This window comes from Haemaphysalis longicornis, unplaced genomic scaffold, assembly GCF_048455015.1.
Source record: "Haemaphysalis longicornis isolate Haplotype H1 unplaced genomic scaffold, Haemaphysalis longicornis Haplotype H1 scaffold_7, whole genome shotgun sequence".
Taxonomy (NCBI): domain Eukaryota; kingdom Metazoa; phylum Arthropoda; class Arachnida; order Ixodida; family Ixodidae; genus Haemaphysalis; species Haemaphysalis longicornis.
In genome coordinates this window covers 121,581,359-121,723,720 of record NW_027526422.1, presented here as the reverse complement: position 1 = coordinate 121,723,720, position 142,362 = coordinate 121,581,359, and the positions used below count along the sequence as shown (strand labels likewise).

At 48.5% G+C, this 142,362-nt stretch overlaps 6 protein-coding genes across 6 annotated transcripts; 3 read left to right on the top strand and 3 right to left on the bottom strand.

Moving 5' to 3' along the window:
* Window positions 1–21,778: 21,778 nt before the first annotated feature.
* LOC144146911 (X-box-binding protein 1-like) lies at window positions 21,779–27,133 on the bottom strand. Its single transcript, XM_077678876.1, has 5 exons — window positions 26,763–27,133; window positions 25,558–25,654; window positions 24,519–24,659; window positions 23,116–23,420; window positions 21,779–22,159 (listed from the first exon to the last, which is right to left on the bottom strand). The coding sequence occupies exons 1-5, from the start codon at window positions 26,960–26,962 to the stop codon at window positions 22,084–22,086; spliced, it is 819 nt and encodes a 272-aa protein (XP_077535002.1). The 5' UTR covers window positions 26,963–27,133; the 3' UTR covers window positions 21,779–22,083.
* A 354-nt stretch (window positions 27,134–27,487) lies between these two features.
* Window positions 27,488–40,576, bottom strand: LOC144146913 (meiotic nuclear division protein 1 homolog). The gene is made up of 6 exons (XM_077678877.1): window positions 40,334–40,576; window positions 40,056–40,121; window positions 36,626–36,799; window positions 35,943–36,050; window positions 32,092–32,251; window positions 27,488–27,744 (listed from the first exon to the last, which is right to left on the bottom strand). Exons 1-6 carry the CDS (start codon window positions 40,334–40,336, stop codon window positions 27,641–27,643), a joined length of 615 nt encoding a protein of 204 aa, XP_077535003.1. The 5' UTR covers window positions 40,337–40,576; the 3' UTR covers window positions 27,488–27,640.
* Window positions 40,577–40,653: 77 nt separating this feature from the next.
* On the top strand, window positions 40,654–70,826 carry LOC144146910 (transmembrane and coiled-coil domain-containing protein 6-like). The gene is made up of 11 exons (XM_077678875.1): window positions 40,654–40,841; window positions 40,914–41,005; window positions 41,073–41,182; window positions 41,330–41,516; window positions 46,195–46,299; window positions 47,896–47,972; window positions 53,024–53,140; window positions 53,481–53,586; window positions 56,733–56,901; window positions 60,876–60,967; window positions 70,522–70,826. Exons 1-11 carry the CDS (start codon window positions 40,742–40,744, stop codon window positions 70,672–70,674), a joined length of 1,308 nt encoding a protein of 435 aa, XP_077535001.1. The 5' UTR covers window positions 40,654–40,741; the 3' UTR covers window positions 70,675–70,826.
* A 968-nt stretch (window positions 70,827–71,794) lies between these two features.
* LOC144146908 (uncharacterized) lies at window positions 71,795–74,425 on the top strand. The gene is made up of 2 exons (XM_077678873.1): window positions 71,795–72,272; window positions 72,699–74,425. Exons 1-2 carry the CDS (start codon window positions 71,934–71,936, stop codon window positions 74,139–74,141), a joined length of 1,782 nt encoding a protein of 593 aa, XP_077534999.1. The 5' UTR covers window positions 71,795–71,933; the 3' UTR covers window positions 74,142–74,425.
* Window positions 74,250–76,342, bottom strand: LOC144146909 (uncharacterized). The gene is made up of 3 exons (XM_077678874.1): window positions 76,016–76,342; window positions 75,648–75,947; window positions 74,250–75,499 (listed from the first exon to the last, which is right to left on the bottom strand). The coding sequence occupies exons 1-3, from the start codon at window positions 76,242–76,244 to the stop codon at window positions 74,436–74,438; spliced, it is 1,593 nt and encodes a 530-aa protein (XP_077535000.1). The 5' UTR covers window positions 76,245–76,342; the 3' UTR covers window positions 74,250–74,435.
* Window positions 76,343–113,937: 37,595 nt separating this feature from the next.
* LOC144145004 (endothelin-converting enzyme 2-like) lies at window positions 113,938–120,643 on the top strand. The gene is made up of 3 exons (XM_077676504.1): window positions 113,938–114,103; window positions 114,815–114,975; window positions 118,374–120,643. The coding sequence occupies exons 1-3, from the start codon at window positions 114,007–114,009 to the stop codon at window positions 120,447–120,449; spliced, it is 2,334 nt and encodes a 777-aa protein (XP_077532630.1). The 5' UTR covers window positions 113,938–114,006; the 3' UTR covers window positions 120,450–120,643.
* Window positions 120,644–142,362: the final 21,719 nt, after the last annotated feature.

Genomic DNA, 142,362 nt, shown 5'->3' with positions numbered 1-142,362 from the left:
TTTTTCTTTGTTGAGCTGGCCACATGAGAGCGCAGGATTTGAATACACTTTTATGATTTCGTCAGTTCATTCTCAGTTCTTTTTTAATGCTTTAGGCAATCACGTGATGCGCTTGATTACGTTGAACTTTGCGATTTCGTTACTTCCCCATTCGTTTTGTTTATTGTGCGTGCGTGCGTGCGTGTGTGTGCATGTGTGCGTGTGCCTGCATGCGTGTGTGTGTGTGTGCGTGTGCGTGTGTGTGTGCGTGTGTGCATGTGTGTGTGCGTCTGCGTGCGTGTGTGTGTATGTTTGTGTGTGTGCGCGCGCGCGTGTGTGTGTGTGTGTTTGTGTGCATTTGTGTGTGCGCGCGTGTGTGTGTGCATGTGCGTGTGCCTGCATGCGTGTGTGTGTGCGTGCGTGTGTGTGTGCGTGTGCGTGTGTGCGTGCCTGTGTGTGTGCGTGTGCGTGTGTGTGTGCGTGTGTGTGCATGTGCGTGTGTGTGCGTGCGCGTGTGTGTGCTTGTGTGCGTGCGTGTGCGTGTGTGTGTGCGTGTGTGTGTGCGTGTGTTTGTGTGCGCGTGTGTGTGCGTGTGCTTGTGTGTGTGTGTGCGTGTGTGTGTGCGTGTGTGTGTGCGTGTGTGTGCGTGTGCTTGTGCGTGTGTGTGTGTGTGTGCGTGTGTGTGCGTGTGTGTGTGTGTGTGTGTGTGTGTGTGTGTGTGTGTGTGTGTGTGTGTGTGTGTGTGTGTGTGTGTGTGTGTGTGTGTGTGTGTGTGTGTGTGTGTGTGTGTGTGTGTGTGTGTGTGTGTGTGTGTGTGTGTGTGTGTGTGTGTGTGTGTGTGTGTGTTCTGGGAAGGATTATTGTGTGTTTCTTTTTCTGCGAAGCCAAATTTAGTAACGAGGAGAACGTCGAGGGGTGGCGCCACCTGCCCAGCAGCACTGTCCCTATACCTAAACGCATTGCTGGAAAGACATTCTTGGGGATATATAAGCACTCTGACATAAAAGTATGAAGACTCTGGGACCTTAAAACAGATACCTTCATAGGACCCCAAGTGTCCCTATGAAACACTACACAGCGAACGCTTTTAAGTCGGTTTCACTACTACACACGGGTGAACTGCTGGTAAGACATTTTTCCAGCAAATTATATATATATATATATATATATATATATATATATATATATATATATATATATATATATATATATAAAGCATTCTGATCTCACAGTGTGAAGGCTGCAGGGTTTTTTATTGAATGTTTCTATAGGATACCCTGTAAGCCAGTGCAGCGCTACACTGCGACCTCCACTCGGCTCCACAACGACCTCCCTTGACTCTCTTGGCTGCACCATTATATATAAATGCATTGCTGGGAAGACAGTTTTAGAGGCGACTTCAGCGGCCTGATAGGAAATCATCAAGGCTCTGGTGCCCATTTTTAAACCTTCATAACATCTCAAGTATTCATCTAGAACGCTGTACATCGAGCCCCTTTTAAGTTGATTTGACTACTATTCATACCGTTGCATTGTAAGCAGTCAGATCTGAAACTACCAAGTCGCTAAAGCCTTTTATTATTAGCATAATCTTATACAGCGAAGGAGTGACGCACGAAGCGTTACAGACCTGTAAGAGACGGGTTTCCCCAACGTGTCCCCATACAGATACTTAAGCATTTAAAAAGAAGTGTACGATGTGCGAAGAGATCGGTAGGGCCGCAATAACTGATACGGAATCTGACAATACGAAAATTTGAGTGACATGATCTGTTACCTTACACCCGGGCAACTTCCAAAAATTATGCCATAAAAATGGGTGCGTACTATCGAATTCCTAATAAAAAAACTGCAATCTGAGAGCTCCGAAAGAAAAAAAGCCCTGTATTTCTCATGACCTTGCAATTCCTACACGTAGATTGCAGAAGACGCAAGGTACTACGGTACGTGCTCATTTAGAAGATCTGTTAACGGAGAGCTGTTAACAAACGGGTTTTTGTTAACAGTACAGAAATAGTTCTTAAATAAAAAATCGTTTTTTGCTCAGTTATTGACACCGAATAACATTATGTAAGCTAAGTAGTATACGAGAGAAGCATTTTTTTCACGAACAGTACCTCAGGGAAATTCACTTTGGCCAAGGAGAAACAATAAATACGCCATAAGTGCTCAAAAATATAGGCCTGCCTAACAGCATCAGACTGGGCATCAGACATGTGAAGGAAAGACTAAAGCCTGACATTGAGCGTCATAATACCTGGCTCTTAAGTACGAAACCCGGATAGAGATGAACTGAGGTAGACCAAGGCACAAAAACGAATGTCATCGTCCTTAAAACCGATATTAGTAGCAGTTCGCATTTCGCACAGGGCAATTAGAGAACAGGAGGCAGCAAAACTCTTCGATCAACTCTACGTAGGACAGGTAAAACAAACGTATCCCACCACATTCCCGTATCTTTCTCACGAAACCTCATCTCCGCCTTGGTGGCTGCAGAATACGTGCATGTGTATGCACAGAGAACAAAGTTATATGCAACGTCAAGATACTACAGGTCATGTTCCTGGGGACTTGTTTCATTACAACAGGCAAAACAAATGGAAACTGGTACTGCAACCAAGAATACGATCCCGGAACTGTTCGACACACTTAGTGATAAATGAATCCTATCCAGCGATGCCTCCAACACAGGTAAACAGGTTAAGCATTCATATAGATTACATTCATATAGATAACATTCAGTGTTATCTGCTGACGTAACGAACGCAATATTATCAGCACAAACACGCGTTCTTATCCTGGCCGCAAGCGCTTTGTTCTATCCGTGATATTTCTTGATTTGCGTCTTTCGTTGTGTTCGGTAGCGCTTCATTTTCTGCGCACGATGTAATGTGAAACTAGCCTCCTTTTCTTTGTTGTCATATGTTGTTACGTCCGAGAAAAATAATTCCCCTCACTCATAAGGATGTTCAATAGTAAGGGCGATAAAAGGGAACCTTGTGGCGCACCCTTAGTTGACAGATATCTCCCTGAGGAGCACCTGCCTTTCGAACAGAATTCAATTCGCGAGGAGCAAAAAAGTACAATTGCCCGCCGTTCCTACGTGTCTTTCCTCGGCTCCGTGTTTCGACGCGATTTATCGCAGTTTCTACGTTCCCAGCTATTTACCGTAGTGCCAGCGATAACCTACAATTCCTGGCGCCGTCAAGGGCTACTACCTGCCCCGGGAATGTCCCCGAAAGCAAGCATCACAACCGCATCGCCTCTAAGCATCGGCTAGGCCTAACCTCCTGTTCGGGCGGTGGGTGCCGTTCCGCGCAAGGCCTTCTTGGGTCCCGCAAGCAGGCGCTACTTCAAGACCAGCTGCTTAAGCAAATGGAGCCTGCGTCTCAAGTGGTGTCCAACGTCGCCCTTCAAACATCGACGCCTCTGACACCCCAGGGCGACGACAGCTGCCCCATTGATGCTAGCAGCGACCCTCCTGTGCCGCAAGAGCCCACTAATGTCACTGGCAAGTCTGCTGAACCCCCCGACAAACGCCTTTGCACCCAGTCTTCAACCTTAGTTCCGCGTCAGTCTGAGGACGCTAACGCCCCGATGGACCTTCCAGCAGGCAACCGTATTCACTCTGACGGTAAGGTGCCCTGCCGTCTGAATCCCACTGGCCTCCCGTCAAGCACTAAAGATACTCAACCAGCTTCCTTCAAGGTAGCCATCAAACCGAAGCAGAATTTCAACATCCGCCAAATGACGACGAAAGCTCTCTTACAGACGCTATCAGCATGTCTGCATCCTCAAAGTCATAATGGCTACACTTTCCACCGATATAGCAACTCAATTTCTGTGTGGGTAGCGTCATTAGAGGCAGTTCACAAGTTTTAAAGCCTCACTTATATACCCGTCTCCCCCGGAGTTCACCTGCCGGTATAAGCTTACCTCCTAGGGGGTACTCATGTCCGCCGTTATGTTGTCTCGGGCGTCGATGCCGGTGAGCCTTCCGACGTGCTCCGGGACACCATCCGATGCGAGACGCACCAAGTGCTCCTAGCCCGGTATCTTGGCAGTCATCGTACATGCCTTGTGACTGTTTTTGGTCCTCCGGAACCACCGGTGCGATTCATATACAATGGATGCATCCTTCGCCCTCGGCCTTACAAGACGAGGCCAGTATTTTGTTACCAATGCTCGCAACAGGGTCACATGCGCACCTCTTGCCCAAATCCACCTCCTGCTCAAACCTCGGCGACTCCGAACGCGACTGCTGGAAATGAAAATGCCCCTAAATTTCGTTGTGGGCTGTGCAAGTCTGATGATCACGATATCACAGACAGGAAGTGCCCGATGAAGCTTAACGCCAAGCCACGTGCGCGTGTGAAGAGCTCCCCGAGGTCCCAGGTTGATCAACGGCTCCCGCTTTCAAACCGGTACAAACTCCTAGCTTCGAATGACGACGACGATATTGCAGATCACGTACCAGAACCGGTCTCGGTTTCGGTTCGGTTTCATACAGCCAGGTGGTGCGACTGTGTCGACCTCGTCAGCGATCCCGTCTTCAAGAGGCCGACCAGAATTCCCCGGCCCTAGAAGAGGTAGATCTTCGCCTCGAGGCACTACAAACGGAGCTTGCGAATTTGACCGCTCGTCGTGCCCAGTTGCTGGCACAGAGACGCTTAAACCGTGCTGCTGCAAAAGAGAGCTCATGTGAAGCTATACCTCCTCTGTCAACTTCTCCCTTGCCTCCACCTCCTCCGGCATCATTACCAGCAGCAGCCTCGATCTCGTCAGCATCCGACGCAAAAGTTACAGCTATGATCCGACGCTCGCTCCATTCCTAACTACGTGGTGCAGCAGCTGCACATATTAACCACGACTCTTGCAGCATGCCTCCGCCGTACCTGCAACTACACGCAATGACACTATCCTACAGTGTAACTGTCGGGGCCTGCACCAAAGGTGAACTTAAGGAACGCCTTCGCCTAGGCTCACTTCGTGCATGGGCGCTACTGCTTCAGGAAGCGAATGGCCTACCCCGTATCCCCTTTTTTACCGGCTATGCGTCTCCAACAATCATTGACCACCGTAACGCCCCACCAACGACACGGGGTAAAGCGGTGGTATATGTCCTCACGCGCCTTCCCCAGCAAGCCATTGACCTTCAAAGCTGGTGCTCCCCGTGGCAAGAAACTGTTGTGGTGAAAGTTCAACTAAACCACTGTGCAGTGATCCTCGTATCCTGCTATGTGCGTCCTCGCAGTGGTCATGCCCCGCGGGCTCGCTTTGGGTAGATTTCGCATATACGAGCACAACATCCCGGTTGTCCCATCCTCATCGCCGGTGACTAATGCTCCGCACCCAGCCTGGGGCTATAACATGGCGAGTGCGCGAGGTTCAGATCTCCTCAAGATCATGGAGAATGCTCGCTTCACTCTACTTAATGACACGACCCAGTCAACTCGCCGCTCTACGTCTACTCGTATGCCTCCACGTTCCCCAGACCTAGCTTGGTGGCTTGGTCCAACGGCCGTTACTTGGCGGCGGGAGCCAGACTGCTGGGGTAGCGACCATCATCCCATTTACCTCGATATTTCACCTTCGCCCTCTCGTCGCCTACGTCGTAAATGCCATTTTATCAAGTGGGACGAGTTTCTGAAGTTTATTAGGCAGATATCAGCATTCAAAAAGGACCCTTTATCATCCGTATACAAAGGGCTCTTGAAGATTCTACAACTGTAAACTGGGTTGACGAGAGCCGCCCTAACCCTTATTTGCGCCTCCTTCAGCTGTGGGCGCAGCGCCGCCAGGCAGAGGTGTTTACTTGTCGCAATCTCAACTCTCCGACTTGCCAAATCCGCCTTAAACAGCTCACAGCCGCGGCTCGTCGCCATGAACGCCGGCTGTCCCGCCAGCGCTGGCTTGATATGTGCGCTTCGTTAGGGCCTCAGTCTGGACTACGCTCCATATAGCGCATTTTTCATTCTTTGGAGCGATCACCACGATCCTGATGCGTCAGCGTTCCTCACGCCAGACTTTGCAATTTGCAGATACGCTGGCCCATATACCCCGATTTTGACTTGGACCCAGCCATCATGCCCCCTCCGTTCACTCTTCCGTCCGGTGCTGGTACGCCGCCATCGGAAGCAGCAACCGAGGGCATACTCTCACCATTTACAATTGCGGAACTAGCCGCGGCCATTGACACAGCGGCGCTCCGCAAAGATCCTGCAGACGGAGTAACATTTGAATCTTTCAAGAACCTCGACCATTCTTCTCTGGAGGGACTCCTAGAGGCGTACAACCGGGTTTGGATCACGTGTACAATCCCCCCGGCCTGGCTTCAAGCGGATGTTATCACTATCCCGAAACCCGGTAAACCGAGTACAGACATCCGCAACCTCCGACCAATAGCGCTTACGGTGACCATTTGGAAGCTGTTGGAACGGATGATTGCCACACGCCTTCAGTGGTGGCTCGACGAGCACCATCTATACCACCCATGCCAAATTGGATTTCGTCCCCACCTTGGTGCAGAGGATGGTCTGGGCCGCCTCTACGAGATCACCGTGTTCGCTCTGTGCTGGGCATGTACGTTCACAAAGCGTACGACCACCTTTGCCACGCCGCCGTCATTGCGGTACTTCATCTCCTTCACCTGCCATCCAGCCTATGTGATTTCATTTCCTTCTACCTACGAAACCGCACCTTCTCCATACGTCTCAACGGATCTCCCATAGGTTCCTTCCAGCCCCGTCGTGGTGTGCCTCAGGGATCTGTCTTGGCCCCCTTGCTTTTTAACATGGCCATGATACCTCTTGCCTGGCGACTTGGTGCTGTTCCACACATCTATAGTATCATCTATGCAGACGACATCACGGTATGGTCTGTTCACCAGGACCTTCACGTCCAAATTGTCCGCCTGCAACAAGCTCTGGATGAAACCAATTCTTGGTGCAGGTATCTTGGCCTCACGCTTTCACCTAACAAAACAACCCTTCTCACCGTGGCCAACGCATGGGGCAGTCGGCGGTTGGCAACCTCCCCGATCCATCTTTCTGTTCAAGGCACGCCTATACCAACAGCATCTACCCTGCGGTTGTTGGGCTTGGATATTACGGCCACTGGTTCTGTAAAACCTTGAATTCGCTCTGCAAAGCATCAATCTTCGCAGTCGCTGCATCTGTTCCGTCGCATGTCTCAAAAAGCCGGCGGTGCGCCCTCCAAGATGGTTCGCATGCTTGTCCGAGCCATTCTTCAGCCTCGCATAGTTTAACTAAGGAAATCATCGTACTAGCGAACACTAAACAGCGACAAAGGAAAAGAGGCGACGAAACACACGCTAGAACTTCCACTCAGTTTATGCAACAGAAACACGAAAAAAGGCTATATGTACATGAAACGTGGAAAGGGTAAAAAGAGCAGCGCCTTAGTTGTCGCATAGTTTATCAAGCGCAATTTCACTTTCTTACAAAGTCAGACTGGGCACTACTCGAATCAATAAACAATTCAGCTATGCGAGCTATAACTGGTCTTCCAGCCCTCACCCCCGTCCCTATTCTGCAACAAGAGTGCATCAGCGTCGACAAGACCGCCTCCAAAAACAAGCCCTTGACCCTGATTCCGCCGCTCTTGCAGCGTACATGACCGGTTCGCCAGCCCTACCACTATCAAACACCAATATATGGCCCCATGGAAGTTCCACCAATTAACGGATACACGACCTGTTGCCCGTATTCATCCCCGGACAGTTGGTGCTCTGATTCCGCCTTCTATGGACATTGTTAGCCCTTCGTCTACGCTGATGTTTGTCGACGCCAGTGCTATACGGCTCTACTCTGCCCGACTGTGGCTCCCGATCCAGTGACCTGCACTTACATAACAACAGAGAAGTGAACGCAGGCAGAACTCCTTGCAGTGCGGGATGCTCTGCTACACACATCGTTGGTAATCAACCACGCTTCACCACAGTGTACAATTTACACTGATTCGTCGGCAGCTGTTCGAGAGCTTCGTAAAACTCTCACGTCCAACGAACTTTTGCTAGAAATCCAGGACATAATGGACACTTATCCATGTCGTGTGCGCGTGTCATGGCGCCAACGGAATAGCCACCCCGCAATGCAGGCTGCAGATGCCGGAACACACCCCGTGCGTGTGCAATATCCAGATCCTCTTGCTCCTTCGTCAAACGGTGTTCGCCTTGCCAGTGCAAAAGAACGTCTACGGCGCACCGCACGCGCTCTCATACTCCCGCGCGGTACAGATCTCCCTGGCGGGTTGTCTCGCCAAGATGAGGTCCTGCTCAGACGTCTTCGCCTGGGAGTCGCCCTCACGCCAGCTGTGACGAGGTCCTGGCCTCCTCAATACCATGCCCCGTTCAACTCCACCTGCCCCATTTGCCCCGCTCCAGTTAACCAGGCTACAGCAGAGCACCTGGTGTGGAGTTGCCCTGCTCTGCGAAGCTTACGCGCTGTGCACATCGTCACCTGCGGCCCGCGCCCCGGACGTCCGCCAGACTTCATGGCGTGGATACAAGGACCACATCATGGCCCCCTGCTCCGATTCCTTCGGGAATCCGGGGTGTATCTGTACATTTAATTTCCCCTTATGCTGAATAGCAAACTTCCGCAAAAAAAAACGTACAATTAAATTCAAGCAGAGAGGTAAGCTGCCTTTGGGGGATTGTTGACTTAACAAAGTAGTGTGGTCGACAATGTTCTTTTGAAGAAAGGCTCCGGAAGGCGATATTTCGTTCCGCGATAAGTACAAGCCGGGAACTTTTAGGGCGATGCAGAACATTAATTAAACGCTCGATATGCCGCACAACACCCCCTAATTGACCTAAAGATACCACACACCCTTATTTACAAAAAGAATGCGCATAATTGAGCTAAGAGAACATTTTAACAGCAGAGCTGTTTAAGCTTTTAGTTTCGCCGTCAAGCGTTGCCAGAAAACTCCGGCCTGCCGAGCGCATGGCAGTGTGCGCCTCGTGATGAGTGCCAGGCTTCGTCCAGGTTTGCGCGTGCTTGCGCAGCGTGAAGAGCTCGCAAAAAATACGAAAAAAAACACCGAGCGCACGTGAGCGCGCGCCTCACGAGGAGCGCCTGGCGTTGGTCAGCTCGATCTTCGAGAACACTCTGCCCAGCGTTCGTGACGTGATCTCTCGCGTGCTGTTCTCCTCTCCAGTTCACGTGCGTTTGTGCCTGAAGTGGGTATCACAGACGCCGAGTTCGCGCTACAGATGCCGAGTTCGCGAAACCGGTTGCCACGGGTTCTAGCGCGTGCTGACGCGGTCCACTTTGGGAGAGATATGAAAGCCTGCGGTCAAAACGATCTGGGCATGCCACTGATGGAGAACTTTCAGCGCAATCTGGTCACTGAGATGAAGGTACCGAGCCACAAAGTCTCCACGGTAGCGACGTAGGCCAGGTCAGCGTGCGCGCGCGCGTTTTACAGACTTTCATAAAGTTTTAAATGCGAATGCATTTATTAGCCGGGGGTTGTCTTGCTCCGCTGGCCGGCGTGCGCCTGCATTCCTCCAGCGCGAGCGCACGTGAGCGCGCGCCCCTAGCAACAGCTGTGGCGCGCCTAGCAACCGGAGCAGGTGGTAGCTCGGGCGGGAGTAGAGGAGGGCAAGGGGAGAGGAGGAGCGCGCTCGGGCGTGTGAGGGCGCTCGCATCGCGGAGCTCGGGCGGAGTAGCGGAGAGTGAGTGGAGAGAAGGAGCGCGCTCGGGCGTGTGAGGGCGCTCGCATCGCAGAACTCGGCGGGAGAGAGAGCTCGCGCGCGGGGCGGGCGTGTTGCGCGGGTCTCTCTCTCCTCTCCGCGTACCCTCTCTCCGCTCGCTGCGCTCGGAAAATGTATATAAATGCAGTGGAGCGCACGCCTCTCTCCGTTACTGCTTGCCGCAGCGCACTCATCGGTGCACCCAATGCATTCGCATTTCCGCACGATCCCCTTCGGGGAGGTGGGTGGAGTTTTTTTTTTTTCCAATCCATGCAATCAGCGGCAAGTTCTGAACTCCGTGTGAGGTGCAACAGCCGGGCCCCTGACAAAAGGAGAGGGGCCACCAGCTCTGCTGTTTCTCCAGCCTCGCAGTTGTTAACAGCCCGAATGACCCCCTGTTAACTCCCTAACTGTCCGCACCACCATCCCGGCAGCGGCAGAGGAAGCGGCACTCGCACTAACGACTCGGCCGTCACCCACAATTATAATCACGGATTCGAAAGCGGCCGTTCAGAACTTCACCCGTGGGTACATATCGCCCATGGCGCCCAAAATTCTCATTCAAAATCCCCCGACCTCCCTGGTGGACATCGTCTGGGCCCCGGCGCACACCGGCTTGGGGGAAATGAGGCAGCACACAACGAAGCACGCGGACTTACTATCCGTGCCGGTGCCAGCCTCGTTGCTATACCACGGCGCCAGGTCAGCCAGAGATCACTTAATCCCCTACCATAATATCACTGCGCGTTACCGCCTCGCTCGCCGTCAATACCCTCCTGCCCACCCTGAGCTAACCAACGATCAGGAGCGCTTATGGCGACTCCTGCAGACGCACTCCTTGGCCTGCCGAGCACTTCTGCACCGAATTCACCCCTCGCAATTCCCCAAGCCAAATTGTCCGCTATGCGGGGACCTAGCCACGCTGGTCCACTCCATGTGGGCCTGTCCTCAAGACCCCTTCCACCTGTAGTTAATGAAGAGCAGTGGGAGGGAGCGCTAGGTCCAGATACTTCTGGTCACCCGTGCTGCCAAAGTCGCTGCCGGCCTCAAACCGGCGGCCACACCGCTTCCGTAAACCGGCCTAAGGCTCCACAAAGTGATTCATTCTCCTCCTCCAGCCTTGCACCTCTAGTGCAAGGTGCGGGAATTTTTACAGCAGAGCTGCGTGTTTGGGCCGACGCGAATCTGCCTGTCGCACCTAAAAACCCCCAAGCCTCAAGAAATAGAACCCGGGACCTTTACGCCGTGAAACCGGCCACCGAACCACTGGGCCACCCCAAAGGCCTGAGGTGTATACGGGTTAGCAGCTGCGGGGAACAACAACATGCAAGTGTCCCGTTGTCTGAATCGAACCTGGGTACCTCGCGTTATGAAACCAAAACCGGCGTCCATCCGACTGAGCTATCATATTTCTTTTCTTCCATGGTAATTAATTCATATATATATATATATATATATATATATATATATATATATATATATATATATATATATATATATATATATATATATATATATATATACAGAAACATGTTATTTGCAAATTTTGGCAGGTTGAAACGAGCAATCCGGAATTCGTCGACCAAAACATTGACAACAATTCCCGCTAGTAAGGGGGCGGTGATACACACCCGTGTAAAACAGGGTACCAATCAGGTCAAAAATCATTTTGGTTTTAGTAGCCTTATCATTTGACTAAAGTGTCAGTTGGACTATAGCTTAGCGTTTCTGTCCAACATGCGCGTTTTTCATAAACTGTGTAGGGCCATAAAAAAAAAAAAAAAAAAAAAGAACAGGTCATAAGGCACATTGTCGCAGGGAGCTAGCTACAAGGTACCGCCCACTGTGGTGTGTTAATTCAAAGTATTTTTGGGGTGTCTGGTGAGGCACACCCCAGAACAATATATCGTCTTTACAGACAATGAAACAAGGCTGAAATGTTTCTGGAGGATCACAAAGTCTACAGTTTGTCCCTACTGCGCAGCCATGTTTTTAACGGGCAAGGTCTCCCTGGGTAGCTTGAAAAAGAAAGATCTTGTACGTGGTGAAAGAGGCATTTCACAAACTCGCTGATGGGCATCATGGCCGGGTAAACCATCGTGAAGAGATCTGTAGAGGGGGTGCAGGAAACAGCATTGATATTAAATCTCTGTAGCGTGTTTTGCACGACACCGTAAATAAAAAGTGCGTGGAAAAACAGGCCAATAAAAATCTGACAGAACACACCTCATGCATGAACCCCCACAAACGCAGCCGTGCGTAGCATTTAGGAGAAATACCACGAAAAACAACTACGAGATTCACTTGACAAAATAAGGCTCTAATAATGGGATGGAATGAGTCACGAAGAAACCAAAAGCGCGCGACTGGTTGCCTCAAATAGAGATGCGTCAGCCCGAGTCCTCCCGCACGTATGGGAATAAACAGTTTATCCCGTCTCATACGCTCCATAGAAAACGACCATACAAATGTCGCCAAGGTTCTGTGAAAACTGAATAGGGAGGCGCGTGCCGTGCATTATATATATATACAGTAATACCTCGTTAACTCGAAGTGGTAAAAACCGGGAAATATTTCAAGATAAGCGGATTTTCGAGATAAGCAAAGTTGCATGAATTGCCATGAAATATCGAGTTCTTTGGAAAAAAGGCGCTACTACATACCAGCTCTTCAACAGCAGCTTCCAATCTTGCTTTTCATAAAGGTTTGAAATAGAAAACATAGACACAAGAGACGCTCACCAGCTGGGACCCGCGCTCTCCATTGGGTCTTTCCCTGCACGACACACCTCTATCTTGTAGTACACTCTACCTCTGCGCATGTCTCTACCATCACATGACATGCCACAGGGTTGCTTGACGAAGTTGATATGACTTTAGGCTCAGACTTCACGTTCTGGGAAAACATCGGTTCGGTGGTAGGTGCGGCTAAACGAGCAAAATATTGAGGGACGTAGGCGCGGCAGCATCGCGCAAATCTTGTGAAACGGCCCGCGGCAGCGAAATTTTTGTTCCACTCTCAGTCAAGATATCGAGATATACTCAGTTTGGCCCACAAATACTTCGAAATAAAGGGCTAACAAATACATGGGACGTTTTAGAAATGGTTCGGTGTTCCGGAAAATTTAGACTTAGCCGATTTTTCGAGATATGCAAGTTCGAGTTAACGAGGTATCATGGACCGCGTTAGCACGTGATTCCAAGGGGGGGAAACTTGCTCCGTGCGGTGGACTATCACTATCAGAGCTGAAAGAGTAGACACCGAGAGACGGGTCTAGAAAAAGAGGACGGCCAGTTACTCGATAAAGGGACGAAATAAGGAAATTCTGAGGCAAATCATGGACTCGAGAGGAGCGGGACAAAAACAGTTGGAGGTCGGTGGAAGAGATGCTGCAGTGCATCTAGTGGGCTGCTGCTGATGATGATGATGCAACAGCCGGGTCTCTGACGAAGGAAGAGGGGCGGCCAGCTCTGGTCTTTCTCCAGCCTTGCGCCGCTGAGCCAATTGCTGGGCTCGAACCCAAGCCATATTCGCGCCATGGACCAACTATTTTACCCCCCACGTTCCCGAGGCCAAACAGTGGCGTTTTTTAGCAGCTGTTGCAGAATGAGGCACTGGTATCGCTCAAAAGAACAGAAGCAGAGTAAGTAAGTAAGTTCGTGGTCCTGATCCCTTTTGATTCAGGGCAGACGCGCACCAAACGCCACAGGAAGTTCGAACATATATTTGCACATACGGAGAAATTGCACTTAACAAATTGTTGCCACCCGTGGTGCGGTGTTTTGGATCGAGCACTTCAACACCAGTACCACCAGAGCTTTTCCTGGCACAGCAGTTTTGTTTCGCACTGTCACAGGGCACCACGGGTGTCAAAGAGTACACAGTACACACCGAGCACGCGCGCGCTCGCACACGTACACGCATGGAAAGCCGATCCGGTTGTGGCAGAAAAGTGAGGCTGTCGGCATGCAGGTCCGGTGGGTGGGTCCACTTAGCTCCCCACTTGATCTATGCAGGAAATACGCCGAGTGGGGACCTTTTCTAGACTTCGGCAGTACTGCTCCTCGAAGCTAACCAGTAGATGGCACTGGTTTCATACAGGAAGTGCTGGGGACATTGAGGTGGAGCTCTTGGGCGTTGTGTTCGACAGTCAGCTGACCTTTGTTGCCCACACGAACCATTTGCTAAGGTGGCTAGCCACCTTACATTTGCGGAGCTGCGTTGAGATGTCCGCCGCGCTCATTGGTCCTGCGCGGCGTCATTCCTTCCTGGACCGCAGTCACCTTCGCCTTCTTTACCACAGAGCCATTCTGCCAACCGTAACGTATGCCGCAGTGGCTTGGTGGGGTGACCATCAGCACCATTTGTTAAAAGCTAAAATTCACTCCTTCAGTTGTTCGCCACTGTTTGTAGTCACCGGAGCATACCCCACCACCAGAACCGCGGCGCTGAAAGTTCTGGCATATTCCCTTCCCATGTCGACCATTTTGCACATCCAAACAGGTCTTTTCGACTTCTTTAACCTGCGACTATCTACTAACCTGCATGGTACATGCATTTCCCCAAGCGAGCTGAAACGTCTTCTTTAGACCTGCTGCCATCCCGCTCTGCTTTTGGCGATTCCACACTGCAAGATAGACTCCTGGACAGCAGCACAGATAATGTTGGGCCCTGGCTTGCATGCTTACACCGATGGTTCTTTCATAACGACATCTACTCGCGCCACTTTCATTGTGTTCAGTTCGCCGGATGTGGTTTTGGTGACGCACAGATTTGAATTTTGCCACCGACCCGCTCTTACAGAAGCTATTGCCTTACACCGTTTGTTCCTCTACCTCAACCCAAACAAGCCCTCGTGTACCATTTTCACTTATTCTGACTGTATGTCCCTACTGTTTGCTTTAGGAGATTGGACTGACTTTTACTCAGGTTGCATGGGAGAAAGCTTCGTGTTTTAAGCACCTTTCTCTTAAGCAAAGGCTTTTGATTTTATGTGAAGTACCCGCTTTCCATTTGCAGGAGAGAGAGAGAGAGAGAGAGAGAGAGAGAAAGAACTTTATTCGCCCAGAAGTAGAGAGCTTGGACTCTCTTTGCCGCGTTAGTCAGCCAGAAGATCTTGGTCCCTGGCGGCTTCTTCGGCCATCTGGACAAGGCGTAGCTGCGTTAGAGGATCAGAGCTGCGCAGCAGGGTTTCCCAGTGCTCTAGGTGGTTGATATCTATGCGGGGTAGAGGGGTCTTGCTCCGTGGTTTTTTTTGGCACTTCCACATAATGTGCGTGAGGTCTGCGCGGTGGCCGCAGTGCTTGCACTTATCCGAGAAGATCTCTGGATGAAAGTGACTATAGGCCAGCGGGTTCGGGTAGGTATTGGTTTGAAGTTGCCTCCATGCTTTGGCCTGCGCAGCGTTGAGTGTGTGGTGGGCGGCTGGAAATTCGCACCTGCTGTGTTTGTAGTAATTTGTGAACTCTTTGTACGAGTTGACGCTGTCGAATTTCTCTGAGTGATCTGTTGCCACTGCAGGGGGGTTAACTGCTGCTCGGGTGACGATCTCGCAAGCAGCTGTGTGGGCCCATTCGTTGCCCTGTAACCCTTCGTGTGCAGGAGTCCATATAAGTTTCGTTGACCGGTAATTTGGTGCTCGCAGCTGTTGAAGCATTCTTGCGGCGACTTGGGATATCCGCCCTTTGCTGTAGCTACGTATGGCTGCCTTCGAGTCGCTGATTATGTATCTGGCTCGAGTTGCGGTGATCGCAAGAGCGATAGCTGCTTGTTCTGAAGATGTAGTATTTTTTGTGCGAACTGTCGCCGAAGTGAGCGTTTGTCCTTTGTGGTCCACTACCACCACAGCCATGGCATTGTTGTCGGGATAGTCCGCGGCGTCTACAAATACTGTTTCGGGGTTGTTGCCGTATTGTTTTGTGAGAGCTTGTGCTCTTGCCGTTCTCCTGGCCTTATTTTATGTCGGATCCATGTTTAAGGGTAGTGGAGTTGTGCGTATAAGCTCTCGTAGCGTGGCGGGTATTGCAACTTCTTCGGCTTGTGTCGATCCATAGGGAATGCAAAGTTCTCTTAGAATTTGTCGCCCCGTAGGAGTTTTGGAGAGCCTTTCAAATTGTGAGATTTGCTGCGCCTCTATGAGCTCGTCGATGCGGTTGTGAAGGCCCAAAGCATCGAACCTGTCGTTTGGGGTTGACATTGGCAGTCCAATAGCTCGTTTGTATGCCCTTTTAATCATATTGTTGATTTTTTCTTTTTCCGCCTTCTTGAGATTAAGGTAAGGGGTGACGTAGATTATCCGGCTGATGATGAAAGCCTGGACGAGTTTTATGGTGCTTTCTTCTTTCATCCCCCCTTTTCGGTTGGTTATGCGAGAGATAAGGCGGCGGGTCTGTGTAGTTTGCTTGTCCAATGCCTTTATGATTTCCGTGTTACTTCCTGTGGCGTGGATATTTAAACCCAGGATTCGAATTGAGTTTACAGTAGGTATGGTTCTTCCTGCGTGATGCAGCTCAATCTGGGGATCATCAGTGGGCATTGACCGTCGCGTACGTTGTGCAGGGCGGAGGATAAGTAGTGCTGATTTCTCCGTGGAGCAGGTCAGACCCTTAGGAGAGATGAATTCGTTTATCGTATCTACGGCGAGTTGTAGTCCGTCTTGTATTTCTCCGTCACTGCCTTTATTTGTCCAGAGCGTGATATCATCAGCATAAAAACTGAATTTCAGGTCCTTTATCCCCTCTAGTTTCTTGGGCAGATCCAGTAGAGCCATATTGAAAAGGTAGGGAGATAACACTGAGCCTTGCGGCGTTCCTCTGCTGCCGAGGTTGATATTTTCGCTTTGGATGCAACCAAGGCTGAGTGTGGCTGTCCTGTCACTTAGAAAGTTGCGGATATAGTGATAGGTTCGCGTTCCTACCCCTATCTTTTGGAGACTCTGGAGAATAGCTTCGTGCCTCACGGAATCAAATGCTTTGGCTAGATCTAACCCAAGTATGACTCTGGTGTCTAGAGGGGAACCACCATGCCCCTCGAGAATCTGCTTCTTCAATCTAAGCATGGTGTCTTGAGTGGAGAGCTTTTCTCTGAAACCCACCATGGTGAAGGGGTACAGATCTTTTTCTTCCATGTATCGATTGAGTCTGTTGAGTACGACGTGTTCCAGAAGCTTTCCTAGGCATGAAGTGAGGGATATCGGTCTCAGATTTTCCAGATTTAGTTTCTTTCCTGGTTTTGGGATGAGTTTTATTGCGGCTGCCTTCCACTGCCTTGGTATGTTGCCACTTTCCCAGCATTTGTTGAAGTATTTTGTCAGCACCTCCACTGAGGTGTCGTCTAAATTTCGGATCATTTTATTTGTGATTCCATCCGGTCCAGGTGCAGAGTTAACTCGTAGGGTTTGTATTGCGTAATTAACCTCTGCTAGCGTTATAGGGGCGTCCAACGCCTGGTTATCCATCCAGGAATACGGTGGCTGGGGGGTGGGTAGTTCTGCCTTTAGGTATTTATGACATAATTCCTGGATAAGTTGTTGCTCTGTTCCGGGGTATGTATGTATGAGTTTTGCAAGATTGTGCTTTTGGGTTGTACTATTATTCTCTGGATCGTCAAGATAACGAAGGAGGTGCCACGTTTTCTTATTATCTATGTGTCGATCCATTGCTTCGCACAGTGAGTTCCAAGACTGATTGGCCAATTGTCGGGTGTAACCTTGTATCTGCTTATTAAGCTTGGCTATTCTCCTCCGCAGATTGCGGAGGTGTTTGTGCGCTTGGAGCCTCTGTTGCAACCGTTTCTTTGCCAGCCACATGTGAGCGAGTTTCGCATCCACATCTTTTGGTTCTTCCTGTCCTCTGGGAATCTCCTCTGTGGCGGTGTTGACGTCGTCAATTATTTGGCGCACCCAGCTATCGATGTCTGTGATTTCATTGATGGTCTCCCTTCCATTGTTGCGGATATGTCGAAACTTGTCCCACTCGGTGATCCTAGTCATTCTTGAGTTTACGTTACTTGAGGTAGTTGTTATTGTAGTTGCGACTATGTAATGATCACTGCCTAAGTCTTCTTGGAGGTTGAGCCATTGAGTGTTTTTGACGTTTTTGGTGAGCGATAGGTCCGGCGTAGTATCTCTGGACACGCTATTTCCAATTCTGGTAGGGTAGGTAAAGTCGGTGACGAGTGTGAGGTCTAATTGATGAATGTCTTCCCAAAGATTTCTACCTTTATGAGTTTCCTTATCGTAACCCCAAGCGGCGTGCGGGGCATTGAAGTCGCCAATAATTAGTAGGGGGTTATTCTTCGAGATGCTGAGGGTGGCTGTGTTGTGCTGGATTACTGGGATATTTCGTCTAACTAACGTTGCTATCGGAGGTTTGCCGGTAATTTCTGGCTGTACGTATGTAACGTACCCCGACAGCTTTGCAATTACACCCGTTTCTTGTAGTGCAGTGACGTCAGGTTTTTTTGCTGTTTCCAAATGGTCAATGTATATCTGTAGGTTATGTCTTTTCCGTTGGTACCCTCGGCAATTCCACTGCCAGATTACATACTGGTTTCGAGATTTGGACATGGGACCTGTACTGCCTGTCTTCGCTTCTAGTTGTGCTCCCCGACGATGTGAGTGTTGACTGGAAGCCTGGGGTCGTTGCACTGTACTGCCAAGGTGTTTTCTAGCTTGGTGATTCTCGTGTTCATAATTCCCATTTGCTTCTGGATGCTAGCAGCAAAATCGGCAATTTTGGATTCGATCTTCTCGGTGATGGAGTCAAAGCGCTTATCGAGGTTAAGGCTTAGTTGCCTTCTGATTTCTTCTTGAATTCTTGGCCTGTTGAGGATTTCTGAAGCTTTCCTCTCGGGTGGAGGAGAATCTGCCTCAGAATTGATTTCTGCCCCGTCCGCTTCTAGTGGCTCATTTTCAATTGTGGGTACTTGATTTACCGCTACCTGTCCTGTGTTAATCTGTGCCTTCAGTGCGGCTATTTCTTGCTTAAGTGCAACGTTTTCGCGAACCGTTGTCTCTAAGAGTTCACGGATCCTTTGCAGTTCCTGTTCAAGCTGCGCATTTGGATGTGGTGCGCTGTGTGTTTGGTGTTGGTCTTGGGAAACCGCTGCTGCCCAGCTCACCTTATTGTCGTTGCGCTGGTCTTCTTCTTTCGGGTGATGATCTCTGCTAACAGCCCTGGCCTGGGATTTTGAGCGCCCCCGCGTTGAGCCGGAGACATTCTTGGATGCTGAGCGGGAGCTCCTTCCGCTGTTCTGTGCACCCTGTGTCTGTCGCGGTAGCCTTGGAAAGGACTTTGATCGGCCTCTCTCCTGGTTGTGCGCTTTGTCAAGTAGATCTTTCCGTGAAAGGTGGGCAGTAGTTCTCGATCGCTGCGTTTCCTCTCGACTGTCACTGCCCGAGGCGTCTGATACTGCATGTTGGTAGTGTAGGCGTTGTTGCTTGATCTTTTCCCATTTTCTCTGTATGAGCAGGTAGGGGGTCTTGTACCTTTGGCGGCAACGTTTGTCACCGGTAACGTGGTCCTTGCCACATATTGCACATTGAGGTATGCATCCATGTGCACTGTCCGGGTTGGATGCGCCGCAGGTCTTGCAGGTTTTGTTCTCCGGCTGTGGACATACATCTTTCCGGTGTCCTACACCCCCACAGGCGTCGCAGATTTCTTGTTTCTTTTTGTGCAAAAAGCACCGATATTCTGCTCCTCTGTAGTACACGAAGTACGGAACTTGGCTTCCCTCGAAGATGATGATAGCAGAGTTGGTCTTGCCCATTCTGCGTGCTGTTAGTATGGTAGGGTTCTTGCTATATTTCAGACTTTTGTTGATGTCTTCATCGGAGTCGTAATCAGGGATATTATGAATGACGCCTTTGGTAGTGTCTTCAGGAGCAGTGGCGTAGGCCCTGATTTCATATGTCTTGTCGGATATGCGTATCTCTCTCAGCGCGTTGTATTTTTCGGCATTCCCAATCTTGGGCTGATAATTACGATGTTCTGAGTCGGGTTTGTCCTTACAATGTCCATTTCTACATCGGTGGGCTGTAGTGCCGTAGCGCTGTTTATGGCGTCGCGTATCTGCGCGTCGCTGTGCTTGCGAACGTCAAGCCCGTCACGCGGTCGGAGAACTATTTTGATGTCCTCTTTCGGTAACCGCGGTTGCCTGTAGCGCGCCGGAAGACGCGAGCGTGGTGAGTTGCCGCTTACTGGCGTGCTTGTTGCTGCTCCGGAACACCCTGTGCCCGGCCTCCTGGCCGTTGAGCTTAGCGTAGAGTACGTGCTCTGCCTGCGTTGTTTGTGGCATGAGAGCCAGCCTGCGTCGTTATGAAAATCTTCCGGAGAAATATCCTCACCTTCAACTTCTACTACTTCCATTCCTGTAGTGGTCGGAGGTCTGGGTTTGCTAGCGCCGGGCATATCACCGAAGTGGCGTCACAGAGTTCGTCTGCAGCTGGCGCTGGCCCTCCAGCTGTGCGGCGACCAGGCGAGGCTCCGAACTGCTGGTTAGGGTTAGCTGCCGAGCCACTGCCGTCGGTTTTCAATTCTCGGTGCTGGAGTGGTTCTCGGGTGGATCTCCGTGATCTTGGTCTCTGTCGCTGCAGGATGGTCTTGCGAACGCCACACTGTAGTTGAAAGCAGCCAAATTCGTGATACTGCGCCACGAGTAAATAAAACATGCAGAGAGCAAGTGAGGCGCCTCCGCTCTTCTGCCTCGTCTTCTTCATTTGCAGGAACTTCTGCATCCAACCCTCGCATGGCCTAATCATAGCACAATGCGTCGAAAGTTACCAAATCTCAGTAGTATGCCAGAAATTATGCCTTGTGAACTCACTTAGATACCTCGAAATATTGGTTTAGTCAAACACTTTTTCTCGCCGTGCATTTACCTCTCCATGTATTCCCCTCCCCCTTTATCTCGAAATGCTTTTTGGGAGACTACAGATATCCCGGAATGTTGACAGAGTGGACACAAGGAAAAGTCCGCTACAGGCTGTTGATAAGGTCTCCGTTCGAACGCTTAGCTCCAACAATGTGCCGAACTCGGTTGTGAATGGCAAATTTACTCGGAGTATGCACAGTACGAGGCCGATGTCCCCATTACCGGACGCTGTCCGACGCCTACATCGTTGATATAGCTGTGCACGATGCATTTGATAATGTGAACGAGGGTCCTCGAGTAGAGCTTACGACGGCAGAAACAAGTAACATGCCTCGTGTGCTCCGCAACAAGGTACAATGTAGCGGTAGCGACAAACAATTGATGCAATGCATTGGGCAGCTAGAGAACACTTTTCTGGGACCAGATGCGAACGCGAAGCAGGCAAGCACCACCAGTTCCTTCTACAAGAATTATGTATTCCCTGCGAATTATTTTGCTATTATCATGAAAGCTCCGCCTAACTCGAAAGCGATTACAGTAGAAGGTGGGTTGTCCCGGTTTAACAGTTTATAATATTTGGGTTTTGAATTTGTATAAATCAGACCCAAAAAGTGACTTTAGTAATGGTATATTAATTTATCTTACTCTTTTGGCTGACAGAGCAACTTGTTTAGTACCGTTCACAATTCGTGCACTTGTAAAGAAGTGGTCAGGTCTGGGTAACAAGGATATGCAAGGCAACTTTATTCATCACACAAGAACCACCAAAACACAAAATACAGCAGCAGCAGCAGCCAAAGCACTGCCAACAAAAACAATTCAAACCCGCGTATGTTACACTATGTACAGTTTTTTTGTCGCCCCACGACGAAAGTTCATAAATTAAGGTGGGTGATTTGGGAGTGAGAGAAAAGGGGAGTTCAGGCCCACATCTCTTGTCAAGACGCAGTGCGCACAGTCTTTTTGGAATTCACAATGAGTTTTTTTTTGTTTTTCACGTCACACAAGTGCTGGGAACAGTTCGGGGAGGGGGTCCTCCCAGGCCGACTCTTCGAAGAAGTTGTCTTCCCTCAGGCTGCAGTCGCTCAGAGGGGACACCGCCGACTCATAACCGGTCTCGGTGCTCAGCGCCGACGGACTCGGAATCATCTTGAACATGGACGGACACAGAGTATGGCCTTGGAGGACACCGCCGTTGGTGGCAGGGGCAGACATCAGACAGAGCGGAGCCGAATCATTGCTGTCTTCGATGACGACCACTGTGTCTTCAACTTCCACGACCGATGTGGCGGGAGAGGCGGGAGTGAAGACCACCGGACGGGAAGCAGGATGGGAGGAAGGGCCAATCAGCGGGGGCGGTGAAGATGCAATAGATGGCGGGGAGAGGATGTAAGTGTCTTGGGGGCTAGCTGCCGCTGCTGCTGCCACTGTGGCTGGAGCATCTTCCATGATGACGTCAGCTGCGCCTGCACTTTCTTCCTGCTTGTAGTAGACGTGGTCGAAGTGGATCAGTTCTTTGATGGAGTCCAGCTCTTCTGGTGAGGCCCCCACCAGACGTGTGGAGGTGCTCCGTTTGCGACCAAGCTGACGGAATGAAGAGAACAAAACAGAGCAGTGAAATGTAAGCCTGGTTTTCTACTTCCACCTCGACTTCATCATGTCTTTTTTGCGAAACCTGACACAGATTCCCTGTTCTGTGGTGCCACCGTACAGGGAGCAAAGTAGGACAGAGTGGTGCAGCCGTTAGACAACAGAGAGGCCAAGTTCACCTCCAAATTGCTGATTCGTGAAATTTATATGAAGGCCATGCCAAATGCCTTGTCAATAACCTTAAGAAACAAGCAAGTGCACTGTTCCTAGCATGCTGGGCCCCTTCAAGTCTCAGTAAAATATAGTTAGTCAAATAACCAGATGATTTTTTTAACAGCAGAGCTGTTTAGGCGAAACCTTCTCAGTCTTTTGCAAAAAAAAAAAAAAAAAAAAATCTCGAAGCTTCAAGAAAAAGTATGGGTAGGGAGTGAAACCAGCAACCTAATTACTGGGCCACCCCAAACGCCAGAGGGGTACACGGTTAGCAGCCTGTATTTTGAACGCCTGCTACGATGTGAACGCCTGCGGGCAAAACAATCCCGGGCCACCAGTCATGGAGAATGCGAGGTGCAAAAACAGCGTCTCCGACGAAGGGAGAGGGGCCACCAGCTCTGCTGTTTCTCCAGCCCACTAGTGCCTTGCACCACTAGTGCAAGCTGTGCCAACTTTTTTTTCCCCAACACCTCACTAACTGCACCCCCCAAGTCCGAATTTTTGCTTATCATGTACGCAGATACCTGCCCTTCATCACGAACATAAACAAGTCCAGCCCTTCTAATTTACAAACTACTACTTTAGCTACGATGGCCCAAAGTGTGGCAACAGTACGGTCAACCTGGCTGAAAGAAGGAAGCCCTACTTGAAGAATGCTTTCTTGTTTTAGCGATGACACAACGACTCCTGACAACAGCAATAAAAAGCATGCAGCCAGGCACTCTGCCAGCTCTCACCGGCTGCCTGGCCCCTCCCGCCGCTGGGCCCGGTGCTGGAGCAGCAGCAGCAGCAGCAGCATTGCCAGCAGCAGGCAGGTCCTCCGCGAAGGGGGGCCCGTCGAGCAGGCTCTGGCTGCACTCTTGGAGCAGGGCAAAGAGGTCGTCGCAGTCGTCGTCAGCGGCCAGCAGGCGAATCGCATCATCCAGAGGGCAGCTAGAGCTAGCAGCGGAACCTGGTCCTTCTGCAGAGGTCCACTGATGAGCGAGGCATACTCAACGGAACCACTGCTTGCTCCGGCCCCCTCGGGCGATGGCGATGGCGGCTGCAAGAGCAAAGAGACTCCAGTCAGGTCGGGCACGCCGGGGAAACTGGCAGCAAATCTAATGAAAATGGGTTAGCGGGCTCTCTTTTGGAGTGCAAAAGGTGTCTGCCCCAAGCTGTATGCAAGAAATAAAGAAGTCGTGCCAAATTTCATGGTGGGGTAAAAGCAGGAGTGCTTAAACCTCACTGGCAGACAGTATTACAAGAAAAAATAACACACAAAGCATCAAGACCAAAACCTTTTAAGCTATGTGTGTTTCGTGAACTTTCCAGCCGTCTTGCACAGACTATCCGACTGTTTATTTTGGACAAGGATAAGTGCTTTGTTTCATCCCTACCCTGCATAATTATTTACCTAGCTACAAAGCTGAATTACTGCCATCTCCCTCCTGCACACCTCACTAAGCAAACGTAAATTCAAGCCAAGACCTGGAAAGATAAATATTTGGCTTATTCACGTGCGCACGAAAAGCATGTTGCTGATACCGCATGTTTCAGAACCATTGTTTTCGTCCCTGGAGTTTCCAAGCACCTTTCTTTTGACAATACCCATTTAAACGCAAGAGCTGTAGATGGAAGCAACCCAATGCTCTATGTACAGGTACCGTCCACAAAAGCTAGACTGTTTCCGCGAAAGACCTCTCGCCTTTTATGTATCCTTCAAAACAAATAAAACTGCTCAAATAAAAACGTTTATTTCGAGCCATTTATGCACCTCCACTGCCATAGATTACACGTCCCTTTAAACAAAAAATGTTTTTTTTAAACCAATACCATTTGCCAGAGATGCAAATTATTGGAGAAAAGTATTCCTTGTTGGCAGCCCGTTGGTACCTTACTTTTGAAAACTTATCCTCCACAAACAGCCCGCACAACTTCGTTTCCTGTTCAAGTAGGGTAGTCAGTTGTGCACTCGTCTTAAGCAGATGCGCGCCTCAGCCACTTGAACTCTGTATTGCAGCTCTTGCAAAGAGCAAATTTTCCCGAAGCACTTGGTCGATGTGCCTTACCCATTCACAATCATTTACCCAAGGCATATCTATCTCTTGACTGCAACTTAAAAAAAAAATCAATGCAAGGGGGGAAAGTAGACACACACCTCAACTTTGACGACGGGTGCAATGGGCGATGTGGCGACGGAGGTCTTCTCGTCGAGCCTCTTGACGAGTGTCTGGTTCTCCCGTTCGAACTCCTCCAGGCGCTTGCGGAGGAGCCGGTTTTCCTCCAGGAGGGCGGCCCGCTGAAAAGAGACAGTGGAGCTTTGAGGAAAAGGTGCCTGCCATGCACGACGAAGCTGTGAAAGTGTGTTTATTACAAACACCGATTGAAAGGGGGCGAACACTGCACAACAGTCTACTTGAGTACACAGTAAAAGGGCAAGTGCAACAAAACTTAATTTCTCTTCATGTGTAGGAGGGGGCCCAACAGTCAAACTACCATGGGGCCTCTTGTCAGATACAAAAGTGGGTGCCTTACAAAAAGTGTGTCACTGAAGCTAACACCCACTGAGAAAAACCACAGGAAGAACAGCTGTTTCGTTATGTTGTATACACAGGCCAGCACTTGGAGAGCAACGTGCGAATTGTTTTCAGGTAGTTTTTGTTTGGCCCTAAAAACTCCACTTTTCCTTGAATGTGCACAAACATGGAGTAATGCCACTGAGTAAGTTATGGGCCACTGCCTTTTCCAGAAAGTCAAGTCTAACAATTTATTTTATGTTTGCATCAGTGCAATTTTCCACACTAGTTGCACTACACTGACGTAGAAACTCATTCGCATGCACCCACTCGGGATTCCTTCAGTTCAGCTTGTGAAGCAGAGACATTTCCCCATTCACAGCCGCTTTGAAAGCTTTTCACAATTTCGCAGGTGCTTGTTTTTCAACTCCAACAGTGCAATGACGTCACAGCACAGCTTTCACCACCACTGCTATGCTAATACCGGCAACAACAAAAAAGAAACACGAAATGTAGGTTCGACAGCCAAAACTGCCTAGGCTACGTCAAGGGCTGCAAATTTAGAACACTTCAGGATCTCTCAATCTGCACCAGAAATCACAACACACAGGCGTTCTGGCTTTTCAAAAACCTTCCCAAGAAATATTAAGGCACGCTCAAAAAATATCGGTGCCCACTCACATCTGCCTGCAGTCGGGTGACCTGTTCCTCGAGTTCGTCCATCCGGGCCTTCTTCCTGTCTCGGGCACTCTGGGCTGCTACACGGTTCTTCAGTTTTCTGCAGGAGGCAGGCAAAGTGTGTTACTCAACACTCAAACAGCAATTAAAAAATGCCCGATGAATCGGAAGCAATAACAGCTACCAATCTTATATGGAAGATAAATACTTCGACCAGGCTTCCTGAAAAACCGTGAACCATGATTTCTTTTTATTTCTGAAGTATTACAGCAACCATTTTGCAAGCGGCCATGTATTTCGGTTTCTCTGTTCCGCATCTATGCGTTCGTCTATCAATAGCAAGTATTGACAGTCAGCAATGTGCCCATCGGAAGCTCCGTTGGCGTGAAAAAAAAAAGCCAAGAATCGACAGCTTTGTGAATAGAGCATTCAACATCATTCCCTAAGGTTCAACACATCTACCAGCGATCGAAGTGTCAAAACATGTACACTTTCTGTTTGTTTATAAGAGAGTGCCCGCGTTTGTAGATTAAAGCGGCAAGAAATCGGCGTGCATCAAACTTAATCGTCAGTTAACAGTTAAGTAAACAAGACAGCTTGCTCAATACGTCCGCTGGGTAATACCAAGACGGCACGGGGCGATGGGTTGTTTGGCCAGCGATGACACCGGCGCTCATCGATTACCAGTCCAGCGGAATCACCGCTAATTTTTTTATTATTATTATATTTCCCCGGAGAGGACAGTCCTTGAACAACCCACAAGCAATCTGCGGCGACTCGAGACGGGTAATTCAACAGCGCCAATGACGCCGCCGGCGCAGCGCTTCGCTACGGGGAAAAGCAGCTGATGCAACCGCGTCCCGTCGTTGCCCTAGTTACCGTGCCGACAGGCTGCAACGTCAACAAGTCGTTTAACGTCATATCATGGCGTCCTTGCCAGCGCGGCCGAACGAAAGGCCGAAGCGTGCCAACGTGGCAGCACGGTTGGTCTCCATTCGAACAGAAGTTTTGCCGGTTGAGAAAAACTGGCCAGATCCGGTACAACTCAACGCTAGAAAGCGAACACTGGATTCCACAGCTGGAAAGCGAAAGCTTTCGGGCCGACCAAAACAAAACAGAACCAGTTTTCCGACCGGTTTTTCCCCCCCGACGGCAATAGGCACTTCCGCTAGCGGGCCCGACCGGGGCCAGAACGGCGTTAGGCTTACCTCCGCATAATCTTTTCTTCCCTCGTCAGGTGGTCGAGACGCTGTCTCTTCCTGACGGGCCCGGCCGTGGCGACGGCCTCTCCAACGGTAACTTCCATCTCGGACTTGATGTGCCAATCTCGAGGAGCGATGATCGCCGCCGCAGACTTCTCCGAACGATCGCGAACAGCCGTGATCACAATCCTTTTGGGTACGCCCATGATGTGGTCAAAACAAATGATGATGGTTGCTGGACGCTCGCGCGTTGATCCTTCACAGGGACATCGGTGCGGGCACCAAATGCATAGCCGAAACTACGCCAAAACTCACTGACTCTTTTCGCGTGATCATTCCTCGGCCCCGGACGAGAACGAACTGAGAGGGCTCTGCGAATCGTGGCGCTGCCGGGTTGGACGCCTGCGGCTCCACAACGCGCGCTTTGATTGGCTACCAGGATAGTGGCGTCACTGTTCTCCGCCGCCAGCTGCTCTGTAGCGTCTGTAGCATCTGTAGGCTGGAAGCGCGCGCCAGGCGCGCCGGGAAAGCGATAAACAGAAAAGGAAGTTCAAGCAGCGCGCAGATAAATGCCGCAACTCCATGCGCAACTCCCCCAACTTGCCACGGTGCTCTATTTCTCCGGCTGACGCAACTGCGCCCGGTTACTTACCCGTTTCCGTCACTTCAGTTCCTCGTCTTGAAATGATAACAAGAGAGCGAGTGTGGCAACGATCGACAAATGCAACAAGAAAGGAACAATGGCGTTCGCACTTTTATTGCCAAAATATAGGTCACGGCTGATGCAACAGCTGTCAGCCGAAATGCAGTCAGAAACTGGGACGTAAATAAATATCGCGAAATCGCGAGTCAATAAGCATGTACACTGGTTCAAATTTTCAGCATTAAACGTAGTCCAGTTCCTCGGGAATGCCGAACTGCTTGTTGAGCACGGACTCTTCGATGAAAAACTTGTTTTTGACCCACGACTTCACGGAAAATATATTATCTGCAACGAAACAATATACACAGTGTTGTAATTACACATACCAAAAACTCAACGGCGAAAAGCCAAGTGGGCTTGTCAACAACTGTTTCTTGTCCCCAATGGTCATAAAGTTGACATTCGCAAAGATATGCCCGTGGAGCTTCTCAATATAGAGAAACTCTATGGGCTTTCAACTATAACTGCCTCCCCAAATCCAATGAGTATTTGTGAATGCTTCACAAACGCCCAGTAACCAGATAAAATGAGCAAGACAATACAGACATATATCTGTATTGTCTTTATTGACATATGACATATGTCAATATGATACATCAATATGATATGTCAATATGTCAATACAGACGTCTGTATTGACATATTGACATATCTGTTGACATATATGTCCGTATTGTCTTTACATCGTGTATATGCGCCTAGTAAAGCACTGCAAAGTGCCTTGCAGGGAACGAGGAGCTGTTGGTCAACATTCCTAGCTACTCAAACGGCAGATTTTTTGGGACTCAACACCCGTATGTCAGTCTGCATTTAACACTTCATGTATTGAACTTTCGCCCCATACAAAAACACTATTACAAAAAAGTGGTAGAACCTTTCTACATATGTAATACTACTTATAGTACTCCTAGAAAAATGTCTTCTCTGCAATGAATTTGTACATAGCTGAAGCTGAGTTCGTGGGCTCGGTATCTGGCACTTCTTAGGGATACATATGCGGTGCTAAAGTCGGTCCTAAGGCCTCCCTCTTTGGTAACAAACTTCTCATATGGCGACTGGAAATATGTCTTCCCAGCAATGCATTAGTGTCTAGTAGTGAAACTGACTTTCAAGGGCTTCGGGTATAGCAGAGCAGCCCAAGCATTTATTTGACAATTCCATTTAACGCACACATTACATTTTTTTTAGCATGGGCCATGTGACCGTCCATACCACTCGCCAAACACATTAATGTAAACCTGGAGTGCGCTCAGAAAAACCCCTCAGGCTGCAATGGAGTGTTGCTCCAGCACTGAAATCATGCATGCCAGCTAGGCTAGTGTCACTAAATAAGGTTTAGTGACACTAAGCTAGGCGGCAGCCTCAGCCAAACTTAAGAGAAGGCACATTAGTCTTACAACTAGTACTTTAAACCTTTAGTACGCTCAAAATTTCTGCCGCAAGAGAAGTGCGTGGGTGGGTGGGGGTGAGGTCGGGGGGGGGGGGGGGGGGGGGGTGCAGTATTTTAATGCATTTAGCAGCCTTTGGCTACTTCACCAGTACTCAGTCTGTCGATTTCTGTCTAGCCGTATTTTCGACGCTCTCAAAGTGTGCAAATGCTGCAATTTGAGCATTGAACCAAGGAGGGTGGAGGGTAGGTGGGAGGGACTGAAGGGAGGGGAAAAAAAGGGTGAGCTGGGTTTATCAGCACATATTTGTTACACAACAGGCAGAGTGCTAATTGCACTACACCAACAACGAAGCAGATGGGTTCAGCCTCATTTTTTGTGTTTTTATCAAGAAACTGCGGCCAAACAAACGTGATACTTGCGCGATCTGAAACACCACACACACACAAAAAGGGATTCCCAGTTATATGGCCTTCTTGTTTACGTCAGGCCTTCCCAGCACGTCCAACCCAAAATAACAAGGAGACAATGCATCAACTGATGAACAGCTATAAAGTCAACACAAGTCTGCAAATAAAGTCAGTGCAAGCCTGCTAGACACAATACTATTATGCGTTGAGACCTGCTCATTATTCGCGAGCCCAAAATGTCCACCCCAGGGCAATCCTGGCTTAACGTTACCAGCTTCACCGAACCCATTGACTCGCATAGTGCGACAGGCCTCGTGGCAATCACCAACAATGACTCCAGGAAGAAAACATTTCAAAGGAGAAATGATGCTAAAAAGCTGGGGCGAGAAGCTAGTAACCCGCATAACAGACTTGGTCTGTGAAGAGGCATCATGCTACCTTACGTACAATTCCGACAAAGCTCTCACTCTTCCAATTTCCCACTGGGGTAGGCAAAAAAGTGCACCACCACTAGTCATGTCAAGCGGAACCTGATGCTTTCTATGTAGCACCCTTTGTGCTCGGATCAATCCATTTTCATTTTTCTTTGTCAATGGTACTCCGTGCTAGCCTTTTAGCTATTTTCCAAATCCCCTTTCTTTGCTGTCTGCAAACTTGGCATTCCAGTGCGTCATCCCACTTTCACATGAGCTAGCTGGCCACTGCTGTAAAGCAGCAGTCATGAGTGGCATGTGCTGCGAGCTAGCTTCGACAGCACCACCCTGGGGAAGGGGGGGGGGGGATAAAAAAAAGTAGCAGACAAAAAATTTCTTCACAGTAACCTCGACAAGATAAGGACAGTTGAAATAAGCATAAATGAGAAACTAGACGCACGTGAACCTGCACGCTGAACAAGTTATACCCCTGAAGTTGTGAACATTCGATGGGCCATCAGTTCCAGCTCCTCTGGGGAAATATGCAGAGCTTGCCAGGTACCTTCCTCTTCCCTTACGGAGCTGAGCATTTAATTCAGAACACTTTTTCTGGCCTTTTGCAAGTGCCAAAAAAAAATTTGCCCATATGTGCTTGCTTTAGAAAACAAACATTACTGCAGTAACTGCTTTATTGCAGCATCTCGCATGCCAATTCTGCCGCTGCATATAATTAACCTATTGACATTCGAAAAATTATCATTACAGTATTGTGCACATAAAGGCTTCAATGCAGCGTGGCTCCCAAAGATAGGGCACAGATTTTAACTTCCAGTGTTCAATGCAAAATAATCTTCGATACAATTATGAGCCAAATATGATTATCACCCGCTGAACAATTAATAACAGCTTCATAAACCCTTCAGATTATACTAGAGTGCAACAGTAAAGTGCACGGAATATCATGCTGCTGTAGTACTTCAACAAGCTTTTCCAGATATAGCTATGGGCTAAAATAAGGGCAGTGCTGATGAAGTTGCTTTTTCCCAGCTGTGCGATATTTCTGAAGTTAATGTGAACACAGTTACGCACGTAAAATTTGGCAGTGAATCAAATTCGCACAAATTTCTCGAGTGGGAAGTGTAACATAGTGTGTAATCATAGTTTCCAAGGGCTCATGCTCACTCACGTACGTATGTTTGCATTGGAGAAGGCCTTCTATTTAAGACCCTTCAATTAGATAGATCATAAAGGGCATTTAATAACAAAAGGCCAGGGCCTTTAATTAAATACCGCAATGGCCCATGTGCACATAAGGAATGCACCGTGTCATGCACCGTGTCATGCACCAGGTGGCAGTTGGACAGATTGCTCGGGGAGTTTACTAGGAGTGATTTTGCTTTAACAGCAGATTTGCACGATGCCTAAGGCCTTATTCGAACAAAGCAGAAAAGAAGATACAGTTACACAAGAAAGTGTCGCGACGCAGATTTCACATACCGCCTAAATCTGGAAAGGTTGTAATTTTTATCATGCAATAAGGCTACCAAAATACAGCTGCTGATGGCGTAGAGATTGTAAAAATAAAAGCATTGACGGTTGATTGTTGTTTCGAAAGGACGTGTAAGAGCACAGAATACGATTACAGGTGATGAATGTGTGAGAGCGTAGAATATGATTAGAGATGACTGATACCTATACAACATATCATGATGACAAGTTTGTGTCTCTGGCCCACAACAAATTTTTCCTGTTTTGAAAAGACGCATTCTTTAACATTTGTGCTTGTGTGTACACACTTGCCAGTTTGTATGCAGTGCATTAAAACCGTCATGCATAATTACAGTCTTGGAACACCTATTCTTATTCCTGGCATGGCAGCCACTTTTCTGATGGAGGCGAAAAGCACAAATGCCCGTGTGTCTGAGATTTCGGTGTACGTTAAAGATCCCCGGGTGGTCAAAATTAATCCGGAGCCCTCCACTCCGGCACGCCTCATCACCTGCGTGGCGTCGGCGTGTTAAACCCTACAATCAATCAATCAATCAACAGCTATTCTGCTATTCAGAAACACACCCGCTTCCTCTTGAGAGATGAGGAGGAGGAAATAACTTCACTGAAAATTATTCTTTATAAAACTAATAAAAGCATAAAAAAAGTAATAATAAAAGTAAAAGTAATAAAAAAACTTATAAAAGTAATTATTCTTTATATATAGACCATCAAAATCTAAGTTTAAGGAGACAGATTCCCTCAGTCTCCTTAAACTTAGATTTTGAAGGTGGCATCCCTCCACTATGATGAGATGACGACAGATTGCTGTGGTGCACATAGATGTGGTGCACAATCTGTGCTTGTGGGTGGGCATAATTTCAGATGCCAAGCTCAAGCAAAGGCGGGTGCGAAGTGGATTTTCCGACCAACCTGTCCAGCGGTTGGCGGCATCCCTGGCCACAAGTGTCTGCTTCTTGACCTCTTCCAAGACCTCGGGGTCACAGTCCCTGTGCTTCTCAAGCTCAGCAGCAAGCTCGTTCCGACTGCGTTCCACCTCGACAAGGTCAGCCATAAGCTTCTCTCGCTCACCCTTAAGAAGAAAAGGGACGGACACAGCACTGGTCATTGGGGGAAACCCCCTAGGGCTTCAGCCAGATTTTTTGCCCAAATAATTGCGTCCCCCCCCCTCCCCCCCTCCCAAAAAAACCAATTTGCCCAAAAATACACTAATAGCCAACACTTTCATTCAGCACAGCTGGAACTTGGAAGGGTTAAGCTGTTAAATGACGCAAATTTTCTGTGCAGTTGCTGGCTTCATGAACGAGTGCTGGTGCTCTAGACTGCTTCACTAAGAAGTGGGGCAAATGAGCGAAAAAGGAAACGGAAGTTGTGGGGACCCTTGTTTCCCTACGCCTCGCCTGCACATTTTCTCGCGAGCTGGGAGCCGCCATTTTGGGCAGCCGGCGCGTCACGTCAGTCGTGACCTCTTTGTGACCCCGTGCGCGCGCCGAACCGGCTCGCCGCAAACGTGTGCGCGAGGGCGTGGGGGAAGGAGGACCAGTTTGCCACCTTTCTTCGCGCCACCCTCTCCCCGACCTGGGGAAGATCTCCTCTCCCCTCCGAGCTGACCTGCGGGACGAACGAGCGCTCCGCTGGGGAGTCGACTGGGTGATTTGGTCGGAGTCGGTTGGCTCGGCTGTGCCTACGCCGAATGCCCCGATGACGGTGAACCCAGTTGGCTCCACGGACTCTGCCGAGAGATTCTGCCCTGATCGGTCGCCTCGGGATGCCTCCCCTGCTCCCGCGGCCGTGATGACGGATATCGAGGTCTGAGCCCAGCGGCTTGAGCGAGCGACAGGAGCCACTGTCTCCCCGCGAGCGATAGTCGTGTTGTCTGGTATATGCCCTGTATCTGCCAGGCAATAAAGCCTCATTTTGGATTGCCGGAGCCTGTCTACCGCATATGAGTACCCGAACCCGTGCGTGAGTCTTCGGATTCCGCAGGGCTAGTGTACGGCGCGTAGCGTTCTCTAGCAAAGCTAGCCAGGGTCCTCTGCTATCCCGTACGTTAGCCCACAAAGTCAGCACTTGTGTTTTGTACCCCTTCTTGTTTCTGCACCATATTTTAGCACTGTTGATGTCCTGCGGCAACACAGGTGGGCTGTTCCAAGGAAGAAATTATACCATACAAGCTTCACACCTAAAAAGAATCAAAAAAGAAAGAAATGCGGCAGCAAGAAGCCCCCGTGAGTCAAAATTATAACGGTATTTCCACAAAATGAACGCCAAAATAAGTATACATTCTCTCATCGCTGCATCATTGTTTATATAATTCTTTCATTGTTTACCTGCCTATTCATACACCCCCAAAGCAAATATTCAAGGTTAGGGTGCATATGATCACGTCTAACATTAAACGTTGTTTCACTTAACTGAATGTGAGCAGTAGTAGAGGTAGCACTGCTTGTAATATATGCAAAATTGCAGTCTAGGCACCCGCTGTAGTGGCTCAGTGGCTATAGCCTTATTATGCTCAGTCCAAAGACGCAGGCTCAAGTTTTGCCACGGTGGGCGCGTCCCTGATGGAAGAGGTGAAAAGTGGAAGCGTCCGTGTGTTCGAGATTTCGGCACACATTAAAGGTCCCCAGGTGGTCAAAATTAATCTGGAGCCCTCCACTATGGTGCGCCTCATAGCCCAGGTGTCACTTTGGCACATTAAACCCTATAATACATCATCAATCTTTGCACTTCAAACACTTCCAAACCAGATTGTCACATGCCGATTATCCTGGCTGTTGCCTACTGATGTTTGTTTTTCTTCAACAAGCGTTCTTTCCCTCTATGACCTTGATTGAGAGGCTTCACACACCAACGGAATGACATTGCCTAGCATTGTTCTTTCTTTTTGCTTTTTTTTAACTTCACACAGCGACAGCACGAATATTCATTTTTAAGCTGTCGTGCAACAGTAAACTATTACATTCTGAAAACATGTGTAGTAGCATTGGCACTCTTAGCACTCCTAACAACTGCAATGCTGTCCTCTGTTTAGTTCTAAAAAAGCCGTCAAATATGCACGCTATGCAATTAGGCCTGTTAGTTAATCTACCAATTACATCATGCAAAGGACTATATGTCAGTTTCATTCTGACTTCTACTCACATTGCCTGTGGCTAGGCAGGTTTAAGCCCCATGATTCATTCATTGAGGAATCCAATTAACTACCTAATTGTTCAATCTGTCAATTCACTAAGGTAACTAGACAATAAAATTGAAGGAAGAGTAGCCGAAATTCTCTCTTTACGTAATCAATGGTTCACGTAACCATTGTTCACAACTTCAGTATTGCAAATGGAAAGAATAGCTACTATTTTTCTACATCTATTAGTTTATTGTATGGCCTCCTTTGTTATTTATTATAGTCCTCTAATTTTAACAGGATCGTAAGCAACCATGAATACTGACTGAAAAGGTTTTCTTTGAACAATAATGTGAATAAGAGAATTTCTTCATTAACGAGAACCTGTCAATAACTTTTCCAATCACTTTTTGGCAACACAATCGCTTTATTGGCAACAGAACAGAACAAAATAGCCTAATTTACTGAGAGCTTCACCCACTGAGTGGCTCTTGTTTCACTTGCTATCTGTGTGTACTTGAATGAGATTGCTTAGAAATTTTGCACTGAGGGTCACAGGTGCTGGCCAAGCCAAGCCACAAAATAGGCAGCCTTTCTGTTCATGCCTTAGGCATCTGTGGTGTTAAATGAACATTCTGTCGCACCTTGAAACCCAAACAGCTTTCTAGTATTCCTACACATATTCGGAAATTTTGTTTTAGTTACTTTTATTAGTGACAACTGCTCCAAGTTAAGGCCAAACTGTGCAAACAAGTTTCAAGTGCTGGCAACTGCTCCTGTTTTAAAGCGCAAGTGTAAAATGTAAAGAAAAATTTTAGGGGCAGAGGTAGTGTCAACAGCAAAGCAGAACTATTTGCAACACGTCTAATATTTCATACATACTTGTCACCAATTGTGGCATGCTATGTGTTAAAAAAAGGTGCTTGGGTGTTAGGATGCTTTAATTTCAAGAAGCAGGAAAAGCTTCGCTTTTCTAAATTTCGAAATCGATTTGGCAGACCTGACTGTACTTGGGGACATGATGTAAACGACCATTCCGCAAAGCAGCCAGCATCAGCACATGCCACAGCACCCAATATTATCACAAATTCACTGGATTTTTTAACCACTGACATGTGGCACTACAGTGACAAACCAAGGTCTCGTCTGGCAGAGAGTGAAACTCACTAGTTTCGTGAATCTCTAACCAGTGTGCGAACAGGCCAAACTGTGATGAAATAAAAAAAGCGAACAAATGTTTACACGCACATAAATTAATGCATTCAGCTTGTGAACGCTGTCAATGCTGCCTGTATGGTATTATTACTGTACCACTCTTTTGTAGACACTTATCAACTGAAACTGAAAGCAACACCTGTTCACTGAATGTTTACGCAGTGTTAGATGCTCCTCCGGTCCTTACTGCTGCTTGACTGGGTAATGTCATCAGTGATGACATCACTGGAAGTAACGCCACAACTTCCTGCTACGTTACCTCTAATGACGTTGCCTCTGGTCACCTGGTCGTGTTTTCACACTCACCCAAACTTTTTCAAGCCAGTGACCCTGCAATCCTCAATTTAGTGTCCCGCACTACTTTAAGGAGTCACATGTCCCACTCTACGGGATTAGACGTAAATGTGTCAAGGCAAAGCACACTCACCGACTCCTCCCTCCCGACTTGAGCCTTCGCCAACTGTCCGTCAACAAACCTCAGCTTCTTCTCCACATCTTCAACTTTGGCCCTCAGTTCGTCTAGCTTCCGTTTCCTCTGAAAGTGAGCACTCCGTGAGCTTCGCTCGTGAAGCTCATGAGCTTCGCTTTATCTCTGACCACAGCCAGAGATAAAGCTGCTACCAAGCACTGCCTCGTTAAGCTCATTCGCCAGTGTAAACTTAATGCATTATGTACAACCAAACATAATAGTGCCGGCATTCCAGACAACTCAGCACTAACAACCAATTTGCATGCAATTCTACGTGTTCTTTGCACCACCCCTGCTTGGTTCCCTTCTTTTAATCACCGTTTGTGCACTGCTCTAGATCTGAGATTAGTCATTGCAACGCTTTTACATCTGAGGAACAACAGGTAGCGTGTTATTTCTATAATGTTGATATCATGCGTGGCAAGACTTCCTACCAAATGCATGCCATATTTTATCCTTTCACAACAGCAAATTCTAGCCCCTTCTTTAGCACTCACACATTTTTTTTAACATCAATTAGTCAGTCAGCGATACAGCGCAAAATAACTTGACATGTGCGCTGATAAATAATTATTCAACAAACATAATAGCTCATGCTTATTTTATCAGGCCAGTAAGCGCCAAATTGTCATTCCACTCACCGTGCTAACTGCTTTGCTCGGAAACGACCAGAAGTAGACTGACGTGCCAATCTTTTCCGAGTCGACCAGTCCGTCGTCAACCAACGACTGAACCACATCCTTGACCGCTTGGGCTATGACGCCCTTTTCCTTGGGGCCAATCTTTTCAAGATCTTTCAGCTGGAATACATCTTTCTGAAAAAAAGAAAAGAAAAGAAATAAGCGGCACTTTTGTGCTTCACTTGCCACTGCCGCTAGCACAGACATCAGTACAGCCATTTCTGCTTCTACAGGATTCAGCCATCCTCTCATCCCACCTAAGTGACAAGCGTAAATGTTTATTTACATGCCCATTGTGATCTGAACTTGCAATGGAGAACCCTCAGTGAGAAATTACCTGCCAGGCAGGCACAGTGATAAACAAAGAACAAATCAGTTTGCATAGGATCCACTTCATTTTTTCTACAAACTACTTTCCCACAAACAAACGGAAAGCACGTTGGAAAAACGTCAGCCCACTGCAGTCGTATGACAAGACAGCCTGTCATTACCCCGTTGCAAACACTGAAAAATCTCAGAGAGAGAGAGAGAGAGAGAGAGAGAGAGAGAGAGAGAGAGAGAGAGAGAGAGGGGGGGGGACTTTATTTGAGTCCAAACTGGTAGAAGGAAGGGGGTGACAGGGAGGAAGTCACCCAGCCTTCACCGTTAGATGGCGGCCATGGGCCCATGGGCCCTAGCGGCATCTTCCGCCAGCTGGACGAGTAGTTGTTGTAAGTTGGGGTGAGAGCTGAGCAAGGCAGCCTCCCATTGCTCTTGAGTCCTGATGTTTAATGCTCTACTAGGTGAACAAGGTTTCTGCGGGCATGCCCATATGATGTGTTGCAGGGTGGCTTTGTCTGCACACCACTTGCATCTGTCGGAATACGTGTCTGGGTAATATCGGTTGTACAGAACAGGGTTGGGGAAGGTGTTCGACTGTATTTGCCTCCACGCAACCGACTGCCATCTGTTGAGGGAAGAGTGTGGTGCAGGGTACTTAAGGCGGCTCAACCTGTAGTGGTGCGTAATCTCCCTGTACGTGGCCAGCCTGTCTCTGCTCCCCGTGAACGTAGGCCCGATGTCTCCGTGGAGATGCTGTGTATATGTGTTAAGTTTCAGAGTGTGTTAAAGGGGTGATGCATAAAGTTCCTTGACATGCTATGTGGAGGAACCTCCCCTAGTGGAGCGATGCACAGGAACTATGGTTACCCACGTATTAGTATGTCTGTTTCACTGCTCATGGAAGAAATGGCCTACCGGGAAATGTAACAGCAGGTCACACAATGAGATTTATGCTTGCTCCAGCAAAGAGTCCACTAGCATGTACATCCGTAAAGACAAAACACCTCCACCACGGCTTCATCACTCTCATTCTATGGTGGTGAACCAGGTAAAGACAAACAGCTTCACTTATCCCACTACTATAGTCAAGATCTTGGGGTGGATTATATCCTAAAATATGATGTGTACACACGGATCCAACAAAGTGCGGTATGTACACATCACAAAGCATCTACATGATTATGACTTTTTCATGCAGTCATATCTTTAACGTGGTTGGTACTATGCCCACCCGCGCTATTTTTATTTTCCGTATATTATGAGTCAAAATTTTAATTCTGTGTGTAAAGCTACGTTGGATGTACTTGCAAAATTTCTCAAATGTATCTTATAGGTTGTACATACCCGCCAAATTTCTTAAAGGGGGCCATGAAGGCAAAATACAAGAAGGCAAAATACAAGTTTTGTTTGTTAGAAAGACTGCTTTGCCCTGATAACAATTTTATCACAAACCTCGAAAAAATAATGGAGATAATATTAAAGAAAATGTGAAACCGTGACGACATCTTAGCCACTTCCCGGCAACCTTTCTATGACGTCACAGAATCTTTAAGACACATCACTGGACAATTGCAGTGGGGCCTCCAGTTCCATATGATCACATCAGTTGAATGCCGACATCCAGATAATACACTGAAAATTGTGTTTAGTGCTGGCACATATGAAATCACTCATGCTCATAACACGTCACTGTAGCACGTTGTTCAATACTTCCTGCATTTTTGGGGTTAAAAAAACCTCTTTCATGGCTGTAATATTTATCTGAGTGAAGTACTGAAGCCTAACTTTTTCAAACTAAACATAGTTGCATTTTGTCTTTATGGTCCTTTTAATGGTATGTTGAACGTATGCAGTGTCTAAAGATATGTCAGACTTACCCCGATCCTAGAGGCTAAAGGTACGTCGGATGTGCTCCACACTTGTCATCTGACTGTGAGCTCACGTTACGATCAGTCTGTCTTGATTTTTACCCAACGTCCGCTCACTGATTAGGCATAGGTACTGTTAATAACGAATCACTATTAATAATTAGAGATTACCAGACATAACTCTAGTGGCAGCTAGACCGGCCATGGTTTAAGTGAGTGGAAGCAGTTTCGCTGGCTGGATAAAAATGAAGACACGCTGCTTTCACCAAAAAAGTGAAGTGGGCATGAGGTATAGCTATCACAGAACTGTGCCCATGTCGCAGAAAAGAAACACTTAAACAAGTGGAAATCCTGAGAGAATATGGAGCAAAGAAAGACAGACTGTGAAGCAGACGGGGAACATAGCCTTCGAGATATTTGGCGGATACATCTAACGCATCTGTAACAAATCTTGCATGTGCATCCGACATACCTATAAGAAATTTTGTGAGTCCATCGACGCAGCCTTAAGACTTTTTGGGGGGTACTTCCTTAGACACGGCGAAATTTTCAAACTGTTCAGTCTGCTGGCACATTGTGCGAGAGTTGGCGTTCAAACTGTTCAGTCTGCTGGCACATTGTGCGAGAGTTGGCGTTAACCCATTTCGGCTATTCTAGTTCTCTCCTCCCGACCCCCTTAACATTTACGTTGATGTGCACGTGACCACATGCAAGCCCTGGGCAAAAGTCTGTTCACGCTCCCCGGAGATGCGAGGCCAAAGCATGGAGACACCCTGGTTCCTAGCTGTCAAACTGTAAGGGCGAAATTCTGAGTTGTGTCCATTACAAAAAATGTCCACTGCGCGTAAAAATGTGCACTTTGCTTCCGTTAACATGTAATGCAGTGGCACTTGCGAGGCCTTCCTTTAACCAGCACTACTGCACACAAACTAACACCTGTGTTTTGCGTCACATTGCGTGTCGTCTGCTTTCAGTCAATCGGAGCTTGTTTGAAGTTGACGCTTCAAAACTCAGAATTCCGCACCAGGAGGCTAGCCCAGTTCGAAAAATCTACCTATAAAATTAGAAGCAGCTGAAACGGCTTCCCTGTAGCCCTTGCCTGCAGTCAAGCGGACATTAAGGATAGGTTTCTATTTTCTGTACGATCACCCATTTTGCTTAGAAATGATATGAGTTTGCAGACGAAACTGCCAAGCACCTACCTTTTCGTAGAAGACCTGCAGCATCCGCTGTCGCTTCTCCTCAGCACTTACACCCTTCCTCTTGGACTAGAACGGAATAACAAAGCAGAATATTATGACTCTGCAGCGAAGAACGCGAAAATGAATGTTAACAACAAGTTCCGACTCGTCTGTACGTCAGTGACAAATATCAGGTCACGATAAACGCACCAAACAGCGCGCTCCGTGAGTACTTAGGCAAGTACAAATGTTCTTCTCAAATTGATACCTTCGAACTGCAATCAAATACCGTGTCTTACCATCTCGGCGGGAGGAAAATACCGAAATGCGTGAACCAGACCACAGGGCAAGTTGGGCAAGTCAGGCGAAACTGGCAAAACGCGCGGTCGAATTTGCCGGACGTACGATCAAGGCTCGCGCCACTTCTGCCGTTAAAAATTGTCTTGTCTGCGTAAACTTAAGCAACGGAAACAATTTTTTTATTCTTCACACAGGCATGTTATGTTGGTACAAGCATTTTTCAACACCTTTTAACTGTTAATAACAGTTTAATGAGTGGTTCGTGCAAGCACAGGCCACCTTGAGCCAACCAAAGCCAACAGACAGCCGTTCTTGAAAAAATGGCGGCCTTCATGTCGTAAATTGTTTCAGTCGTTTCAGCGTAGTTGGCGTTGCTGAGTTGCAAAACGCAGGATCCGATATACGGCATGATTTCAAACGCTAGCGAAGACGGCATTCTAACGCCAGCGCCGTGTGGGGACAGCATGGTGGATGAAATGCGACAGACTCTGAGAAGTCAGCAGTACGGTGCGTACTAACTAAATAACCGATGAGAGTATGTGCGTTTCAGTGATCCTCTGCATACTTTTGCACTCGCAGATGAGCAGAGGGAACGGCGGAAAAAGCTGGTCGACGCCCGACGGTCTTCTGTGCCTCCCTTAAAGGAGTTTGAGCCAGTGCCTGTCGAAGAGGTATTCGTCGTTCGCATCGAGCTCGGAAATTTTGACGTATCAGTCATGCCGGTTCATGTCATTCCAGTTTGAAGCGCTCCTGAAAGATATGAAGAAACAGCGGATCAACAAGAACTACTTGAGAAAGCTAAAGAACTCCCTTGGTCTGGGGGACGAATATATCAATCGCTTCATCAAGTAAGGCTTTTTCATCGAAAGTTTCACATCTATTGATACGAAATCACGTGAAGCGAAACAATGTGACAGAAACTGATTCAAAAATACGGTGTGAAAACGTCGGGAAGGTCGCGTTTTTTGACACGTAGCCCTTGTGTTCCCATCCAGGAGCAACAGTGCGCTGGAACTACTGCTGTCTGTTGCCCTTCGCAACTACGACTCGTTGTGTCAGCTGGAGGCCCTGGCGTGCCTCACGAACTTGGTGTGTGGGGACCACAAGGCCACGTATCGCGTGCTGCGTTCGGCTGGGCCCTACGTCGTTACCTTTCTCAACGGCACCAGCCCCTTCCTACAGGTGAGGGCATTACTTCTTTACTATGACAACGGCATCAGGCAGTGTCCTCGCTGGCGTCGCGAAATAACCCCCTACCGATACTCGGTGTTGCCAACCCGAGACATTTCGAGACAAAAGGATGCATTTCTGCGTCGACTGTGCCCGTCCCCTACACCCACCATTGTTTGGCCAGATTCTCCAAATGAGCTTTGGAGAATCTGTAGACAGCTCGAGTTCAACCACCAACCATCCGGACTGCGTCGGTGAAGTCGTGACTTGCAAGAGTAAGTCGGCGAAAGGTCCCCGTCTGGTATTCCACTGCGACCGTTGCACAGCTCAAGGGAAGTGATGAGCTGCAAGGCCTCCCAGGTCGGGACAGCTGCTTTGCGTTTAGGCACCGCCTTGGTCACCCCAACGTGAAGCTTTCCCACGAAGAAGTGATGTGGTTGGCGTTTAGTGGGATGAAAGACTTGTGCATCATTACGACCAAAGAACTCGCGAACAGCGAGACCAAGCTGAGTGGACAGGTGCGCACTGATTGGCGCAGCCCTGTACGAAAGGTGGTGCAAAAGGAGTTACACGTGTGGCTCAGAATGGGAGGGCCGAATCAAATTGTGCAAGCTGACGAGTGCCTCGTGCTTTCAAGTGGAACTCTAACAGGACGATTTTTGCCCTGAGACGGCGTGACAAGGGACACGGTGGACATAGGGCCCTGGGTCGAGCTGTGGCTCTTGAAATTTGACAAGCGGGACGCTGGCACATATGGCGAGAAAATCGCTGATAGCATCTAGTCGGGAACCACCATCCACAGTGACAAGTTAGCGCTGGCGGCGTCCACTGAACCTGGTGAGTGCCGCCAGCGTCAACATGCACTAAGTGTGAGAGATGGTTAACCGCACACGTGACTTTGTTGGCCCCAACACCGGTGCCCACGCCCAGAACATTGAGAGTATGTGGCAAAAGGCAAAGCAGCATCTGGTGAGGAATAACCAGGAGGTCAATGCCGCTCTATTCGAATGACACCTCTGTGGCTCTGGTCATAGAGTTTCATACAGAACTAGAGGGTAAACTGGCGCTAGTGTCAACGCAAACATGGCAGCAGCGCTTACGCTTCAATGGGAATGATGGGTAGTTCTGGAACCGGATTGTGTAGGATCGAAACGGGCTTATGACTGCGCAAATTGTGTTTTCTGACAAAAAAGCTCTTATTGCCCGGTTCTCCGTTTACAAATTACATGGCGAACAAGAAAGTTAATGACGAAAAACCGGTTTTGTACGAAATAAAACGGCGCGTTTAAATAAAAAGCAGACGCGGAGTCGAGGAGGTTTGTGGAGCAGGTTTGCCATTTTCCGCCAACTACAGCAGGATGCGGACTTCTTTAAAAACTACTTGTAAAAGGTTCGGCGCTCGTGGTTTGTAATAGTAAGGGAAGTTTTGTGCGCATAAGAAAAAAGAAACCGATTACCTTTGGAGAAGTTATTCTTGCCTGAATTAGTGACATCCATCAAGCTGCGTTCCTATCAGCCGCCGGTGCTGCTGTTCTACGCCGTAGGAGCCGGCGTTCGCATGAAAGGTGTGGCTGTTCCAAGCGATTCGCAACCGTCGTCAGCTTTGACAATACATTGCTCTGCCGAATGAGCAGCGCCGCAACTGCTAATTAGCAGACAACTTCGCCGCACAGAGCGCCGTCATTTGTGTTTTCGTGCTCGCTGTGCCGGCAACGAATTGATAACCCACCCAATTCGCAACTCTAGTTATCAAACTTTCTACTCAGGGTGGCGTCAGTGCGCGCGCGGCATGCAGTTCAAGCAGAAACGTATTTTTGATAGCTTCTTCCAACACCCCACGTAGGCAAATGCGTTCATGTAAATCCAAAACGAAAACGAAACTGCCTGCAATCCCTACCAAGTTCCACGAGCCATCGACCGCCAATCCGAATCCAGAACTACCCATCACGCCCATTGAGGCGTATGATCGCAGCGCCAGTTTCCCCTCTAGTTATATTGTAAGAAACTCTATGGCTCTGGTAGCTGTCCATCCATGGAAGGCAGCGGTGTAAGGACCCCTTCCTTCGTCCGATGGAGGCTATCACCCGCCACTACCCAGCTCGAATACCTGCAATCAGCCACAGGGCGGAGCATCGTCCGATGCTATTTTTCCAGACCATCAGCCAAGAAAGCTTACCTCCGGCTGTCTTTCTTTTCCTATTTTTTTATTTTCACCTCCCAAAAAGGCTCGTTTCAAAGCCAATGACGTAATGCACTTGCGGGGAACTCTTTGTGCACAGTCTCCCACTTGTGTATCCTCTCAAACTTCCTCTCAAGGGCAAGAACTGCGACTAACATTGCCTCATGAAAATAAAGGCATATAAGCAAGCTTCACCCTCCCTCTTCCACTACACTGTATACTCATTGTACTCAAGTTCACTGTAAGGAACGATGCCAGTTTAGGAAGGACTTTTGCAGTATCAACACTCACAAAAAGATATGGACAAACAAAATAAGCATGAGTCATAACTTCTAGCAGAATTTTATTGAAGGTGGGTGAAATGTGTACGACTGAAAATGCAGAAGCCAGGTTAGGAAACTGATCCTTTCCTGTATGTAAATCACGCTCGCAAGGTGGAGGTAAGTTGACAATGCGTAATCTCCTGTATGCATAACAGATGTGCACAAGTATGAAAATTTTATGACGCCTGATTTTGTTGTCGAGCTTTAGGAGTACAGCACGCGCATAATGCCCTCCGTCTTCAAGCCAGGGCTGATCAACGCAACAAGGGTTATAAGTACGGCAGCTGTGCAGCACACTGCACGGGACTGTTTCAGTTCCAAATTACTTCAGCAGAAAAAAAATTTAAGAGATAAAAGGAGTTGTTGGCGACGTCAAACCCACATATAAGAAGAAAGAAACAGAAGAAGGAGGCCACTAGATTTGGCGGAATAGGCAAAAAGCAGGTTGACAACATTTCAGTGGGGGGGGGGGGGGGGGGTTTCATAATGCGTACAAGGACATTTTATTTCATCATCATCATGTTCATCATCATCAGCAGCAAAACTAAGGCCTCTTCCGCAGACCTCCGATTGGTTCTTTGATGGATCATTTATTCTTGGCCCTTCAGTTTTTCCTACATCATCATCCTGTGAAGTTTCCATCATCACCTGGTTCTCGTCCTCTCCCTTAGTAGTCATTCTGTTATTTGGCAGAACACTCGTTGTCTGTCCTACGCATCTCGTGGCCAGCCCCACATTTTTCTCTAGCTTCAGCTAGGATGCCCTCTACACTAATTTGTTCTCCTAACCTATGACTTGTTTTTAACACTGCAGTTCCCATATCCTGCCATGATCCCTTAGCTAAAGTATGTATAATAAAATTACCTTTGCCTGCATTGCCTGAAACAAATGAAATCGTACACTAATGCCACCTTCAGGCAGAACCAGCACTACACTTTTTGTTCACTTCTGAGTGAAGTTTGCATTCAACTGCAACTTATGATGAAGCGTTAGTACATAACATAATGTCCACTGTCAGCAGAGGGGATGGCAGAGTGCAGCGTTTTGAAATCTTGAAGTCTATGGAAGTCTCTGAAGTAGGTCCGTGTGTAAGGTTGCCATAGTGGGAGTGATTACTTGCAAGCGGTAGAGGGAAGTTCACACACACAAGCACGGAAATCGGGCATCGCAACCACACGGCGCATAAAGCCTGGCTGCACATGCACGCCTTCCCCCCCACTTGTGCATGTATAAATGAGCAGCTAGTGATGTGCGCATGCTTATGTTAGAAAAACACTAGCCAAAATGTCGCTGTGGAAGCCCTTCAAGTTGGATGGGAAAAATACCAGCCAACACGTCACGCCAGTAGCCTTTCAAGGAGGAAACACAGAACACTAGCTCTTGGGTGTGATTAGCTTTACGGATATCGGTTTGTGGATTCTTAAAATCCACGGACAAATTTTTTTCCAGAACCTAATCATACACAGCTTCGCCATAAAATGAGCATGTGGGTTTTTCAGTAGCGGACAACGGCCTCCGGTGCGGACATTCCAGAGGTGAACGAATAGTTTTCGTTTTTCGTTTGACAACACGAAGTAGACATCTGCGTGACATCACAAAAATATGGCACTGGGATTGGTAGTGGCTACAGCTAAAACAAAGAAAACGCTCATGGGATGTGAAATGCAAGTGGCATAGCAAAAAGAAAATGCAACAGAGGAACCATTATACCACAAAAACAATGTGGTGCACCATGAAATAGCATATGACACTTTTAGTTGTATTGCATCCACGGCTGCAGCTAGAGCCACTAAATGAGCTACGCTTTATTTAGCGACACTAGCTGCAGGTATTCCCATGACCAATGCCTGCATTCCCCCCTCCCCCCTTCTGCCCTTGTTTGTGACGGATGTTTACACCTGGTGTATATCTCGTTGTGCACCTTGTTATTTTTATTATGATTGTTTTGTTCTGTCCTATTTTTGTTACGGTATTGCAAAGGTAAGCGTTTTTCTGACCTGCAGCAGATAAAGGGACACTACACTGCCGCATTTCACACATAAACTGCACTGTGAGTTACAATAGAAATGCGACCCATACCCTTGCTGAATATTCGGTCTGGTTGTGCCCATGGAAGCGTGATACGTTGTTTTCCGTACCCTTGCTCCCTTCTTGGGCAGAAGTCTGAACGACGCTCTGTGGTTTGCAGGAGCAAGCGGCCTGGTTCCTGGCCAACGCCGCGATGGACTGCCAGGCATGTCGAGACCTGCTGAGGCTCCAAGGGGCAGGCTATACCCTTGTCAAAGCGCTGCAGGTTGGTTCGGTATTGTGTTGCGGTAGTCTCGCTGAGTGGGCTGGTTCAATGTTGTTGTCTGCGTTCACATTGTAGAAGAGGTATGTGAGGGTGGATTCATTAGGGCAACCACGTGTCGCCTTTAAGGCACACACTGAAGAGATTTATAAATGTTTCTGTTAATTCTACAGTCTAGAATGTGTAGACAGAGTTCTGATGTATCTTGGCCAATCTACGAGCATTTTTGTCACAAAAACACGCGTTGAAAAGTGCTGCTTTCATTTGCATGATCTTTCTTGTGGATTTATGGATGTCAGCTGGACTGGAGAGTGCGCAGAGCGGGATTTAATAAATTGGGAGCAGGTTTAATCAATATAAAGTGTACGTGACCAAAGAAAAAGTCACAAATAACCTTGAAACACGCAATCCTCACATGTTTTTTTAACTTACGGTGAATTAACTGCATTGCAAAGCATTGCGACACCATTGCGGCAGCTTTCGCAGTGACTGCAACTGGGTCCCAGTGTTTTCTCTTCCTGGACGTGCAAATAAACGGTGGCTCTAAAAACTTTGTGGCAGGGAAAATGAATAATGGCGCGAGAACTGCACAATAGAGCCACAAACGACAGTTTGGCAAGTTTAATGGCATGTTGCTTTAACTCTTTCGTTATGGCGGAAAAACGTCCGATTTTGAGTGCTCCCACAAAACTATTTCTTTCTCTTGAACTAGTGGACACATTTGGCATTGCTATGCATGGAATTGTAGCTTATAGATTGCTCTTACAAACACATACCAGGTGTTTTGTGAAAGGTACCATTACTTACAGTTTATTAACCAAATAATAAAAAAAATGCACAAAAAAGTATACACGCAATGCATATAGGCAATTGTAATGAGCCTAAAAATTATTTTAGGAATTCTAAGATATGCGAATTGTTCCTACATTTCTTGGCTATGATTCAATATATATATCAACACTGTACACCAAGTTTTGTATTTTTGTGGGCCCGTCAACCTAGCGGAACTGACGGCTGTGCCACTCCTCGAAGCCACTCGAGTGTAAGTTGGTCATGCATCCAAGCACACTTTTCTGTGTTCTGACACAAAATCCTTTTCACTTTAGTGGTAAAAAAAACAGCAAAAAAAAAATCCACCGCTCTTGAGAAGTGTCGCGCATCGCTCCGTAGCGGTAATCTGACACGAGTGCCAGGCTATCATGAAGGGGATAACGCCACATGACGCGGTGCATTTGGCAAAATACCCCACCGTACGTTGTCCAGACCCTACACATCAATCCTATTTTGTTTATAAATACAGCCCAAATACAGCGGACACCGTTTTCACACAACTCGCCACTAACGCGGGTTCCAATTTCACTCTTGGCGCGGTCTCTGTACGCGAAATATCAACAAAACATAATAAAATCGAAAATGAGTTGTCAATAAATACGCCAGATGGCGTTAGTTGTCCGCCAGGCGCCGTTTTTAGCTTTTGCGGGGCGTTTGAAATCATCGGAACTCCGTGTCCGATGGCCTATGGCGCCCTAAGGAAAGAGTTAAAGACTGTTGACAGGATTCGTGGCTCATTCGTATTTTGTGCTTCTTTTTTCTTTCTAGAGTGCGCACCCTGCAGTGGTTGAAATGGCTGTGCTTGCGCTTCAAGCTTACGCACAGTCCCCCGCAGCAAATGCAGAGTGAGTGCTGTCAAATCTCACATCTCCTTCTTGTGCCAGTTTCTGCTGGTGTCTGTATTCACATGCTCAGAGTGGACTTGGTTGGCCCAACGCATGTTGAACCTACAGCCTGTCTTTTGCACACCTGATTTCATTGTCACATGCTTTGGGAGAATGAAAGTTTGTAGAACAATCACTTCGCTGGAAATCTTGAAGGTGGAATGAATTGGAGCAAAGCACTGTATGAAATTATTCATTCCAGAGCCCTTGAGCAGCTGATCTCGTGGACCGTGGCTAGTGTTTCGAAAGCATCAATATTTTTTTGTTTAAAACAAACGTAGATACATGTGTTTTTTCTCCTTATCAGGAACCACCGAAACAATCTAGGGGCCCTGCTTTTGTCCCCCTTTAAAACTTTGGGGACATCTGAGTGATACAAAATGACTAAAAAAACAATTTAACGTCTGTAACGGAAACGCCCGTGTGCAGTTTCGCTGCGGAATAACTTGGGCTCTTCAAGGTTCGATAACGTTGGCCAGAAATTTTGTAAATGAGCGCATTTTTGTATTTTGCCGTGAAATTAAGAAAGATGCACGCACTTCATACCTTCTAGCATGAGTTGAAATAGACAGCTATGAGTTTTGAAAAATACGGAGTCTCTGCAGTGTTCTATTCTTGCCGAAATGCTTGATACCAAAAGGAGGTAGTTGGAACGAATAGGAAATTAACACTTCAAAGGCTGGTCTGAGCAAGGCAATCGTGTTATTACCACTTTGCACTGAGCTACAAAATGTATATGTAACTACTCAATGTAACTATGACTGCAGAAGTAACTGCAACACAACTTCTGTCTGATCCTCGCAACCTAAAAGCAGGCAACTTCCCTCCCTCGAATCGGCACTGTAGTTCAATGATAACATTTTAATACTGCTACCAGTGTGTACGAAGACTTTCCAACCAGTCAAATCTTGCTACATTAAAGCCTGATCTAAACATTACTTTTTGGGATTTCTACAAAAAAATAGCTGTTGGGCGCATGGTTTGTTGTATTCAAAAGCCACATAATTGAAGCACAGGCCTCCTTTGTCTATAGGTGGTATTCACTGAAACGTTTTGCTTTCGATTTCCTTGCTTCGCAATACCTGAAACGGCCACGAACATGGCCGAAGTGCCACGGTCATGTCGCGGCTTGTGGCCCTGCCCCTGCACGCCGCAAAAAAAAAAAAAGAAAGAAAGAACAGCGTGCATCGTCTGCTCCATTTCAACCCAATTATCAATGGTGGTGTCAACAGAGATAATGTTAATCACACTCACAACAGAGTCAAGGCATTACTTTGCGTTCAGGGGGGTAGAGTTTGGAACATCCAACACACATCATGTGCTTAGCACGGACAAGTGCCGCCATCCCGCGGGCCCAATGTAACCAGTGATGGCGCACTCACATGGTTGCCTGCATGCGTGCATCACCATTGAATACAACCTATACATAAAGGAAAAGAAGTTTGCTGCAAAAGTTAATGTGAACACAAAACAGAAAATTGAGACGAACATGGGAATTCATGTTGTGTTCCTTCCCCCCCCCCCCCTTTTTTTAATGCATAAGCATTTTTTGGCAAATGCCCTACTGAAACATTGTGACACCTTATACCGGCAAAATGAATGGGCAATCAATCAACTAAACTCATGTAATCGGGACAATAGTGTAAGTGCAGATGATTGGTACCTTCAGAATCGGCAATGCATATGGGTACAGCGGTGAAGCCGACTGTAACAGGACCATGCATGTGGCATTTCGTAGGAAAACACGGGGCCTTCATTCATTTATATAAGGCTGCTTTTATTACTCCTGGTAAAACGTCTTCGCAGCAATGCATTTTCATGTAGTACTGAAGCACACTTTAGTATTGAAGTCATCTCCCATTCTTTTCTGGTGGCAATGCTCCTACACAACACTTTCCATTCCACCCTTGTAAGAGGTGAACTTGGAGCTGCCCCTGTTGTGATCTTCAGTGTGCTTTTTTTTTAAGATAAACTTATTATATTTTTATTCTTTGCTGAGTTAATGAGGAGGGACACTGCTCCTAAAAAAACTTTTAATTTTTAAATAAACTCTGTGAAACTTGCCAGTCTTGCTGCTTTTCCCCCACTGATTTCAAATATGGCATTATTTTTTTTAGTTCGTCAATTAGTTCCCGAGATAATTAGAGGTAATTAACCATTTTTGGAGGAACAATAGACAAAATAGCATTGGTGATAAAACTGTAATCTTTACATTTTCCAATACTATGAACTTTGGTGAGTGCAATAAGACACGCAGTTTTTTGATGCATCGCTTGGAACTAATTTTACAGCTCATTAAACCCTGGTGGCACCAGTAGCAGGGAACCATTCTGAGGGCTCATTTCAAACACTGAAGTTTAATGAGCTGTAAAATTAGTTCCAAGCGATGCATCAAAAAACTGCTTCTCTTATTGAACTCACCAGGGTTCATTGTGTTGGAAAATGTAAAGATTACAGTTTTATGACCAACACTATTTTGTCTATTGTTTGACCAAAAATGGCTAATTATCTCTAATTACCTTGGGAACTAATTGATGAACTAAACAAAATAATGCCATATTTGAAATCAGTGGGAGAAAAGCAGCAAGACTGGCAAGTTTCACAGAGTTTACTTAAAAATTAAAAAAAATTTTTTAAGAGCAGTGTTCCCCCTTTTAAGTAAGTACGCACGAAAAAGTTTAGCAGCCGTTGTGGTGTGCTTATGTGCATGTGTGTTAATGTAATGCTAGCATATGTGTGGAACACCTGACTGCACGTCGTTGAATAAGGTTGAACTGCAGAAATATATCACTGCAATGTTTTAATGCAGTGGTTCTCAGCCATGACTGCCCCGGGGACCCCTTTTGGGCTTGCGATAGTGATGGGGGACCCCACGATGGAGCGTATGTTGATCGGTGCCATAATGTCAAACAATTTGTACTTGAATCTATAAGTCTTCTAAACACCTATATGCTGCCTTTTGTGGGTCTGTTTTCTTTTTCTTTCATAGCTGGCGTGTTGTGAAAAATGCAGATGTTAAAATGTGTGCCACGCGGAGAAGCTAAACATACATGTAATGCGGCGGAGCCACCTTTTTGCATTGCAAGAAAGCAGCGCTAGTATTAAACCTAAGCAGCGCTAGTATTAAACCAAGAGTGTAAAACATGGTTGTATTAGTCCTTTTTTGGTAAGATGACATGTCATCGCCCCGCTTCAAAGGGAAACCAATAGCAATCATCATCATCATGAGAAAATGATGGCGAAATCGAGAGAAAAAGGGCGGGTGAAAAGTTTTGCGGGGAGCTTCGCAGACCCCTGGAATGCTATCGCGGACCCCCTGGGGTCCGCGGAACCACATTTGAGAACCACTGTTTTAATGCATTAAAGGAGTACGGGCGTGAAATTTCAAAGCTGGGGTTCAAGGTTCAAGGTGTATTCAATAAATGTTTGGTTTACAAAATGCGTTATTGATGTTCGTACAGAAGAAGGTCCCGAAGTAAAAACTGTCAGGGGGACCTCCTGGCTCAAAATTCACACTAGACAAAGTTAATATAATGGCAGAACGGAATGCACACGGAGTAATAAAAACCATTAGCATGTCAGGGTCAGGCGAAGAACATCAATTCTTTTAAATAACATTTGATATTTTTGCGATAGTTTGAGGCACAAAGATTAGGAAGTATACAATACTACATGAATAAACAAGGAATGCAAATCAAAATGTTATTCAGGTTGCGAACATCAAGAAATCAGGTAACTACGAAATCAGGGGTAACTACGTAAAATGCTTCCTTTTTATCGCGAGATATCTCCCAGCAAGTTTCAACCGTAACCGTTCAGTAAAACATGTTTTAAATTCATTTTAATCTTTGCGCACGCGAGAAAGCTCAGAAAGGATACCGTTCCGCAATAGGCATCAGCACGACGCCATCTGCACCTCCTGGCCCCAAACTGCAGACGTGATGGTTCCTGTGACATGGCCAACGCACTGGCTGCGGTTGGCACACACTGTTCTGCTATGGATATCACGTCGAGGTTTTGGGACTGACGTCGTGCTGCCCGGTGCATGGAGATGGTGGAAACCCGGGCTGGCCTGGGTGCGTGCGCGAGCGCTCGTGCGCACGTTTAGACTGTCAGCAGTGCGTCAAGAATGGTGATGTCACGAGCGCCCTCTTGTCATGGCAGCCACTTCAGAGTTCGTTTAATCGAAACTGAAACTGACACGAATAAACGAAGTGGAAAATAATTATTTACGCAGTTGCGACTGTCAAATGTGCCATTCTGTGATCAGTAAGCTCGTAAACACCAATAGCAGCAAAAAAAAAAAAAAACACGAAATTTTCTTGTCAGTACTCCTTTGAAGATCAGCCCTCTTTCACGTGCAGTCGTGTGAGGGGTTTGGGGGCCAGGCAGATTTTTAATAGCTTTGCACGAAAAGTTTCGGTCATGTTGAGTTACAAAAGCCGTCACATTTTTTTTTTCCTTTCCAGTAAATACTGGGGTTGCTACGCGAAACTGGAAGGATGATGTTTGGCTTGTTTGGCGCAGGTCATTGTTGTTCATTTTTGTAGATTTGGAAGCGAGTCCAATTATATGGGCCTGTATAAATACTGTAAAGTTTGCAATGTCTATAAAGACAATTTGCATGCTTCCAAAGGGCATCTGAATTGCTTGTGATCTGCTTGTGATGGCTATGCCTTCCTTGCAATGGCTTGTGATTTGCCACCTGGACATTTCGTTGATATCTAACAGCATAGCAGTAGGCATTCATTCATGTACACATTTTTTCGATATTCCACATTAGACAAAAAGAAAGCTTTGAGCGATTGCAGTCAAACCTATGTATGAGTGCGCTTCTTTACCCACTCGGCTACCACAGCCAGTCAAGTTTTAGGTTAGCAGGAGTCTGCTGGGCAGTTACTGTTGTTGTTACTGTTAGTATTAAATAAAGTCATTCATTCATCATCATCATTATCATTTTGATTATTATTGTTATCACTCTAAAGTAATGCCTTTTGTTCCCTGCTTTCCAGAGACCTCATTGCACAGGGGCTTCTCAAACACTTGTGCCCGTTGTTTGTCCAGAAATCAGCCAAGCCCGACTTTCTAGCGCACCTGGGCTGGGCAGCATTCTACGTTTACAGCAGCTGGTGAGCCTGCGTGTTGCTTTACTGGCATTTCCTTGGCCGTTGTTTGCAACCTACATGCGTTCTAATTTTCTAGGTGCGTTCTAATTTTCCCTTTAGATCTCTTTGTTGCCATCTTGAGGGCCCATTCGCCATGTTAAGCCCTATTCCAATCCTCATGAAGACAGCAACATAAATTGATTCGCGGAGACAGCGTTGAAGTCAACATCGATGCAGGCTGTACTTACTTCCTACGTGTGCTTGCTGGCATCTGAAGCACTGCACTACATACGGATGGCAAATGTTGGTCGTTTTTATGCGGGCCAGTTATCACAGAGTGTACATGGCATCTGTCTCTTTCCAGTGACAAAGAGCGCTTTGATGACCTTCAGGGCTACACTACAACCTTGTGTAACGTGACTGCCAGGAAGGTTGTGCAGTATGCCGCAACACCAACAGAGCACGCTGGGGTAAGTTTTGCTTGCTGTTTTTGTCGCATTGAAACACAGGAAGGCTGTGAATGAAATGTCTGCAACCGAGGTGTTCTGAATTCCCTAAAGGGACACTAAAGAGTAGAAACAAGTTGGACTGTATCGATGGGTTATGGTGCCAAGAACCTAAATACACCAGTCTCGCGACTAGCAGTTGTTTAATAAGGCAGAAAACGCCAGAAACGGGAAGACAGGGGCTGACGCACCATACGCTTTTGGGTACTATGGTTTGGGACGTCACAAAAGGGGTGAACGGCGAGAGCTCATTGCAGAAGCATCTACAGTATAATCCCGCTACAACGAAGTTCGCTTCAATGAAATATTTCCAATTCAGCTAGCTATAGAAGTCAATGCAACAAAGTCATCGCCACAACGAACCATTTGTCTGGCTTGCTTTTGCTTCAACGAAATTTTCGCTCATTGGGGCTGGGTTTGAACAATTATTTTACACTAAAATAAGCATAACGCCAGCTGTCTGTAACTTTTTATACATTCAAGGCACTTAGTTTCTCCAAAAACATGCGCCGCGTACCCCCGCTACCAGCCATAAACAAAAGCAACTCATAGATGGACACCATTGTTTGCTGGTGGTAATGATGTGGCTGGCCGTCTTTACATGAGGCACAGGCCCGGTCCGCCAAGCTGGAGCTGCAGCCAATCCGTATCCAGTTGAAATTGCGCGAATGTGCTCTGCTGCTGGTGCGGCGCCGTCATGTATGCGTTGTAAGCAGCTGTCATTGCAGTTTTTCTTCTACAGTTTTTGAAAGTCAAGAGCAAAAATAATGTTTTCGTGTTTAGTCTTGAACCTGTGTCATCCTGTCTTAGTCACGAGCGCGCGCCGGCGACAAATGCAAGCGTGCGGCTTGCCTGCCAAGGTCAGTTGCCGCCGTGCCTAGTGAGAGGATAGCTCCATGGAGTATAAGATAACGGCACTTCTCCTGCCTGCCACAAGTGAGAGGGGAACTTCTGACTGTGTAGCAGCTATCTGCAAGTAATCAGCTCGGTAGATATGCCTTGTTGTGCAGTAATATTTTGCGACTGCATTTCTTCAACCCCCCTTCTCCCCCGATAACACGCTCTTTACGAGCAGGTAAAAAAAAACAGATAACCATTAGTACGTTGGTTATCCGAATAAACACGGCGCAATTGCGCATCAATCCTTTTTCTAAACATGCATTATGCTGTCAATGATGCGGATAATATACGGCGCTTTTTTCTTGCCCTTCCATGGTGTGCTGGGGCAAATTTCGCCTGAACGAATTTCTGCTTCAACGAAATTTTTTGCACGTCCCATCAATTTTGCTGTAGCAGGATTTGACTGTACAGATCTTTTCCTGAAATAAACAGTTCCAAAGTGGTTGAGCACATGAAATGAAAACAAATCAAAGCTTTCCATGCACTCATCACAACTAAAAAACACACGCTTCAGCTTTTTTACACTGCGCTTCCCTCACTATTCAGTCAGCCATCATGCATTCAGTTTCGTTTTCAAAAAGCAGGGGTGTGCAGTTAGTGAAGTCAATAACCTACGATGGTAACCCAAGCTTCTGCAAGCAATGTACTTGGCAGAAAGCAGCTAAAGCCTCTTCATTAGAATCGGCAAAGGGAACAAGATGCACTGCAGGTGGTTAAAGGAGCCATGAAGACAAAATACAAGTTGGGTTTATTAGAAAGACTGCTTAGTCCCGATAACAATGATACCAATATCATCGCAGTCTTCGAACAAATAACGGATATATTAAAGAAAACGTGTGAAGCAGTCGCGACCCCCTAGCCAATTTCTCGCAACTTTTCTATGACGTCACGGAACCTTGTTTGTGCGATTGGCAGCCGCCTAACTGAGCTGTCGCGAAGACACATGACTGGACGTCTGTAATGGGGCCTCTAGTTACATTTGACCTTATCACTTGAATGCTAACGTGCAGTTAACGCCCTGAAAATTGTTTTATTGTTGGCCCGTATGATGTCATTATTGCTCATAACACGTCACTGTGGCGCAAAATTTGAAAGTTTTGAAATACTTCTTGCTTTTTTTTTCGTTTAAAAAAAACATCTTTTGTGGCTGTAATGGAGCTGAGTGAGATACTGAATCCCAGTTCTTTCAAATTAAACGAATTTGTATTTTCTCGTCATGGCTCCTTTAAGCAAGCCGCCCAAGCTTCCAATCTAAGTAGGAGGAGGAATCCAATCCAAGTTGAAGGAGGAGTAACACTTTATTTAAAGTGTTGCTATTGGTAAGGTGCGCCCGGTTTGAACATAATCGCCCATAAAATGAACGTACTTCGAGTGGTTGGCTGACCAATCCACCCACTCGTCTCGAGCCGCCGTTGATCATCTGTAAAGCGTGCGTCGCTCTGCCCTTGTTATGTTCAAGCCAAGGGGAACGCGGGCAGCGAATGCCGACACGGCTGCCGTGAAGAGGGTTTATTTCACGCTGGATTGGTGTCACGCGAGAGGAGATAATATGAGATGGCTGTAATCGTGAGACGACCGGTGGAATGAAGGCGCGCTCCTGAACGTTGCTAGCAGGGAGCCCGGGACGCCAGGGTTGATATTCGAAACAGTGCCTGTTGCTTCTAATGAGGCTTCGCTGGCAGCCAGCTGGATGGGGTCTGGGAATCCGCAGTAGACAAGCCTACCGGCTGCTCGAGAATTTCACAACGTTTCTCATTCCATCAGTGAAAGATCATAAACACCCAAGCCAGCCTTCGTGGCGAGAGAAACGTGCCGCAGTCCCCCATGGCTCAGGGATTTAAAAGCTGCCGCTGTGAGCATTTAGGCTGTTAAACACACCGGTGCTGCCGGCGCATCACTTCTAGTTTGTGACAGAATGGCTACGTCACGAAAAAAATGAAAAAAAAGTGGGTGAGAGAAATGCCAGCTTTGTTTTCTTATTTCTCAGCAAATAGCACAGCGCTGCTCGTCGAACAAAAGCGAAGAGAACTAACAAGTGTATGATCTTTTAGTTAAAACAAAATTTCATTTAGCCTTTAGTTTTAGCGTACCTTTAACATTGCAAAAAATGGCGCAACACTTCTTGTCATGCACCCCTTACAGTGAAAACAAATTAGTGTGCACACATAACATTCCCCTGCATGTGATTGGGCCCCAACCAACCTCTGCAGGTGCTGACATCCCTGGTGGCCTGCCTGTCCACGTGGAGCAGTGGGTGGCCGGAGTTGGCCCTGGCCGTCGGCGACACGCCCGGGATGGTGGCCGCTCTGGGTCATCTCCTGCAAGTGCCTTTTCTCCATTTGCGCAGAGAGGCCCTGTGGCTCGTGGGCTGCCTCGCAGGTGCGTGTCCCGTTGTGCTTGGTGCTTCGAAGCAGGGCACACACACGGTGGGGCCTAGCACAGCCGCCATGCTTCGTGGCTGCGGTGGCCATTAATTTCAATGCATTGGGTGGAGGGGAGAGGGAAGGACGCTAGAAGAGAGAGAGAGAGAGAGAGAGAGAGAGAGAGAGAGAGAGAGAGAGAGAGAGAGAGAGAGAGAGAGAGAGAGAGAGAATTTATAGCTCTTTCGCTACTGTGACGATGAAAGCCCAGCTAATATCTTTTTTAGGTGCAGACGGTAATTACACAGACGACTTCACTCTGCACTACGCATTTAGAAAAAAAAGATGAAACTCGGCGTTGGGTCAGAGACATGTTAGAAGCCATTCGTCATGTAATTTGTTTTGGGATAGTTTCTGTAAAACAAATGTTGCAGCCATTTTTCTGTAATACTCCCTGCTTAGACGGCCACGTATTTACGTAAAATGGGAGTTGTGCAACGTTTTCAATTTCGCTGTGAACTAGTTATGACAGATGTCTGAAACTGGGTGTAATGATAGAGTCGTCTCAGCGGCCAATTTCAGTATCAGTTTTTTTAAGTTACCTACATTAGATTGTGAGAGCTGCAGAGCACTGTACACTAGCTTTGGAGACGAAAATTCAATGGTACGCGGCTCTCTTGACAGGCAAAGGTTTGGTCAGAACCTAGCCATATACAACTTTACTGTAAAAGGTATTTTCAGTTAGTTTACATGGCCTTGTTTTTAAGCATTGTATCATTGCCATATACAGTTCCACTGTGAAAGGGGAAATTTTAGTTAGACTACATGACCCTGTTTTTAAGTATCAGATCGTTGAGCAGTGAATTGTTAGGTGCAAAAGAATTTTCGTGATTGAATTGTGCAGTGGTGCTGAATGCAGTAACATGAAGGTTGGTCTCATCAGAAATGGCTTTTAGTTCAATTAGGAGAAACGAATGTACTTGATACATTTTGCGAAATTGCATTTGCAGTGAGTCAAAATACATCTTATGGCCCTCATTAGCGGAAAACAGGACATCATGCATACCACAAGTCAGGATACCACACATGGATCAGGATTGTCGTAGTGGTATGACATGTGTGTGTTCCTCCAGTTCACTTGTCAGAAATGTCTACTGACTGGGCATTGTGTCATGAATAGAGACTGGAACTTTGGGCAAAATCTTTTTTTTTTTTTTCTTGAGTCCATATCAAGTCTATTTGACATATATGCAGGAACTAAGCATTTTAATAAGCAAACATTTATTGTGCTTATAAGGGCCGGGCCTGTGGGCTTATTATCGCCTAAATATGCCTTTTTGTGCTAGATACTATGCCTTTTTGGTGTTTTCTTGGTTTATGTTCTGCTTAGATAGTTCTCTCTTCAGAACCACGCAGCTCAGCCTTTGTCGCATACCGTTTGCTGTCAGAATTCACACACCATGCCGAACACGCCAAGACACGAACCCCACGATCGAGCTACTGCTATCTTGACCAGACATCACCCAGAGCAACTGTGCCGTTACAGGCCTGTACGCAGCGACACTAAAGCCAACCTTGCCGCTGGGTGGGCTTGACATCACCCATCTCTGCATGAACTCTGTCGTTCTATGTTCTTCTGTTGCGTGGATCAATGGAGAAAACTTTTGCCTATTCATTGCTAAGGGAGTAAACATCAGCAGACAAGACAATGAACGCAACACAGCCAGCAACGTGCACTCAAGGTTAAAGGCACCTCACAGAGGAACACCATGTGAACATCGACACGCGATGGTTTCAATTTGATGCCACGGACATGGGCACAGTCATCTATCGGTCATGGATTCACCGCTGGCTGCCAATATGTATGTAGCATGAAGGAAGGAGAGAAGAAGGTTATGGAAGGAGCATCTTGGAACTTTTAAGTAGTCTAGTCGCGACAGCCATCGTTACCCAGTACGGCAGCAATGGTCTGCCGTACCGGGTAACCTTCAAGGGCATTTGAACCTTAGCTCTAAGGGTTAGTTGCAAAGAATCTTGCAAGCTGTCTAACGTTGTAATCGGTATATGGTGCGTAGTTACTGAATGTTGTTATTCGCAACAGCTTCGCTAGTCATCCGCTTCTGCAGGACAGGATGACTCAGTAATTTATCCAGAATTATTTCACTTCGCTTTACTGTCTGTGGGATTCACTGGCGCTGTGAGGAGCTGAGAAGGTCCTTCTGTTTTGTCAACGTGTCTTCGAGAAGCAGTTACCGATTGTGCCTTTTCCACCAGAGCCCGTTGTCACCCCTTGGGGAAGACAGCTAAGGGCAGACAACTACCACAACAAACACTTTGGTAGTATTAACAGCTTAGCTGTCGACAAAAGCTTTGCAGCCACACGAGCATGACTTGGCACATTCATATGATGATTTCAGGTTCTTAGTAGAAAGGATTCAGCAGCTAAGAACTTGGGTGCCATTCTGCCTCAGAACGCTGAGCTCTTTTCGAAGGTCTGAGACAGGTACACCGTCATTTCCGAAGAACTGGTTACTGACAGAGTTATTCCGAAGCTTAAATCTGTCTCAGACATAAAATTCCTGGATTCCCTGTGCTAAAAGAACTGCCAAAGGTTTTGAGCAGCACACATTTTAACGTTCGAGATGGAATTAGACCGTGGAGCATTCCTAAGTGCAAGCATGCTCCGTCAGCATCAGTGGGGATTGAATGTTCTTTTTCACACACAAATATCAAATGTTAGGAGGCGCAACTTCAAACCATGAAACGTTGAGACGAGTAATTGCTTTCCCACAGCAAAATAGTTGGCTGCTGTTTTCATTGCAAGTCTGAAATTTGTCCACATGAATGAAGCCTAGGTATATGTTACCTACTGTATAATGCGGAATATAGGTCGAGGCGGAATATAGGTCGACCCCCTTACCTTGTAGCCGAAAAATGCAAAAAAAAAATAATTGGGTACCAACCATTGTTTTATTGAGACTATAACTTGTTTCGTCTCAGATTACTCATTTAAAACTGTCTGAAGTATCGTCGGACGACTGCTTCTGGCTTGCCGTCGCCCACACAGCAGGTCGTCCTCGGTGCAGTCCAGGGAATTGCTTATGCAGCACTTCTTAAACACTCGCAAGACCATGTCATCGTGAAGCGAGCGCAAAGCATGGGACACTCGTGTGCAGACCGTAGCGACCGCCAGTCTGTGCAGGCGGTCAGCAAACATCTTGGGGTATCCATTCGTAGAGACATCGCATGACGCTAGCGGACAAAATTTGCCCCTTTGTACAGCAGCACAGGTGCACAGAGCAGCGCCCATGAAGCGAGGTCTTCCGAGTGTTGCATACCGAGAGCTGCCCCTTCAGCTAACGCCGCTAGCAACACTTCTTTTGGTGATACCGAACTGGCGCAAGGCGGACACGTCATTGGCCTTGGAAAACCCCCAACTTTTCTTTTAAATGCTGCTGTGAACTGGCACCAAGTGCCTAAACTCATTTTGAGCAAGAAGAAAATAGCACGCACACATTCGCCGACAGCGAAAGAAGCAACAAAACAAAGATGGCGTCGCGTCCGATTGATGGTGGTGGCGATGATGCCTTTGGAGTTTGGATGGGCTCGATGGGCTGCCGGGTCGTCAGATGACAACTGCCAAATGACTGCAATATAGGTCGAGGGGTGACTTTTAGGCAAATTTTTCTGTAAAAAATCTCGACCTATATTCCGCATTATACGGTAAATGACACTTTTCAGTGCCTAGTATGGGCGGCTAAAACCTTCGTTTCTTGTGCCTAAAGATCCGCTCTTTAGTCATGAAATAGCCCATTATATATTATCTTTATTCTTACGTTACAGTAAAGTGGTTTGACGGATCTCACTCAAATTGAGCGATGCCTTTCTGTCATGGCTTATTCAAACTCCACTGGTTAGTTCGACTCCGAGCAAGCATTCTGTGCTACTTTGGTGTGTATTGAGTGTGGATCTCTTTCCCTATCTCTCACTCAGGCATGCTTGGAGAACGTGACTTGTCCCCCATCACTAACGCAACCCCAGGCATCGTGCCTCTACTCAACCCAGGAGCAGCCTGCATAGAAGAGGTGGGTAGGGTCTCCTTTTTGGTCTGCCTATACTGCTTAGCTGAGTGTAGTGTGTTTTTTTTATTTAGTTATCTAATATCCACAGTGCCAGGGGCATTACAGCTGGAGGAAGCACAAAACAAAATAATACGAAGTTGCAATCAGCGACACATCGGCCTTCCAGTATATCAAACATACACAACATCTGTACAATGCAGATACAACTCACGAGCAAGCACCCATGAAATCACTGGGTTCATAGAACGAAACGAAATACAGTGTCACAACAGTCAAAATGTGTTACATCAACTTTGAAAAGAACTAATCATTTGATATAAGAGATAAGATGTCGCAGGGCAAGTTGTTCCAGTTGTGAATGGTCGGAAAGGGGGGGGGGGGGGGGACTGAAACTATTCAGTTTTACAATAGTCCCTGACCCTAACTGCGTGATTGTGTGCATTTTGTAGCACTACAACCTTCAGCTTGTTCTAGATGAGCTTAGAAAAAATTATGGGTGTGAGAATACTTGAAATTTCGAATACGAATGGAATATTCTTCTTATTCGAAGCATATGCGATTCAAAAAATGAGATTCGAAAATTCCTGAATGGATGAATATTGTGGGAAAGCCAGGCAAGTAATGTATTGCTGTATTTACTCGCGTAATGAAACCACTCGCGTAATTACGCCTCCGCCACTTTTCTTGTTGAGAATTTACTGTCTTGCCACCTTGCATAAAAATTGTAGTGGGAATATGTTTTTATCTCGGCATGGCTGCTAATGCCTTAGACAATCGCAGTAACTTGATATCATGTCACAGTACGCGCAGAAACGCAAAAAATGCAGTCTGACAGAAAAAATTTCGCAGTAGCCGGAGACGCGAGCACAAATTCCGTGGCTCACAATTTAAAAATTGCGTGTTCGCGGAGCACCACCTGCTGAACACAAACAAACCATCTGGTTTATAGCGCCACGAAAGCACTGCGGCGTGTAAACAAAGCACCAAACATAGGTACTCCGCACTCCTTCCCTGATCTTTGCTGTTCCACGATGTTGCCATTATGCGCCGTGGTTTTGTTCAGTTGTGTTCCAACCTATTTTTGTGCTCCTGGTGCGGGGTGTACGATCAGCCAGTACATCAGCTACGCGGCCAGTTTTAAACTGAAGATGGTTGAAGCACATGGAAACCGCATGGCTGGGCAGCACTTCAGTGTTGACCCAGTGTGTGTGCGCTACTGGCGAAAAGAAGTGGTTCGGGCGATCAACAGGGATCACCGTGTGCTTCATGGGCCTAAAGAAGGGAAGTTTCTCTGTTTGGGAAAAGAAGTTTTGGAGTGCCTTGACGGCACGGAAGATGATGCGCTGTGGGCCGACGAAAATGTGAAGCGGAAAGACAGCTCCATGGCAAGTAGGGGGACGATGGCGAGTAAGGGGCCACTAGCATGTTGTGAATAAAAAAGAAATTTTGTTGCATGAAAACCTACGCGTTTCTACTAAAAAGTTAAGGTTAGACAGCACTTCTTTTACCATCTTTATTGTATAAAATTTCAACTTTTAAAAATCTGTTGCAACTTTTTTCCCCCATAATGAACCCTCCCCTCAAATTCAAGCCGAATCTTGTGAAAAAGCAGTGGGTTTATTACGCAAGTAAATACGGCATATGCTTAACACGTATTCTTCTAAGCGTACATGTAATTTATTCAAACGCGCTGCTTTTTTTCTTACCTGGAAAATCGCATGTGTGCTAGAACAGAGCACCAGCCGAAACAGCGCTTGCGTTAGCTTACCTTTACTAGTGTAACAGAGCAACCAAGATCACGCCACAGAGCCAAAATGCCAAACTGGCCATCAATGTTCATCTTTTCATGCCGAACAAAGGCAGATGCAAAGCTGTTACACCTACAGCTACACCAAGGCGCACACAGTTAAACCTCGATGTAACGAAGTCGGTAAAATTCTTAATTTACTTCATTACATTGAAATTTCGCTACATTGAAATTCGCGGTTACAGTTGAACCTCGATATAACGAACCTCGATTTAACGGAATTCGCGATATAACGAATTTTTTTCAAGTTTTCTATCAAAATTTTGTTAAATCCATGTATTTTTATCCCGATTTTATGAAGTAATTTCGTGCGGCGCTTTCGATTTAACGAAGTCATGGCGAGAAAGGAAAAACGAAATTCCGGTCAAGGTACGTTTTATTTTGCCTCTCAGAGCCTACATTGAAAACATTCAGTACTCACATTAACTCTTAAAAGGCTAAAATGAAAGAAAAGCGGTGAATTATGCGGTTGACAACAATTAAAAGCGATGAAAGAAGCTGCTCAAAAACCGCTAGCGGTCATGGACGGTTTAATAGTGCGGCCACCATTTTCACGTCTCCATCGTTGCCTATGCCAGCGCCCTCTATGCTTCGGCTGCCAAAGGCCGAAGCCTAATCTTCAAGTGTCTTTTTCTACACATCTTTGCTCACGGTGCTGCTGCTCTAGGTTGTGCTCACTGATAACCACATTAATATTTTGTTCGTCCATCATTAGATGAGTCTTATCAGCAGCATGAGCACTCCAAGGGAAAGAAAAGTGTTCCGAACGAGAGCCTGAGGAAGTGTCGGTGAAACCGAAGGCCACTGAAGTGAGGGATGCCATCGACGTTCTGCGAAGGCACGCAGGCGCACGCAAATGTTGAAGAGCAAGCCTTGTTAGCACTGTCAGCATACGAGTGTCACGTAAAGCCCACCCTGCTCAAGAAACGCCAAGCACTGCTTACGGACTTCTTCACTACGGCTTGAACATCGAGTGCTGGTGGCAATAAATTGCTCTCCGAACGTGGTCAAAACGTGTTCATTAGACAGCTGCGATGCGGAGAAATCGGTTTCTTTAGGCTCAGCGGGCATAAAAGTAATTGCTTAATCAAATTTGGCCAGAAGATATTTAATGTAAGCTTTCCACTTTAGAGGGAGCACGTAAGCGCTGCTCCACAAAGTGAAGCGGTCCGTGTGTACTCAATCATGGCTTTATCTCGAGTGTCATGGTTGCATCACGCGCCCATACTGCAGAGCCTTTGTGCATGAAAAAAGTCTTTCGAAAGCTTTTAGCACCCTTCCGCTGTTGGCCCGCCGCGCCTAAGCCTACCACTGAACGGACGAAAAGAGGCGTAACTTCGAACCAGCACCTCGCCGGGGTGAAGTTCACGGGGCATGACGCGGGTTCAATTGACTAACAGCAGCGTTTAGTAGTGACCGAAATGAAAAAAAAAGAAAAAGTGGAAACTAGTCTGCTATCATATTTAATGTGGCGTTGAGGAAAAAGCACCGGTTTTACGACGACACGAACTACTGTCGGCTATCCGAATTCCATTGCCTAAGTGTTGAAGCTCTTAATTCACGCAATTTTCGCGCCCAGTTTTAGTACAAATTTCAGTTTAAGTGGAGAGGTAATTACATAGCAGTTGTTTCTGAGCGATGGGCAAGGTTTTGAAACCTCAATAACTGGTTAAATTAACTGTAAAACCGAAGCCTCGATTTTACGAAATTCTCGATTTAACGAAATTTTCGCCTGCAAGTACGACTTCGTTATATCGAGGTTTAACTGTATAATCAAGTGTTCATCCCGCGAAGCGTTTCCTGCAAAAGAAAATGTGGCGCGCATACACGGCTGGCGCACTGTTTCTGTTTCTGTCGGAGCTTAATCGTATACACGGGCATCAGCGTGAACCGCATGGAGCATTTTCTCCCCGCAAAAACGCGCCCCGCATGCTACAGGCACACTGACGCAGCCACAGAGATCACCCGCACGATGTGGGTAGCTCCAGCGACCGATTCTAACCGCTCGCTGAAACGCAACTCGAGAAGCAAACGAAAGGGGCACGCGAGAAGAAAAGCGGACAACGTGGGTGAAATTTTCACTGTAAAACGTCATACATGCCACTTATTAACGCACCCATCAAATATCCTCCGGGGCGGTAAGCCTAATCGTCTTGCCAGCCGGCATCCCCGAGTGCTTCGAAGCTCCCGCCATAGGGTGCACGCCTCCCCATTGGCGAAACTGGTCAGGCTCCTCCCACTGCTGCGTGCAGCGCGAGTCACTTCCTCGCTACGGCAGAAGCCGCCGCCGGCACGCAATCGCAGATGCGGGTCTGAAAAAAACGCGTGCGCAAGGCTCATACAGATTCACAAATGCTTGCTGGAACGATGAAACCTAACAAGCATGAGCGAACTTGAACGAAGGGCGAAGTGGCGGCATGCGGCAGCGGCAGCCTTGCCAGAGACGATTAGGCTTAGCACGGTGGAGGATATTTGATGGGCGCTTTCGTAAGCGCCCATCAAGTATGACGTTTTACTGTGAAAATTTCACCCACGTTATCCGCTTTTTTTTCTCACGTGCCCCTCTCGTTTGCCCCTCGAGTTGCGTTTCAGCGAGCGGTTAGAAGTGGTCGCTGGAGCTACCCACATCGCACGGGTGGTCTCCGAGGCTGCGGCAGCGCGCCTGTGGCTTGTGGGGCATGTTTTGCGTTTCTTCGGGGAGAAAACGGTTCATGCGGTTCGTGCTGATGCCCGCATAGACGATTAAGCTCCGACAGAAACATAAACAGTGCGCCAGCCGTGCATGCAAGCCACGCAGTTTGTAGGCAACGGGCTCGCTCACAGACTCCGTGGCTCGCTGCATTCGCAGCATTGGGCGGGCCGTGTTGCCGTTCACGTTTTGTTGAGGCCCCATTTCGGAGCTCGCGTCTCCCATAATATACCTCTACAACTTAAATTTCGTGCCTAGTTCTCCATGAAACTTCGTTACATTGAAATTCCGACAAACGGGACTTCGTTACACAGAGGGTGAAAATACATGGTGTGCATACACTTGAAGTTACGAAAAATTCTGTGGTTCGTTACATCGAGGGTTTCGTTACATTGAAGTTCGTTACATCGAGGTTTAACTGTATACGCACGCCTCAACCAAAAATATGAGCAACAATACATCGTCCTGATAGAGCAAGTGTGTTATCTGCAAGCCAGTGCTTCTTGTGCCCGTAAAAGATGAAGTAAGCATGCAGATAGCAGAGCCCTAGCTTCGCCCAGGTGGAGGGGACAAGGGCAGCCATGGTAGTGCCGTGCAGTGTGCCCCCCTCCTACAGGCTAAAGGACTGCCATTCCGTGTGTCTCACTTACCATATTTACACGACTGTAGGTCGACCCCTTTTTTCAAGTTCGACGATCCAATGTTGGGGGGTCGACTTAGAATCGAAATCGAATTTTGTGCCGCTTGTAACGGCAAGAGAAATGAGAAATCAGGGGTGCTACGAGCTGGGGAAAGCATAACACCCCCGTTTCTATGGTTACAGTCGAAGCGTAGCGTTTACCATTCCATACATTCTGGCGTCCATAAAGCTGATGCCGACCTTGAAAGTTGGCATTCCCGATATGTGCGCTTTGTCCACCGTACCTAGAGCGGCTAACCTGCCACCAGCGCGTTCGGATGAACGTGATATGATTGTGCCTACAGCGCCGTGCATTGATTCAAGGAATTTGCTAATACTCATTTTGTTTATTAGAGACGAACAAAACGCTTCTTGAATGCGAGTAACGTACTCGCGAATCAAAGGAAATCGCGAGTGGCCACTAGTGTCAGCCGCCATGTTGTTTGTTTTGATATCGCGCTGCAGTGCCGCTGCCGGTAGCTTCGATGGGTGTCATCTCACAGCGAATGTGTTCTCATGATTGGGAATAAAGTTTCCCGCTCACCCCACAGCACATGGTTATTCCGGGTGCTTATACAAAAGCTGTTCTTTTTTAACATCTACTGCGCGCACCACGAGCATATGGCTCTTGAGGGAGCATTGATCATTGATGGAAGAGCTGCCGTATGGGAGGTATTGATAGTTGACGGAAGAGCTTCTTCTTGTGATATGACTTTCTAGGCGGCCGCGTTGCCACGTGTTCTTGTGTCACCTCTGTGTTGTGCTGAGTCATCCCGTCTGTCATGAGTGCCCTGGGCTGTCACCCTGCTAAATCTTTTGAAAAGATTTTCCGGGGGTGACGCCTGGGCCTTAAGAACTCTCTCGGCGCTCTTCACAGCAGCGTTCAAACAAGCTGCTTCCAACGCTCGCTTTTTTTTTTTTTTTTGAGAGAGAGAGAGAGATGCAATTTTGGGGGGTCTACCTACATTCGAGTAGACTTCCAATCGTGTAAATACGGTATCATTCCTGTTTTTCTGAGTTTTGGTGGCTCGAGTTTGGAAGGGGAGCCTCTGCATGGTTTGCCACAATGACACGGCTGCACTGCACAGAAGTGCGTCACATCGAGGGGCGAGATAACGTGTCCAAGCCAGCAGACGCTGTGACTTCACTGCCACATTGGAGCATAGCGTGCTGTTCATTCTTCACGTGCCGGGGGCGCGATTGAAACTGTGTTCACTGCACTTCTGTTGTAGCCGTGTAAACATGTCCATATAATATGTTGCAACTTGTGAGCGGTGCAAGCCACCCACAAGTTGCAACATATTTTTAGAATTTTTTTATGCTACTCATGAATAAATCAACGTTGAAAAAAAAAGAAATGTATGTAACAACACAAATGGTTTTTTTGTCAAGTAATCGTCACCACAAAAAATTACGACAATTTTTTTCTTGAACTAGATTCATCCAAAGAATTTAAATCAGCAATAAAAAAATCGACCCTGGGTGTTTCATTTGGCAAAAAAAAAATTTGACCCTCAAAGGGTTAAACATATACAGGGTGTCCCAGCTATCATGCACCAAGATTTAGAAAAAGAGTAAAGGCGTAACTCGAAAGAAACCAGGTGCATAACGTTTGCAGTACTGTGAAGAAGCGCACAGTATTTTTTTCTTTGATGAGACTTAATTAACTAATTGTAATTAAATATCTAACTCGAGAAATACTATCCTAATCACAAAAGTGTCAATGAGGCACTTGTAGGTAACCACGAGGGGCATCTAACTGCGGTATTTTCAGCGATGAACTAATTGCGTACACATTTATTCAGACTGATAAAGGAAACCCGCGAAATATGAAAAATACCACGTGACGGCGCCTCCGCGCGCACCGTAAAGCAACGCCCCCAAACAGGCTGCCTCTGAGTTAGCCAGAATGAAATAGACAAAAGAAAGAATAAAGAAATCGCGACCGAGTTTGTTCCTTATCTGCACACGCGTCCCGCGAATCTTGCTGCTGCTGCTCCTTCCATGCATGCTATTATCAAGGTGATGCTCTGTCTCTTGGGGCGGGTAACCCGCGAAGCAGTTGCTTTCAATCAGCTTTGTTTGGGGACGCTGCTTTACAATGCGCGCGTAAGCGTCGTCACGTGGTATTTTTCATATTTCGCGGGTTTCCTTTATCAGTCAGAATAAATGAGTACGCAATTAGTTCGTCGCTGAAAATAGCGCAGTTAGATGCCCCTCGTGGTTACCTACAAGTGCCTCATTGAGACTTTAGTGATTAAGACAGTATTTCTCCAGTTAGATAATTAATTACAATTAAATAATTAAGTCTCATTAACGAAAAAATTACTATCCGCTTCTTCACAGTACTGCAAACATTATGCACTAGGTTTTCTTAGAGTTATGCAATTTCTCTTTTTTTAAATCTTGGTGCATGATAGCTGGGACACCCTGTATAGTCGCAAGCGCTTCAAAGTTACTCGCAACAGGCGCATAGGCAATGCATACTCTCTGAACTTGCTGAGCAGTTAATTTTTTATTCTGCATGGTATTTTGTAATGAGTGCAAGTGTGTTAACCTGCTGAAGCATACCGAAATGCAGTTTCAGCAATTTATTTTGGAAGGGTAATAAAACTGCTGTTGCGTCTTGTTTTCTATCTTATTACGGCTACACAGGTGCAGCATTCAATTCGATATTCGAAGACAAAATTTTACATGTATAACGGGCTACATTGTGGCAGACCATTTGGTTGAGCAATGATGATGAAAAAAGCATTCTCTAACAGGTGCTGAGATGACATGTTGATTACACCACACACTTAACCAATGGGAAACCCAAATCTAACCGAATCAGCACATTCAGATGACCCAATCAAAAACTAATAGACACAAAATCATAACATCAAATTCAATTACCGTATAAACCGGAATATAGGTCGAGTTTTTTTCCAAAAAATTCCGCACAAAAGTCACCCCTCGTCTTATATAGCGGTCATTGGCAGAATGTCAATCGTTGTCTGGCAACAATGTGCAAGCGCAGTCCGTCGCCATTGCCATTCGTGTCGGACTGCTCTCTCGCACTATCAGGCTTTTATTTGATTTCGCTTTTCTCTAGTTTTTCGTCTTTAGTCGTCTATTACGCGTGCGTGCATACATTTCTGTACGTCTCTGTTCCGAGATGAGTGGCGGCAGTTGACGCCAGTTCACCGCGGCGTTTAAGCTGACGGCGATTGAGTCACCGAGCAGAATGGGAATATGGCGGCGCAGCGCCAGTTAGGCGTTTCGGAGAAAAGTGTGCGGTACTGGCGGAGCCAAAAAGCCAAGCTGTGCGCGTGCAACCCCCGAAACTGATCGTTCCGTGGACGTCAAGCGGTCCACCCCGAGTTGGAGAACAAAGTGGCGGACTTCGTCCGGGAACTTCGCTCACTATCGCTCCGGAGGCCATGCGCGGACCGGCTCCGCGAACTGTACAATGAGTGGATAGCCGGCGACAACAAAAAGACCTATACGGGCCGGTTGCGACCGTGTCAAGCTGGGTGTCCTCCTCTTGGCAGTCGCTGCCCGACGACATGGTTACACGAGCGTTCAGGAAGTGCTTCATCAGCAACGCGTCTGATAACATGGAAGATGACTGCGAAGCAGTCATCCTTGGACGACTCTGAGAGCTCGGACGAGTGACTTCGGCAGGCATAGTGAATGGCAGTGACAGACGGGCGTCGAAAATAAATATAGACATTGTGAGTGCGCTTCTGTGCCGAATTATTTTTTTTGTCAACTTTTCCCACCTCAGGGTAGGGGGTCGACCTATATTCCCACTCGACCTATAATCCGGTTTATACGGTAGCTCAGTGTTGTCGTAGATTTGGACTTTGGCTGATTGGATTGTAGACTTCGCACTTGTATCAGAGAAAGCTTTGCATTTCAACCATCGTTCTATCAGAAAGGGGCATTAGATTTTTGCTTTATTCTTATTTAATTCGTATTCGGAAATTTTAATATTTGAAAACCCCTAAAAATCCGCTTTGGGTGGTCTATTTGTGGTATGCAAGTGCCAAGCCGTGGCACTGGATGCAATTACTGCATGGAGATAGACCCCACTTTGTCGTGGGAAAAGGAAACCCTGTAACACTGCAACTGTGCCTTTGTACAGCGCCGTGAACTATGCAGCAAAGAATAAAATAAATTACGGCTAAGGATACAGTTGTGTTCACCTGATATTATATTCGTTGTTGCTATATTCAGTTGATGATCTAGGGTGACCTGTACAAGGAAAGTGGTGTGAATGACATTCATTGTAGGCTTACCAATGCTAGTTCAGGAAGGGGGGGGGGCCATAGTAAGGCCGCGTCTCAATCAGCACGAATGCGGGACATGTAGTACAACAGGCAACTTTTTCCTCGTAGGTCGTCACACTTCTGCAAAGCATCGCAGCAGTTCTACCGGCCTTCAGGCGCAGTCTCAGTGAGAACCCTGCAATCTTGGCCCAGCTGAGGCAGGAGGCGGTCTCCCAACGTCACCAAAAGTTTTTCAGAAATCTTCTGGGCATGCTTGCCTAACTGGACTCGCCTTGTATAAAAAAGACTTGTATTGGTGCGCTGCGGATAGCAGCCGCTTTGTGTGAATAAGGACGTTTTATTGCTGCTGTGGAAATTCAACCCCAGCCTTTGGTGTATTTTTGAGTGAAATAGTGTTGTTAATAAAGTTGTACATACCATAAGACATCCTTGCTGCCTTCATATTTTCTTCACAACGTCCCTACTCCGGAAGTTTTGTCATTGAAGAGGGAGCACAGCCACTTTTGTAATAATTAGGATTTATTTGATTCATTTGCGCTGCAAAAACAGTCACTTTGAAGCGCCTTTTTTTTTTTTTTTTTGGCTTTTACTGGGTTCAGCCTACTATTTGTCGGCCTACTATTCTTGTGTCCCAGGTACAGTTATGCACGCAGGATTACCTCATCAGAAAATGAGGGTAAGTATACTGGCATCAAGATTGCATCATCGACCCGCCATGGTGGCTCAGTGGCTAAGGCATTGCGCTGCTGAGCACGAGGACGCGGGTTTCGATTCCAGGCTGCAATGGCTGCTTCTCTGATGGAGGCGAAAGGCAACAACACCCGTGTGTTCGAGATTTCAGCGCACGTTAAAGATTCCCAGGTGGTCAACATTAATCCGGAGCCCTCCACTACGGCGCGCCTCATCGGCTGCGCTGCATCGGCGCTTAAATCCTACATTCAGTCGATCAAAGATTGCATCGTCCTCCATTATTCTTTTCTGTAAAACAATTGTAATCTTTAGTTCACATGAAACAGCCCACCCGTATATATTTTCCTTGCTGTTGTTGAGTGTTGTGCAAAATAGAAACGGCACAAAGACGAAAGGCTTTCTAAAATGCGAGGGTGCGTACCACATCGCACTGACCTGAGTGCTGGAAAATGACAACTCTGCGCTGACGACACCGAGTGTTGAGTTTTTGCTATTGAAGGAGCTCCTTTATGATCAGCTACACTTAAGTTTTGTAGTGTGTGTGCGTGCGTGCGTGCAAGGGAGAGAGATACTTATGCAACATGGAAAAGCACTTATGAGAAGAAGTTTATTTTGCCAAGAACGTATTTCCATAAACAAATATACAGAAGAAGGTCGCAGGGCCTGGGGCTGGAGAGGGACTTTCTATACATGGCTTGCACGTGACGTCACGTCCGCTCCCGCCGCTGCGTCGACTCCATGCCGGAGCACCGCGCGCGCCGCCGTTGCATAGGACGCGTGCGCTGAAGTGTTGTCCTCTACGCTACGGATGTCGCCGCTCTTAGCAAACAATGCCACCAGTTCATAGTAAGCCTGCTTTTCACGAAGCATATTACGCCGGACTGATAGGGTCAGCGCGTGCACGGTACGAAGACAAAGTAAAACTGTGCGACGATGTTGACCCGTACACGTTGCGACCGGGTGCGGACACGACGATGGACGTCAGTGCTTTCCCAGAGGTTACCCACGGCGACATCGTGAATTACCTGGTTTTCACTGCGAGCTTCGCAACACTCGAAGAAATGAAGGCCTACAAATCCCTTGAAGCCCATAATTACTTCACAAGCGGCTGGGTCAAAGCTCTGTCGGCGAAGCGACTGCAAGGAGAAAAGGTGCTCCTACTAGGAGAGGTAAGCAGGCGCCCCCGTTTTTAACCCCGCATTTCGTGCGGAACATTCAGAATTCAGTTATTAGTCAAAGGTGCGTGCAGGAGAAACGCGAGTTTGCAGGTTGGTGCAGACAGGAAGCAAACTGCCACTGCCCATTTAACAATCGCTCAAAAGCAGCGTTCACTTCCGAGGTCGGAAAATCTTCGAACAAGATAGCAAATTACGCGAACATTTTATGGCTGGAAGATTGCAGTGGGCGCTTGTCATACCTTTTTTATATCTCTGCATTGTGTACATATTGTATGTTTTGATCTTAAAGTTAATTTATCTTTGATTGGCTTTGCATGGAGCATGCAGTGTTTGTGCTTGCCATGCTTTTTTTACTTCTCTGCATTGTGTATGTATGTTTGATTTCAAGTTTTATTTTTTTCTTGATTGGCTTTACAGGTGAACCATTCACAACGACTGGGCGAACGTCCACTGAAAGTCTGGATTCTTTGTCAAGAGAGTGGTGCCGTGGTGACTGCGCACTGTACTTGCATGGCGGGTGTGGGAGAAGCATGCTCACATGTCGGTGCCTGTTTGTTTGCTGTCGACACAGGCGTGAGGTTGAAGAATGCAACTAGCTGCACCGAAAAAAACAACATTTGGCTGCCCACCTATGTGGAAAAGGTTCAATTCAAAAGGCTGAAAGAGATCAACTTTGCATCTGCCAAAGGGAAGAAACGGCAGCTTGAGGACATGATTGACGGCGCCCCCACAAAGAAAGCGACTAAGAAAAGATTTGACGTGCCACCAGCTTCACCCGCAGAGATGGAGCACCTGTGCAGTGTGTTCGAGAGAAGTGGTGTTGTTCCTGCAATTTTTTCTGTTTTGCCTGGCCATTCTAATGCCTTCAAAGAACCAGTGCCGAAACAGCAAGCACACCTCCGAAATTTGTACTCGGATGATGCTTTGGCGGATGGACTTGACACCCTTGTTGACAAGGCCAGCAAGTACTTGAGCACACTCTGTGTCAGTGACGAAACGGTGAAGTTGGTTGAATCGAAAACAAAAAACCAAAACAATTCACCGGACTGGTACCTGTACCGAGCTGGGAGAGTAACAGCATCTGTCATGAAAAGTGTCTGTCGGACAGCCCCAGGCGACCCTAGCTTGTCTCTACTAAAGTCTATATGCTACCCAGAAAAGTCGTTAAAAACTCCTGCCATTGCGTGGGGTTTGGAACATGAACGGGACGCACTGAAGACCTATGAAGACCAATACAAGCAGAAGCACGACGATTTCAAGTGTTCCAGATCGGGTCTTCACCTCAGTGCCTCGTATCCATTCGCTGGAGCAACACCGGATGCCATGATTTCATGCTCCTGCTGTGGCAAAGGCGTAGCTGAAGTGAAATGCCCATATTTGCTGCGCGATGCCACCTCATTTACTGAGGCTAGGTCTTGTTTGACGGAGATTAATGGAACTTTGCAGCTTCCTAAGCAACATGAGTATTATTACCAAGTTCAGGCTCAGATGACGATATGCAGGGTTGAATATTGCGACTTCATTGTCTGGGCTCCAAACCTGTTCCACGTGCAAAGAATTAAGAGAGACAGCCATTTTTGCGATCAAATGTTCGCAACTGCACAGGAATTTTTCGTCAAGGCAATCCTTCCCGAGCTCTTCAGCAAGTTTTTCACACGGCAGCAGAGAGCTGCAGAAAAGGTATTGCCGGCGGCAGACGTTTACTGCTTCTGTCAAGGACCAGAGACGGGGAAGATGATTGCGTGCGACAACCCATCATGCACATTCAAGTGGTTTCATTTCTCATGTGTGGGAATCACGCGGGCACCAAAGGCAAAGAAGTGGCATTGTCCACAGTGCAAACAAGATAAAGAGAACTAGTTTTCGTGGCATTCCTGCCTTTTTCTGTTGAAGTAGTGTTTTGAATGAACAGTAATGAACTGAATGTAAATAAACAAATGTATATGCTACAAAACAAGCGTATTTTATTTACTGAGACATTCTGCTGCCTGGTCGACAAATAGCAAGGCACTCGTAAGATTGTAGCACTACATACAAATGCAGCTAGATTTCATCACAAATGTTCTACCTGTTGATAGAAGCCACAGCAGTGTTGAACTAAAAAAAAATACTGCAGAATGGTATAGCACGAAAACTGTGCGAAAGCACTACACACTAATGCAGCTCTGAGGTAGACGAAGCCACTTGTCCGTTCTCTTCCCTTAGCTCGGCTACAATTGAAGGGCACAGGTTAGAGAGAGCACAGCATACGGTGACAATTTTGTCCAGTGGCGGTGCATCATCACCTTCCCGGCGGGCGACATACTCAATGGGGAGAGTGCCTTTTAGGATTGTAAATTTATTCCTTATCAGCCCAATTACTCGCTCCACATGAATACGCACGTTGGCCAGCTTTCTGGTACTCAGGACTTCTTCTGCCGACAGTTGTTTTTTGCCTTTGGTAAATGCTGGAACATGCAACCGCGCACAATAGAAGCCAACACTCTCAGAGATATTGAAGCCTCGGTCAGCGAGCACAACGTCACCAGGACGCAAGTTGTCGAGAATGCCGCAATGTTCTGTGATATGCTTATCACTGCAGCGCCCTCCCCATCCCTCTGAGATGAAGGTGACGACACCTTGAGGAGCAATGCCAATAAGAAACTTGGCAGTGTTACTCTGCTTGTATTGCGACCATGTTTCACTTCTGGCCTCGTACGATGATGGCCGCTCTATTTTTATTTCAAAACAGTCCATGACTGTAGCCACATTCGCACCAAAGGAATCAAAGAAAGCTTGTGGCATTGTCTGCTGCAGTGAGATTCGGTCTGGCCACGAAATGTACGGCTTCAGTCGACAGTCTGCAACATACAGCCACTTGTCAAAAATGCGTGACACTGTTGCCTCGGAAACTCCAAATCTGAAGGCAAGGTCGGTGTTATGTGAATTCAGTTTGAGCTTCATGAGAAAAAGTATAAACTCTTGAAACTTTGATAGCTTGTTGTTTACACCGTGTGGGACATAGCACTCGACAACCTTAAATATGCCATACAGAACATCAAAGTTGGCCATCCCTGTGTAGTAGACGACCTTGGCTTGACTATTTCTGAACGCTATTTCAGTCCACTCCAGCTGGTCAATCTGAGCGCGTAGGGCATACACGTCGTTATTTAGTGCAGTGCACTGTTGCTCCAATGCTGCAATGTCTGCCATGGTCATCTCTGCCTGTACAGCAACTCCTGAAATTAATAATGCATACTTAGAGATCAAAGCAAAATGTTCGGCAGCATGCAGCCATTTCATAACACCGAGGTAAACAAACTAAACAAAGATCCAGAGCTGAAAACATCTACCTTTCAGCCTTAACAAAACAATGGAGCTACTGACCTGACTCGTTTTCGGCAGCAACCTGGACTTCACAGTCGGCTCGCGGCAGTGACGGGCTGTCTTCTGCGAACGTGCCGTCGTCATCACCGCCGTCACAGTGGTTTTCAGGTGGCGTTGCAGCGACTCCAGCAGCTCCTGCCGGTGCTGTGGTCTCTACGTCCACCTGTGGTGTTGTACGTTGAAACCGTCGCCTTGCAGCACGCTCGTAGCGCGCAGTGCCTTCATGCTTCGCGTCGTAGCCTAGCAAGAGCGTTGGCGCCCAGTCCGGGTTCGCTTCTTCCCAAAGTTTGGCCGGTCTCCCTACAAACGCAAGCAAATGTGATTCTAGCGCATTAATAGCACCTTATGTAATAATAGCGCACGCTTACCTGTTACGAAGTGGGCGCCGCACACTCGGATGTTTGGGAGATCGGCCTTGAGATCGGCACGTTTGATACGCGCAAGCCACAGGCTGCGCCGCTTCGAGCTAAGCGCTTTCGTGCGTTTGCCTTGCCGCTCCACAACCTTCGGAAGGCGAAAAAGATTTGTGTATGCCGACTCCTTCCTCGAGCTGCTTTTGCTGCGATTACAGCACCCAACAACTGCGCAAATTGCCATTGCAAAGCAGTGCCCTTCGCAAACACCAGCGGCGTGGCTAGCGTGGTGGTGCTCCGCGGTGCTCCAACATGTCTGAAAACGAGCCAGCCTTTGCGGAAGTGACGTAGGTGCAAGCCATGTATTGCAGACAGAACTTAGAAAACTCAATGCAGCTGCAAAAGCAGCAGTGAAAGAATGTATCGCACATTAGTGTGAAAAATAACTCGGAGCTTTTTTTTGTGCATGTTTACATGTTCACCATGCAAAATTGAACAAAGATCATAAAAGACAATATTACAGCAATAAGAAGGTGAAGAACAGGTCATGAATGCAATAACAAATACAACAAGAAAACACGCGGTTCAAGGAGTTTAACAAATTATCGTGTGTGGATCAGTAAATTCTAGTCTTCTAGAATTCTAGTCATTGACAGCCGCAAAAGTAGTATTCAGCTTGCTAAGATTAATAGGTGCATATTTTAGGTAGAAGTAAGTTGCTAGCTGAAGCCAATCTGGAGGAATTCAAATTTTTGAGTGAATCGCGATTGAATGTGGTAAATGAACTGGGGTTATAAGAAGTAGTTAGAGAAGTAGCTTACCTATTCTAACTCCGTCGGTTTAAATGCGTCATTCAAAAATTACTCCCACCTCCCCTCGCGGGAACCCCTGTGTAGATGCGACGCATAGGGGGTTCCGTTGTTGTTTCCGTTAGGTTGATTCTCCCATCGCGTGAAACGTGCCGTGAACCCCCTGCCGCGGCTATGACGCAACGTGGCGCGGCTATGACGCAACACAATCCAACACAATCCACTTTAATCCAAAACCAAGCCAAGCCAATCGAATCCAATCCAATGCCCCTCGCGAGAGAGTGTTCGCTATCAGAGAGGAGAGGGGGTGAGCGGCGGAGAGCGCAGCTCGCGCGGCGAGGAGAATGGGGGAGGGGTGTGGACGGACAACGACGCCGTATGGAGGGACAAGGCGAGTGAATGAGATGCCGTCGCATCTAAAACTGCGAAAAGAAACAGGAAAGACTGCATTTTTTATTGTTTTATCTCAGGAAAAGCGTTAAATACCTCTTGTCTCGCGCAGTTCAATGTATGTTGCAACAGCCACCGAAACGCACCTCACAGGCTCGTACAGTAGTACTACGGTGGTTTCAATGCCACAAACGAGACGCAGATGTAGGAGCGACGTGTCCGTCCACCAGCCCAGCTGCGGAGAAAAAGAACGCGCAAAGGCACAACGCTCAAGTAGTCCGACGGACACCGTTGCGCTAGGACACACAAAGGACCTATTCCTAGAGAACGTGTAACACTATCTCGCACGCTATTTTGAATACGCTGTACCTTAGTTCGAGTACACTTTGTATCGTGGCACGGTTCTGTGGCTCTTTAAGTAACTACTTTTTGCTGCGTTGTGGCCTGTTCACCGCTCTAATTAACCGTCTTGTTTGCACACGCCACGCGCATGGCAAGCACGTGGCCAAAATGCGCTTTTATCCGTCTCCTAAAGCTCGACCTCCGATGGGCTTTCCGTGTGACGTTACTTCCGGTCACCGTTTGAGTCTTTCAGCCGAGTTACCGATGAGTGGCCGATAGCTCGGAAGCCAATGGAGGCCCATGGGGTTTCCAATCATTGGTAATCGGCCTGTGCTGCTTGGGGCTGTCCAGATACACTGTTTAACCCACTCCAACTTTGTGCATAATGAAATATTTAGGCGTTTATACGAGTTGAATTTACGTTTTCACTCATTCAAAGTCAGCTATGCGCTTCACCATGGGCACTTCTTTCAAAGACCAACTCAAACGCAAATATTGCGTTCGAAATAAAACGAGATACACATTTTTTTAGCTCGCAGACACAAAGGTACTGCGACATCGTGCGACATTAAGAATTGATTATTTAAATATCAAAGAATTCATAATTGATCTACACTGCGTAAGTTAAGGCACAATGCAACCTCCATCGTCAAAAGACATCAATGATCATGCAAGGATAAATGAGTGGAAGAAAATGGTTTACAATTCGAGGCCTCTTGTGTTGGCACTTGGAAAATGAGCTTCTCAATGGAAGGGCTTTAGTTGTGACCGAGGTCAAAGTTGGCCATCGGTTCTTTGTTATTGACGCGACTGCCGTCTGCCTGTGGCAGGGCTAGTAACCGTCCTGCATTCACGTTTAGGATAAAGTCTGGAACTGGCTGAGCGAGCCGCAGTGCGACCTTTTTGTCGACCTGCTGTTCTGCAGTTTCCTAGGCCAGGGAAAAATACTGCCGAACAGGTCTGCCTAATCGCGGAGGTGAAAATGACTGTCGCAACACCTCTTTCAGAAGGGGACACGCAGTGCGCGCAATCTGAGACCATACAATATCCCGCACCAACAACACCTTCTCGGGCTCGACAGAAACTTGAAAAAGGAAGAATGTAGGGGCGACTGCGGAAGAGGGGCATACTTTGGTGTGCGCCCTCACTTTCAAAATCCCTCTGCCCACGCGCGACATTCACCCAGCTAAACCACACGTTTCACCCTTTACGTATCCGCTCCATCGCATTCTTAGTAACCTTGTATGAATTATTGAATGTCTGCCACCGCCACTTGGACGTTGTTTTACTTAACAAAGATCGTCTGTTCCCATTCATTCCTTCATCGTACCAGTCTTCACCCATCCCTCCTTTTTCCCCGCCGCGATTTTAGTGCGGACCACTCCTTGCTTTACCGGCAGTACCGTGACGAGTCAATCTCCCATGCGGAGAACGACTCAGCTGGCCTATTATTCTCCGTGTGGCGACATGTCACACAGAAGAACACAACGCATGCTTATGGCGTCCCGTGCGCTCAGCTTACCCGAAGGTGTGATCGCTTTTGGGGCCTCACCCCTCTACAATCATCCTGACTCAGGCGCTGCGTTTTGTGTAAGCACGAATGCTTAGGGCCGGCATTGAGTCGTGCATGTTTCTAATAGCGCCACTTGCGAAGCATGTGCAGCTTTGTTCACAGGCGACGTACCAGGCAGAACGGGCAGTGCGGCACCGGCGGGAAAAATTTCGAGGGAAGGGGCGCTGAAGCCCGGTTAACCATTTCCCCTGGCTACACCACCGGTTCTAACTTTACTTAATTTAATTGCAAAAGAAAACTGGAGGAGATGGGCAGTATCTAATGCAAACTGATTAATTCAGGGTAAGAATAAGAAGTTAACCTGATGGGTTGTGGAACTACAGACTATGCATTATATTTGGTGGTGCTGTCGGGCGAGTGAGTGAGTGAGTGAGTGAGTGAGTGAGTGAGTGAGTGAGTGAGTGAGTGAAAAGACTTTATTTGGTCATCCGGCGGACGACTATCCTATCCCCACGAGGGGGAGGTCATCGCGACGCGGCCACACATAATCTCGGCGTGGCGTCCTCTACTCGGCGAGCAGCCCTCGCTACTCCCGCCTTCTTCTGGCCCCCGTGCCTGCCCCTGTGCTCGGGTGGTAGCGAGCACCTGGCGCTTTCGCTCGAGCGCTGCTTTTCGAGGGCAGCCGAGATCCACTGGACGGCCCGTGTCTGCTCTTCCCGTTGGTCGCTTCCCGCAGCGGCCGCAAGCACGGCGGGATCGTCGTCATTGTCCGTGCCTCCCTCGGATTCTGTTCACAATCTCACAAAATGTGGGCCGCAATAGCCCTTTCCGATTCACACACGCGACACAAGTCTACGCTAGAGCACACGTGTTTCATGAGCACCGGCGTGGGTAGCGACCCAGTCTGCAGTTGCCGGAACGTCACCGCCTCACTTCGGGTCAGGCCCGGGTGGGGCGGGGGCATAGTCCTGCGCCCTAGTCTATACCAGTTCAACACTTCACTGTACTCTGTCATCCTGTCTTTGGCCTTGCACCACCACTCCTTCGTCGAGTCAGACGGTTGGGCGGCTCGGTATGTGAAACCTCGTGCCGCCTCATTGGCCGTCTCGTTGTGGTTTGCGTTGCCTCGGGCCGACACATCCCTTCCCATGTGGGCTGGGAACCACTTGATTGTCACCGCTCTGTCCGTTGGTTCACCGCGCACAGCACCCGCACTGCAGCCACACACACACACTGCCTCTGGCGTAGTTCCAAACCGCGGTCCTGGAATCACTCAGCACGGTCGTGCATCCGGGGTGGGCGAGGGCCAGGGCGATACCTCCTCGGCCCGATGCACTGACCGTGTCCACACCCTCACTGCCGCCTTCGTCTCGCCGGTGACCGCACTGATTACCACCGCGACAAAAGCTCCCCTCCTGTCCTGATACTCCGCCGCGTCCACATATACGGCACCGCTGTCTCTTGCGTGGAGGTCGATCAAGGCCCTGGCCCTTGCCGCCCTCCGCTCCCTGTTGTACTGAGGATTCACGTTCTTGGGTATTGGGCACACTTGCACGTGTCTCCGCACACACCTCCGCTCCTTCCGCAATCTCCTCGTCCGCTCTCCTCGGCTCCAGTCCCAGGTTATGGAGCGTCTGCCAGCCAGTTCTCGTGCCCGAAAGCCGCTCCAGGTGGGCAGTTGTCTGCGCTTCTGCAATCTCCTCGAGAATGTTGTGCACCCCCAGCGACAGGAGCTTCTCCGTGCTTGCACAGTCAAAAAGCCCGAGTGCGGCCTTGTAGGTCCTTCGTATGAGCACGTTGATCCTGTTGCGCTCGTGTATACCTTACAATTATGGAAGGCCGGCCACATAGGCAATATGGCTCACGGCAAAGAACTGGACCAGCCGCGTGAGGATGGCCTCCCTCATGCCTCCGCTCCTTCTACTACCCTCTTTATGAGGCGTATGGCCGTGTTGACTTTGGCCGTTAGACAGTTGTTTCGCCATTGGCTCTGCTTCGCTTTAGGAGCATGCCCAGCACCCAGATCTTTTCTACGTGCGGGATCACCTGGCCGCCGCTCGTTCGTATCATGATTTCCTCACCGTCCCTTGCTCCTCGATAGCGTCCACCGCCGCCTTTAGCGTGTCTTCAATGTGGGCGTCGCTTCCTCCCTTGACCCAGAGCGTGATATCGTGGCGTAGATGGTATGCCTGACCCTCCTGACGCGCAAGAGCCGTTCAGCCACTACGATCATCACTAGGTTAAACAGCAGCGGCGAGATGTCCGACCCTTGCGGGGTCCCCACGCTGCCAAGCTTCTTCTCCGGTAGCTGAAGGTCGCCAGCGTGTATTTCAACCGTGCGGCCCGACAGGAAATCCCTGATGTATCTGCACGATCGCTCGCCCACGTTCAGCCTCGACACCTGCACCAGGATCGCAGAGTTCGTCACCTGGTCAAAGGCGCTCTGCAGGTCCAGGCCGAGCACGGCATGGTTTTCCCTCGTCCTGGTGTAGTCGTCCGAAATTTCGCTCTTGATCATAGCGTCCTGGGTGATCATAGCCTGATCATAGCGTCCTGGGTGCCTAGCTTGCTCCTGAAGCCAATGACCGTGTCCGGATAGAGCCCCGACTCCTCCTGGTACCGCTGCCACCTGCTCATCAGGACGTGCTCCAGCACCTTGCCCACGCAGGACGTGACTGAGATAGGCCGGAGGTTTCCAATTTCCGGCGGCTTGCCCGGCTTGGGGATCAGGATGGTTTTGGCCGCTTTCTACTGCCGGGGGAGAGCACCGGTTGTAGGCTGTCAGGCTTGCGATCGCCGAATCGCCGAGATTCTTCAGCACCTTGTTCGTCACTCGATCTGGGCCTGCCGCCGATCTGGTATTGAGGTCGTGCAGGGCCGCTCGGACCTCCCATACCTTAATGTCTCTGTCCAGGCTCGAGTTGGCCGCACCCTGGTAGCCCGGGTGATGCACGGCCGGGGTGGCCGGCAAGCCTGACAGCCTACAACCGGTGCTCTCCCCCGGCAGTAGAAAGCGGCCAAAACCATCCTGATCCCCAAGCCGGGCAAGCCGCCGGAAATTGGAAACCTCCGGCCTATCTCAGTCACGTCCTGCGTGGGCAAGGTGCTGGAGCACGTCCTGATGAGCAGGTGGCAGCGGTACCAGGAGGAGTCGGGGCTCTATCCGGACACGGTCATTGGCTTCAGGAGCAAGCTAGGCACCCAGGACGCTATGATCAGGCTATGATCACCTCGTCCTCCCCGCATTTCGTGACCGCTGCGTGCATGATCCTGGTTAACCGGTCTCGCTGGTGCGACTTGGTCTTGGTTTCGTCTAGAAGATGCCGCAGCAGGGTCCACGTCCTGCCGCAGTGCATCTGCCCGTCCGCCGCGCCGATCTCGTGCCATCGCTGGGCGCACAGTGTTCTGCAGTGGGCCTCGATCACTCGGTTTAGCTCCGCGATCTTCTTGCGGAGCTTCCTGTTGGTGCGTTGTGCTTTCCACCTCGCCAGAAGGGCTTTTTTGGCCTCGATGAGATGGGCCATTCGGTTGTCCACTCGCTCGATACTGGAATCCGTCTCAATCCCAAGCAACCACCGGACGTCCGTCGGCTGTCCGCCGTACGTCCATTCCGGCTTCAGGGCCGATGGACGTACCATGTACGTCCGTTGGACGTCCGGTTTCAGCACTTCCGTACGTCCAGTAGGACGTCCGAAATCGGCTGTATTTTGGATGTTCAGTAAACATTTCCAGAATCGCATAACGACAACCTAATATTCTTACAAGGAATAGTACAGTGCACAGCTCAAGGCTAGCGCATTACCGCGCAGACGGCATACATGTATGAACACAGTGAACTTGTTTCACACGTTTCGTTAGCGGTTCTCAATTCTTATATATCCTCCCCCAAAGAGATCGTCGTTGGAGTTGGTGAAGAGCTTCAAAAAAATTTAAAAATTCGGCTTAATATTGCTAATATGCAGATGAAACTTGCAACCTACATGTCAGGGTGTTGATGCACAAAATCATTTTAATTGAAAAGCACAGTAGTTTTTTCGTTTTCGCTTTTATATTCAATTTACGCCATTATTTGATGCTTTATAGTAAATTTTTACGGCCGTTGGCGGATGTCATTCGGACTTGTACATCCGTTTCTGGATGTCCACTGTACGTCCGAAAATGTGCGTCCATACATGGACGTACAGTGGCCGTCCAAACTGGGGCTTGAATGTTCGGCTGTATTTCGGACGTCCCACGGACGTACGTGGTTGCTTGGGATCTCTCTGGTCGCTGCCGCGGCCCTCTCCATGAGTCCCGCCGTCCACTCCTCGATGTCCTCGATCACCACCTTCTCGCGACCCTCGGAAGGCGTCCCAGTTGGTGACTTTGTGCGTCCTGACGGAGTTACTGGATGTTTGAAAACTGCGCTTGAGGTTACTAAGGACACACTTGAAAGGAATACAAACGGACGACGTGGACAGCACGAGCGCAATGCTGTCCACGTCGTCCGTTTGTATTCCTTTCAAGTGTGTCCCTAGTAACCTCAAGCGCAGTTTTCAAACATGCAGAACCAACTAGCCCAATTCATCACCTTACTGGCAGTTACTGGAGTTGGTGCTCGTGTCGCCGCTACTTATCGGGACGGCGATCTCCACGATGTAGTGGTCGCTGCCCAGCTCGTTCCCCGTGTTCCGCCAGCCAAAGTCCCCCGTGTCCGCATTGTCGCTGCCGCCGCTCCGAACGAACGCGAGGTCCGGCGTCGTGTCTCGGGTGACCGAGTTGCCGATCCGCGTGGGGTCCGCCGGGTCGGTGATCAGGGTCAGCCCAAGTTCGGTCGCATCCTGCAGGAGGTCCCGGCCCTTACCAGTGTCCTGCTATAACCCCAGGCCTGGTTCAGTGCGTTAAAGTCTCCGCACACGACCAGTCTGTTACTCGATCGGGCGGGCGATGCGGTTTGCCTTGTGGAGCAGAGCCTTGAACTTCTGTTTCCTGTGTGCCGGGCTGCTATAGACGTTTAGGATGAATGTGCCCTCCTTCATGGTCTTCTTCCCGGTTACCACCTGGAAGAAAGTGTGCTCAATCAGGCTGTTCACGCTGAGTACCTCGTGCTCTAGGAAACTGATCCCTTCCTCACCAGCGTGCGGGCCCCTCTACCGGTGCTGCCGGTCGTGTCCCGCAGGCTCGGCGGGCTGAGCTCGCCTTGTAGCCTGGGAGCTTGGCCTCCTCGGGAAGGGTCTCCTGCAGAACGATGACGTCGGGCGTCACGGTTGTCTGTTCCAGGTATTGCTGCAGGACTGCCTTCTTTCTGGCGAAGCCGTTACAATTCCACTGCCATACCAGGAGGCCTCGCGTGGTCCCTACTGCTGTAGCTGATGTTGCTGCTCTATCCATGCTTGCGGTGGGTGGTGTTGCTGGCTTGGTACTTGTCCTCCTGACGCCTGCAGCGCCGCCATGATTTGTTGTAGAGTGGTGTCAATGTTCGCAAAGTGCTCGTTGAATGCAATTGATTGTCGCGTTGTGTTGCTCTTCCATTCTGTTGAGCCTCTCGTTGATTCTCCGCTCTTTGAGGCTTTCGGTAGCTCTCCTCTTGGGCACAGGTCCCTCTGCCACCGTCGTCGTCTCGTCTTCCACAGACTCCTCTTCCACAGCCTGAGGGGCTACGGCGGCTGGGGTCTGCGCCCGCTCCTCCTGTTGATGGCGCGGCTGCTGTTGTCGCCGCTCGCATTGCCGCTCCACCGCCAACTGTTGTGTCGGCGTGGGTCGTCCCGGTAGACCCAGCTTGAGCGCCATCACTTCCTTGTTGGACTTGTCCAGCGCTGCCACGAGCTCCACGACTTTTCTGTTGAGTAACTAGTTTGCTCTGGTAAGCATGACTACGCTCTTCTTGAGTAGCTCCTCTCCTCGTTCCTCTTGTCGCCTTTCTTGTCCCCGCTGTTACCATCCGCCGCTCGGCCCTGAGCTCTGCTGCAGTGATGGACCCCTCTTCCTAATTCCTGCTTTGGTGGCGTCCGCCCAGCTTACGCGCTCTCCTGACTTGGATCTGCCGCGCTGGCGACTCTCACTTCGGCCCCTGCTGTTCTTCCTGGAACGTGACGTGTTCCGCTAGGTAGCAGCTGTTGTTGCTCTCTCCACTGACGTCCTCAGTTCCAGGAACTCGTCCGGGTTCGGCGGCTGCCGTCTTGCATACTGCTCCTCCATCTTCCTTTCCCACTGCCGCCGGGTCACCACGGAAGGTACCTTGTACCGATGCTTGCAGTCGCGATCGCCTGTTGGGTGTGGCCCCCCACAGATTCTGCAGTTGACCTTACAGTCGTGCTTCTCGGTCGGGTTGTTAACGCCGCAGTCGAAGCACACTTTAGCACTGGGATTGGGGCATACGTCCCGCCTGTGTCCGACCCTACCACACTGTCTGCACACGTCAATGTGCTTGCGGTACAGGATGCACCAGAGGAGTACCGTTTCATAGCACACATAATTGGGCACCTTCAGCCCCTCAAAGGCCACGATCACCGTTGTCGTATTGCCAATGCGTTGCGCTCCGCGCGCCAGCGGGTTGCGCGGGTGGACGATGTTCCGGTGGATTTCTGCCGGCGTGTCCTCCACTGGAACTCCTCGTATTATTCCCTTTACCGTGCCGTCTGGCGTAGTTTGGTATGCTCCTACCTCGTGGACTCGATCTCCAATGCGGATGGACTGAATTCTGGCGTAGGCCCGGGCTCGTCCCTCGTCCAGGGTGCTCACCACCACGATGTTCTGGTGTACATTCGGGCAGAACGTGTCTGCCGCGCCGTCTTCCCTTGATACCTCCGCTGCCGCGTGAATGGCCGTCGCCACGGTCGCCTGCAGCTTGGCAATGTTTAGGCCTCCCCGAGGCCTCACGACGATTTTGATGTCTTCGCGGGGTAACACATTCGGTATTTTAGACGCCCTTGCCGTAGAGGCGATGACTCTCTTGGCGTACTTGTTTCTTTCTCAAGGCCGAGATTGCCGCTCTGGTGTCGCCGGCCGCGTAGCCTGCTTGCCTTGGGCCTTAGCTTTTCGGACCACGTGCGTCCATCCGGAGGCCTCTTGAAAATCCTCGGTTGTAATTTCTTCTCCCTCCACTTCGACTTGCTTCTGGCTAATGCCGGGGCCAGAAGCCGCAAAATCCTCCACCGGAGACGCCGTCTTCCTCGTAGAAGAGGGAGCCATTGCGTAACCACCGCTGGCCGGCTAACCCTTGATTTAGGGTTACCCTGGCGGCCGCCGCTTCGAAACTTCCCGGGCTAGTAAAATGAGAAACAATGGCTTGCCTGGGGAAAATCTGGTCTCCCGGTGATCGCGTGGAGAATCTCTGTCGGTTGGTACTAGTTTCGTGGCCTTGCATCCACTTGGCGCGCCAGAGGACCGGTACTTGGTGGAGCCGACGTGAAGCACGACTGCATCCTGTCGGGCGAGTGGTAAACACGTCGTGAGATGTAAGATAGAGCACCATAATCAAAAACTATAAATTACAGTTTTGAAGCCCTGGAAGCGGTTCTGAATGGTTCCTTCGATTCGTTCCGGTTCGGTTCCAAAATGGCGGAAAAATACGAGTTCGGTTCAGTTCCGGTTCAGAGTAAAAATTCCGGTTCGGATCCGGTTTCCGGTTCGGCTCCAGTTCCCGTTCGACACCCTGTGTGTGCGTGAATTTCAGTCGCATATATTGTAGCGTGTACAATCATATGGATAAGAAGATGTGACAACGAGAGCAAGACGTTCTTTTTGAACACGTCCTGTGGTTATTGCAGTTGACATTTCGACATGTATTTCGGTTCGCATTTGAGAGCCTCCTAGTCTCGATCTACGTGGAGCTTTTTTTTTCTCCTTTTCTAGCTGACAACGCACTTATTTTAACGCGAACCAGCTTTCCAGTCAAGCGAAATTGCTGAAAAAGAGTCTCTAAAACTTGTTAACCAGTTGCCGCTACATGTCTAAGAATAAAAATGGCGCTAGCGAGTTTACTGCACCACCCAGCCACCCTTCGAAAAGGCCACCCACTTTCAATGCTATAATCTTACTTTCTTCGGCTCCAGTACACATTTTTTCACTCGCAGATCAGCAAACAACGACGCACCAAACATAGTCATTTATTTATCTATGCATTAAACAATCATCATCATCATCATTATAAGCTCGAGAAATACGTGGAAGAAGGGATATAACGATTCTGCACGTGCCATCTAGTTAGTTAGTTGAAGCTTTTATTTGAAAGGAAGGCCATAGCCAATGAGGGGGTGGTTGGGGTTGGGATGGGAAGGGGGTATATAGAATATGATCTTAGTTCGCACTTCGCACTTCACAGTTCACACTTAGTTCACACTCAGCTCACATTTCACACTTAATTCACATTTCAAACTTATTGACACTTCACAGTTTTTGAGTCAGTGTGACGGGTTAGGCGTCGCCCTGCTAGACGACTCGCGCCAGACCACTCTTAATTGCGAAGCTAGCAAGGTCCGAAAGCAGCTCACCGCGGTCTATGTTGTCTGATATATCAGGGAAGGTAAACGGAGTGTGACGGGATAGAAGCTGAGTTCGATGCTTTTGGAAGTATACGCATGACCAAATTAGATGGTGTAAATCAGATTTGACGCCCATATTGCAATAAGGGCAATGTTCCCGTCCTTCAGGTCTGCCATCTACGAGCGCAATTATTGTTACAATCTTGAGAAGAAGGAGAAGCTGATGAAGGAGCTCAGAATGTGTTTCTTTAATTACCGTGTGGTTTCTCTCTGTGAGCGCCCCTTTCCTGGCCAATCCCCCTGAGTGGGTATGAGCCATCTCTTTTAGCACCACCACCACCACCACGTCAGCTCCTTGAGGTGTCGCTTCATAGCCTGGGATTGGCATTATCAGTGACGACTCTATTATCATTTGGGGCTTCAGAAACGGGATATTGCAGCCGGGATGTTTGTTCTGCTCTTCTGCGCTTCATAGAAAATTCCAAAAGATTCACAACGTAATTCGATTCTTATTCTGGCACCTTACCAAAGCCCTCCAAAAGTCTTCATTTCTGAATATTTTTCTTATTTTCAGCCACCCACTTTTATGCTCATTAAATGTTTTCCAATCCAATCCAATTCTCCCTTCTCCTCCTCATGCTCCTCCTTCTTCTTCTTCTTCTACTTCTTCTTCGTCTTCTTCTTCTTCTTTTATTTATTTATTTATTTATTTATTTTCCTTTTTGTTATAATGACTCTTTTCAAACTCGATTCCACAAACACATGAAGAAAAAAGCTTCCAAAATTTTCTGATTTTCCTCGAATAATGTACCTAGTCAGTAATCTCTTTCGGTTTAATAACTGATGTTTGGCCGATCCCCTGATTGGGAATGCGCCATTAATATAAGGAACAACGACAACAACAAAAAGAAGGAGGAAAGAAGAAGAATGCGTCCGACGGCGCATGAGCCCTCTCGCGCCAAGCTCCACAAGCCTCGCAGTCCTTCAAAGTCCACCAAGAAATGTAGACGTTCCAGGACTGCGAAGCTACCGGTAGCGAGCCAGAACCCGGAGCTGCGAGCGCATCCCGCTCCACAGGCGAGAGAGCCACGTGAGAAGACCGGCCGGAGAGTGCGAGCCGAGTACGCGCGGCACCACGATGGCAGCATCCGGCTCTGAACTCATGGACGACGCGGCTGCCTCCGCCATCATCGAGGACGACCCAGCAAACCTCTCGTCCGTGCCGAAAGCAGGAGTTCAGCCCGGTAAGCCGTTCGAACTAGAGTATAGACGCGTGTTCTCTGTTGTTGTTGCGATTTCGTTTACTTCATAGTTTAACGGCTTAGTGAACACTAAGCGAGCTAGAGTTATAGGCAGGAACCTAGTTTAGTATCCAGTTCCGTGAATGCGAGGCACGTCTTTTTCGCGAACACACTTAGGCATAGGCGTACACACATGAAGAGTGAGAGGGAGAGAGGGTCAGTTGTTTTCTTATAATTCTTAATATTTGTTCACACCACTGGTTCGGCCTGAGCGTTTAGAACACTGCCTCCTCTATAGTGGCCCAAGGGCGGTTTTTCGAACTGCAAATTGTGCTCTTACCTCTCTGGCAGAGCAACACTGCCTTAGTATTAAACGTCTCGTTGTTTCTTTCAACGAAAGAAATAAATCTGACGCATTTCGGCCGGCTCGAATGTTTCTGAATGGCGTTTAGTTTGCCTCCTGATGTTGGAACCGAGGATCTCGCGTGCAGGTCCAAAGCTGTCGATACGCACGAGCGTCGTGTCTGTCGTGCCATCCTCTTCAGCGTCGTGCCATCCTCTTCATCGACAGCGGCAGAAGACAAGGCGGCGAGCCGAGCGAAGGATCCGCGGCCCAACGTTGACGTTTGGCCGCGGCTTCTCGTGCACGAAGTTCGGCGTCGGAAGCGCGCTTCAGACGCTTGCGTTCGGCGTCGGCAGCGCGCCGTCTCGCCGCCTTGTCTTCTGCCGCCGTCGTTGAAGAGGATGGCACGATGTCTTGAAATACTACTACTACTACTACAACGATTCGGCCGGCTCGAATGTTTCTGAATGGCGTTTAGTTTGCCTCCTGATGTTGGAACCGAGGATCTCGCGTGCAGGTCCAAAGCTGTCGATACGCACGAGCGTCGTGTCTGTCGTCAGCCGCATTGACTCGAAGCCATTGATGTAGCACAGCTATCAGGATATGTGTGCATAAAATGCACGTCAGCTGTTTTTCCTGTTGCAGAGAGCATAACAGGTGCACTCGCGAAAAAGGTCGTGTACAACCTCGTATTGTCATTGTCTCCAACACTACGTACCTTTTATTTCCGGGTGTAAAATTGCAGTTGGAAGCAGTGACGAGGCGTCTGCAGTACCTCAAATAAGGGGCGGCCACTCAGCACCAAAGGGTGGCAAGGCTGAGGATGCTCCTCCCAACCCGGCTGTCTCCATCGACGCGACCGCTCCGGTAGCGTATGTCACTGACGCTACGGGTGCGGCGAACGATAAGATCAGTGCATATATGGAGGGAACCGTGAGCTGATCTCGTGCTGCGTCTTACGTCTTCATCTCGCATGGTGAACACGGAGAAGCCACCGACCATGCATGCACGCGGTGAAATGGGCGGTGGTCCCTATTACGAAGGCCAGCTGTTAGGGCGTTGTTTGGGCTCCAGGCGACGCTGAAAGCAAATGCCGCACAGAAGGAAATTTACAGCACAAGGGGCCACCCTATACTCTCTACCTCACGCCGGAGATAGCCTTGCATCGCCAGTAAGATGTGTGGCAATGAGTAAAGGTCCAGCTCCCAAGAACACGCTCTTCCGCTTTCCTTCCCTGAGAATTACTTCGTGGAGCCTAACTTAACTGATCCTCAATCCAAGACATCGTGATCGTATCGGGTGAAGTGCGTTGCTGCGATTGGGGAGGCGGTGGTCCCAACGGCGGTCTCTAGATTGTGACGTGTACGGCACGTGGTGCCCTTTAACAACAAGCCGATTGTATCACACGCCATATTAGAGTATGACCGGTTTGTGGAGGTGGCCACTGAACGTTACTTTGCCCTTCTTGGAGGCATGACCTCATTCACGCAGCTGCGTTGTCTGTAGGCGTCATCCAACTCGATTATTCGAAGTTTGCGTTAAAAATTCGAAGTATTGTTAATGTGTTTTGCAGCTGGGCACGAGGAGCAGGGTTCCTTGCAGGCCGCGGCGGCCCTATTTACAACGGAGGCGCCAAACGAAAACATGCTGCTCACGCTAAAAGTTGTCAAGTGGTAAAAATGAAACCCTCGACGTCTTTTGCGGCGTACGTTGAGGCCGAGGTTTTGTGTCAGCGCGTAAAACTCCAGAATTTGAATTTCTATTCTAGCGTTAAATCTTTCCAATGAACCGAACTTCCGTTTTGTCTCTATGGTCCTTCTAAAATGACACTTGGTAGCGTTTTTAAAATAGCTCTCAGTTTCATTATTGATTCATTCGAGCACGATAAGACTCGTGAAGCAGCGTACAGATTTCAAACACCGAAGCATTACCACTGTTGCGCCCGTCACGGTTGATACGTTTGTCGGGCACGCCGCGTTACACGTTTCTCAAGGTCGAAGGCCATCAGTGGCAAATTCCCTACAAAGCGACCTACAATTGCCCATTCAATGCGGATGCCATTTATATGCCGTGTTAGCTCGGCTTGTGGGAACACGCGGTTCTGAAGGGCGTGTGTCAAGGTCAGTTGACTCAGTTAAATGCGCTACGAGTGAGAAGGATGTGACGCCATTATAAGATGTGACGTCATACCGGAGGTCGGCCTCGGGTGTGACGCCACGGTCGTGCACAACAACGAAGCAGCAGTGATTAAAGAAGTAATGGATCCTGTGATTGAACAATGACAAACGTGCACTCAGCGCTCGTAAAGGCACGCGACAATAAACTTTGAGGCGGAAGCGTTCTCTAAAATGGCGTGGTGCACGTCTGTTCCGCTGTTTTTGCAGAGGCCGCCCGAACTGCGGGAAACCTCGATACAGGCTACGGAATTCGAAGCCCAAACATCACCAAAGGTGATCTTTTTTTACCCAACACTTAAGAACCGTATTGTTAAAGGCCAACTGCAACGAAATTTTCGAGTCCTTAAATCCACTATTTTCCGGTAGCATTACCTTAAAAATTGTTACCTGCAAAATTTGGTGGCCCAAATATGCGTCGCTGCACCCTAAACAAAGATCAAAAACGCTCATTTCATACCGGAACTAGAGTGTACTAGAAGTTTTAGAGTGGCCCGAGCGGCGGCCTCTCCCATTGCTCCGCCGGGTCGACTTTCGCGCAGAAAATAAAACCGGTATAGCGGCGGCGCTGGTGTCGCCGACAACTGAACAGCCGACGCTCCCCGGCACCTGCGCGCGGCAGGATTTGCTTTGCTCGCTGTGGTGTTTTGCGCTTGCTCAGCTAATTTAGTTTGGATTATGAGGTTTAACGCGGCAGTGCTACACAGGCGATGAAGCAAGCGGTAGTGGAGGGCTCCGGATTAATTTTGACCATTTGGGGATCTTTAGCATGCGCCGAAATCTCGAAGACATGAGCGTTTTTCGCTTTTATCCTCCATCACAAGAGCGGCTGCCGCGGCCGGGAATCAAACCAGCACCTTTGGTCAGCTAAATCTACTTTGGTGATTTAGAAAGTAGACGCAGACCGTTATGAATCCGCTTGATCAAACTTTAAACTAGTACGACCCAACATTTATCTAACCCCCCTCCTACCCCCCCCCCCCCCCACCCAAATACTTTCATGTTTTGATGCGTATTCTTAAAACGTTGTTGATCTACAGTAATCTCTCGTTAACTCAAAGTCGTAAAATTAGCTGAAAATTTCGAGATAGCGCGAAGTTTCGAGTTAAGCCAAATGCAGGAAATTTGTGGCTAGGTCCCTCAAATAACAGCTAGTGCTTCTAACAAAAGCACTATTGCACAGGGGAGATTTCTTTATAAAGGCAAAATAATTCGCAGGAAAAAGAAACTTTTATTATTCCAGAACAAAGAACTGTGTTGTGCTCGGCTGTGTCGCGTTCGCATCTGCATACCAGAAAAGCCTACTCGAGCTTCTCAATGCATCGCATGAATTGGTGTTCGCCACCGCTACATTCTACCTTGCTACGAAGCAGACGCAGCATCTATGTTGTATCGGTCGTTGTTGTATGTCGTATCTGCCGTCGTAGTCACTTCTGGGTGCTCCTCCTCCTCCGCATGATCAGCTGTGCCGTCCACAGCTATCTCAATGATGTACGCGCCAGACAGCATTCCGGTAACGGGGACGCGTAGTCCGTGTAATTAAACTTGCACTTCACGGCCGCGTTCGGTGCGTGGGAGTAAGCATTCGAACGGGGACCTTATCAGCTGTCTGTAGCGGACTTTGCCTTGTGTCCTCTCTGCCAGTATTTCAAGATATTCGTGGTCCTCTGAAGAAAAAAAAAAGAAAACATTTCGAGATAAAGCGGGCAAATGCGTATGGCCTATGGGAGGTAAACACACGGTAATAAAAAGTTTCGAGAAGATACTCTCAGAGCATAAGTTCGAGTTAACGAAGGATTAATTTGACGGACAGGCACCAGGAATGTTTTCCCTTCCCCTTCTTGACTCTGCGCGTGAAGCAAAAGTGGCGGGGCGCACATTCTATAGGCTGAAAAAAGTTTGCTGTTTTTTTTACGTTCCTATTGGTGCTTGTACTGTCGTTAGTGGGCTTTCTTATTTTATTAACCTACTATGTCGCAGACACTTGGTCAGTAAGTGTGTACTGGAAACGGAGTGCCAAGTCTGCAGGGCCAACTACTGCTTCCTGCATGCCAGGGGAAGATGCCGCTGTGTCTACTACCTCTTGTAATCTTGGGGGACTTCTGAATCCTTCCGTGCATTTTTTAAAGTTTATTAGCCATCTCTACGTTTTTACCGGTTGCTTCAGCGACAAGGAGCTCCACCATGACAGCGTTACCGGATGTGCTGCAGCCCTTATTCACAACAAACACCTTAACGGCGTTGGTTGCGACCAGCACAGTGAGACCTTGACAGCAAATTTGGTTGGTTCTGTATACATTGTGACACGGATTCATTTTTATATAAAAGGTTTAAACAAGTTTCGTGATTACATGCGAAGGCGGGAGCAACACCTTAAACTTAGCCGTCGCTAATGATCGCAGGCGATTTATGAAAATGCGTTGGCCAAAAATGTCAATTTAAATCTCCCTGTTAGCGTCATTCCCAAACCGTTACCTGTGTAGACCTTGTGCATGATTTCCCGCTTAACATTTTATATGCTGGGCTATTGAAAACGAAAACACAATGTGTATTTTGTTCTAGTTCCGTTTATTTGAACCTCCATGTTAGCTTTCTTGGCTTTGCGTATGATTTCCCGTGTTATATTTCATTTTTGTCGTGGTCAATATATTTTCTGATCTATGCTTTGCTTTGGTTTTATGTGCGTCTAATTATACTCTCAGCATACTTCTGAATTAAATTTCTGTTAATTTGATTGAACTCCTTTCTTGACCGATTAATAGAATGTTGGGGGCATATTTCTGTGAAAGACGGTGATTGGGACAACTGAACCAACCGCTGGGCTATCCCCTATTTATTTAAAAAGATCCTTGCGCGTGTAATTTTCTGTTCGGACAGGCGACAGAATTAACACCACGGTGAGCCCTAATTATAACAAGCGGTCCACTGCTTAAATAACAACTCACGCAATAAGAAAAACACAACCTATGATATTAACCCACATAACTGCAGTCGGAGCGTAAAGTGCGAGACAATAAATAAGAAATTCTTCTGAAAAGCCATCATCAAGAACTGGTTCATATCAGGCAATTTCACGCAAAATAAATTTTGATGGGCAGTTGGAATAGCCAAAATGTTGATGCAAGTACTTTATTTACAATCCGCTAAGAATGTTGCACTCAATTAAGAAAAATCCGTAATTTTTTGTTGTTGTCGAGCGGGAAAGGCAAAACTAACGCAAAATGAGCGGCAGCGTTTATTATTCCTTTCGTTACCCACAGTCCATGTACCTACAGTATATTGAAGCAATTGGACGTTCCTCAGAACAAATTTCGAGTGCTCCGCGCGTAAAGAAGCAGCGTTTCCTGGCCCGACTGGGCGCGCGGCCGTACGCGCGGCCAGCCGCCGCTTTCAGTTGTTGTTGACTACAGCGCCGCCGCTATTTTCTGCGCGAAACGAGCACCTCTCCGGGCGGCCGGTCGGGCCACTCTATAACTTCTAGTACACTCTACCGGAACTGCAAAAAAAGGGCCCCCCATTACGGCCGGCCGGAAGTGACGTTACACTCAGGAATCGAGTGGGCGCAGCCATAGAGTATGAAACTCTATGGGCGCAGCCGGACGATTCTGCCGTGGCTGCCTGCGAGAACACGGCGTGCATCCGATGTGTTTTGGGTTGAGTTGTCCGTTTCTTCAAAAACTAATATGGGCTAAAAGCGGTTGGAAAGTTCGTGCAACCATTACTGCTTCGCTCTGAGCTAAATCGAAAACACGGGCATCCCGAGGCGTCGTGGTGGAGCTGCAGGAGCGAGGAAATAGGCTCACAAAAGGCAGTGTTGAGTGCTAGTTGGGCGCCGGGACAGCCAATATTCTCTGTGCCGATCGAACAATCCTGTGTGTGGGAGAAGAAAAGAAAAAAGCTACCGTGGGAGGAAAGCGTCGAAACATGCCGGCTAGCGTGTAAGAATTCGGTTTCAGCGCTTGTTGTCGATGTTCAAATCCAGAATTTTATTATTTTTGTTTACACGGGCACTTTGGTTCCTCTTAGCAGGGTGTCCGCGCCAAATCTTTAGATAATGATGCCATGCAGCGGCGAAAGAACTGTAGTGTCTACGCTGGCGTCGTGAAACAGTGACCTTTCCCGAGGCACAATGCTGCCAAATGTGCCCCCTTTCTTATCTGTTTTTTTTTTTTTCTAGCTTGTGAGAGAAATGTTACCAACAGCGGCTAGTTTTCACTTATTTTTTGACGAAGTTGTTTGAACTGAAGCCATTCTGTGCCGCACAGAATGGATTCACTGAGTGCGCCGCGTGCTGTGCTTGTTCGCTCCCCGCCCGCCGCAATAACAGTGACAACAGCGTATCGCCTCGTACTCGCGCCACTCGCGCTCTCGAACGTGCCGACCGGCTGCGATCATGCATTGGGCCGCACAGCAATCTGCCGTACTCGTTCGCGCCCCGACCGGCCGCGACAACAGCGTATCGTATCGAGCCGGCCGTTACGCCAAGGTACTTATGGGTTGAGGTTTGCTCAATTTTTTTACCTTGGAGCAGGAAAGTATGGCTTACGGTGGCGTCTATGTTCAATTTCACCTATTGCGCACTCTTGGAGACTCCCGGCCTCGAGCTTGCAGTGCGCCGCACAGCTGCCGTAGTCGTTCGCGCGCCGACGCACCAACCAGCCGCGCCAACAGCGTATCGCCTTGCGTAGGCCGTACACGCGTCTCGCGTGCTCGGCGAGTCGAGCGAGAGCCTGCTGCCGCCGTCGCGACCACGAAATCGGCGTTGTGCAACTGCCGTACTCGCTCGCCGACGGTGTATTGCCTCGCGCAGACCGGCCCCGGCACTCATCTAATTTACTAGCTGACCGCTTTTCACGGTCCGCTCCGCCCCGATAGCAAGCGGGAGCACCATTGCTCATGCGTGGCCACGAACGGCGTTGGCTCCGGATCTGCTGAGCGGGCCGCCGATACCGGAGCGGACCGTCGAGAACGTTCAGCTAAAACTCTTTCATGTCTCGGACACCCAGAGATTCTTCAGCTTCGCGCATTACGGAAACGCGTGAAAGCACTTATTCGTGCAAGAGGCACAAATTACTCTGCTCACTATAGGGTGAGGCTACATGAAAAAGGGCTACTGAGGAGAGGCGACAGCAGCACGGGAACACTGACTAGCACGTCACATCCGGAAGCTCGCCGCAGTTGCGACAAGTTGTGGCGACACTCCGCTAGGTGCTGCGTCGGCTGAAGTGGCTATTTTTTGAACGGTTTTAATAAGAAAACTGCGCGTTTGTGAAGTTTAAAATTCGGTCAACAGAGACTTTAGTGGTGTGTACCACACTTTGAAGCAGAATTTGGGGCAGGTAACTTTTCGTTGCAGTTGGCCGTTAGGCTTCATCCCGTGACCGTCGGCATGTTGGCAGTGTCCGAAATGCGCATCAGTATTCAGATCTGCGGTACGAATCTCACTTGAAGCACTTTGAAGTGGTTCAAGCTTCAACACCGATATCAAGATAAAAATAAAAGTGATTTTCGGAAGCTATTTTTGATCATCAACACTTCGCGATACTACCTCCGTAATATTTTCGGGCAAAAAGATTGCCAGTTCTTGTTGTATGTGGTCTTTCAATCCTGTACAGTTATTCCAACCTCAGAGTTCATAGGCAGGAATTTCAAATCTGCTTCCTAGAATCTCTGTTGGAGAAACGTGTCATTTGTTTTCGTTTGAAATGTGGCTAATGGAACATAAATGTCTTCGCTGCATTTTATAGCGCTACTATTATAGAAACGTACCAGGAGGAAACTACTGGCGCAAAGCGTGGTCGCATTTCCGTGGAAAATTCTGGGAAAGTATTTTAACGCCAGCAAGTTGCTGTGCTCATTGAGCCATGTTCTGGGCAGTAAACAAATATTTTTTCATTTCAGCCCGCCCCGGTGAGGAACTCAGTGCCAAACTACCCTGAACGTCGAACAGCGTTGGCCGTTGCAGTGGCATGCGGCACAGTCGTGCTACTCCTTGCTGCAGTAATGGCTTTTGTCCTATCTGCCCGGCCAGCGAAGTTACCCGGAAAGGACGCCCACGTGTGCTCCAGCATTCCGTGCATCCATCATGCGGAGCTGATCCTTTCTAAGCTGAACTGGACCGTGGATCCCTGCAGCGACTTCGAAACATTCGTCTGTTCCAAGTGGAATGCAGCGACTAACCTGTACAGTCACGCCACCTTCCTAGAGCGATTCGCCATCGATGCATGGTTCAACTACTTTCGCACGGTCTTCACCGAAGGCACCCGACGTCTTGCTGTAGGAACGAAGGCTCGGGCCATGTTTGAGGTCTGCCTTACAAACACTGGTTCGAACGAGGTCTTCTGCTTCTTTGCTGAAGGAGTTCATGCGCAAGCGAAAGATACCGTGGCCGGACGATCCCCTACCCGGAGTAACTCCACTCGGTGTTCTCTTGGATGTGGCGTACAACTGGAGGATTGGTATCTGTCACGCGTCTCACGCGGCCGAGAAATGAGGCTCAAGTTGATTCATTTGATGGCAACACAATATATTTACATAACAAAACCACTCAAACGAACGAAATCATAGTGACTGAACACACATATATCACACTAAACAGCAAAAACAAGCACGACCTCACACTACCAACACTCTACTCCTAAAGTCACTATAATACATTAACTGTCTCTGTCAGATTCAAACAAATCCTACCGCCGGTACCACGGTGCGATGCCGCTGGTGCGTCGTGGGGCACGGCTCGACGGGTCGCCGGCGGTGCGATGCCGCCGGTCAGCAGGAGGCCAGCAGAGCGAAGCCGCTGGTTCTCAGTGGTTCCGGGCAGCCCGCTGCCAAACGGAGCGATGCCGCTGGTGCGTTGTGGGGCACGGCCCGAACTTGCCACCGTTCCTCCAAAGAACCCGTTCCACTCTGTCCACTCCAACTTCGTCGTCCTCCTCTTCGCCTCGCATTCTATCGTGTTAGGCCACCATTTGCTAGTCAGACAAGCTCCTCCTCCTCCTAATCACTCCGTGGATGTTCTTCATTGGCCCCTTCCAAATCCTCCTCGCATCTCGTACTCTGGTTCTTCTTTCTCTTTGTCTTTGCTTCCATCATCTTCTTCTCGGGCCAATCCCCCTTGGGGTATGGGTTCTTACCCCATGACAGTATCTGGTTCGTCAAGTCCTTTCGGGCGCCCATGCAAGGTGCAAAGCACGCTCTCCTCTTCAGCCCTGCGAGGGAAGCAATTCTGTTTGCCACTTACATGGAAGAGGCCATTAGTGCGGAAGGCTACATAAAGTACTGGAACAGATTACACGAGGCGTATGCAACATATCCCTCTCGACGCAACGATAGCGAGGTACTGAGGATTCGACAAATAGAACACGACATTTTTCATCAGCTCGGAAGCGTACTACAAGATAAAGTAAGCGTGCCTGTGCAGTGCCCACTAGCGGATATTGCGAACATTACGCCCGGCCTGCCATCGGTTGAATGAATGAGGGAGCTCAACAAGAGTGCTGAGGTGCCCGGATGGTATGCACCCACAGACCTTATCTCCACCAACAGCGCTGCTCTTCTGCAAACTGTCGAGAGAGAGAGAGAGAGAACAACTTTATTTCTGACGAGGCTCAGTCCTAGCGAGTGTCCCTCAGGTGAGGGAGGCGCGCCAGGTAATCTGGCGGTCAGGAGCTGTAGCTCGGGCGAGGAGCTCCAGGTAACCTCCAGCCAGGTAGTGGGAGGGTTGGGTAAACTGAGCGGGGGTAAAGAGGGGCATTCCCAAATGGCGTGTGGTGTGGTATCTCGAGCGCCACATGCCGGGCAGTTTGGGTGGGGATATAATGTGGGATAGATGTGGTGGAGGACGTGTCTGGTGGGGAGGGAATGGGTCTGTAATTGTCGCCATAGTCTGTCCAAGGGTGAAGGAAGAGACGTGTGAGGGGGCGGTAGGTCTAGCCGCTGTAGGCGGTAATGTGTGGTAATGTCGCTAAAAGTAAGCAGGGGTTCGCGAGCGTTTCGTGCGCCGTGCTGTGAGACGTCCACGTCTGGTGCTCGGTAAATGAGTCCTCGAGCGGCCAGGTGGGCCGTTTCCGCACCGCCAAAGCCCACGTGGCCGGGGGTCCAGTGCAGGACTATGATTTTGTTGGGAGGAGGACGGGATAGGAGAATTTGGCGAGCAGGGAAGATGTGTCCCTGCGCGAAATTTCGTACGGCCGTCTTAGAATCGGAGAATATGTGAGATGGGGGTGGTTGGTGTGTTATGGCCAGAGCTATTGCCGCTTCCTCGGCCTCGTGGGGGTGGGCTGTGCGGATGGTGGCTGCCGCTGCTGGGTTCGGTCTGTCTTCTGTAATAATAGAAGCCGCAAAAGCTGGTCGGTGTCTATATTCCGCGGCGTCTACGTAAATGGAGTCAAAAGGCGCGGGCCCTTCGTCGGGCTGCGTGGTGGTTAGGATGCATGTGACGGGGAAGGGGGAGGATTTCGAGGTTTTCGCGGTGAGATAGGGGTAGGGGGTGAAGGTGGGCGGGGGGGCCTGGAGCAGTGAGGTTGAGTTGCTGCAGGACGATCGAACCTGTGGGAGTTGTGGATAGACGAGCAAGTTGGCTAAGGCGGTGGGCTTCGAGGAGCTCGGGGATTGTGTTAAATGTTCCAGTTGAATGGAGGCGGATGGTAGAGGTGTTGGGTGGAAGGAGAAGTGCTGCTCTGTATACCCTGCGCTGCAAGGCTTCCACTTTGTCGAGTTCCGCTTTTGTAAGCGATAAGTAAGGAAGGGAGTATGTGAGTCGTGAGGTCAAGAGAGCTGTAACGAGTTGTAATCTCTCTTTTTCGGAAGGGCCATGGCTGCGGGCGGTGATTCGACGGATAAGTCCTACTATTTGTGTCGCGTGTCGGCTGAGTGTTTGTATTGTGGAAGAGTTGCCTCGATTTTGCTGTAGGGTCAGTCCAAGTATGGTGAGGGATGGCGTAGATGTTATTGGTTGGTAGGCCAAGGGGTGGGCCGGCGGCGCGGAGTTAGGATGAGCATGTGGGACTTTCAGGGGCGCATGATAGGCCTGCTGAGTGTGCGAACTTGTTTATGGTGTCCGTTGCGATATGAAGGGTGGATTCAATGTGGGCGTCCCTGCCGTGAGTTACCCACACTGTTATATCGTCGGCGTATAGACTGCTGTGGAGTGAGGGAATATTGATGAGCACGGTAGCGAGAGGGATGAGACCTATGTTAAACAGTGTGGGAGATAAGATTGAACCTTGGGGGGTGCCACGGTTGGGGACGTGCAGGGTTGGGGATTGTCTATTGCCGAGTTTAAGGGTGGCTGTACGGTCAGACAAAAACGATTTAACAAGATTGAAGAGATTTGTGCCTACTTTCAAGTTATTTAATTAGGAATCGCTCTACAACTTTCTCAACACAATTGCTCAGCAAAATGTCATAGCAGACTTGCTCTACAAATTTCTAGAACTTAAGCGACGCTGTTTAGCAATTTATTGATTCCGGCGTTTCACCGAACTCAGTATAACTGAGTATAACTGGGTGTACCTGTGTCGGGAAGACCAAGACTGTGTCGGGTATATCAACGGAGGTAGGTTCAGTCGTCTTACCCCCTTGACTACGACCGTGAGTTAGTACCTGAGAGTCAAGCGGCTCACTCACTCGGCTGTGACAGTAGGAAGAGGAATCACGACACCTGCTCGACACAGAAAACGTGGTAAGGTACACGTTGCACTTGCTCACACCAAGTTTAAAGGGGCACTGACACAAAAATTTTGCATCTTGTTTTTTTTGTTTCGATAAGTAGCTAGTGACGTACTTATAACCTGTAGAAACCTCATTTGCTTCAGCGTGCAACGGTTGTTTAATTAGAGGCATTTTCAATGCGGCCAGTCGCAGTTTCGGTTTCAGCGAGTGCCGCGAAACGATGGATTTTGTGGATTTTGTGTGAGCAAAGTTGACCACGTGACCGTCGGAGGGATATCACAGAGCAGAGCCGCCGTAGCACTGTCGAATCCGCATCGACGGCAGTTTCTGCGAATGCCCCCACGTACTGATCTCGTGAGGCGCTTAATTAAAAAGCGACCGTGGATGTGACACAGCCGCTGCGAGTGCAAATGCTACCGCGGCTAAAGAACGACGCGCGACGCTCGAGACGGTGGGTGGCAAGACGCGCGCTGGGAGCAGCCGGCCGGTCTGCCTACAGGTCCGCCTACAGGTCCGCCTACAGATGTGTTCGGCTCAGCACTGCGGCGGATATTCGAGTGCCGCTCTCGTAAACGGTGCAGATGACAATTTTTAATGCAACCCGCCATCGCATCATTAACTCCTTTCTCATGCAAGCCACCATGGTCGGGACTTGGGGACAATTTCATGCAGCGGTAACAAGCTATCACTCGAGCTACCTGCGCCGGCCTGGGCCACTTCGCGGCCGTGGCCGCCGCCTGCACAGCGACCGTGCGGCTAGCTCAGTGGGCTTTTCGTGCCTTCGGCGCGTTTTCGCATCCAATGGTAATAAACAGTAATAGAAACAGAGTGCCTGGAATCGCTGTAGAACTTTGGTCGCGGCCAGCTGCCCGATGAGATGACGAAATCACGGCGCCTCCGCCGCCAACGATCGGGTCGTTCGTTCTCGAGAGCAGAAGCTCCGCCCTCCGGCCCTCCGATTGGAGCGGCGAGCCGGGCGAGCCGGCGAAAAACGCCGGCAGTGCGAAAGCGGCAAACACAAACTCGTGACGTGTTTGGATATTGTTTATTTACAAAATATCTGCGGGATGTCGATTGCGCGTGGTCCTCTGCTGGCTGCTCGGTTGCGTTTCGCACACTTTAAAATTGATTTTAAATATGTTCTAGGCTGTATTCGCCGCTGATATTTTGCAGATGATGTATATGTGTTCCCACCAATCTATCTCCGAAGTTATCTCGCCTTCAAAATTTTGTGTCAGTGCCCCTTTGCTTTTTCGATTTGCTTCTTCTTTGCCGTTATAGCAACGGAGATGGAGTAAAGGTCGTTGCGGAAGCGAAGAAGAAGCAAATAGGCTGCAATTGCCGGCTTAAACAGTCGTGATGGTCGTGAAGTCTGCGTACAGCTTCGCTACCTTCAACTCTTACGCGTTTGTGTGAGCTTTCTTCATTCTTGTGGAAATGCAGGGCATTACACGGTTGGCCTATTTTAGGTATTTTTCCATTCGTATTTCCAACTTCTTTTTCAGGCTTTCTTAATTCAGTCTTCGTTACTTGGGGACGTGTCACAAGCATTTTGGTGAAATGGTCGGTTCATTTTTATAAAATTTTTAATTTCTTGCTAACGCAGCCCTCACACCCCACATCATGAGAAGATGGATTCACCCGGCAAGATCTCCACCTCCCATTCTCAACCACTGTGGGGATCCTGACGCCCAGGCCATTGCGCGATCACTGGGTTTGTGCCATCACGCGGCGCTTTTCCCCTCTCTCCTCCGAAATTCCGGCTCGTCTTGGCGCCTCTGTGTAGAGCCGAGCCGTCTCTCAAACTCTTGCGTGAGGTGAAGCCTGCAGAGACCGTTGCGGCGATAAAACACTGTCACGCAGCGGGCGCTCCGCCCTGGTAGCGGAGCTAACCTCACCTCATTGGTCCGTTTGAACGAGGCCCGAACCCGACTCTCGCTTGGACGCGAACGCGCGCCCTGCGCGGGGGTCCGTTCGGAGAGACGCTTCCAGGACGCCGAAGGCGTTGGCCGAATGTATGTGACGCTTTCTTTACCAGCCGGCTGCCACTCTGTGGCGCCGGCGAAAGCCCACCAGCCCTTCCGGCTGCGGCCCGTGCCTAAGGCTGCTCCTGTTGTCCCTACGCTTGCATATAGTAAGGCCGTACCTACCACTCGACGAACACGCCGTGCGGTACGCGCCTGTGAGCGAATGGGCCCCGTCTCCCTCGCTGCTGCGAGCCGATCCGGCCAGCACGGCGATGCGCGCGCGCACAACGTGCGAGCACCCCGGAATTTGCCCTGACACAAGAGCCCACTGGCTCTGCGCCGACGAAACGTGCACACTTGCGCGTGGCGCCCCATCGCCCCTTTCACCTAACTGGAAGTACGTACCTGTACTGTAAATTGTGTAATTGGGACTGTAAAATATGTGACTAGAATGTTAGTATAAAATAAACGTCTTCCCTCCGTACCCTGGGCATATTCCTTTGTCGCCCCTTTCTCCACCTGCCCAACAGAGGCGGTGTTGATTTGGCGCGACGGCGTTTCAGTATCGTGAGCGTGCTCAACTAGCCCGAACCCACGGTGGTTCCTCGCAGTGTGCATGAATGCCTGCCTTGTGCAAAGCTAGCGTTATGCATATTGCGAGGTAGAGAGACCACAAACTGGCGCCCAACGTGGGGCCATTGGCTCATTAGCCTTTGGCCGCTAATTAAGCTGAGTACGCAACCGGAATCAGTCTTAACGCTTATCCGCTAGCGGTAGCTGCTACGGGGACGAGGCGACTGCCCCTCCGTACGCGAGTGTGCGTGCACCCCTCGTTAACGCAGCCCCACGGGGCAGTGCGACGGTGCAACCACGTCTCACTGGAGCGGCGGTATACGTATTCCGGGAGTAGAGCACGAACAGGGTAGTTGACGCGCTATCTCGTGCTTCGTAATATATCGAGATTCATTGTCCAAGTGTGACTTTAGCCGGCGGCGCAAAAGCGTGTGCCAGTGAAGGAGGCAAAATTGACAGCCGTTGAGGGGAGGAAGAGGACCCATAGTTGAGAAAGGACGCGCGGACACCCCGCAGAGAGGGGCAGGCGCTTTTCGCGAACTCCATGCCGCGGGAAAGCGGACGGGCCTCGGCTGTAAAATCAGGGGGAAGCGATGCCCGTTGCAAGGCGGTTGTATTGAGCCGAAAAGAGCTAGTAGCCGGCCAGCAGAATGACCCGTTTTGTCGCCGGATGTGCGACGGTCTCTGGGAGACATTTTTTTTTTAGTTTGATTTTTTTTTTAGACGCCGAGACGTAGCTTGTCCTGCTGCGGGCGTGCGCCGAGATGCTACTTGTCTTGTAGCACGCGCGGGAGGGGGGGCTGAAGTCAGCGTGTGTCGCCGACGCCCCGGGGGACTCATTTCTGCTGGACGGTGAAGGACTCGTGCTTAACTACGTAGCCACCGATGATGAGGCAATTAAACCATTCAGTGTGGTAACCCCCTAAGTCTGAGTTGCGCACTGCTGCGATAAGCTCATGACGAACCATTCGCCGGGCATTTAGGCGGCTCCAAAGTTTTGGTAAACTGAGTCGCTCCGTGACCTGGCCCGGGACGAGGCAAGACATTTTCGCTGTTGCCGGTCCTGCCATGTCTGTCAAACGGCGAGGGCGCACGGTGGGAAGCTGCCTGGAATTGTGAAGCCATTTGACAGTGTGCGTCCATGGCAGGTAGTTGCTTGCGACTTGAAGGGACCTTTGCCGAGAAGCAAGCAGAGCTTTACTTATATGGTGTCACGGGCTGACTATTTGGCGCTTGAGCACAATGGCTCTGCGCGGTAATGACACGGCACCCACGTTAATCCAGGCTTCTCTCGGCCGGCTCATCAATATAACGTCACGAAGAGGTCACCTCAGTGATCATAGCACACTAAACGGCAGGCGCTTTCGCCCCCGTGCTGACCTCGCTTCTCTCAGTCTCAGTCAGCGCGGCCGCCCCGGCCGCCCCAGCCCAATCTGTGTGGTCAGTTCTCACTCCCCTCCAGCAAAGCTGTAAGCGCATGTTTCCTCTTGTTACTACATTTGTAAGAGTGTGCATGTTACGGGGTGTTGTTTGTCTTATCGTGTTCTATTTTATGTCTGCTGAGGGCGAATGGTGTATTTAGTACCCGTTTGTTTGGGTGACTATTTTGTGCGCGTGCTTTAGCGCACTGCACGTTGGAGTTGTGTTGACTTTTGTATAGCGTGTAGCGTGAAGGCATTTTTTTTGCTTATTTATATGGTTCTGTATGGTCAGAGTGTTGGCCTCGCTGAAGGCGATAACTGTTACTTTTTTTTGTGCAGGATGTAAAGTAGTGTTTCTTTTCTGTGTGTTTTTTTTTATTTGTTTGGGTACAGGAAACCTCTTCTGTCTATGCATGTAGGACGAGGTATGTACTATGGTTCTTTTTATTTACTTCTACGTAGCGAGAAAGGCTAGCATTCTTTTGGAGTTGCTTCTTTCGGGGCGTACGGTGTTGGCGGGAAAGCGAGGGTGAGAGGGTGGAAGCTCGGTCGGTCTTCGAGGACATCCCCTGCTCCTCGCGCGCGGGGTTCGAGAAGTAATGGGCTTGTTTTTGAAAGTGTCCGATTTCGGCCGTCCGCGGCCCCTGTGTTCGGGCGAGCGTTGCGTGAACTGTGTGAAGTTGGGAGAGCAGGCCAGACTTTGGGGGACCATATACTCAATGCCAACGGGAGGTTGTGTTTTCCTGGAAAACGCGGGCCGGGCGTAGGCTACGAGTGGGGCGCACCGCGTTGTGGCGAAGGAACTTGGCCCCGGTGGCACGAACACTGTGACACGCATGTTGTGCGGGTATTCGTGAGTGCGTGTGGTGTGTGCTTCTGCCGGCTTCAGCGAACCCAACGGTGCATTCCGCGAGTGGCTTCGGCTTCGTCCGGTGCGGGCCGCCATCACGTGGTGTCTCGTCGGTGTGGTGGAGGGTCCGCAGGTGCCCGTTTCTGGAACTTGACCGAGCCCGGAACAGTTACGCTGACTATGGGGGTTCAACGGCATGTAAGGCTGGCGAATGCAGTCGGGCTGCCCGGCACCGACGAGAGCGGGACGGGCGGCCAGTTGCGAGCTGCGGAAGAGGTGCCCTCTCCAGATGTGGACAATGTGGTGCTATATCGGAACCGCACCATGCGTCATCGGCACCACGGCTGTCGTCCGGCAGCTGCCTCGCTCGCGCTGGGCGGCAGCCACCACCCGCGCCGCTCGTCGCTCTTTGGCGGGGCACCCATCGAGTGCCACGGGAGGTATACACCTGGGCGGCGCCATCGCGGTCATCATACCTGTCGGCTGGCTGCTCAAGCCGCATGTCCTCCTGGCTGGTACCCCCCCTCGTGGAGCTGCTATCTCGCGCAACGGTGAGGTCGTTCCGGCACTGGTGCCCACCATCTTCTCTCCTCGATTTTCCACAACGAACGTTTCCCCTAAAAAAAACTTTCGTGCTCCCAACCGCAGAACTTTGCACAAGCCCCGCGGAACTGAGTCTCCTGAATTTGTATAAATATTATTTTCGTAGCTCAGCGTAGTTTCTAGCATGCTTGTGTCTTCTCTTTTGCCCTGATTCTTTATAGTCGTAGTGTGTGCTCTTTTTGTAACCCTATGTAGCATTGTAGCATAGTATCGTCCTGCATGTATATACTATTATTACCATTATTGTTATTATCATAGTGTCGCATTGATTGTAATTGTATATTTCAATAGCTTCATTTTGTGCATGCATGTGGAACCAATTACTATGTATTATGTATCTCAGTGTCGCGTGTAGTTTTCCGGTATGTATCATTTGTGCTGGAGGGGGGGGGGGTAGTGTTGTTAGTGTAGTTTGTAAATATTTTGTATGGGCTGAGGACTGAGACTGCCCTGTGCATGCATTCTTTTCTACTCTTTGCGGTCTTTTGCATGCCTGGGCGATGGCCGGTCAACTCTTCTCAGACCGGCGAGGGCATTTAAGGAGAGGGGAGTGTGGGGATCCTGACGCCCAGGCCATTGCGCGATCACTGGGTTTGTGCCATCACGCGGCGCTTTTCCCCTCTCTCCTCCGGAATTCCGGCTCGTCTTGGCGCCTCTGTGTAGAGCCGAGCCGTCTCTCAAACTCTTGCGTGAGGTGAAGCCTGCAGAGACCGTTGCGGCGATAAAACACTGTCACGCAGCGGGCGCTCCGCCCTGGTAGCGGAGCTAACCTCACCTCATTGGTCCGTTTGAACGAGGCCCGAACCCGACTCTCGCTTGGACGCGAACGCGCGCCCTGCGCGGGGGTCCGTTCGGAGAGACGCTTCCAGGACGCCGAAGGCGTTGGCCGAATGTATGTGACGCTTTCTTTACCAGCCGGCTGCCACTCTGTGGCGCCGGCGAAAGCCCACCAGCCCTTCCGGCTGCGGCCCGTGCCTAAGGCTGCTCCTGTTGTCCCTACGCTTGCATATAGTAAGGCCGTACCTACCACTCGACGAACACGCCGTGCGGTACGCGCCTGTGAGCGAATGGGCCCCGTCTCCCTCGCTGCTGCGAGCCGATCCGGCCAGCACGGCGATGCGCGCGCGCACAACGTGCGGGCACCCCGGAATTTGCCCTGACACAAGAGCCAGAGTCTTTCAAAAGCATTGAAAGACTCTGCAAGAGCCCACTGGCTCTGCGCCGACGAAACGTGCACACTTGCGCGTGGCGCCCCATCGCCCCTTTCACCTAACTGGAAGTACGTACCTGTACTGTAAATTGTGTAATTGGGACTGTAAAATATGTGACTAGAATGTTAGTATAAAATAAACGTCTTCCCTCCGTACCCTGGGCATATTCCTTTGTCGCCCCTTTCTCCACCTGCCCAACAGAGGCGGTGTTGATTTGGCGCGACGGCGTTTCAGTATCGTGAGCGTGCTCAACTAGCCCGAACCCACGGTGGTTCCTCGCAGTGTGCATGAATGCCTGCCTTGTGCAAAGCTAGCGTTATGCATATTGCGAGGTAGAGAGACCACACCACTTAATCTGGCACTGCGCCGCATTTTCTTTGTACCGCCGAATACTCGTCAACGCGTTGCCACGTACGTCATTCCTCTCAAGGCGACCCCCCCTTCGAAGACGCTAATTTTCTCTCAGCCCTCGGGGTGTTCGGCCTAGAGAGTGGTCTCTCGAGATTAGTGTAAACCGGGGCCTACCCCGGTAGTAAAAGTTGACTTGACTGCACTCACATGATCCCAATAGCCCTAGCCTTGCTCTGCTGACGGCAGTTATCTCTTCTAAGGCGTTCAAGGACGCACCAGTTGTGCTACTCGGCTATTCCTTCCTGCCTCTTCCCCCTCTTCCCTTATTATGGCCGCATGTCCTTCCCATTGAAATAAAGGATTACAACAACAACAACAACAATTTCTTGACATCTTTTCAGTTTCTGAAAGTTTTGTTTGAGCATTTCTCAATTAACGTTGTTATGAATATCAAGTATGTTAATCCGCCTGTTATACTTTTTGGTGGAAATGTAAGGCGTTACACGCTTTTCCCGATTCCGGTGTTTTTAGTGGTATTTCTGGCTTTCTTTTCCGGGCTTTTACTTTGGTCTTTTTTTTTTTTTTGAGGAGATATATAAGATCCATATTGTTGATTTGTTCTGTTCATTTTCGCAGATTGTTTGATTTTCGTTTTTTTTGGTTTTTTGTTTTTCAGAATATTGTTGAAGCAATCATAATGCATTTGCGCTATTACAGCGAATAAATGCGTCACTTCCGGCAATTATGCATTTTGGGGGGGGAATGCAGGACCTTTCACGGTTTGCCCATGTTCGTAATTTTTTGTTCGTGTTTACAATGTTCCGGGCTTCTTTAGTTGAGCCTTTTTTAGATGACTAAGCTGGATATTGCTGATTTCGTCAGCTAATGTTTAGCCTTTCTTTCTTGGAGATGTATAAGATACAAATTGTTAATTTCTTCGAGTAATTTTTGTGCCTTTTCTCTTCCTTATTTGTGATCAAAATTTCGTTCAACCGGATATCTCCATTTACGCTATTATAACGATTAAACGTTGTACTTCCTCCGATTCTGCATTTCTGTGCGAAGGTAGGTCGTTCCGCAGTCTTGACTGTTGCGGTACTCCGCAAAGAATGCTAGGCATTCAAATAACATAAACGCCGATGCCACCATCTATGACTGTCTAAATACAAACCATTCTCGTGCTTTTCAATGTCACTCGTTATTAGCTCACACGCTTTGTTAGGTATATTTTTCGATCATTACAGCAAACTAAGTATTATGCAATAACCGGAAAGTAAGTAGTGTCAGTGCGTTTTGAAGTAGTATCTATCATTATCAAAGTTTTTACTCCTTTCGATATGCTGGCATCCTCTTTCTAGAGAACACGGGTGTAGAAGGTTCGACGTAGTTCAATGCAAAATAAAAGCATCCTCCAATGCCAGCTCCGCTTTCTAAGGGCGGTTGCTTTTCAATACACTAATGCTACGCAAAGAAGCACCTCGCTCAAATGTTTTGTAAGTATTTTCACCCCACCGTGAGTTGTGGTCTTGCTCCGAGGTTGTGGGATATACCACTACATTTGATGGCGAGTTTGCTACAGAGGACCCTAATTTTATCACTTCCGAGGTGGTAGTGACACAAAGTTTCCGGTGTGGTGTATCAATTTTCTTTTTATCTCAGGCGAGATAGCATCGGGGCGCTTGGAGTAATTTTTGTTGACGTAGGTTTAAGTCCTGTCCGCCGAACAGTTTCCAATTGGCCTATGCCTGCCCCCATAAAAGCGGATGTGCATCAGTATCCCTGGGAGAGCAGCAAAAATAAAAGGAGTGGTCAACGACTCCGGTTCTCTTTAAATAGATCTCTTATGCGTTAAGGGGACGATTAAAAGCCCAGAGAGGACCCCGCTGCGATTTTCTTTCTACGGGACATGCGGTAGCCTCTGGTGACTACCCGGGGGAAGCATTATTTTAAAAACGTTTTATGAAGACCCCACTGAAGCCGTAGTGTTCCTGTTTCTGGGAAATGTCAATATAGAATTCATGATTTCGGAGGAGTCAATGAAAGCTCCAGCACTTAATGGGTAGTCGCCAATAGCAATTCACAGGAATTCATCCATGAGAAAATTACAGTCAGGGGTATACGTGTTCAACGGAAGTTCATATCTAAAAACAGGATTCCCCCGTGTTGGCCTTAAAAAGAGGCCATTATTGTTTGTTATGACATTCAAACGTGCACATTACATAGATGTAAAATTTTGGACATAAACAATGGTAGCGTATCTGTGGCTGCAATTGTGCAGTTCCGGAATCAAATCCCACACTCTTAGAAATGTAGGGCGTACTTGGAGTTGAACAGCTTCCCTATTCTCCCCGTCGTGGTGTGATTTCGGCCTCAACCGGCGTGGTGTCAGATGCCGTGCTCACTCCACAACGAAAGCAGAATAAAACTGCTCGCGAACTCTCTTCACGCTGAACGGAGTTGAACAGCGGTTGCATCCTTCCCGTGAAAAGGAGTAAAACGGCGAAGGAACTGTGTCTCGCTTAGCTGGAGCCTAATTGCAGTTTAACTCCCGCACTGTTCAAGGAGTGAAAGCGTAACTAAACTCTAGAAAATAGTATGAAGCTGACAATTCTAGCATAATACATAGCGCTTGCACGCGCACACGCAGCCACAAACACCCGCACATAAACACACACACAAACGCGAACCCACGCACAGACATACGCACGTATAGACACGCGTGCCTGCACGCACACGAATTTTATTCATAAAACCAGAGAGATTGAAAGAGAGAGTGTGCTTTTTAATTAAAACTGGTCAGGTTCGCCTTTGCTGCATACGAGCGAGAATCATCTCCTGATGATTCTCACTCGTACGCAGTATAGGGGAACCTGCACTTTGCAATTGCACCGGGTTTAGGCCCCGTCTGGGTACCGAGGGTGGGCTTGACCACTTCTCGTCAATGGTGTTACTGGGCGGCCGATCACACAAAGTGCGCACAGTGCTTACCATGGACATACAAAAGGCATACGACAACGTTAGCCACGGAGCCATCTTGGCAATTCTCCAAGGCCTTCTTCTCCCGGACAAGGTTTGCTCTTTCCTCCGGAACTTCCTCACAAAAAGATCCTTTTCGGTTCGCATTGGTGGGACGAGTTACGGTCACTTTACGCCTGTCCGCGGAGTGCCTCAGGGATCGGTAATCTCGCCCTTCCTTTTTAATATTATTATGTTACCGCTGGCCTGGCATCTCGGCTCTATGCCTGACATGCACTTTCTGATGTACGCGGATGACATCACAGTGTGGACTGTACACTGAGACCTGACTCGGCAAACCGCGTCCAACAAGCCCTGTCTGACACGCAGAAATGGTGCGAATATGCTGGACTGACACTTTCCGTCGAAAAGACAGCTATTCTGCCTGTGGCCAGTGCTTGGGGCCGTCGCCGACTGGCGATGTCTCCAATCGCATTGCAACTCTGCGGGCGACCAGTACGCACTGCCACATCACTTCGCGTGCTGGGATTAGAAATTTATGCGTCTGGGTCAGCGTCTATGTGGATACGTTCAGCTCGCCAAAAAGCGGGACAGATGCTCCACCTCATCCGACGCATCTCACAGAAGTCTGGTGGCTCTTGTTCCAAAATGCCCCTCTATTGGTGCGGTCTGTACTCCAGCCTCGGCTTGTTTACCTGGCACAATTCCAACACCTGAACCAGGCGGAGTGGGCTCGACTTGAGGCAATTAACCGAGCCGCAATGCGTGCAATTACCTGCCTCCCTAGGATAACACCGATCCCTGCTCTTCAGGCTGAAGCTCAAGTTAACACCTTGGATGAGCTTGTCCATCAGCGTCGGTCCGCCCGCATGCATAAACTCACCTTTGTTGCTGAGGCAGCGGCGTTAGGAAATTACATGGGTCGTTCACTACCCACATCTCCAGCCTGCGTCTTTACCAGGCCACCTTCGCTATACCACCACGTGACCGACAACAGGCCACTAACGCGACTTCACAATCGATGCAACGGACATACTGATACGCTTTTCGCGGTCGCACAAGAACTGGCGGCTGAGTCTCAACCCCAGGTGGTGCAGGCATTTGTGGACGCTGGGGCCAAGGACTACGTGGTGACGACAACACTACAATGTCCTTCCCACCCAGAGGCCTGTCAAACGTGCTTCTACGAAACACACCGCACCCTGCCGTCTATGCTGGCTGAGCTTACGGCCATCTGGGACGGCTTGCAAGCACTAACTCCTGCTCTTCATCAAGCCCCTGGAGGTACTACTTTACAAATTTCTACAGATTTCACGGCGCCCATACCTGATTTACGTCGAGTGAATAACAACTCGGCTATCTCGAGGGACATTCATGACATACTGGATACGTACCCCTGCCCTCTGCAGCTCTCGTGGGTCCGGCGAAATACGCTTCCCGCTCACATTGCGGCGGATGGTGCCTGCCACACTGCATTTGTTCCACGACCATTGCCTCTACTGACATTAGATACCCCAGGACAGTTTTTACAAAGGAAAGAAGATCTTCGTCGCGCCGCACGAGCTCTAATTCCACCGTGTGGAACGGACCTCCCTAGCCGACTCGCTCGCTGGGAGGAGGTATTGCTGAGAAGACTTCGTGTTGGTGTAGCCCTCTCTCCCGCTGTTACCCGGAAGTGGCCACCACGCTACCATGCCCCGTTCGACCAGAACTGCTCCTTTTGCACGGCTCCTGCCGAAGATGCCGACACAGAACATTTGCTATGGACGTGCCCTTCATTGCAAGCGGCCATAACAAGACACCTTCGAGGCACAGGCCTCCACCCTGGCAGACCACCTGACCTCCATCGGTGAATATGGGGACCCTACCACCACTCCCTCCTTGCGTTTGTTCGCGAAACGGGGGTTAACCTATACTTGTAGCATAGTATTTATGCCAACGGGCATACTATCGCAATTAAAAATAAGATGATTCAGTCATCCTCAGTAAAGGCGAACCTAACCAGGTTCAATTAAAAAGTACAGTCGCACGAGATGGTTCTCACTCGTGCGCAGTATAGGTGAACCTAACCAGCTTCAATTAAAAAGCCCAATCTCTCCTTCATATGTAACAAAAGTTTGTTGTATAGCTGCTATCATATTTCCGCTCGCGTTTGAAGGAAACCTTCGCTTTGGATTTGAAATTGCCACCTCCACTTAGCACAAATCACGCTAATGTTGGAACGTAAAAGCCCGATAACCAAACAAGCGGATATAATAAATGATTTCACAAATTCTGGGTGTTGTGTGAGTGAATTTCAGTCGCATATATTATAGCGTGGACAATCATAAATAAGAGGATGGGGCAATCAGAGCAAGACGTTCTTTTTGAACACGTCCTGTAGTTATACAGTCGACATTTCGACATGTATTTCTGTTCGTCTTTGAGAGCCCCCCTTGTCTCGATCTACGTGCAGTTGTTTTCTTTTTTCCATTTTAACGCGAACCAGCTGTCCAGTCAAGCGTAATTGCTGAAAACAAGTCAGTAAAACTTGTTAACCAGTTGCCGCTACATGTCTAAGAATACAAAATGGCGCTAGTGAGTCCAGTGCACCACCCTGCCACCCTTAGGAAAGGCCCCTGGCTTTCAATGCTATAATTTTATTTTTTTTCGGCTCCAGTAGACATATTGCACTCGCAGATGAGGAAGCGACGACGCACCACAAAGATGGTCATTTATTTATCTACGCATGAAGCGATCATCATCTTCGTCATTATAAGATCGAGAAAGACGTGGATGAAGGGATATAACGATTCTGCGCGTGCCATCTACGAGCACAATTATCGTTACAATCTTGAGAAGAAGAAGATGATGATGAAGAATAAGAAGAAGAAGAAGAAGAAGAAGGAGGGAAGAAGAAGAATGCGTCCGACTGAGACTGAGCCCTCTCGCGCCAAGCGCCGCAAGCCTCGCAATCCTTCGAAGTCCACCAAGAAATCTAGACGCTCGAGGCCTGCGAAGCTACCGGAAACAAGCCCGAACCCGGAGCTGCGAGTGCATCCCACTCCACAGGCGAGACAGCCCCGTGAGAAGGCCCGAGAGTACGAGCCGAACACGCGCGACACTACGATGGCAGCCTCCGACGGTGAACACGTGGCTGCCTCCGCCATCATCGAGGACGACCCAGCAAACCTATCGTCCGTGCCGAATGCAGGCATTCAGCCCGGTAAGCCGTTCGCACTAGCGTATAGACGCGTGGGCTCTGTTGTTGTTGTGCTTTCGGTTACTTCATAGTCTCACAGCTTATGACACTAAGTGAGCTAGAGCTATAGGCAGGAAGCTAGTCTAATATCCCGTTCTTTGTATGCGAGGCACGTCTTTTTCGCGAACACACTTAGGCATAGGAGTGCACACAAGAACAGTAAGAGGGAGAGAGGGTCAGTTGTTTTCTTATAATTATTAATATTTGTTCACAGCACTGGTTCAGCCTGAGCATTTAGAACACTGCCTCCTCTATAGTGGCACCAGGGCCGTTTTTCAAACTGCAAATTACGTTTTTACCTTTCTGGCAGAGTAACACTGCCTCGGGATCAAAACTCACGGTTGTTTCTTTCAACGAAAGAAATAAATCAGGCGCATTTGGGCGTGCTTCTAAATGAAGTTTAGTTTGCCTCCTGATGTTAGAACCGACGATCCCGCGCTTAGGTTCAAAGCTGCCGACACACACGAACGCCGTGTCGTCAGCCGCATTGACTCTAAACCATACGAACTAACGTTGATGTAGCGCAGGTGTAAGGATGCATAAAATGCACGTCCGCTGTTTTTTTTCTGTTGCGGAGAGCATAACAGATGCACTCCCGAAAAAGGTCGTGTAGAACCCCGTATTGTCATTGTCTCCAACCCTACGTACCTTTTTTTTCCGGGTGTAAAATTGCAGTTGAAAGCAGTGACGAGGCGCCTGCAGTGCCTCAAGGAACGGGCGGCAGCTCCGCACCACAGGCTGGAAAGGCCGAGAATTCTCCCGACCCGGCTGTCTACATCGACGCGACCGCTCCGGTAGCGTACGTCACTGACGCTACAGGTGCGGCGAACGATAAGGTCAGTGCATATACGGAGGGAACCGTGAGTTGATCTCGTTCTGCGCCTTAAGTCTTTACTTCGCATGGTGAACACGGATAAGCCACCGACCATGCACGCGGTGAAGTGGGCGGTGGCCCATATTCTGGAACCCAGCTGTTAAGGCGTCGTCATGGGCTCCAGGCGACGTCGAAAGCAAGAACCCCAAGCGCAAAGAAATTTGCACAAGCAGCAGCCCTTTTCTCCACCTCACGCCGGAGATAGCCTCGCATCACCAGTAAGATTTGTGGCAATGAGTAAAGGTCCAGCTCCCAAGAACACGCTCTTCCGCTTTCCTTCCCTGAGATTACTTCGGGGAGCCTCACTGAACTGATCCTCAATACAAGACATCATGAACGAAACGGGTGAAGTGCGGTACCTGCGATTGGAAAGGCGCTGGTACCAATGGCGTCGTCTAAATGGCGACGCGTATGCGCGTGGTTTCCTTTAGCAACAAGACGATTGTATCACACGCCATGTTAGAGGATGACCGATTTGTGGAGGCGGCCGCTGAACTTTTCTTTGCCCTTCTTTGAGGGATGGGAATATTCACACAACTGCGTTGTCTATAGACGTCACGCCGCGTTATCGCAACGCAGTTACTTTTTTAATGCGTAGCATACTTTGCCGAGTACCCCCCAGCCAGGACCCTGTAACGCTCTGTATTCTCACAAATACGAGATATCGCGGAAGTTTCACCTATAATCGCTATAAAGGCGTAAATGGAGATAACTGTTCGTGCGAATTTTTTTAATTAATCAAATAAAAAATATAAAAAGATACGAAAAATGGCGAACCGCTTAACGCACTGCATTTCCACAATAATGAAGAATTCGCGAAAATTCTAAATGTAATCGTTATAATAACATAAATGGAGATAATCGGTCGGACACAAATTTGAAAACATAAAAAATAAAAAAAATAGTAAATTACGAAGAATGGCGAAACTTATAATGCATGGCATTTCCACAAGAATGCAAATTTCGCGGAAGTTTCACCTCTAATGGTTATAATAGCTAAATGGAGATAATTGGACGGGCGAAGAATTGAAAAAATAAGAAATAAGAAAAATAATTAAGAATTACGGAAATATGCAACAGATATCACGCATAGCATTTCCACAATAATGCAGATTTTTCGGAAGTTCCACCTATAATGCTTATATTAGCGTAAATGAGATAATTCGTAGACGCTAAATTCGTAGACGCTAAAAAAATCATTCGTAGAGATAAATTTTGAAACAATAAAAATAACCAAAATATAAAAATACGAAAAATGCCGAACCGTGTAATGCCCAGCATTTCCACAGTAATCGAAATTTCGCGTTTTTGTACTTCTAATCGTTATAATAGCGTGAATGGCGATCATTAGTCGGACAGGATTTCGAAAAACCAGAAATTTGGCTGGAAACGACTCGCACTGAAGACAAGCACCCAAAGAATGCTAGCACTAGTAGATAATTCTCTGAATTTCTGCAGAGATTTTTTCCAAGTTTATTATACGAAGTTGACGTTAAAATTGGAATTATTGTTAATCTGGCATGGCACCGCCCCGGGGCCTCAGTCGTTAATGAGTTTTGTAGCTGGGTACTAGGAGGCGGGTTCGCTGCTGGCTGCGGTGGCCCTATTTGTGATGAAGGTGGCAAACGAGAAGTCCCGTTTATGTCGACATGCGGCGCATGCTAAAGGTTGTCAGGTGGTAAAAATTAAACCCACTACGACCTTTCGGGGCTGCGTCAAAACCCAGCTTTTGTGTCGGCGCGTAAAAATCCAGAATTTGAATTTCTGTACTGGTGTTACAAATCTTTCCAACGAACCAAACTTGTGTTTTGTCCCCTTATGCCCTTTAAAATTAGCAATTGTTAGCGTTTTCAAAATAGCTCGCAATTTCATTATATAATCATTCGAGCACGATAAGTCTCGTGAAGCAGCGTACAAATATCAAACACCAAAGCATTACCATCGTTGCGCCCATCACGGTTGGTACGTTTGTCGCGCCCGTGGCCTTATATTCCCACACGTTGCTCACGGCCGCAGGCTATCAGTGTCCAATTCCCCACAGAGCGACCTAGGAGCAGTTTAACTCCACGCATTGCTTATAAAATGCGCATATTGTTTATATGCCATGTTAGCTCGGCTTGTGGAAACCCGCGGTTCTGAAGGGCGTGTATCAAAGTCGGTTGACTCACTTAAATGCGCATCGAATGAGAAGGATGATCCTTAAATAACATGTCACGCCATTAAAAGAAGTGACGTCGTTCCGGAGATCGGCCCCGGATGTGACGCCACGCTCGTGCACTGTAGTGAAGCAGCAGTGGCTAAAGAAGTAATGGACTGTGTGATTGAACAATGACTGAAACGTGCACGCAATGATCATGAACGCACGCGACAAGAAACTTTGAGGCGGTAGTGTTCTCTAAAATGACATCCCAGTCGAAAAACACAACAGACAAAAGACAACAGACAAAATACAACAAAATCCGACAGGATGATTCTGTGAGTGTATGGGACATTGTCTTTCATGCAACAGAAATGTTTGTCGTGGGACAGACATTCTGAAGTTCTACGTTAGAGGTTTCTGTCGCACAACAGACCATCCTGTTGTCCCAATACAAAACCCTGTTCTGCGATATATATTTCTGTTGTACAACAGAAACTTCTGTGGTGCGACAGCAATGTTGGTTGTGTTTTTCGACTGGGATCATGCTCGTCTGGTCCGCTGATATTGCAGGGGCCACCTGAATTCCGGGAAACCTCAATACAGGCTATGGAATTCGCAGCACAACCGTCACGAAAGGTGGTCTTCTTTACGCAACATTTAAGAACAATATCGTTAAGATTCATTTCTTGTCCGTCGAAATGTTGCCTGTGTCCGTGGATCAGTAATCACGTCTGTGGTGCGATTCACACATGAATCACTTTGTAATGATTCAGTGATATTGCTATGTGCTTCAACACGGCTATATATCAAGAAAACATTAAAGTGATTTCCAAGACTTATTTTTCTCTTAAACACTTCTCGATGCTGCCTCCATAATCTTTGCGGGCAAAAATGTCCAGGTCTTGCTGCATATGGTCTTTCAACCCGGCACAGTAATTCCAACTGGAGAGTTAATAGGAAGAAATATCAAAGCTGCTTGCTAGAGACTGTTTGGAGAAACGTGTCATTTGTTTCGTTTGAAATGTGCTTTACGGGACATGAGCGTCTTCACTATATGTTATAGCGCTACTATCATAGAAACGTAGCAGGAGGAAACTACTGGCGCAAAGGTTGGTGGCACATCACTGAGGAATTCTGAGAAAGTGTCCTAACGACAGAAAATTGCTGCGCTCAGTAAGCCATTTTCAGTGCAATAAAAAAGTATTTTTTGTTCACTGCAGTCCACCTCGGTGAGGAATCCAGTGCCAAACTATGCTGGACGTCGAACAACGTTGGCCACGGCAGTGACATGCGGTGCTGTCATGCTACTCCTTGGTGCATTTGTGGCTTTCGTCCTATCTACCCGGCCAGCGAAGTTACCCGGAAAGGACGTCCACGTGTGCTCCAGCATTCCGTGCATACATCATGCGGAGCTGATCCTTTCTAAGCTGAACTGGACCGTGGATCCCTGCAGCGACTTCGAAACATTCGTCTGTTCCAAGTGGAAGACACCGACTAACCTGTACAGTCACGCCACCTTCCTCGAGCAATTCGCCATCGATGCATGGTTCAACTACTTTCGCACGGTCTTCACCGAAGGCACCCGACGTCTTGCTGTAGGAGCGAAGGCTCGGGCCATGTTTGAGGTCTGCCTTACAAACACTGGTTCGAACGAGGTGTCTTCTGCTTCCTTGCTGCAGGAGTTCATGCACAAGCGAAAGATACCGTGGCCTGACGATCCCCTACCCGGAGTAACTCCCCTCGGCGTTCTCTTGGATCTGGCATACAACTGGAGGATTGGTATCTGGTTCGACCTCAAGTCCTTTCGGGCGCCCATACAAAGTGCAAAGCACGCTCTCCTGTTCAGCCCTGCGAGGGCAGCAATTCTGTTTGCCACTTACATGGAAGAGGCCATTAGTGCGGAAGGCTACATCAAGTACTGGAACAGATTACACGAGGCGTATGCAACATATCCCTCTCGACGCAACGATAGCGAGGTACTGAAAATTCGACAAATAGAACACGACATTTTTCATCAGCTCGGAAGCGTACTACAAGATAAAGTAAGCGTGCCTGTGCAGTACCCACTAGTGGATATCGCGAACATTACGCCCGGCCTGCCATCGGTTGAATGGATGAGGGTGCTCAATAAGAGTGCTGAGGTGCCCGGAGGGTATGCACCCACAGACCTTATCTCCACCAACAGCGCTGCTCTTCTGCAAACTGTCGACACGGTGCTCCAGCAGCACAGCTGGAATGACCTGCTACTCCACATCTCTTGGTTCCTCGTGCAGGCCTTATCGCCGCTCGCAGATCGAAACCTGCTGCCTCCAGGTAAAAACAACTGGACAACAGTAGACAGGCGCCGAAGGCTCTGTGCCTCGTGGGTGGAAGGATCGTACATGGTGCTGATAAGGTCTATGATAGTATCGCACCTTACGGACAGCACAACCAGGGAAGCCATCGATGGTGTCCTGAAGGAGGTGAAATACATTGCCCAAAAGAAAGTGTCCAATTTGGCATGGATTAACGACGACTCATTCAAGCGTACCGCCGTATTAAAGCTGCAAAACACCAAAGTCGTTATTTGGCCTCCAGATAAACTCCTAACCGATGAGGGGTTGTCAACCATGTACGCCAATTTTTCGAGGAATGAGAAGTCTCTGGTCGCCTTCTGGATCAAATCCCTTGAGGCCACGCGTGCTCTCAGGGATAAGCCTGAATACGACGAGGCCTTAACTTTTCCGCTGAACTTTAATCTTCCTTTCTTCACGTATGACTACATTTTGAATGCGGTGTTTGTATCTGCCGCTGCTCTGTTTGTCCCACAATACTCTGGACAGGGACCCAAGTGTATGATTTATGGTGGCTTAGGCTTTAGTTATGCTAGGCAACTAGTCAAGGCCCTAAATTCAGGCGGCCTTAGAGTGCATCCTAATGGCAGTGTGATCGTGGGCTCGTGGGCTCCTGCAAACTGGTCTGACGTGCTCGACAACAGGTCTTCTTCGTGCTACGGGACATCCCCGAACCGTAACCTCTTCACCAACCTTCTGGCCCTCGAAGTGGCACATACAGCGTACAAGGCAGCGACGCGTGATGCGATTCCTGGCAATCCGATCACGAAAGTTTTTAACGATGAACAAATTTTCTTCATCACCGTCTGCCTCAGTCTGTGCGATCTGCCACGCACCCTCAACACCTCTTTGGGAGACTGTAACAAGGCAGCGGCGAACTTCCAAAAGTTCGCCGAGACCTTTAAGTGTGGTGAACATACTCCAATGAATAACGCTGGAAGATGTTTGTTATTTGAAGTATGAAATATCTGGCATCGAGCTAACCTGTCAATGTACGTTAGAGAACAACGCTTGGCGTCCTCGAACTTGGACTCCTTTTTGAGCTGAATGTTGGAGTTCATACGCAATGCACGCATCACGTCAGTGAATATACAATCACACAAATAAAGGCCGCACCTAGTCGAAAAGTATAGGTACTATCAGTTGTTCAGTTTACTTGCCACCTTGCTTTTTAACTGCATACCTTGGGAATAAAATGTGTAATTGGGCGCACTAGAAATTTACGTAGCCTGCTATGTGTACCCAACTGGTCAACACAAATTGCTTTACCAGCTCGTTCTGATCTCCAGGGGCCAGGCGGCTAGAGAAGCATATGGGTCCCGTGAAGAGGGAACCACTTCCATCGACGGCGTCTAAGAAGACGTCGTAGTAGCTCGATTCAATAAAAGTTGTTTCTCTCTCTCTCTCTTCACAACTTTCTCCACACAATTGCTCAGCAAAATTTTGTAGCAGACTTGCTCTACAAATTTCTGAAACTTAAGCAAACCTCTTGAACAAACGCCGCCAAATGTTGTAAAGTGAAGCTTTTTATCTCTCATTGATGGCGTATGTCGCGTCGAAAACGCGCTGCAGGGAATCCCACTTTTTCTGAAGATGATGCCGATAGTTGAAGTTGCTGAAAACGTACGCTTCCGGTGGTCGCTTGGGTTATGAAGCCGACGTCGATCCGATTGCGCCCATGTGACGTGGCCGAAGCAGTTGGATTTCGAGAGGGCTGCATGGACGTGCAAATTTACACATAAAAATCATTCGTTCCTTCCGCCTATAACGACGATTGTCATCACCAGTGCACTAGCGGGAATACCTGGTGTCTTTGTCCCATCAGAGGGCGGCCAGGAATTCGTGGCGACGTCCTTTGCCAGTTGGATGACAGGAGCTTGTATTCTGCGAAGAGAGCTGAACAGCGTGGCCTCCCACCGGTCATTACCATTTGTACGCATGCCTTTTTCAGGGGCCTGTGGTTTTTTGGGGCACTGTCAGACCATGTGTGTTAGTGTGGCTACAGCAATGTTGCACCTCTTGCATATGCTTGTATACCTGTAAGGGTGTATATGTAGTTGCGGTGGCACAGGGCGGAGTGAGGTAAGGTATTTGATTGCAACTTCTGTCATGCATTGTTTGTGGTTCGTTTCGTGCTGTGTGGGTTGCAGGAAATATCAGTCGGCATAGTCAACGACAACGGCGACGACGACGACAACGGCACCAGTATACCGCTTGAAAACACTACCACCACGCATTCGTAGATAACCACTTGAGTGTACATTGAGGTCATTAGAATTTAGATGCAGCTTTCCGGACATGATAATGACAACTACGCCCAACAGTTTGCCCACTGTACATTTCTGCTGTACAGTGTACATTCACACTGAAAGTCTTATCGCCAAATTTGGAGTAGATCTGTGCTCCATGGGCACACATGGGCCACGTGCGGGATCTGATTTGTGCTTGCTAAGGTTGACGCTTGGGTAACTTGGTTCATGTTTACGAAGAGGAGAACAGTGCAGAAGGAACGAAGCACACGACGAAGAAAAAGTGTGCGGCTTAGGGCGAGAGCGGCAGAAAGACATTTGCAGTGGTGATGATGATAATAGTGTACACTATGATTATGATAGTGTACACTATGATTATGACCATAATAACAATATTAACAGTAAATTTCTCTTTCATACTCCCAGAAGCAATCGTAGATTCTCGGTACTGGCACACCATCTGCAAGTGGCGTCGTTCACTCAGATGTAACCCAGGGCTCGGTATTGGGTCCTCTTCTTTTCCTAATTTATATTAACGATTTGGCGTTTTGCGTTTCTTCCAACGTCAATTTTTTTTGCCGATGATTGTGTAATTTATCGACAAATAATCTCTGACAACGTCACAACATTACAAGCAGATATCTTGGTGCAAAATCTGGTGCATGAAGCTAAACACTAACAAGTGCAAGTACATGCGTGTGTCCCGAACTACACAAGAGCTACCTTCGTACTCGATTAATAACTCCCTTCTAGAAGGTGTGTAATGTTATGTGTCAAATACCTAGGTGTTCACCTTCGACGTAATTTTTCAAGAGCACCTTTTCACTAAAACTGCTACTTTACAAGACGCTGGTTCGGCCAAAGCCTGGATGTGCGGCATCACTCTGGGATTCAAGCCAAGTCAACCTGACCCAACAAATAGAATTAGTTCAGAATAACGCGGCCTGTTACATACTATCCGATTATAACCGTACCACCAGTGTCACACATGAAATTGAGGCTTAACCTACCATCTCTAGCGTCTCGTCGTAAAGTTCTTCGCCTGTGTTTTTTTCCCATAAAATATTCTGTCACCCCGAACTACGCAGCGAATTCATCCTAGCACCTCATTACATTTCTGCTCGTTTAGGCCACACAAATAAAGTCACGATACCCCATGCACGGACTAACGCCTTCTAACAGTCGTTTTTTCCCCGGACTGCCTCAGACTGCAACCACCTTCCCGACTCTATTGCCTGTATACGAAATCCGGTATATTTCAAGAGCACCTTAGCTAACATTATATATTAAAAATGTTTTCTACTTACCTGCCTTACTGTACTTATTTGCTTTGTTACCAGCTAATATTGTATAATTAAGAAAAGTTTTTGCTTTATATTGCTTCTAATTCCACTCACTGTATTTGTGTATTACCCACACCTCTCTATAGTTCCTTTGGGTCCTGAGGATATAATAAATGAATAATCAAATAAATAAACAAATAAAATAAATAAATAAATAAATAAAGTTACACCATCTTCCCGTGGGGAACCGTGAGGAGGATTCGAAGCATCATGGGGGTTCCGTGTAGGTTCCATTGTGTTGCCGTTATGTTGTTTCATTTATCGCAGCACGAATGGAAACGTAGTGTGAACCCCCATGTAGAGACAGCGAAGAGAGAGAGAAAGGACTTTATTGAGGTACCGGCAGTCGGGGACGGATCAGGCCACGCAGGGCTTCACCGTCCCGTAGTCTTCACCGCTCACCGCGGCGTCGGGCCGACCCCGAGGTCTGCGTCTGGTCGGCGCGGGCTACTTGGAGTGCCGCCGCTGTCGCCCCTAGCCCTCGCTCCCGCAGGAGGAGGCCGAGGGGAGTGCGGGTTTCCCTTTCGCCTTTGCCTGACAGCGAAGAGACCGACACCCGTGTTACCTGATCGAACACCTCCTGGTTCTCGTCTTTCTTTATTGCGTGCTCACGCTCCTACCCCGCTGCCCGCCCTCTTCGTCCTCTTCTCTGGTTAAGCTGCAAGGCGCGTGGCACTTCCCGCAACATGCAGCTTTCCCACTGGAAATTCAACATCCTCCTCTAAAGTTTTCAGTTGGTCGTTTCCGTTGACGTTCAGCTTCGCGTGCCTTCGTTGTATCAGTAGCTTCTTGACGTAGTTTGAATGAGTGAAGGACATAAGGCGCGTTCGTAGCACATGCTCCCGTCTCGGTTTGTAGCGCAGTGAGAAGAGCGCCACGTACCTCCCGTTGCGGCCAGAGAGTCGTGGGTTCGAAACCGGGCGGCGCCGAACTATTTCTTTTATTTATAGTAGATAGCGCTGACGTCAGGTCAAACGCTGACTGGGCTGGAGAGACGCGCGTGCGCAGTAGAGTGCGGACGGCGGACAACGACAACATGGGAGGGAGGGACACAGCCTCGAGCATGAGATACTTCGCATCTAATAAAACATTCCTGAAAACAGATAAAAATCAACACGACTCAACAAACAAATCACCGCATATAAGACAAAAACATTGAAACAAAAAATAGTTACCGAATGCGACCTGTCTGGTGTCTTCACTGGTCGAGCTGATTAGGATGTGTGTTACACAGAAAGTGAGGTACCTAGGCAACTAGTGAAGGCCCTAAATTCAGGCGGTTTTAGAGTGCATCCTAACGGCAGGGTTATTGTGGGCTCATCGGCTCCTGCAAACTAGTGTGACGTGCTCGCTAACAGGTAATCATCGTTCTACGAGACATCCCCGAACCGTAATATTAACCAACCCTCTGGCCCTCGAAGCGGCACGCACAGCGTAAAAGGCAGAAACACATGATGCGGTTACTGGCAAAGCGATCCCGAAAGTTTTTAGCGATATACAAGTTTTCTTGTTCATCGCTAAACCGCAGCGATGGCTCAGAGGTACAGCACTCGCCTCGTATCGGGTTCGAATTCTGGTACCGCCGAGCACCCACCGATTTCGTTAATGGGTACAGGCGTCCCTGGTCGAGTGCGGACCCTTGACAGGGGAATCCACGCCTGGAAAGCTGCCTGTACCCTTGCGAGGGGCCGCTGACCCTTGTCCATCTGGCGGGGCCCCCTGCCATCATGCCGCGTCGCGCCATTGCCGGGGGTGAGAGAGTCTGGCGGCATGTCCTGCCACAGCCGGTTGGGAGTTGAGCGTCCACCGTGGCTGTGGAAGGCACCATGTACATTCGTGTGCCTTGGTGACGCTGGGCACTTTCCGGTAAAATAGGTACAAGCGACTCCCCGGCCTGGCGCTAGGCCTTGTGTGGGGCTACAACGCTTGTGAAGTTCACCCGGCTTGCAAAAGAAATCGCCCCTATGGAAAGGGGTGGCTGCAAAAAACGCGGTAGGGAAACAGGCAGCCCCGTGTGTGTTCGCTGAAATAAAGCTCGAGTCCTTCCAAGTTTCATTAAGCGGATTGGCTAAAAAGCGTACTCAGTTGCAAATTACAAACTAGGTTTGTTTCGTGCACTTTGTGGACTGCGGCCAGCTTCGCAGCCACCCACCTTCACAGAATGTAAGAGCGCTCATTTTTGTGGTTGCCGTTAATGGCACGCAGATACATACATTACGGGACATTCCGGTCGCGAGTTCATTGACATTCTTCTGTGCGGTATTTTCCGCATGCACTAGTACATACAGTGTGTTGCAACGATAACTGGAACACTTTAAAAAATTTTCCTGAGCGATCCGCCGCTCTGTTCACGCTCAAACTTCACACAAAGGTCGCATTTTGTGGTCTATTTTGTTTGACACCGGGAACAACAACGGTACTTACCTGTTTATTCTGAAAATAAATAAAAACGATTTTCGCCTATGGGAAAATGGCGGCGATTTGGACGTGCGAGCCCGAAAACCGGGTTTTCTGATCGTCTGTTAGCTCATTTCTAGGTGCATTTTCTGATCGTCTGCTGTACCATTTGGCTCCGTACGTGAATCCCAAACGTGCGTTTCACTCTGCAGGTGGTTCCGTCGTCCCAACATCAACTTGCGCTGGCTCGCACGTTCAAATCAGCGGCCATTTTCCCATAGGCGAAAATCGTTTTTATTTATTTTCAGAATAAACAGGTAAGTACCGTTGTTGTTCCCGGTGTCAAACAAAATAGACCACAAAATGCGACCTTTGTGTGAAGTTCGAGCGTGAACAGAGCGGCGGATCGCTCAGGAAAAATTTTTAAAGTGTTCCAGTTATCGTTGCAACACCCTGTATAATGGGGATTGTGATGATGATGTTGATGAAGAATAGGATGCAGGTCGCATGTTTATTACTGCAGATCGTATATTTAATACAACAGGCACGTGAAACAGGTCCTTGTGGTTTATACATGCATGCCTAGCATCTACCGTCTGCCAAAGTCCCTGGCAGTTGTCCCTCTGGCGGCTGGGAGTGTTCCTGTCTTCCCACTCGCCAGTGCCGGGAGCCGGCGGTCGCGGGCACGCGTTGACGGGGTGGCCAATCTTTCGGGCACTCATTGACGGGGAGGCCGATCTGTCGCACCGATGACACCCTCGGACGTTGGGCCGTTGTCCGTGGATCAGCTGCCGCGAGTCGAAGAAATAGTCCACGTGCGTAAAATAGGTAGCGGGAAGCTTGTTTATCGGGGTTCCAAACAGGGACCCCTTCCCTTGATGAAGGCCTTCAATATTTATATTTATATCTTCTGAAACCCTTAAATACCGAGATTGTGGTGAAGTCAAAAGAATCTTCGATGGCGACGCACCGGATGTTCCGCATCTTCTGGAGCTTGGTTAGAGGGCCTTCTGACGGATGCACACCACGTGTTTCTTGAAGTTGAACTCCTTCGTGTAGAACCACAGAATTTCCAGCCATAGCTCCCCCTCGGACTCGTTGTTATGGCCAAACTCTCTCCCTTGCAGGCGGTCGGTGTCCTCAAAAAACCGCGCATTCGAACCTTCGATTATCACTTCTGGCTTTGTCTCAACCTCTGGGTTCAGCTCCTGGAGCACTGAAATGAGTGGTGGCTTGCGCTGCTAAAGGTAGTAGAGTGCCATGAGGATGTATGCATAGGAGGACAGGCTTACCCGTGAGGCGTCACAAATGTCGCACGTTTTCACAGAACGCTTGACGATGTAGCTCAGTTCCCGGACTCGGTTGACAATGCTACTGTACGTCTTCAGAAATCTTGTATTTTTCTGCGCCGTCCTGTTGTACTAGCTGAAGTCAGCCTTCAAGCCACTCGGGACGTGGAAAAGCTTTACGATGGGCACCTTGGTGTTGGTGATGGCAATGACCCCGTCAAGCTCTGGGTGTTTGTAGAACTTCCTCGCAAGATACTTGATCATTCTGACATGACTGATGTCTTTGCCGTCTTTACTGCTGTCAAAGGTCTGACAAATGTCGAGATTATCTACACCGTGCCAAGCCAAAGCCGTTGCACTAGTTTATTAGCGAGGTTCAGCGCTCAGATCTCCTCGATAAGTATTCAAAATGCGTAGGCTGCCCTACAGTGTTTTTGGGGTGCTCTTATGAAGACTCATCAGTCTAATGCTACGTACCAAGCAACTGGCGCCTACACGCGTATCGCACAGCAGAAAATAAAGCGTCTGTCTTCTATTTCTTTCGTTGTTGTTGACTTGTATCAGATGAATGTTCTTTATGCGTGTGCCCAACGCATTAATTTTTCTGCACCGTCTCAAACGTCTTTTTAGTAGGTTTGGGGATGTTTGGAGGCTCACAAAGATCGTGTGGATATATTTTGCTGTATGGCATACATTCCCTCCTTCACAAATTGGCTTTCGCTATGGCTGCGTGCAAAAAAGTGCATATCCGCCGCGTGCGTTGTTTATTCACATGCAAATACAGTGAGGTATGTGCTACGCCGCCGCGATCGCGCCCCTAACAGCGTTTTGCAGAACACTCGAAGGCGGCTTTTCTGCTCCGAATTTCTATCTTAACCATCGTTATTATAACGAACTGACTCTCAACCCGAACAATTATGGTATGATTAGGGTGTTATACTCGCTAACGAACGCAATAAATAGTATACGTGCATATATTACAAGAATCGAAACCGATGAATATTTTCACGCAGCTCTTTGTTGTTTTCCAACCCTTCGAGGCGTAAAGAACAAGTCCTGATCTACTCGGAATGGTGTTCTGTGAATTGAAGAAAATTACTCCTACTGTCTTGTCCTGCACTGAGGACCCGGCCTACTAATAAGCTCCATTTTACTGTTAAATAAAGTTTTATCTTCCTCCTCTTGAGTGCAGTTTTCCGATAACACATATATGAATATCGGGAAGATATAGCTGTGGTAAATGTACCGGAATATCCCTCCAGGTCTGAACAAACATGGTGTTACTGTATCTTTATCGCAGACGTGACTCTTTTTGCTCAATAAACCTACCCATGGGTTAGAAGCCAGGTATAAAACCAGCACGCGCCTAGACACACAGTGCGTTATTTCGAACTCAACCTACAGTTTCTGCAGCCGATACTGCATGCCAGCATACTTTCGTTCCATGTCAACGTAAAGTGATGGGATACAATACTTTCGAGCGTTCGGCAAGGTTGCAAAAACTGCTTTACCTTGCATATGATTACGGGGAATACTAATGCCTTCTGCCAAAGCCGGCAGCTTTGAAGGCCTAGAATTTGTTTTGGTCTTATATTTTCGCTGTTGTCGGTTACTAACAGTTGGCTGTTCCCTTTGTTCGAAAATTGCTTAATGCAGAAGCTGACGCCTAGCTCCGACTCTTCGCGCTCCGGACAGGACCGGCTTGGCAAGGAATGGGGCAACGATGGCAATGTTTGTTCCGTAGCGGTAGCCAAAACTATCTTTTACTCATGCCTTGAGCTAGTGTATTCGATTTTAAGTCTATTATTATGATAAAAAAAGTTGCGCACACTCAAAATCTGGTGCGGACAAGCATCAAAAGTCAACCGAGCACAAAGAAACAGCAGGGAGAGCGAGCCCGAGAGAAGCAGACGACATGTGCGGGAATCCCTAAGCCCACGTAACGGAGGCGTAAGGTCCCTGAAAAATACGAGGGCCTTACGGAGGCGCGCTTCACAGCGCCGCCCGTGGGATTTTAACCGCAAAGGCTCGGGTTCGAGTCCGCCATTAAGATGATTTTTTTTAGCCTTCAGAATTTCTCGCTCATCGTGATTTTGTTATTACTTTTTTTACTGTGGTTTTTACTATGTCAAGAGATTGACGCTTAGGGCTTCTAGAATGTGTTGAATTACGTTTAGTATAGGTTGTGTTCTGTGTCGTTGAGTTGGGTTAGATCATGTTTGTTGCAGTTTGACTTGATTTGGGTAGGTTATGACGCGTTCGGTTACGTTACGCTAGGTTCGGTGAGCTTATGTTAGGTTACGTTGGGACGTACTGTTATTCAGCAAAGTTTTGGCCAGCCAGCTTTTATGGAAACTGCGCACATGAGAATTTCCCGGAGATAATTCTCACGGCTGCCGTGAGATTAGACGCAGCCTCATATTTTCTCGTGCCAGGTGTCCACGACCGTCAGTACCTACAGTCTTAGTCCCGTCCCGGATGGCGTCCTATTTATATGCGGAGGGCAGTCTCAATACCGTGATATAAAAGGCCCCAGCAGACTTCTTTTCCGTGACAAAACCTCAGGTGGTTCCAGCACGCTTATATTCTGCGCCAACGGCCCGTGTCACGGCCACAAACTAGCAGACAGACTGACGCCAGGAATAAAATAAAAAAGGGGGGCGATCGTGAAGCTCCGAGCGATATGTGTGGCTTGCGGCGCATGCGCGTATGCCTCCTCACACAATGGCCCGTGAGCTTCCTTTGCAGTGGCCGACGACGCGCGCCCGACGACGCGGCGAAAGCCGAAAAAATTTTTTAAAAAATCTTGCGTGCACATGCGCAGTAGGAGTGGAAAAAAGTGCGCGCACGGCGAGTTGTGGTCCGGTTAGTACTTAAACACCCTCGCGACCCATTTTTCGTCCTCCATGTCACGAAGTCGCTCCTCAAACTTATTTTGCTCTGCGCCTCCCTCGCCTCAAAAGACGACCAACCCATATCTTCCTGTACTGCTTCATTTGTAGTTTTGCTGTGGGCCCCTAGGGCCAACCTGCCTACCGCCCTCTAATTTACCTCCAGGCCCACTTGGATCTCTGGGTTGATGGACAGAACCGAATCAGCAAAAGTTAATCCTGGTACCATGACCCCTTTCCAGACTCCCCTTGCCATTTCGTATTTTCTGTATCCCCAGAGGGCTCTATGCTTCATTATAGCCGCGTTCCGTCTTCCTTTCGTCTTAAGGTGAGCCTCATGCGCGTGCGTGTAATCTTCGCTGTCGTTCAGCCATACTCCTAAATATTTATACTCTTTCACCAAAGGTATTTCTACTTGTTGCACTGATACTGTTTTGTGCTCCGCGCCGTCGTTGAAGACCATGATTAGAGTGTACCAGAAGTTTACCATGATAACTGGGCTAGCCTTGCGTGGCCATCTAAAGGCTAGTCGAAGAACCAGGAATTTTGAAGCGCACGATGCGACTGGCGTTGAAAAATGTCAATGTAATGGAATTGTTTTGAATGGGATTATACAAAATTAGAAGCTTTTTATTTTTAGGTGCTACCACAGATATGAAGTGTGGCGACATTTTTGGCGAAATCTGAAGAAAAAATGGCTAGTTTGGTGACTTCTTGCTCGCCGCTTGGCGAAATTCACTCGAAACTCAGTGGCAACCCTGCACCCTACCTACCCGGGCTGATGTGCATACAGGAGGCGATGCACACACACACACACACGTCATTCCCGGCCGCGGCGTCCGCTTTTCTGATGGAGGCGAAAAGCAAAAATGCCCATGTGTACGAGATTTGGGCGCACGTTAAAGATCCCCAGGTGGTCAAAATTAATCCGGAGGCTTCCACTCCGGCGCGCCTCATCGCCTGCGTTGCGTCGGCGCGTTAAAACCCCACAATTAATCAAATCACACACACACGTCGGTCGCTGGCTTGGCTTAGCTGCAAGCTTCGTTAGGACAGTCAGCGATGTTACGACGATACAGATCTGCGTGAGGGCGACGTGCTAACCACTCGACGTATTTAAAAACACAGGGGCAAAGAACTTGGTTCATTGGAAGCAAATTACTGTCCACAGAAGAGCGCTACCGTGGTTGGTTGTCGCGCTACTTGCCGCCATGTTAGAAACGCAAGCGGCCTCACGTACGCACGCTGTTTTGCTGAAATAGCGTCCGCTATTCCTCCGCCCGCCAAACGCAGAAGCGTCTTAACGTACGGCGCATGCCCAGTGCGAACGATGCAAAAAATAGCGCTCGCTAACTGTTTGCGTACGGCTGCATACGTAATTCTAAAACTCTATTACTACCGTTCACAAGATATGGGTGCAGCTTGTCAGAACACGCGTGCACGCTTCTCGAGTGCGGCGCTGGTTTGCTCTGCATCTTCCCGTTCATCGCCACTGATAAAGCGATCCGAACCTGCGCGTTCTCTGCACGCGCTCAGTATCAGTTTAAATGCTCTTTTTCACATGTCGCCGGTAGGAATTACCACCGCCGCAAAATAAGACCCGGCACCACCGGGGCCACATCTGAGACGGGCTTTTTGGATAAACAGTGCGCGGTGCATCAAAGGGAACGAGCGCACGATCCTCCCCGTGCGGCTATGGTGGCTAGTGGGGGAAAGTGTGACGGGCGACGTATCCGCGCCGTGGAAAGGAGAGGCGCGATGTGCGAATTAATTTTCCGGCGCCGCTAGGGGCGCTGAAACACCGCTGGTGTGCTCGCCGGCGGGCCCGCCGGCGCGCCCGCACACTCGCCCGCGTAGTAAACCCCGCTGTGTACGTCGATCGCCGTCACGTCGAAGCTCGGAAGCGTAGCTCATGTGCCACGGTGCCAGAGGTGTGCAGTGCGTGATATTGTGCCATTCATGTGCGATGTAATAGGTAACGTTGCGTGCACTGATGGCGTCGAAAGCGCGAATTATGTTTTTTTGCCTGGTTGAAGCGGTTACCGAACGTGCAGGATATGTAACGAGAAAGTTATGTGGTAAAATTTCTTGCCAGTAGTGTGCTTCTGGCCTGACAGTCATCAGAGCAGCAACTGAATGCCTTGCGGATAGTGTGTGCACGCTACAGTTTGAGAGGGGAGGCCTTTTGTACCCTGGCGATGCGTTGGTCACAATTGTAATGGTGTTAGAGGATGCATTTACGTTGTTGTTCTCAACAGAGAAACTTCACGCATTCAGTGTGCACGACTTTATGTAGTTTTTGAGCAGTGTAACACTCCTCCAAGTAGGGGAAGAGCTTCATCGCGAAGAACTTACTGCGAAAATTGTGGTAGGCTGCATGTACACAAAGTCTTTGAACAAGAATAAGGCTCTTCAAAGGGAGCGCCAGAAGCCTTTAAAGTTAAGGAGGGTCAAGTAGAGTCCGCTGCTATACCGCTGCTTTTCCTTGTCTGATCTGTAAATATGATAGGTGTTCTATGAAATAAAAGCTTATGTGCGCTCTAGTGAACATTTTGCGTATGTGGATTGCTGTGCTATATGTATTTCCTCTGACCTTGTGATTCCGCGCTGTAAAAGCTACTGTATTGGAAAATATTTGCTACATGTTAGGTTCGCCAAAGCACTAACATGAACACATTCTTTTACAATACTAAAGCTTCTGTTAAAGGTATACCGTGCTGGCGAACGCTGAAGCGAACAGAACGACAAAGAGTGGCCGCGATTTATTGCGTGTGTCCCCAACGTAGTTTTTTGCTTGTTCGTATGTTTTTAATTTTTTTATGTGTGTGGCCACCGACCATACGCCGGACGGGTGAAGGACTAAGTTGAAAATCCGCGTTCCGAGTCTGTAAGGGTTCCAGGCGCCAGCGACGCTGCAAAGTCGAACGCGTGGGAAGCGGTGGTTTCCTGAAGGCCGCATGAAGGGCTTTATAGCAGCCAGCTTGCTAAAAGCGAACGGCCTTTGGATCATGCCGCCTGCGTGGAGACGAATTGTCTTGGGCCTCAGCTGGGCTGTGGCGTTGTTTTGAACGGCGTGTTCCAAAGCACAGTACGAGACAGGGGCCAGGAGCTGCTGGGAACATATGGGTCCCGTAACTAGGGAACCACCCCGTCTGGTGCCAGCGCGCACCACCGATTTCTTGGGCTCAGTAAAAGTTGATTCCTCCTCCTACGAGCGTGGGAAAGCGTGGGTCGGATGTTCGAGGCGCTTTCCGCGGACGTGGCGGCGGTTTCTTACGGGGCCGCCTGCGAGCGCGTTAAGCCAGAGGGACGGTTGTAAAACCAATTGGCCCGACGCGCTTCTGATGACGGGAAGGCTTGGAGCTGTCGGCTGGAGCGGGACAGCGGTCGATTTGGGGGAAAGTGCTCTCTTTGTTGGCCCGTGCGCGCGCAGAGTGCAGGCGTGCGAGGGTGTGCGCGTTGCGGCCCGGGATGGGCGCGGCAGAGGCGACGCCTGAGCCGGCCGCGGCGTCCTTTTGTCCCTACACGCTGTTTCTGGCCCACGGTCCAATTAACGGGGCATCGCCTGTCAACGGCGGAGAACCTTGGGGACGCGCCGGGTCGTTAAGACGGTTGGTTATGGGTTTCAGCTGGCGTTGAGTGGCTGTCCGGCCTTGGACGAAAATCGTGGGAACGGGCGGCGCAGGCCGCCCTCGTAGAAGCTTGTTCCCGGCCGCTTGCACGTGTTTCCGCGGGTTTTTGAGTGTTTGTCGTGTTTGTTTGGTTTGCTTTGGATCCTTTCCTTTTTTTTTCTGGGGAGAGAGAGAGAGTGAGCAGCGTTTGAGGCTTACGGGGGGCGTTGCCCACCGTGGTTTAGGCCCGGATTTACTCTAGAGAGGGTCTCACCACTTGGGTATTCTTAGGTCAGGGTCCGTCGCTGACGGGGGTGCCGCGTGCACAAAGTCTTAGCTGACCAGGAATCCCACTTCATTTCTTACTCTTTCTACTTCAGTTTGTAAATATCCTGTATATGTGTCTCGCTTAAATATACAGTTTCAAAAACCCTCAACAACTCTCATCGTCGTCGTGTCATCAGTGCCGTCACCATCAGGCACCAACGCAGACCATCGGAAGTCTTCTACACGCCACAACATCGGCGCATCGAAGAAAGAAACAACGAACCAAACCTTTACTGAGTCGTTCGTGTTCGCTTCCCCCATTTGCTTGCGTTAACTTAGCATCATGCCTTTTCGTGAATGCCAACGCACCCAGCGTCTGAAAATTCCGCTACGCGTCCGGGTGTAAAATGCACTCTTCATCAAAGATCGAAAACAGCGATACACGGGACAATGAAAGGCGAGACGAGACCGCACACTGTTTTCGATATTTGAGTATGCACCAACAAGCCCGCATTAAGACTCTTTCTCCTTTTTTTTTTTTACATTGTCGCATTAAGCTTCTCTTGCCGTTCTCTAGCTAGCGAATCACGCATAGGTTTTTTTTTCTCTCCTCTCTAAAATAAGTTTAGTTAATCGTATTATCTGCAAACAGCTCGTGATGTTTGCACCGCGCATCACATGTTCTTCAGCACAAATAAAAAAAATTGACTCTCAACCACTGTCTTTTTATCGCTCAAACGTTTTCCTCCGTTTCAACGCAAAGTGTGCGCGACGCGCGTGCTAGCGGCTCTGCGCCGCTCTCTTCAGCAGCCCCGACGGCGGCACACCAGCTTCAAGTAGCGCCATCTACAACTCCGCTCCGAATTTCATCGCTCCCCTGTGCGCCCCGCCGACTGCAGCCCGTCACACTTCCCCCCTCTAGCCACCATAGTGCGGCTGCGAGTTCGCCGCCGATAAAAAGTCACGGGCCGCCGATAGAAACTGCAGCAACGTACACCGCGAAAGGGCAAGGCCAGGCCGCGCACATGCGGCCAGGTTTTTCGTTCGCTTTTCCAGCCTTGAGTGGAGTGCGGGATCCATGGTGTCAATAAATTTGAAAAAGCCAAAAGAGCTTTCCCGTAGCAGGCAACAGTCTGAGGAGCGCAATAGCGGAAGTACGTCACCGCTGAGGAGCGCAGCATCACGGGAGGGAAGGCTCGCGCGCCGTCAACAGCGGAGAGAAAGTAGAAAGGAGGAGGGAATGCGGCGCGACGATAATGCGCGGTTTTAATTTACGATTTCTCAGCTAATACTCATCGCTTTAACAAAATTCTTGCGGGAGGAGATTGCTAATACATTGCTTTCTTTGCTTACATGTAAATCCATGCATCGGCGGAAGGTATTTCAGGACCCCTTTAAAAGCCCAGAACGGACCCTGACGCAATTTTCTTTCTACGGGACATGTGGAAGCCTCTGGTGACTACCCAGTGGGAGCATTATATTAAATACATTTTATGAGGACCCCACTGAAGCCGTAGTGCTTCTGTTTCTGGGAAATGTCAATATAGAATTCATGATTTCGGAGGAGTCAATGAAAGCTCCAGCAGTTAATTAGGAGTCGCCAATAGCAATTAAGAGGAATTCATCCATGAGAAAAATACAGTCAGGGGTGTACGTGTTCAACGGAAGTTCATATCTAAAAACAGGATTTCCCCGTGTTGGCCTTAAAAAGAGGCCATTATTGCTTGTTATGACATTCGAACGTGCACATAACATAGACGTAAAATTTTGGACATACACAATGGTAGCGTATCTGTGGCTGCAATTGTGCAGTTCCGGAATCAAATCCCACACTCTTAGAAATGTATGGCGTACTTGGAGTTAAACAGCTTCCCTACTCTCCCCGGCGTGGTGTGATTCCGGCCTCAACCGGCGTGGTGTCAGATGCCGTGTACACTCCACAACGTGAGCAGAACAAAACTGCTCGCGAGCTCTCTCCAAGCTAGGTGGAGTTGAACAGCTGTTGCATTCTTCCCGTGAAAGGGAGTAAAACGAAGAAGGAACTGTGTTTCGCTTAGTTGGAGCCTAATTGCAGTTTAACTCCCGCACTGTTCAAGGAGTGAAAAGCGTAACTAAACTCTAGAAAATAGTATGAAGCTGAATATTCGAGCATAATACATAGCGTGTGCACGCGCACACGCAGCCAAAAACACGCGCACATAAACACACACACAAACGCGAACCCACGCACAGACATACGCACGTATAGACACGCGTGCCTGCACGCACACGAATTTTATTCATACAACCAGAGAGATTGAAAGAGAGAGTGTGCTTTTTAATTAAAACTGGTCAGGTTCGCCTTTGCTGCATACGAGTGAGAATCATCTCCTGATGATTCTCACTCGTACGCAGTATAGGGGAACCTGCAGTTTGCAATTGCACGAGATGATTCAGCCATCCTCATTAAAGGCGAACCTAACCAGGTTCAATTAAAAAGTACAGTCGCATTAGATGGTTCTCACTCGTGCGCAGTAAAGGTGAACCTAACCAGTTTCAATTAAAAAGCCCAATCTCACCTTCTTACGTAACGAAAGTTTGTTGTATTGCTGCTATGAGAATTCCGCTCACGTTTGAAGGAAACCTGCGCTTCGAATTTGAAATTGACACCTCCACTTAGCACAAATCACGCTAATGTTGGAACGTAGAAGCCCGATAACCAAACAAGCGGATATAATAAATGATTTCACAAATTCTGGGTGTTGTGTGAGTGAATTTTAGTCGCATATATTGTAGCGTGGACAACCATGCATGAGAGGATGGGGCAACGAGAGCAATACGTTCTTTTTGAACACGTCCTGTAGTTATTGCAGTCAACATTTGGCCATGTATTTCTGTTCGTCTTTGAGAGCCCCCCTTGTCTGGATCTACGTGCAGTTGTTTTCTTTTTTTCTATTTTAACGCGAACCAGCTGCCCAGTCAAGCGTAATTGCTGAAAACAAGTCAGTAAAACTTGTTAACCAGTTGCCGCTACATGTCTAAGAATACAAAATGGCGCTAGTGAGTCCAGTGCACCACCCTGCCACCCTTAGGAAAGGCCCCCGGCTTTCAATGCTATAATTTTATTTTTTTTCGGCTCCAGTACACATTTTGCACTCGCAGATGAGCAAGCGACGACGCACCAAAGATGGTAATTTATTTATCTATGCAATTAGCAATCATCATCATCGTCACTATAAGATCGAAAAAGACGTGGAAGAAGGGATACAACATTCTGCGCGTGCCATCTACGAGCACAATTATCGTTACAATCTTGAGAAGAAGAAGATGATGAAGAATAAGAATAAGAAGAAGAAGAAGAAGAAAAAGGAGCAGGGAAGAAGATTACAGAACATTTTCCCCAAAAATGCTAAACTTTAACCAGCCCGACTGCTCAATCGTCTTCTCGAAGGTTATTTGGCCTCCATGCAGCCAGGTGCTATAATATATACAGATGCCTCTCAACGAGAAGAAAAATCCGGTATAGGAATATTTTCCCTTTCCCTTAACTGGTCCTTTTCGGTTCGTCTGGTTGATTTTATCCCGATATTCTTCGCGGAATTCCTGGCAATTGTCCTGGCGCTAAGAAAGCTGGATGTATCAATTACATCTCCAATCATAATTTCTGATTCTTTTTCTGTATGCTTAGCCCTTTCTTCCCCTAAAGACACTCCTCTTCTGCGGACGTTTCGGTCACTCCTGCCACCTCACTTCACTGAAATTAATCTTCTTTGGGTTCCTGGTCATGCGGGGATCACATTCAACGAGACAGCCGACTCTCTAGCAAGGATAGCACTTTCTGGTCCTGTAGTAGACGTCGTAGAGCCGACACCTTTAATAACAGCAGCTAGGTACCGTAGGATGCTGAAACTCAGAGAACAGCAAGAATCGTTTTTACTGTCATTAAGTGAATTTAATCATCTTAAATTCTCATGGAAACCTGAATGGTGCCCTTCACGCAACTTAGAGGTGGTTATCACAGCCTTACGTTGTCGAGTACCCCAGTTAAATAGGTACTTGCACAGGTCTCGTCTGGCGCCAACAGCTCTGTGCAGCTATTGCAACGAAGACGAGTCTGTCGAACACTACCTGTTGACATGCCGACGTTTTTCCCGACTGAGACGTCAGTCCCTGGAGGTGCCGCTTTGCAGTTTGGGGATATCACTAACAGGGCCGGCTATACTATCGTTCGGGGCATCCGAAACGGGGTTTTGCCGCCGGGATGTATGCTCTGCTCTCCTGCGCTACATTGAAAATTCTAAACGATTCTCTTTATGATTGAGATTGGTCATCCTCGCTTTAATTTTCCAGTTTTTTTTTCTTCTCAAAACCAACTGATCTAAATTATCCTTCCTAGGCGTGTCGTGAATTGATAAGAGTACCATTCATTTTTACAATCCTCTGTTGTTTGGAAGATCCCCTGATTGGGTATGCGCCATTAAGTATCAGGATCAACAACAACAACAACAAGGGAAGAAGAAGAATGCGTCCGACTGCGACTGAGCACTCTCGCGCCAAGCGCCGCAAGCCTCGCAATCCTTCGAAGTCCACCAAGAAATCTAGACGCTCGAGGCCTGCGAAGCTCCCGGTAGCAAGCCCGAACCCGGAGCTGCGAGTGCATCCCACTCCACAGGCGAGAGAGCCCCGTGGGAAGGCCCGAAAGTGCGAGCCGAACACGCGCGGCACTACGATGGCGGCCTCCGAAGGTGAACCCATGGCTGCCTCCGCCATTATCGAGGACGACCCAGCAAACCTGTCGTCCGTGCCGAATGCCGGCATTCAGCCCGGTAAGCCGTTCGCACTAGAGTATAGATGCGTTCTCTTAGTTGCTGTGCTTCCGTTTACTTCATAGTTTCACGGCTTAGTGGACATTAAGTGAGCTAGAGCTATAGGCAGGAAGTTAGTTTAGTATCCCGTTCTTTGGATGCGAGGCACATCTTTTTCGCGAATACACTTAGTCATAGGCGTGCACACAAGAAGAATGAGAGGGAGGGAGGGTCAGTTGTTTTCTTATAATTCTTAATATTTGTTCACAGCACTGGTTCGGACTGAGCATTTAGAACACTGCCTCCTCTATTGTGGCACCAGGGCGGTTTTTCAAACTGCAAACTGCGTTTTTCCCTTCCTGGCAGAGTAACACTGCCTCGGGATCAAAAATCGCGGTTGCTTCTTTCAACGAAAGAAAGTAATCAGGCACACTTCGGCTAGCTCGCGTGTTTCTAAATGAATTTTAGTTTGACTCCTGATGTTTGAACCGAGGATCCCACGTGTTCAAAGGTTCAAAGATGTCGACACACACGAGAGCCGTATCGTCAGCCTCATTGACTCGAAACCATACGCACTTACGTTGAAGCAGCGCAGGTATAAGGATGCATAAAATGCACGTCAGCTGTTTTTTCTGTTGCGGAGAGCATAACAGATGCACTCCCGAAAAAGGTCGTGTAGAACCCCGTATTGCCATTGTCTCCAACCCTACGTGACTTTTATTTCTGGTTGTAAAATTGCAGTTGGAAACAGTGACGAGGCGCCTGCAGTGCCTCAAGGAACGGGCGGCAGCTCAGCACCACACGCTGGCAAGGCCGAGGATTCTCCCGACCCGGCTGTCTCCATCGACGCGACCGCTGCGGTAGCGTACGTCACTGACGCTACAGGTGCAGCGAACGATAAGGTCAGTGCTATACGGAGGGAACCGTGAGTTGATCTCGTTCTGCGCCTTAAGTCTTTACTTCCCATGGTGAACACGGATAAGCCACCGACCATGCACGCGGTGAAGTGGGCGGTGGCCCGTATTCTGGAACCCAGCTGTTAAGGCGTCGTCATGGGCTCCAGGCGACATCGAAAGCAAGAACCCCAAGCGCAAAGAAATTTGCACAAGCAGCAGCCCTTTTCTCCACCTCACTCCGGAGATAGCCTCGCATCGTTCAGTAAGATGTGTGGCATTGAGTAAAGGTCGAGCTCCCAAGAACATACTCTTCCGGTTTCCTTCCTTGAGATAACTTCGGGGAGCCTCACTGAACTGATCCTCAATCCAAGACATCATGAACGAAACGGGTGAAGTGCGGTACCTGCGATCAGCAAGGCGCTGGTCGCAATGGCGTCCTCTAAATGGCGACGCGTATGACGCGTGGTTTCCATTAGCAACAAGACGATTGTATCACACGCCATGTTAGAGGATGACCGATTTGTGGAGGCGGCCGCTGAACTTTTCTTTGCCCTTCTTTGAGGGATGGGAATATTCACACAACTGCGTTGTCTATAGACGTCACGCCGCGTTATCGCAGCGCAGTTACTTTTTTAATGCGTAGCATATTTTGCCGAGTACCCCCCAGCCAGGACCCTGTAACGCTCTGTATTCTCACAAATACGAGATATCGCGGAAGTTTCACCTATAATCGCTATAAAGGCGTAAATGAAGATAACTGTTCGTGCGAAATTTTTAAATTAATAAAATAAAAAATCGATTGAAAGTTACGGAAAAGGGCGAACCGTTTAACGCCCTGCATTTCCACAATAATGAAGATTTCGCGAAAGTTCCAAATGTAATCGTTATAATAACATAAATGGAGATAATCGGTCGGACACAAATTTCAAAACCTAAAAAATAAGAAAAATAGTAAATTACGGAGAATGGCAAAACTTATAATGCATGGGATTTCCACAAGAATGCAAATTTCGCGAAAGTTTCACCTGTAATTGTTATAATAGCGTTAATGAAGATAATTGGAAGGGCGAAGTATTGAAAAAAATAAGAAATAAGAAAAATAATGAAGAATTATGGAAATAGGTAAAAGATATCATGCATGGCATTTGCACAATAACGCAAATATTTCGGAAGTTCCACCTATAATCTTTATATTAGCGTAAATGCGATAATTCGTAGAGATAAATTTTGAAACAACAAAAAATAAGCAAAATATAAAAATGCGAAAAATGCCGAACCGTGTAATGCCCAGCATTTCCTCAGTAATAGAAATTTCGCGAAAGTTGTATTTCTAATCGTTATAATAGCGTAAATGGCGATCATTAGTCGGACAGGACTTCGAAAAACCAGAAATTTGGCTGGAAACAACACAAGCAGCCAAAGAATGCTAGCACTAGTAGATAATTCTCTGAATTTCTGCAGAGCTTTTTATCTAACTTTATTATACGAAGTTGGCGTTAAAATTGGAATTATTGTTAATCTGGCGTGACACCCCCCGCCCCCTAGGCCTCAGTCGTTAATTAGTTTTGCAGCTGGGTACTAGGAGGCGGGTTCGCTGCTGGCCGTGGTGGCCCTATTTGTAATGAAGGTGGCAAACGAAAAGTCCCGTATATGTCGACATGCAGCGCATGCTAAAGGTTGTCAGGTGGTAAAAATTAAACCCACGACGTCCTTTTGGGCGTGCGTTAAGGCCCAGCTTACGTGCAAGCGCGTAAACCTCCAAAATTTGACTTTTATTCTGGGGTTACAAATCTTTCCAATGAAACAAACTTGTGTTTTGGCTTCTTATGTCCTTTTAAATTAGGACTTGTTAGCGTTTTCAAGATAGATCGCAATTTCATTATCTAATCATTCGAGCACGATAAGTCTCGTGAAGCAGCGTACAAATATCAAACACCACAGCATTATCACTGTTGCGCCCGTCACGGTTGGTACGTTTGTCGCGCCCGTGGCCTTATGTTCCCACACGTTTCTCACGGCCGCAGGCTATCAGTGTCAAATTCCCTACAGAGTGACCTAGGAGCAGTTTAACTGAGGATATCGTTTATATACCACGTTAGCTCCGCTTGTGGAAAGCGGCGGTTCTGAACGGCGTGCATCAAAGTCACTTGACTCACTTAAATGCGCTTCGAATGGGAAGGATGATCCTTAAATGACATGTCACGTCATTAAAAGAAGTGACGTCATACCGGAGTTCGGCCCGGATGTGACGCCACGCTCGTGCACTGTAGTGAAGCAGCAGTGGCTAAAGAAGTAATGGACTGTGTGATTGAACAATGACTGAAACGTGCACGCAATGATCATGAACGCACTCGACAAGAAATTTTGAGGCGGTAGCGTTGAAGGAAATAACACGCCAGTCGAAAAACACAACAGAAAATACGACAGGATGATTCTGTGAGGGAATGGGACATTGTCTCTTGTGCGACAGAAATGTTTGTCGCCCGACAGACATTCTGTAGTTCTACGTTAGAGGTTCCTGTCGCACTACAGACCATCCTGTTGTCCCAATACAGAACCCTGTTGCACAACAAATATTTCTGTTGTACAACAGAAACTTCTGTTGTGCGACAGCAATGTTGGTTGTGTTTTTCGACTGGGATCATGCACGTGTTGTCCGCTGATTTTGCAGGGGCCGCCTGATTTGCGGGAAATCTCAATACAGGCTATGGAATTCGCAGCACAACCGTCACGAAAGGTGGTGTTCTTTACCCAACATTTAAGAACCATATCATTAAGATTCATCCCTTGACCGTCGAAATGTTGCCTGTGTCCGTGGAACGGTAATCAGGTCTGTGCTGCGATTCACACATGAATCACTTTGTAATGATTCAATGATATTGCTATGTGCTTCAACACCGATATAAAAAAAACATTAAAGTGATTTCCAAAACTTGTTTTTTGTCTTCAACACTTCGCGATGCTGCCTCCATAATATTGGCGGGGAAAAATGTCCCAATTCTTGCTGCATATGGTCTATCAATCCGGTACAGAGTTCTTCCATCTGGAGAGTTAATAGGCAGAAATGTCAAAGCTGCTTGCAAGGGCCTGTTTGGAGAAGCGTGTCATTTGTTTCGTTTGAAATGTGCTTTACGGGACATGAGTGTCTT

Excerpts from the sequence above, each read along its gene's own strand:
- LOC144146909 (XM_077678874.1), bottom strand. The coding sequence starts at position 76,244 with ATGGCAATTTGCGCAGTTGTTGGGTGCTGTAATCGCAGCAAAAGCAGC. Across the intron at positions 75,948-76,015 it reads CGGCGCCCACTTCGTAACAG|GGAGACCGGCCAAACTTTGG; the intron begins GTAAGCGTGCGC and ends TTGCGTTTGTAG. Across the intron at positions 75,500-75,647 it reads TGCTGCCGAAAACGAGTCAG|GAGTTGCTGTACAGGCAGAG; the intron begins GTCAGTAGCTCC and ends TATTAATTTCAG.
- LOC144146913 (XM_077678877.1), bottom strand. Across the intron at positions 36,800-40,055 it reads TGCAGGTCTTCTACGAAAAG|AAAGATGTATTCCAGCTGAA; the intron begins GTAGGTGCTTGG and ends TCTTTTTTTCAG. Across the intron at positions 36,051-36,625 it reads CGAGCAAAGCAGTTAGCACG|AGGAAACGGAAGCTAGACGA; the intron begins GTGAGTGGAATG and ends GCTCACTTTCAG.
- LOC144146910 (XM_077678875.1), top strand. The coding sequence starts at position 40,742 with ATGATTTCAAACGCTAGCGAAGACGGCATTCTAACGCCAGCGCCGTGT. Across the intron at positions 47,973-53,023 it reads TCCCCCGCAGCAAATGCAGA|AGACCTCATTGCACAGGGGC; the intron begins GTGAGTGCTGTC and ends CCTGCTTTCCAG. Across the intron at positions 53,587-56,732 it reads CACCAACAGAGCACGCTGGG|GTGCTGACATCCCTGGTGGC; the intron begins GTAAGTTTTGCT and ends CAACCTCTGCAG.
- LOC144146908 (XM_077678873.1), top strand. The coding sequence starts at position 71,934 with ATGCCACCAGTTCATAGTAAGCCTGCTTTTCACGAAGCATATTACGCC. Across the intron at positions 72,273-72,698 it reads AGGTGCTCCTACTAGGAGAG|GTGAACCATTCACAACGACT; the intron begins GTAAGCAGGCGC and ends TTGGCTTTACAG.
- LOC144145004 (XM_077676504.1), top strand. The coding sequence starts at position 114,007 with ATGGCAGCCTCCGACGGTGAACACGTGGCTGCCTCCGCCATCATCGAG. Across the intron at positions 114,104-114,814 it reads GAATGCAGGCATTCAGCCCG|TTGAAAGCAGTGACGAGGCG; the intron begins GTAAGCCGTTCG and ends GTAAAATTGCAG. Across the intron at positions 114,976-118,373 it reads CAGGTGCGGCGAACGATAAG|TCCACCTCGGTGAGGAATCC; the intron begins GTCAGTGCATAT and ends TGTTCACTGCAG.
- LOC144146911 (XM_077678876.1), bottom strand. The coding sequence starts at position 26,962 with ATGGGCGTACCCAAAAGGATTGTGATCACGGCTGTTCGCGATCGTTCG. Across the intron at positions 25,655-26,762 it reads GAAGAAAAGATTATGCGGAG|AAAACTGAAGAACCGTGTAG; the intron begins GTAAGCCTAACG and ends TGCCTCCTGCAG. Across the intron at positions 24,660-25,557 it reads TCACCCGACTGCAGGCAGAT|CGGGCCGCCCTCCTGGAGGA; the intron begins GTGAGTGGGCAC and ends GTCTCTTTTCAG.